At 40.8% G+C, this 144,179-nt stretch overlaps 2 protein-coding genes across 2 annotated transcripts; one reads left to right on the forward strand and one right to left on the reverse strand.

The window, feature by feature from the left end:
- Positions 1-28,265: 28,265 nt before the first annotated feature.
- Positions 28,266-44,679, reverse strand: LOC126259728 (zinc finger HIT domain-containing protein 3-like). Its single transcript, XM_049956709.1, has 3 exons — positions 44,519-44,679; positions 43,782-43,942; positions 28,266-29,319 (listed from the first exon to the last, which is right to left on the reverse strand). The coding sequence occupies exons 1-3, from the start codon at positions 44,587-44,589 to the stop codon at positions 29,147-29,149; spliced, it is 405 nt and encodes a 134-aa protein (XP_049812666.1). The 5' UTR covers positions 44,590-44,679; the 3' UTR covers positions 28,266-29,146.
- Positions 44,680-44,762: 83 nt separating this feature from the next.
- LOC126259729 (ubiquitin-related modifier 1) lies at positions 44,763-105,440 on the forward strand. Its single transcript, XM_049956710.1, has 5 exons — positions 44,763-44,950; positions 79,446-79,516; positions 93,932-94,013; positions 98,809-98,857; positions 105,229-105,440. The coding sequence occupies exons 1-5, from the start codon at positions 44,907-44,909 to the stop codon at positions 105,295-105,297; spliced, it is 315 nt and encodes a 104-aa protein (XP_049812667.1). The 5' UTR covers positions 44,763-44,906; the 3' UTR covers positions 105,298-105,440.
- Positions 105,441-144,179: the final 38,739 nt, after the last annotated feature.

Genomic DNA, 144,179 nt, shown 5'->3' on the forward strand with positions numbered 1-144,179 from the left:
CCCAGATCACAGCAAGACATTCTCTTTCTGTAGTTGAGCAGTTTCTCTCAGCTTGTGTAAGTGTCCTAGAAGCATAGGCTATAACCTTCTCTTTTCCATCTGAAATTTGCACCAGAACAGCACCAATCCCATATCCAGTGGCATCTGTATGTAGTTCTTAGATTAGATTAGATTAGTTTTTCGTTCCATAGATCCGTGCTGAGGAGATCCTCGTGGATGTGGAACATGTCACTCTTTTTTTTTTTTTTTTTTTTTTTAAAAAAAACTGAAATAACAATACTAATAGTATGAATATATACAATACATCATTTGTTTCTATTAAAAAATTTGTCAATGGAGTATAAGGAGTTGGCCACTAGTAAGTCTTTCAGGCTCCTTTTGAACTGATCTTTATTTGTAACTAAATTTTTTGTGTTTGCTGGCAAATTATTGAAGATGAGTGTTCCTGAGTAGTGGACCCCTTTATGAAATAAAGTAAGTGCTTTTAAGTCCTTGTGCAGATCATTTTTGTTCCTGGTATTGTATGTATGAACTGAGCTGTTTGTTGGAAAAAGAGATATATTACTTAGGACAAATTTCATTAAGGAGTAAATATACTGAGAGACAGTAGTTAGTATACCCAGTTCTTTGAAGAGGTTTCTACAGGACATCCGTGAATTTACTCCACAAATAATACACATTACACGCTTTTGGACTCTGAAAACTTTTGTTTGACTTGAAGAGTTACCCCAAAATATTAAACCATATGACATTATGGAATGAAAGTAGACAAAGTATGCAAGCTTTTTCATTTTTATGTCACCTATGTCTGCGAACTCTCGAATTGCAAACACAGATTTGTTAAGGCATTTCTGCAGTTCTGTGGTGTGGTCCTCCCAACTGAATTTATTATCAAGTTGTAATCCCAGGAATTTAAGACTGTCAACCTCTTCTATCTGCTCTTCTTCATACTTTATGCACATGCTGGGTGGAAACCTCTTACAGGTTCTGAATTGCATGTAGTGAGTCTTTTTGAAGTTTAATGTCAGTGAGTAGGCTTTAAACCATTTATCAATATCCATGAAAATATCATTAGCAGATCTTTCTAGAACTACACTTGACATACTATTTATTGCAATACTTGTGTCATCTGCAAACAAAACGAACTCTGCTTCTGGCAGTGTAACTGATGAGAGATCATTAACGTACAAAAGAAAAAGCAATGGCCCTAAGATGGATCCTTGTGGGACACCACATGTAATTTCTTCCCATTTTGATGATGACTGATGACTTAATTCACTAGTCCCTCAACCAAAAATTGAGTGTTTTGGAAAACTGCTCAAATATATGAACTGGAAAGATGTTTATAGTGCTCATGACATGAATGAAAAATATAACACATTCATGAACAATGTCAGTACCATGTTTGAAAACTGTTTTCCTCTAAAAGTTACTCAAATCAAACAGAAGTCTATAATAAAACGATGGATTACACAAGGAATAAAGATTTCCTGTAAGACAAAAAGGAAAATGTATCTGTCGACCAAGAATAGCTCCAATGCTGATGATTTAGCTAAATACAAGGAATACTGTAAAATATTAAGAAAAGTAATTCAAACATCTAGACAAATGCACTACAAGAAGAAGATAGAAATCTCAGGGAACAAAATAAAAACAATATGTGATATAGTGAAAGAGGGAGACTGGTAGAACCAGAAAGGAACAGGGGCAAATAGCACTAAGGGTAGATGACACATTAGTAGCCGATGGGCATAGTGTGGCAAATCTATTTAACAAGTACTTTATATCCATTACTGATAGAATGAGACTGTCAGGATCAGTAAATAATGCCCTTGAATATCTGAAACTAGCCTTTACAAATAGCTTCAGGTACAGGAATATGTCACTCACTTCACCAAAAGAAATAACTTCCATAATAAAATCTTTAAAAACAAAGCATTCTAGTGGTTACGATGAAATATCAACAAAGTTAATTAAGGCATGTTCTTGTGAGTTTAGTACAATTCTAAGTTACTTGTGTAACCAGTCAATTATAACTGGGACATTCCCTGACTGGCTAAAATATGCAGATGTTAAGCCTCTATTCAAGAAAGCGGATAAAAAGATACCATCAAACTACCGACCGATTTCACTTTTGCCAGAATTCTCAAAAATTTTAGAAAAAGTAATGTACAGGCAGCTGTAGGTGCTCCCTCATCATACAGACCAAGTACAGGGTCAGTCATCAGAGCTTTTCGCAGCACATCAAAAGAATCTTGTTAAGCACCACCCCAAATAAATTTAGTATCAGCTTTTAACAACTCTTGGAGTGGCCTGGCTTTGATACAAAAGCCTGTGATAAAATGACAGTAATAAGAACATAATCCAAGGAAGCTCCTCACATCTCTAATACTTTTAGGAATAGGAAATTCCGTTACAGATCTCACATTTTCTGAGTCTGACCGCACACCTTTGTTTGACACAAGGTGTCCAAGTATTTTGATTTCTTTTGCTCCAAAGAGACACTTTCTTGGATTAAGTTTCAGTCCATCTTGTTGGAGACACTTAAGAATGGCCCTCAGTCTTTTTATATGTTCATCAAAGGTCTCTGAGAACACTATAATGTCATTTAAATAACAAAGACACCTCGTCCACTTCAGGTGATATAGAAGATTGTCCATCATCTGCTCAAAAGTTGTTGGTGCATTACACAAACCAAACGGCTTCACCTTGAACTCATGCAGGCCCTCAGGGGTGATGAATGCAGTTTTCTCACGATCATCCTCATCTACTTTGATTTTCCAGTATGCCGAGTACATGTCCATGGTTGAGAAAAACTTAGCCCCCTTCAGACAGTCTAGTGTATCGTCAATTCATGGAAGAGGGTAAACGTTCTTTATAGTTATCTTATTAAAGTTCCTGTAATCAACAAAAAAAGGGCCAACTGCCATCCTTCTTCCTGACGAGGACCACTGGTGACGACCAAAGGCTCTGCGAAGGCTGAATGATGTTATTCTTCATCATTTTCTGTACCTCGTTGCGAATCATTCGAAGTTCCGATGCTGACACACGGTATGCTCTCTGGCTTATTGGTTCATGGTCTCCAGTGCTAATCCGGTACTTCAACATCGATTTGTCTAATCTGATCTTCACCTGTGGATTGAAGCATACAGAGAACTCTAGAAGAATAGCAAGTAGCTTCTTCTGTTGCTCCTTAGTGAGATCTGGTGATAGTTGAGCTAGAAGATCTTGTCTTGTAGTGGTGGTGCTAATTTCGCCGACAGACTTGGCATGGGAGGTTTCTATGACGTTCAGCTGTTCTTCAGTTAATGGCTCGGCATTTGATATGCACATGCATCTTGGAAGGCTCTGCGGTTTTCGGCGACAGTTAACTATCCACAATTCACCGAATCCATTCTTAAATGAGACGACAGAGGCTGGGATGACCAGTTATTCTTCAGTGGTATGCTTTTCTTACATTCCACTACATCCATGGGTTGATGCATGGCATGACACATGATAGTTACTTTTCTAGTGCTGACTGCAGGAATGATCACCTCATCCAGCACACAGTCTCCACACACTCGGATGCACATCTTCCTGTCCACAGTAATTCATTTCATCTAGCATAATCTTTGAGCTATCACAATCTATAATTGCCTAAGAAGTTTTCAAAAAGCCCCATCTGAGAACGATGTCATGACTACACTCTTGTAAGACAATGAATTTGAAGGGCTGTGTATGGCCACTTATACTCACACGAATGGTACATCTTCCTGTAGGTTTTACATATTTCCCATTAGCCACCTTCAGAAAATATGTTTTGCTGTCAATCAATATGGTTTTCTGCAACTGGTGATGGTACTTCTCCAAAATGACTGAATATGATGCTCCAGAGTCCACAAGAACTTGGGCTGGTCAGCCATCCCTGAGGATATCGAAGTAGTTTCCTATCATTTTTGTAGTGACTGACGGCGGACGATTTTTCTCTTCAGCAGCCTCACCTCCAAGGAAGGTCACACCCTTTAGTTTTCCAGGTTGTGGAGGCTAGGTGATCGGCTGGAGCTTCTAAACGGTGATGGAGATGGTCGTCCTGCAACCACATCTTCTAGTTCATCTTCGTCATCCCGGAGTTGGTGTCAGCTAAGATCAGTCTGCTTTCTGGCACAGGCATCATCAAATATCCTCCGTGTTTCTCGACAGTAGTGCACCACATGTTCCGGTCGTCCGCAGTGGAAACATACTGGTTGGTTATCCGGGTCCTCCAGATGTCAGTCTTCCTTGGTGCCCAAACAGGTTCCTCATGGGGCATTGTAGGAATGTAACTCCACCTGAGTCTTGACTTTTTCACCATTTTAAACGGAAATGACGGACGAGAGACTCGGTTCAATGTCTGTTCCAATTCCTCCCTAATGATCTCTTGAAGCGTCTCAGTTTTTTGCTTGCCTTGCAATCCAAGTGCCTTCTGAATTTCCTCTCTCACTATCAGATGAAGAACACTTGTGAAATCAGTTGCTTCCTCCATCACAGACATTGGTATGACATTTGGAAGCCATTCAAACATCTTGCGTGTAATTCTCTTTTGATGCATTGTCTTGATATACTGGCACCATTTTATGACGTTGTCTGCTGTCGAAACTTCCTTCAGGAGTAGGGCTTGATACATGTCCTCAGCAACACCCTTCATGAGATGTGCAACCTTGTCTTCCTCCTTCATTCTAGGATCCACTATTTTACACAGCTCCAAGATGTCTTGAATGTAGGATGCTCTAGTTTCTCCTGGACGCTGTGCCCTGCACTTTAATTTATCTTCAGCCTTGCACTTCTGTCATTGTATGTTGCCAAAACACTTGCGCAGTTCTACATCTACATCTACATTTATACTCCGCAAGCCACCCAACGGTGTGTGGCGGAGGGCACTTTACGTGCCACTGTCATTACCTCCCTTTCCTGTTCCAGTCGCATATGGTTCGCGGGAAGAACGACTGTCTGAAAGCCTCCGTGCGTGCTCTAATCTCTCTAATTTTACATTCGTGATCTCCTCGGGAGATATAAGTAGGGGGAAGCAATATATTCGATACCTCATCCAGAAACGCACCCTCTCGAAACCTGGCGAGCAAGCTACACCGCGATGCAGAGCGCCTCTCTTGCAGAGTCTGCCACTTGAGTGTATTAAACATCTCCGTAACGCTATCACGGTTACCAAATAACCCTGTGACGAAACACGCCGCTCTTCTTTGGATCTTCTCTATCTCCTCCGTCAACCCGATCTGGTACGGAGTTCTGCCTGGAATACTTCCCAGCTTGTGAATTTCTCCTCGTTGTTCTCATACCATTGCTTGGCAGCGCCCTCCAAGTAGAAAAATATGTTAGCCAAACACATGGTGTCATCCCATTTGTTAAATTTGGTTACATGCCCATATACCTTCAGCCTCTTGTTTGGATCTTGGCGATCATCACCAGAGAACCTGGAAGGAGGTCTCATGTGGTGGCACACCTTTGCTGTCATCATAACATCTTCTTCTTCTTCTCTCTCTGGTAGATTGCGATCTGTTGAATATGGCTCCAACTCGGGTTTCTCCCCACGTAAACAGTGGCTCTGTCATGGCCTGATGGGAGCCACTGTGTCATCAATAATGTGCGCTATCACAAGTTTCAATACCTGGTGTCTCCAGCAGAATAATGTCATGTAGAAGAAGGTGTAAGTAGATGAATGACAAATGCTAACTTCACTTAACGAAGGTCTATTCAGCACTTGCACATATAAGAGCATGGAGCGAACTGCCTCCGGCCCGAACACATACGCCGGCTGGGGTGGCCAAGCAGTTCTAGGCACTACAGTCTTGAACCGCGCAACTGCTACGGTCGCAGGTTTGAATCCTGCCTCGGGCATGGATGTGTGTGATGTCCTTAGGTTGGTTAGGTTTAATTAGTTCTAAGTTCTAGGGGACTGATGACCTTAGAAGTTAATTCCCATAGTGCTCAGAGCCATTTGAACCGAACACATACAGTATATATACAGATACAGAACATTACAGTACAATGATTCTTGACATTTGTGGATACTGCTAGAATGCACTCAAACTGCATATAGATATTAAAATTGTACAGTCCAGGTTAGTTTTGAACTCATGACCCTCCATGCAACAGTTTAGTATTATAACTGCTGCACCACAGTGCTATTCAGCTTCTTCTGTGACTATATTATACCATTCTCTGCAACAAAATCCAGATGGGAGGCATATTGCTGACATTTCACATGTCTTTCTTGTGATTCTTGTATTTCTTCTATTAAAACATTGTCTGCCTGCACCACCATGACTATTCGGCTTAAAATATCTGCATTCTGCTGCAAACGACCCAGTTCGCGAAGCCCATCATAGACATATTCTGATAATCTTAATGCCCAGTGAGTTAAATGACTACTGGGATCATTTAAAATTAACATCTACAAAAGGGCAGCATTGTCAGTGACCACAGTGAATTTTCTTCCATGTTGTTGTTGTTGTTGTTGTTATGGTCTTCAGTCCTGAGACTGGTTTGAAGCAGCTCTCCATGCTACTCTATCCTGTGCAAGCTTCTTCATCTCCCAGTACCTACTGCAACCTACATCCTCCTGAATCTGTTTAGTGTACTCATCCCTTGGTCTCCCTCTACGATTTTTACCATTCACGCTGCCCTCCAATACTAAATTGGTGATCCCTTGATGCCTCAGAACATGTCCTACCAACCGATCCCTTCTTCTAGTCAAGTTGTGCCACAAACTCCTCTTCTCCTCTCTTCCATATAAGAAATATTTAAAATAGCTTACCCCAAATACAAGGGCTAGTAATCCTTCTTCAGTTGTATTGTAGTTACCTTCTACCGATTGAGCTGGCATGAACCATCTGTGTCTGTGTCTGCATCTGCATCTACATCCACATCTACAAGGCTACTCTGCATATCACACTTACGTGCCTCGCACAGGGTTTGTCAAACCACCTTCACTAATTCCCCTCTTATTCCACTCTCAAACAGCATGTGGATAAAAGAACACCTATATCTTTCCATGTTACTCTGATTTTCCTTATTTTATTATGATGAACATTTCACTGTATGTAGGTCAACGTCAACAAATTATTTTTTGCATTTGGAGCAGAAATTGGTGACTGAAATTTCTTTAGAAGATACTGCCACAACAAAAAATGCCTTTGTTTTAATGATTTTCATATAAAATTCTGTATCACGCCAGTGACAATCTCTATTTCTTGATGATACCAAATTTGCTGCCCTTACTTTCTAGATGTAATCCATTAATCCTGTCTGGTAAGGATCCCACACCACACATCAGTACTCCAAAAGAGGATGGACAAGCAATGCGTTTAGCACAAATGTCTGATGATGATATAAACATGTATTTTTGCCAACATATTGAGGGTAAATTGAAGTCACCACTGATCATAAACGTATGAGCTGGGGTACATGTTTCAAATTACACTCAAGCTTTCTTTGGACCTTCCAGCAATTGCATTATCTGAGTTGCCAAGAAAGATATCTACCGATACTAACTCACAGGAACTATCTACTTCAATTTTGCTACTAGATAAACTACTTCTAACAGCAACAAACACGCCACTGCTGACTGTATTTAGCCTATTCTTTCACAACACTGTAAGGTCGTTTGCAAATATTTTGGCTGAACTTATCTCCAGCTTTAGACAGCTTTTGGTGTCTATAACTTGAGCACCAGTGCTTTCTATTAGTGCTTGGAGCTTTGGTATTTTCCCAATACAGCTGTGACAATTCACAACTGTTATACAAATGGTTCCTAGATCTATGTTCTTCCTGTGTTTGACCTGCACCCTTTGAGACTGAAGCCCTTTTTGTGTTTCCTTAAGACCCTCTAACCTAAAAAACAGCCCAGTCTGAGCCAAAGACAGGTATCTAGCTTCACTCCAGACAAACTTACAACAAGCCCCAGGTACTGGCTCTATGGCTTGCATAAGAACACTTCTCTATTCCAAACTTAAGTGCACACTTTGCAAACTAGACAATACAGTCCTCAATCTATCCACATGTTCCCGTAACTGGTTACTGAGAAGTGGTGTCATGACAAGCACTTTCTTCATGTGTAACTGTTTCTTTTTCGTACTTTTTAACTGCTTATGACACTATAATTCTCCCTCATCTACCTCTTGTCCACATGCAAGTATGGTTCCACAGGGTGTCTCTACCTCTCGCTACCCAAAATTGTCAATACGCACAGGAACATAAAACTTCTTTTTCACAGCTTCTACTTTACTCACACTTCTTTTCACAAGGACCTGTAGCCAGCCAAGAATGTTGTTCTGGCTGACTGGATCAGCCAGCAGGACAGATGCCAGCTGCTGTCAAATTTGATGCTGATCCAGAGAATTCTTTCCTTACCACCATTAATTGCAATGAGAATGGTAGTCCACAGTTCTAGAGAAGCCTGGGAAATGGTGCTTTTTCATGGGCTCCTTGTGGCTGTGGAGTATGGGCATCACTGCTGAAACAGTGAAGTTTCCCAATGAATTGAACAGTTTGCATCCTATAATCTCTCATGCCTCTATGCTGATGTAGAAAATCATTCTCCAAAATGACATCAAAATCTCTCCTTCTCTTCCTCACAACTTCCATATCCCAATGGTAATTACTGCTACTCTCAATTTTAACTTTAAAGAGCATGTATGTACTGGATTAGTCCACTGATGTGACAATGTGGCTGTTTTAGTGCTCACTTATCACTGTTAGACACAAATAAGAAACTGATATGCACACCGGTATCAATCAAAATTTTGACAGTTTCCCCTTGGAGTTTACCTTCCAATATTACATTAGCCCCCTCATTGATGTCCTTGTAATGGACTGCATTCATGGTTTTTGTTGGGAGCAGGACTGGGTGGCAGGAGCTGTCTGTCTTGTCATTTCCCCACTGTGGACCCTCTTATTGTCTATAATTATTCCTTTATCGATTGTACTGTCCTTGCCTCTGGGTACAGCTGTTGCTAATGTGTCCTACCTCTCAAAAATTCAGACAATAAGATGCCCTATACCAATCAGCGGAGTCTCTGGGTTTTCCTGCAACACCCACAATGTCTATCGTTAGCAAACACTTGGTGCAGCTCTGTACTGTGCGGCAGCATGGATACAATTCTTCCAGCCTCTTTGGCAGCAATGCAACCCAAATGCTTCATGTAATGATATGAGCGATTACCTCTCCATCTCACTACCAGTTTATGGGGGTATATCCCTGATTAATACAGCAACTGCTGTAGCTGACATTGAGCTTTACAATGGCAGCCCTGTAGCCAGTGTGACAGTGTAGCAAGGACACTGAGTGCAGTGACTGAGTACTGATGATTCCAGCAACAGTGCATGCTGGTGGGCATGGCAGGCAGACACATTGGCCCAGCCTCACAGTTCAGCAAAGGTAGAGCTGTAACACACTATCAAGGGGCACTTCAGTTGTGGCTCAGGGGTAAATTTCAGCAGTGGAGTGATAATTGAATCAATTCAGCTGTACTTTTATGGGGGCACTAGACCTTTTTGTGACTAACCTCATTTGTTGCCTAAGTGTGTGCAGTGTGAAAAGAAATGTGAGAACAATGTAAGAGCCTGGAAGACTTTGCAGTTTGTGAGCTGGGAAAATGAGAAAGAATGATTTATATTTGTAGTTTAGTATGTTTTCATAGAGATTCAAAGTGGTCCACATTTTAATTTTAAAACAGAGAGATAGCACTAAAATCAGAACAGAGGGTTAGAGTCAAATTTAGTAGGCTGGGATTTAACTAGGTGATCTGTCTCTTGTCAGCATCATATCTTTTTAGCACATTGCAACTTTTTAGTGTGTAGTATTTGTAAACATGCTCTACATCAACCCTTTAACCTCTTGGTACAAACAGTGTCTCAGAAAACATCACACACCACACCAATGATGTACAGAATAGCAAAACACATTACTTGCTATCAGACCATAAAATGTGCAATATGCCACCTTGTTAAAGCCCAGGCTTATGTGACACTCTTGAAGAAATAAAGCAAGACCAGAGCAGATGGAAGATAGGAACCAAAAATGTGTGGTAACAAAAGAAGAGAGATAGTTATGAGTTTTTCAGAGAATTGTTAGCAAGACAGTATGCATGTATACTTAGCCTCTGAACTGACTTTTTCCACATTATTTTGATAGAAATTGTTCAAATGATTTAGGGAACATGGACTTCACTAAGAATCTGAATCTTGTCAGACCAAAACCATCTGCACCTCTTTTACTAGGTGTGCCACTGGTACTGCAGTACAAATTTTCTAGTTTTGTCTGGAGAGTTTAGGGCACTGAGTTGTGCACTTGCTTGCAACAAGACTAAAATAATACAAGACAGATATGACTGAAAATTTCAGAATTTTCATATTAAAAATAAATAAAGCAAAACTACATCCTATTGTCACGTACACTTAGTCTGAAAAGTTGTCTTTCATGATAGTACAATATATATCCTACATCAGGAAAAATTATATTATGGGGGCTGATAGAAATACTAGTACAAACAAATGTGGTTAAAAGGGCACAAAAAGAGAAAGAGGAAGTCTTACAAAAAACACACACATTCTGTCCCAACCTCATTCAAGGCAATCTGCACTATCACATAGCTCATACCTTCAAAACAACGTAAAAATGTTCAAACAAATTTCAGGCTTGCAGCCGGTCGTCGTTCAATACTTCGCACGATATTTCAACTGGGCACCTGCCAGTCATCTTCAGGTGAGCCGTCGCAGACTGGCGAAAATGTCCTCCGTTCCGCAATATATAGCGTATTCTAACTATTCTGCGCATGCGTCGAAAACTTGATAGTTGAACCACACCGCCCGCCGGCAGCGCCCTCGCTGGTGGAATAGCGGAATTCAGTCGCCCTCTGCATTGCTGTTTGCCACGGCCATCGATGCACTCTGTCGTGTTTGATTTGTGCAAATCGTGGAGATGATGGGATTCCATACACTGTCCAGCTGGTAGCCGCTGTCACGGTTTAACAGATTTTCCACCAGTCATATTTCTACGGATTCTTTAATAATGGAGTCCCAGGAAGACGTTGCTGTGGACAAAATCGTTGTTTTCTCATACTCCATTGAATGTCAAGTAGAAATACAATGTTCAGCAATAGCGGACTTGCTTGGCTGCAAAAGGCGGGTGTAACGTTGATGTTCAGTGCAGCGTTCTTTCACGGTGCGTGTGGTTTGACCTATGTAAGCCATACCACATTGACACGGTATCTTGTAAATTCCGGCATTTCGTAGTAACAGATTGTCCTTAACTGATCCCACAAGGTCCGCAATCTTCGATGGTGGGCGGAAAACCACTTTTACCTGAAATTTTCAGAGGATTATTGCTATTTTAAACGAAGTGTTGCCAACGAAAGGAAGAAAAGCTAAAGATTGATCCGACATGTTCTCCTCTTTATTCACTTCCTGCTTCTTAGTTTTAACTGTTAGTGCCCTGTTAATGGAGTATGGAGTATGAGAAAACAATGATTTTGTCCACAGCAACGTCTTTCTGGGACTCCATTATTAAAGAATCCGTAGAAATACGACTGGCGGAAAATCTGTTAAACCGTGACAGCGGCTACCAGCTGGACAGTGCATGGAATCCCATCATTTTCACGATTTGCTCAAATCGAACACGACAGAGTGCGTTGACGGCTGTGGCAAACAGCAGCGCAGAGGGCGACTGAGTTCCGCTATTCCACCAGTGAGGGCGCTGCCGGCGGGCAGTGTGGTTCAACTATCAAGTTTTCGACGCATGCGCAGAATAGTTACAGTACGCTATATATTGCGGAACGGAGGACGTTTTCACCAGTCTGCGACGGCTCACCTGAAGGTGACTGGCAGGTGCCCAGTTGAAATATCGTGCGAAGTATTGAACGACGACCGGCTGCAAGCCTGAAATTTGTTTGAACAGTCAATTCGCCGGGAGAATTTTAAAATTCACAATGTAAAAATGGTCAAATCTTCTGAAACCAGCAATTAAAACACAAATAAATATGAGCACAGCTGAAATAATTACATGAAGAAATGTGCCTGACTGATCACTTACAAGAAATGTGGATGAATTAGCTATCCTGATTATAAACTTCTCCCTAAAAATTTAGAGAACAAGTTGGACATTCCACAAAACCTTAGAAGTCTTACCAGATTCATTTGACTGTCAATCGAAACAGAGGGCAAATCTGTCAGCAAATGAGCTGCTGCCCTCTTGTTTGAGTATTAAATATAGTCTACTAAAATGTGGAGCACCATTATCTGTACACCACAAGCACCACACATGGAATGGTTCTCTCATTGGAGCAAGAAGTCATGCATCTGAGGACTGTATGCTATGGGAAGGCTAGTGAGAAGAACCTCTTCACATTTCTGTGACTGGAAGGAAGTATGCCATGGCTGAGTGCATCATAAAGTTCTGTCCTTTGTGAAGGACCTCATTCCATCTGCATGGCTGGAAAGAGGTATGCCATGGCAGAAGTAGACTTCACCAGGTACAGCTTGTTGTCTGCCGATTCCATCCACTCTTCTTCCCATTGACGCATGACACTCTGCCTCAACAGTGAGGTTATAGAATGTGTGGGGATGGCAAATTGAAATATCTGAGTATTGTGACACACCTCTTTGACTATTACATGAGCCATGTCAGCTCCTTTTCCTTTCACAAATTGTCCACCTGATCCACATGCGTTCACAGCCACGGTATAGAGTGAACTGTTTATCTACAGGGTGTGGTGGTGGTGTCACGATTGAGAAAGCGAGGCATTGCCTTGCAGTGGTGAGCTGGGACCAGCGGTGTTTGGGCAGCGACATCCTCCTCTGTTGGTGTCAAGGGGGTTTACATGGCTGAATATGGGTGAGGTGCACTGACTTTGGGCATTGGAAAGCTTGTTTGTGTATAGTGACTTTCTTAGTATAAAGCTCACTCAAGTCTTCTGGAACTGATTAATCTGCCATGTGGTAATCTAGTTGCACATGGTAACTGATTTGTGGCCATGAATTAAGTTCCCTTGTTCACCTAATGGGAATTCTGGCTCTGAGAAACACTCTTATTGTTTGAAAGGGTACATCAAATTATACAAGTGAGCATGACTGTTCTGTCTGTGTAAGAGTCCCATTGTCCCACGTGTCTCGTTCCCGATGCCTTTGTAAATCAGAGCTGAGCTGCTAATTTCTGGGTGTTTAGGTTTCTTAGTCCATGCTCAGAAATACTTGTGGAATTATCTTTCTATTCTACCATCTTTTGCGATACCCACAGTGCTACAGTGCAATGTGTACTATAATGCTGACTCAACTTTAGCCTTCTCACTGAGGGCTGTAACTGTAGCTGTGTTGAGTGTGCAACGGTTGCCTGGACTTAGACACACCTTTAGTCTGTTCTAGCATCATGGACAGTGTGGTATGCTGCCTTATAGGACTCTTGGACCATAGTGCCTTTGCAGCTGTGCTTCTACATGCCTGTAATCTGTTAACTGTTCCAGGTAACTGCTGTTTTCCTCATTCTAAAGGCCTAAGCAGTCAGTGGACGTTGCCACTTGCTAACTTACATAATTGTAATCTAGTAATTCTTTTATGTAACTACTGTTTTTCTCATTATAAGGGCCTGTGCAGCCAGTTATTCTATGCCAGTTTGGTACCCCTCATTTTATCAGTGTAATATTTTAAAATTTGGCCAATTTTTTTTAATTACTATGGGAAGCCACTCCTGTTGTACATTGCTCATTCTTTTGATTTAGGAGTGTATTTAATGTGGTACCCCCCACCCCCTTCCGCCCTTCTTTTAATGTCAGGAGCTGTAACAGCACTGGCTTTGCAGACCTCACACTTGTTTTTAGTTATTCCTTATTTGATCAGGTCATTGCCCCGTTGGCTTCTGTTTGTGTTTGGTGTTAACTGTCAAATCTTGTGAGAAGAAAAGCATTGCATTGGTTAAACCTAGCATTTAAGGGATTTTTCTAAGGTTAGTCACAGCACCAGAACTTGTTTCTCACTGGAGATATAGAGGCAGCAGCCTAGCCCTGACATTTCACATTTGTTGTTGTTGTTGTTTTTTTAATTCTAGTATTTAGGCTGTTGTCCCTTAGTTTCATGGTTCTTTAATGTTGAGTCAGCCCCGTGGGGCAGTCTGTAGTGTTTTTGTCAAAAATAGTGAAAGTTATATTTAACTTATTTGTGCCAGTTACTGTTCTCCCAAGCTGTGCCCTTTGTTAAAATATATACAGTCTGTGATTTAGGTGATAACATTTGGTAATAGTTTGATATCAATATTATAAAGAGTTATAATTTGATAGAAGGCTCTATTTCATTTTAAAACTGTTGTTGGTGTCCGAGCTGTTGTTCCCTTTTCAACTGCTGTTTCATATGATTGTTGCTGATCTCAGAAATTGTTTCTCATAGTACATATAGTGTCCTTTTAATGGTAATAAAGTTTGTCAGATGGTGAATGATGTGTACTTAGAATCCTGGCTCAGTTCTTTCATGGGTCTGATTTTGCTTAAGCCACACTCTGAAAGATGACGTTTCACTACATCCGTCATTTTGTTTCACCATGTGCCCTGGCACCCATCAGAAAGACAACTCCTTCCTGACACTTTGTAGGTGGAAAAAGCCATCCTCGATGTCTAGGACTATTTCATCTGCTAGATACAAATGTTGTAGAGAGTGACAGCAGTCAAGGAGTCAGAACAGGTGAGGAAGTTAGTGGTCACAATTCATCTCATCTGCTCCAGTACCCTCAAGATTACATGTATTTCCATATTAAACACGGTGAATCCTTGAAGTAGCTGGATCTTGAGGACATGATCAGGTGAAACACAAGAGAAACCAATGGAGTCTCCCTGTTTAGGCCCCTTCGGCAACACAGCTATACAATTGTGATGCCCTTTTAAAATGTCATAAAATATTATAGGAAAAATGTATGCAAGAGGGCAGCCTCTCCTGTACTGCACTAAACCTAAAATTACTCTGGGCCCCTGCAGTAACCAGGATGGCAGTTAACGAAGTCCCTGGATTTGCTTTTATACATCACCCCAGCTGACTCCGGTACATGCGTCACTCATATCCCAAGAGACCTCACTGCATATGGATAATTGGAGAAAAGGTGTTCCATAGCTGAACAACCAACAGTTTTGTGTGCCGTAAGAAGGTCTTTCCAATCCATACGCCACACACCCATAGCTAGCTGCAATGTCACGCGAGTCTCTCTCTCTCGAGCTGCCCTAAAATACTGTGTCTGCAAGTAGCATTGTACGCCTTACTGATGTCAAAGAATATACCTAAACATACCGTTTACATAGGAAAGCCTGCTGGATAGCTGCCTCTAGCATGAGCCAGTTGTCGGCAATGCATTGACATCTCCTCAATTTACACTAAAAGTGGCTAAGGAGCTGCCTAGTCTCTAATATCCAAACTAGGTGATGATCGACCATTCATCTGGAGCCTCTCCTATGCAGCTCATGAAGACAACTCCCTGGTAACACATGGACATGTTTTGTCCTTGCCTAGTTTGAGGAGAGGCATCGAAGTTGCCTCCCTCAACAAGTTGGGAAATTATCCTGTCTGTCATATCATATTAAAACAATCTTGGAGGACTTTCTTTGTCACCGTTTACAAGTTTCACAGCATGCCGTAGTGGATTTGATCAAGATTGGGTGCAGTAGCATAAGTCCTAGACAGTCCAGCTCCCATACAGAGAAGGGGCAATGTTGTGATTCACAAATGTTGGATCCAAAGTCCAACTCACCCCTTTCCATGGTTGTATGGTAGTGGCAGAATACTGGATCCTGGCTAGCAATGGCAGTTGTCATTACAAAATGATCTGCCATTGTCTGTGCGATGTCTCTGGATGTTTGGGGACACCCCTGCTCCATCACTGCTGCTATAGGCAGATGACTGCTTTACCTGATAGTCTCTTGATGGCTCCCCCATACATTTGTAGAACAAGTGGAGTAACTGATAGACTCCTGGAATACTTGCCTTTACCTTTTTTTTGCTGCACTTGAAGATGTGTCAAGATCTGGCTCTTGATACTCGAAAGACTGTGAGTTTTTCTGCTGTTGGGTGGCATTGAAACTGTTGCAGAACTGCACACCTGACACAGATCACTGTGTGGCGTGCATCAGGTCACTGAGGTACAGTCTGCCTTCGAAGATGACCCAAGAACTTCGGGATGGATAAGTTGAGGGCATGGTGGATCACTAATGTGATGTGATCCACCCATTTCTGGGTGCTGCCTGTTTTCAAATACTGCCAGCTGGATAAACAGTGTCCAGTCAGCTTTGTCATCTAGTTAGCTCTCTTTCAATTATTGCTCCATTTGGTAGGCAGATCCATAGTGAGAAGTAATCACTGGAATAAAGATCAACAGCAACTTCCCACTCAGAACTATATGTGACAGTGGAGTTGTCCATGTCGACAATGCATAGCTCCTGAGGCATTATGAAGTTCTCTAAACTCAGTTACTGGGGCAAGTAGATGGGAGCCCCATAACATATTAAGGACACTGTAGTCTCTCAGTAGGAGAAAATAAATGGAAATTGATCATTAAAATTTGTGGAAGCCTCTTTCTCGTGGAGGCAAATAAAGTAAGCATAAAGTGAACCTGTGATCCACATGAACTTAAACTGCAGTTGCTTGCAGTTCAGTAACCAAGAATAGAGCAGAGGAGTGATGTGTGTGTGTGTGTGTGGGGGGGGGGGGGGGGGGGCTTTCTCTACTCATGTCATCCTAGTGGTGGATGGTATAGCCACTTAGTACCGTGATGCCAGTCAGTTTAAAATGTATCTCCTCTAAACAAAAGCACAGGAGTCATTTCCTTCACATGTGTCCTGAAACTATTGACATCCTACTGTAGTATGGGACGAATTTTATTAGTGAAGTTTTTCTTTCACCCTGTCTCTCTGCTTAAGTGGGGATCCAGCAACATTTGGTGTCTTAATCACGGGCTAACGGTTGCTTCAGGCAGACTTCATATTCAATCACCTCCGAAGCAGAACAATTAGAACTGTCAGAATAAGGTCTACATAGTCTGATGTTTAGCATCAGTCTTTTACTGATGTTGACACTTATGTGACAGTTCATTTCCGTCACATCACTAAGCCATTTAAACACCTGCCAAACATCATACATCCTGTGCGTGCCACCAGAAAAATATACAAGTTGACTGCAACTGGTGAGGTGCGCTGGGCTTTGCTCTGTGGGGCACAGCTTTCCAAGCTTGGTCTTCCCCTTGAACCATCATCAAGGGAATATCATCTGACATCATACTGGCAGTGCATGGGTTTGGTGCAACATGCCTCGATCTGGCGAGAAATTGGCATCATCAACAATATTCACTGCCAGCATATTACCTTGGGTTTGTATTAGCTCAGTTAGCTTGTACAAAATTACAATCAATTGTATCAAATGAACTGTTATATTATTGCCTCACTAGAAATCTTAACAATTATCTCAGCGGCAAATTCAAATTACGCAACTCTGCAGACATAAATTCCGAACATAATACAAATGTGTAAAAATAAATGTGCACTGGTGGTTCCGAACTCATTGTAATGAAAATAATTCAAATCAGATTGGTTCTTTAAAAACAGTGCTCATAGCACGATCGTTATAACAAACTTTTCTAGCTGATGTATGGAGCCAAAATTAATTACGCATGAGTTGCGAAGAATATTGCTTCAGGTAACATACGTCAGTGTTGTGCGCGGCTGATATTTGGTGGTTTTAATGATCATTTTGCTGAAGATAACTGTTTCCATCATAATCCATAGTTGTATAGAATCTGTTGTATGAACTGTGATTTAGTGACACTTACACAACTTACAGACAACACTTTAATACGATGTTAACTTGGAGTTCTTTAGCAACTTGACCAATTCTTTAGCCAGGAGAAAAATTATTTAGTAATTACTCAATGTAATAAAATAAGATTATCATTTTCATTTACAAATTAGTTAAATACCAAACCACAGAATAACACAGCGAACGCCACACTGCTTAGAGATCTCTCTCCCAATTTGCTCTCTTGACATACTTGCCATTTTGTACTTTTACAGTTGACGTTCCTGGCTTGTGTATGGTTTGGATTGGTTCAGTTCTTTGTATGTTATTAATATCAATGTTGACTGCTTCATATGGCCCAGAGACTGTGTGGTGTTTTCCACCTTGTTTGCAAGTTTATACTTTTAAATCTGTACCCCAGGAATAAGTTGTAAGAACAGGCATGATCAATGTTTTTCAGAAATTTATTTCCAACTTTGCTCAGCTTGTGCACCTCTTGATGACCACAGGGAAAAAAGGAGGAAATTTGAATGTGGCTTTTCCCAGCAAACAGCATGCAAAGCCTTGAAGGTAGCTTTGACTTGTGCCCCTGTGATGGCAATGCTCAATTTTAATAGGGAATTTACTGTCCAGACTGAAGCATCAATAGTAGGTGTTGTGGCTATCCTTCTACAGGAGGAAGCTAATGGGAGACTGCCTACTGCATATGCTTTGTATACCCTCTCCTCACTTGAACCAAAATATTCTGTGTATGAACTAGAGGCCCTGGCCTTTTTGTTTTGAGTTGAGAAGATGAAAAGCTATCTTGAACACTGTCCATTCTTGTTAGAAACAGATAACAGGGGCCTCAGTTAGGTGTTGGCAATGCCAAGATGTATTGCAAGATGGGCAGTGAGGATTTCTGCTTTCTAATTCTGGGTTAAGCACATCTGCAGTACCGAGGATATTATCGCTGATGGCCAAAGCAGGATGTTTGGGGAAGAATGAGATAAACTTCTGGATGAAAAGACATGTGAACCCTGTAAATTGGATGCCTCATATCATTGAATTTGCTCAGTATTAACTACATGTTCTCTTCTTTTTTAAAGATGTCAGGAAACACCAGGAATCTGTCCCACAGTAAGCAGATTGAAGGAGAGAATTAAGAAAGGGGAAATTGTTAGGCAGTATTTCATGAAGGGGAATATTCTGTGTTGTTCTGCTCGGGTAAGCCATGGTCATAAAATAGTGTCACCCATGGATTTCGTCTCTCGTTTCTAAATACTACAATGAAACTCCTGCAGGAGGTCATTTGGGGGTTTAAGATGAAAGCTATGGAGTATTTCATATGGAAGGCTATCAATAAGCAAATTTGGCGTTTTCTATCAGATTATAAGATGCATGGCATTAGCAATCTAGCATTAAATACCAAACAATGATTCCTATCATTGAAAGTCATTAATCAGCCCATGGAAAGGATGTATGTTGATTATGTGGTGGTGTTCCCATGCTCTTGAGACTGCAATCAGTATATGTTTTGTGTATGTGAATGTGTTTACACACTTTTACTAGTTGCTTCTTATTCAGGGCACTACATCCCAGATTATGATAAACTGCCTCCAATCAATATGTGGGACCTTTGGGGCGTGCCTGGTTTTAGTCACAGATAAGGCCAGTATCTTCGTCTGGGCATCCGTCCACTATTTCTGCTTTGGTATTGCTCATGCCACGACAACACCATATTGCCCTAATCAGCCATTTGTGGGGGTAGGTAAACCACAGATTGTGCACTGCCATACTGACTCCCCATCACACAGACCATATCTGCTGCGATAGTTCCCTACCCTGCTTTGGGTATGCCTTCAATATGGTCATATATGAGGCTTGTAACCAAACACATTTCTCTTATGTTTGCCTTTAGTCTGAACTCCCCCTTGTCCAACCTATGGTCATTGAATGATCTGCTTTTGGAGATTTTATGCTATGCAGATTTATGCTACCTGGAAAAGTATGAAAATGACATGAAGTTTGTCCACGTGAAATTGGAATACTGCTAGAATGCTGGAAGGTGGCCAATCATAATAAAGCTGGATGACAGGATTTGGGTATCAAACTTTGGGGCAGTAAGCTGGGAGAAGGGCAGACAAGGTAATGGGGAAACATTTGCCCAGGTTTATAGATCCAGTGCAGGTCCTCCACTTGCGACGTCTGTCACCTTGCTTGTCAGAAACCCTAGGACAAGGTGAATTTTAGGGGCTATGTTTCTCCAACCAAACCATTTCAAGATGGTGAGCATAAAGTTTATTAAATTATGCACTAAATGCTACCCTTTCATTTTTTGTGGCACTTTTCAATGATAATAAAGTTAATCAAATTATGCACTACATGGTACCCTTTCCTTTCTTGTGTGTGGTAGGTCTTCCACAGGTTGTCCACTAATGATGGTTTCACTTCAATAGCCATGCATCCCATTGGCATGCAGCATACGAGATTCAGTTTTTTTTTGGGGGGGGGGGGGGGGGGTTTGTACCATCCTCGTAGCCCAGGCCATTAAACCAAGAACCTCATTCCCTGTGACACACCAAGTTCCACTGCTGTGATGTATGGACTGACTACTGATACAAAAACTCGTTGTCATGACTATTTTTCATCTCAGCAAGTGGGTTAAAATAGACCCTTTACAGCAATTCAGTTTCTGCAAATGCTGGCCCCATATACAAGGTTGTTTTTACACGAAAACGGAAGAAAATATGTTAAGAAGTGTTTGACTATTACCTCAACAACAGTGTCACCATTTACGACTTTGTTTTCATGAAGAATCTCCCTTTTCATTAATTAAATTATGCTTGTCATCAGGTGTAAAAAATAAAATTATGTTTTGGGAAAGGCATGCACAGCTGCTCTGTGGTGTACTGAACCCCAGCACCACATATTAGTTAGTTACATGTTCCATTAATCAATCTCATAGCAACTGTTATGATGTGCAACGTGTCAAGTGCAAAGAAATGTACACATGAATCAAGGTTTCCTTTTTTTTTTCTAAAAAAGCTTACAATTTTTATTACCTACCCCATTTCCTTAAATGGTACAAAACACACATATTATACCTATAGATTTATTTATTCCTATTAAAGAACTCATCTATTGTATAGAGGAAGCTATCAAGGAGATATGATTTCAATTTATTCTCGAAACTATTACTGCTGTCTGTCAGTCATTTTATTTCATCTGGTAATTTATCGGAAGTTTTACAGCAGCATATTTTACCACTTTCTGTGCTAAAGATAGGTTAAGTAGAGGACAGTGTAAGTCTGTCTGTCTTCTGGTATTACAATCATGAATGTCACAGTTGTTTTTAAACTGGTCCATGTTGTTGAGAACAAATTTTATTATTGAGTAAACAAACTGTGAGGCTGTTGTAAGAATTCCTAACCTTTTAAACAGGTGCCTACAATATATACAACTATGGACCTCACACATTATTCTCACCACTTTCTTTTGAGCAGTGAATACATTTTGCGTAAGTGTTGAGTTACTCCAAAATATTATTTTGTATGACATCTGAGACTGAAAGTATGCAAAGTATGTTTGCTTGCTAACTCCTATATCCTCAAAATTAGCAATTATTCTGACTGCTGCACCTAGTCGCTTTAGGAGATCCAAAATTAGAAAATTGGATGTACTGTGTTTTTTCAAAGTTCAGAGCAAGCCCATTCATAGAAAACCAATCAGTAACTTTCCAGAGATATTATTTGTATCATTTTCTATTGGAGTCTCTTTTACTGGATTAATAATGATGTCTGTATCATCAGCAAACAGTGTCAGTTTAGCTTCTTGTTTCAGATAAGAAGGGGACCCACGATTGTACCCTGTAGAACACCTAATGTAATTTAACCCCAGTTAGGTGAAGTGGGGAAACTTCCTTAAATCACTTAAACCATATGAAGAAACCTTTTGCTTCCTGTTTTGTAGATATGACTTTAACCAATCATATGCTGTTCCATTAATACCATAGAATTGCAATTTCTGTAATATGTCACGGTTCAGACAATCAAATCCTTTGGATAGGTCACAGAAAATTCTTATTGGTGACATTTTACTTTTTAAGGACTGTTATGTAGGCAGTGGAATTGTATATTGCTGTTTCAGTAGAACAACATTTTTGAAATCCAAACTGTGATTTACTAAGTACTCCATTACTGTTGAGATTGCTAACCACTCGAGTACATTACTTTCTCGACAACTGTTGAAAATGCTGTAAGCAATGATACCGGTTGGTAGTTATTGACATCTGTGGTGTCCTCCCCTCCCCCTTCTTTGAGAGGCTTGACAATCATATTTTAACCTGTCTGGGAAAAATACCTTGAGTTGGTGATGCAATACAGATGTGACAGAGAACATCAGATGTAACTGCTCCACATTGTTTTATTATCTTGTTAGAGATGTTATCTACTCAAACAGAACATTCATTTTTCAAAGATTTAATGATCCTCCTTATTTCACAAGGGGTTGTTAGATGAAAATTAATCTGACAGGGATTTCTCAAAACTGACTCTTCCATGTACTGCTTTTTCTTTACTAATTCTTGCTGTCTCTCGCAATTTTATTTTTCTTTCTGAAGATACTTTAATACCTGTAGTAATCTACGGTTGCTTTGAAAACTAGTGGTACATTTACTAATTTTGTTGGGGGCAACAATGTTCAAAAGGGGATATAAATTTATCCAGAAATATGTTGCATTTGTCATTAGCATTTGGCTCATTATATACATCTCCCCAATTAACATTTCTTAAAGTTGCTCTGGAGTGCTCTATAGATACTGGGTTGACCAGCCTTGCACTTTTACTTAATGGTTTCTGAACTGTACACCCTGCTAGGTTCCGTAAGTCAATCAATTGTGCATCATGGTCTGCTAATTCGTTTGCCATAGGGAAAGCATGTGTTAGTTTTAAAGCCTCTTGCTGTACAAATACATTATTTGTTAGACTGCTACTGTCTTGAGCTATACGTGTAGGGAAGTTGATCACTGATTCTAAGTTGTATGTCATTAATAATACTTCTAGTTCACTTTTCCTATCACAATTGCTTAGAAAGTTTACATTGAAATCACTACAGATTAATAACTACTTCTTTTCTGACAGACAACATAATAGGGAGTTACACTTCTTTATGAATATGCTAATATCAACACTACATTATCTAGCTGTAGTTCACATGCACAAACTTCAAAATGCTAATTGGCACAAAATTTGCTTACATATACAGTTTTGTACTTATACCCTTGATTTGTGTAAATGAGAACTCCTCTTCTATCCATGCTAGATCTGTGAGTGTAAGATGCTAAATTATACCCATTTATACTGACACTTCCCATCCCCACAGTTATATAGTGTTCAGACAGACAAAGTATATCAATCTCACTATTATTTTTGATATCAATTAAACACACTAACAGCTCATCTACTTTACTCTTTATTCCCATAATATTTTGCTGAAGTAAATTGGTACTACCCTTAGCTTTATCCCTATTTAGTGTACATGAAGCTTCTTTTATTCTATTTTTCTTGAATGTTGTTTGTCTGGACTTTGGCTTTAACCTAAAAAACCTGTCTGCCTGGTCCCATTAACCACAGGGATCATCCTGTGTGTGACTGTGGTCCCCCTTACAGTATCAGCTAGTAGAGAAGCTAACATATTTCCCCTTCTTATTTAGGTGCAGGGCATGTGTAGTGTATCCCCACCTACCAATAGCATCAACTGGAACTCCACTTACGTGAGATTTTGCTGGTGTCTGGAGCATCCTGTTCAGCTCAGTGTAGACATGTCTTACAGCAGTACTTACCCAGGGTTGTCAGGGCACTGAAAGACCTTCACAAACCCCACATTTGTGTGCTCGGTTTCTGCTCTTATTTTGTCCAGGTTGCTCTTAATATTATATCTTGGATTCATAGCCAGGCTGTTTCCTGCTCCCCAACTATAATTACCTGATCTTCCTTCTCAAAGTCCCTGCATAGCTGACATAAGTATCCTGTCACCTGGCTAAGGCTAGCACTTGGTTTCACAAAACTTGTGACCTGGTACCATGCACCTATTTTCTTCTGAAGCTGCTAGCCTACACCCCTCCCATGACTGCTACCTAGAAGTAGAATTCTTCTTTTACTGTTCTGTTTTGATCCCCACCTTTCTTTTTTCTTTAATCAAATATTCTGCTTCAACTTACATTCAACTACATCTGGACGAGGCCCTTCCTCCACTACTTCAGATAGCAAGCAAAACTGATTTACTAACTGAATTTCCAAAGTTTTGTCAACAGTTTCCCTTTTTCGCCCTTTGCTTGCTACCTTTTCCCAGCACTGTCTCTTTTTCCTCCCGTTGCCTACATAATTCCAAATTTGTGTTTTCCAATTGAGCGTTAAGTGCACAAATTTTTGTCTCCTGTTAAGTGATTTTTCTGTCCTTTCTACATAACCTACATTGCCATGGAAGAGCCTCATTACCAATCTCCATTTACTCGCCACTACATTCGCCCCAATTAAACCATAACCTACAGTTTTCACAGAAAATTTCCCCCTTTAGATTTCTAAGGCAACCACCACATTTTTCACACATAGTTTGATAGAAAAATTTACATAAAAGCACAAGAGCACTGAAGTTTCGTAGCATGTACCAATATGTAACTAAACGCTAATGTAAACAAACTTTTAAACCTACTTTTGAAAGTTTTAATTAAATACCTAAACTGTATACGACATGAATTAATTTAACTCTGAACCGTTAAGTCTAATAATAATAAGAAGAAGAAAAAAAAGAGGATCTACACTCGCATGAGATTCATGACTAAAATGTAAACAAAACTAACGACTATCAGTCTTTATGAAATACTTTCTTTTTGATCCAAATACATTCAGAAAAGCAAACCCTTCAATAGATAGCCTAGATAAAAAGTAAATGCACTAGAGTGGCCGGCACAATAGTAGAGTCCTCAAGGTCACGGCCACTGCCTGCTGCCAGGAGGGGCTGCGGATTGCGATTCGCCCGCCTCTCAGCTTTGTCTCCATGTAGGTCCCATTAAAGTGCGGTAGGTCAGAGGAGCTGAAAGCTCAGTGTTACCATGCTATATCGAGTGTTCACATCTGATCTCGGACTTTAGAAAGGTGCTTTGATGTGTATTCGGTGGTGAATAAGAATGCAGGAGCAACGGCCTACTTGTAGTACTCCTCTGGTCGGTGTGCATAAAGGGCGGAAAGACAATCGAAAATTGCAGTATTGAATGTACTCAAGTTTTTTACTGATCTGGCCGACATTGAAGAAGTGAGGAATAACTTAAATTTTGCGCAAATTCGTAAACTTACTGCTAAAGCGTGTGGTGTCTCCAAGTCAACTGTAGGCCGTATTAGCAAATCTGTGTCAATGGCAGAATCTCCAAGTGAATGAGTGTTTCGATTCTCCAAGAAAGGGATACGAATGTGAATGGAAATCAACCGACTTTGACAATTTTACCAAAGAGCTCGTGCGTAGAACTGTACTTGGATATTATGACAGCGGAGAGTATCCAATGCCTGGGCTCAGGGACCTCTGTTCCTCATCTTCCCCACTCCCTTGGTTTCCGATTCAAGAAATGTAATGACGGACGGAAATTATTAATAGAACACAGAGACATTGCAGCAGCAAATGCAAAGTTTTTGTGTATGATGCACTTCTTGTGTGCTGCAGACACCAGGCCTGTAGTGTACTTGGATGAAACTTGGGTATCACAGAACCACACCAATAAGTATATATGGCATGACTCCAAAGGAAACGGTGGTTTGAAAGTGGCCATTTAATCATCACCCACGCTGGTTCATTAACCACAGGTTTCATGCCGGAGGCCAAACTTGTTTTTCGTGGCGGGAAAAGTTCTTGCCAATCTGATTACCATTCAGAAATGAATGGAGAAGTTTTTAAGAATTGGTTTATTCAACTGTTGTCTGCGCTGGAAGAAGGGTCAATTACCGTGATGGATAACGCCAGCTACTACTCCAGTCAGATAGAAAAGTTGCCACATTCAAATTGGCACAAGGAGTGGTTATAGAGAAACAATGTTTCACTTTGATTCAATGAAACGAAGGCTGAAATCCTGTCTAAGGAAGAAATCTTAGGTGCCAAAAAACTTCCAAATTAGATCAAATGGCAAACGAAATGGGACACCAACTGGTCGTCTACCACTGCATCACTGCCAGTATAATCCCATTGATTGATATATGCCCAAGTAAAGTGAGAAGTGGCGAAAAGAAATACTATTTTCAAACTTGCTGGTGTCCAGAAGCTAACACACGAAGCTCTTGACAATGTTACTCAGCAGGACTGGGAGAGGTGCTTAAAACACGCAGAAGCATTGCAAGAAACTTATTTCTTGAACCAAGGTTTAAGAGACACCATAGTGGAATCTGTGAAGATACACCTGGATGAAACAAGCAACAGTAAATCTGAAGACACGGAGCCAGAAAAGAGGACATACTGCGAATGTTTTTCCCTTACAGTATACGTCTGATAAATTTATGACAAGTGGTAGCGATTGGTTTACTTGACAGTAAGTGTCAATTAAAATAAGATAGTCAATTCTGCATTAATTAACAACAGTTTTCCCTAAAAACCTGTATCGAATGTCTTTACATTTGGATATAATCTTACTGCATTCAGTTTAATTGTACATTCGAAATTTAACTCCTTGTTTTCGTAGAAGGATTTACTGGCTGTTTCGTAGTAAGGTGGTAATGCAGTTACCACCTTTCACAAAACGTTGTGGTGCTTCTGTATTGACTCTATATATAAACAGTGCAGTAACACCAGAACAGTCTCGGCACCTATTCTGATTCTTCGAGAAGAGCATAGAAATCGATGATATTTGACAACTTGTACAAAAAGCTAGAACGTAGAATTGTATTACTTTAGTTTGACAAGAGGGTAGTATCCCACGTCTAGAGAAATACAGGGTCTGATAAAATTGATTATTCTGGCCAGTCACTTCAATGCGCTGTCTTCTCCACCAACTTTTTTTTAAAATTCAGAACTGTAATGATGGATGAAATTTGTAACACAAGACAGGGACATTGTAGTAGTAAGAAGGAGATTTTTGTGTACCAAGCAAGTATTGTGTGCGGAGAATAATAGGCTTACAGCAACTTTAGATACAACATGGGTTTCACAAAACCTTTAAAACAAATAATTTGCTAGACTTCAGTGAAAATACTGGCTTCAAATTAAATACAATTAACTTTTGCATAGCGTATGGTGGCATTTTGAGTGATGGATGCAATGACAAAGGATATGTATTAGCAGCTAGTAAAATATTTTTGGGAAGTAGAACATATTCTGTCATATTAAAGCGAGCCGTTCGAACAAAACTCTTGGCGACGGCCTACAATGACTCGTGTACTGCTGCGCACGGAATATCATGGAAGTAATTTGTCTCTCTATGTGATACAATACAATAATGATCTCTAAAATGTTACCAAAAATAATTTAGTAGTTTTCTTAACAACTTTCTTGTGGGAAGTTTCTTCGCAGTCCTACAGAATGAAAATACATCAGCGACTACATTTTTTGCTATGCAGTCAGCATGGATTCACACCTCTTATATTTTATTTTTTATCTCGGAATACTTTTATGTTTCTGAAATAAAAGATGGAGCATATGCATCTGTAAACTTGGAGGATGTTCATATTTTTTTTCAGTTAAAATACAATAGTGATTCTGTTGCTACCACAGGTTGAAGAAAAAAATTATTTTCCTCCAAAATTTCTTGTAATGATAGTTTCATTTTTTCCTCTAGCAGCTAGTGAGAATTTGCTTTTGGAAAGTACTTCATCATATTTTAGACTAAAAACAGAATTGCCCAATACGTGACTGTAGGCTTTCCCGGTGTAAACTGTTGAAGGTTTCTCGGGTTTCCAGCCAGGTGGTAGCGTTGATATCTCACGACGTTTCGGGTAGTATGAAACTTCTCAAAACAATGCGAGATATCAACGCTACCACCCGCCTGGAGACCCGAGAAACCTTCATGAAGAGTTGTCCACTATGTTTCTTAAATTTTTATGAACATTGGAAATTATTAGTGGGAAAAAAAGCTGGCAATGCTGTAAGAAGGAGAGATGACTTTGAAGCCCTTTTTTTTCCATGCCGGCCACTATAGTCCAAAATGTAATTTTAACTAAACTAGCTTCGATTTCAATATTAATCGCTTAACATAGCAAGAGCTTCGTGGGCGCGTGTCTGCCAGAGATCTGAGGCACATTAGGAATTAACTTCTAATTGCGACTTTGCCCTGAATGAGTTCCAAACCATTGTCATGCAGCTGTTCCATTTCCAGATGACCCAGACCACTCACTTGTTAACTGGTTCAATAGTGTCTATAAATTTGTACTGCTTGCTTTTCAGCATACTGATTGAACATAATTCTTTCTTACTTTGCAGATAGTTCACACATGAATTACATTACAATGGCATATTATTTTGGGAGAATGCACACATCTTTATTTCAACTTAAAGTGCACAAAAAATTCCATTAATTCTGAAAACATTCTTCATACATTTATCAAACAGGAACACTGAATATTACAAACCAATAGATTTTACTGTAGCGGTTCACTTATTTGCCTTACAATACAGAGTAAAGCAAAAAAGTATTTGGGGTTGAAAGGAGCTGTTATTTTACATGAACAGTTCCAGGTGATCAAAATAATCTGCTTTGAAAGAACAGTATTGGTACTTTTGACATATATGAATGTCTAATATTAATGGCACTGTCATTGCAGATATTTAATTGATAGTAATCATGTCTGACATAACAGATCTAAAGTATTGCAACTGAAAACAGTTAAGCACCATTTGAAACTAGCTTGCTATGCACAATGACAAACAATGAGAACTTTTTCTAATTTTACATTTTTTAGTTACAGAAATGAAACTATGCCTACCTACATTTATATATTTTTCCACATACATATATGGATAACAAAAATTATTTGGAGTGGGACAGTGGTCACATGTATGGTGCCCTATGACTAAAGACTGGCTTATTTGCACCAGAAACAAGTAAGTTCTTGTCTTATTTTGCATTCTTGATACTATTAGCTAGAAAATGTGTTTATTCATTAGAAATTTAAGCAACAGCAACATAAATATTATGCCACAGTCAATACATTTGTTCTGCTACTAAAACGAAGCATTTTTAATGTATAACAAATTTATAAAATGATGTTTGCGGCAAGATAATTATATCACAACAATCTTAAATAAATAATTTTTCACATACACAACAATATTTTCACATAAAGAACTTAATGCAGCACACACAAATGTTACATGGAAAAAAAGCATTCCGAGTATACAAATAGGCTTTTCATTCTGCTGGTGGCTCAACAATTTTCAGGCAAATGTCAGCAAATTCCACAAACATAGGTTCCATCATTGCTGCCTGTATTGCTTGTGAAGGAAATTTAGACTTATCAATTGCTATTAACATCTCTCTTAATTCATGGTTTTTCAGAACATCTTTGAGTTCATCCGATTCCGCTGAAAGATAATTACAATAAGAGTATTTAATTTAGTTATATGTAATCTGTTGTTCAAACAATCATCACAGCAGTATATAAATTTAGAGAAGTATTCAGTATCATAGCAACCACAATATAAAAACCATTTAAAATTAAACTTTTTTTCCAAATATATTTGTGACTGATATAACAAAGTGACTTTTTTTGTAGTTTTCTTTCATAGAAATACATTTTCAGGCAACTTCTTGACCCTTCATCAAAGAAAGGTGAGGGACATTCCAGCAGCCAACTGCACATTTTCTGTTTAACTGTTCCACTGTCACTGAATTTTTGTCCACTAGACACTTCCTATTCCTGTAAGAGCCCCAACATATGCAAGTCAGACAGGGATAAATTAGGTTCCTATGAAACACATTCAGTGGATACCCAGCGAGTTTCATAGTTAAGGCTGCTGATGCAACTGCACCTCTTCTGGAGAAGCAGAACATCAGTAATTGGTTCCCAGTATTATTTCCTCAGAGGCAGCATTTACATCCACCAATAATGTACAGTAGTATGCTATATTTATAGTCTTCATAATAAAGAAATTTAAATAGCTACACTTTCTGAATGAGGGGGAAAAAATGCATTTCTTAACAAAGTGTCCAGGTGCCAGGGTGAGGAAAAGAAGATTTAACAGCTAAAAATAAAAAAAATATATATATCTGATACAGGAGACACACGATGGGGTGGCGTATTTGTCACCAGTCATTCAAAGGGACAACACAAGTCAATGATTAAACACAGTCCGAGAAGTTATCAGGAAGACATAGTGGGAGAGTCATGCCATAACAGGCTGAGAATCAAGTTCAGAGAGAGATAGAATGTGCCTCCCAACAGTGCGTTGGTCAAGTCTCAACAGAGAAATGTAGTTCTCTTCCCATGAATGTTATTGGTTGGCAACAAATGCCACTTGGGGAAGCTCTGCCTATCAGCAATCTTAACTAGAAGTAACTGCTTCTAGGATTACATCCTGATTGGGTTGGATTTTTTTTGTTTTAGGGTGCAAAAACAATTGGGGTCATATGTGCCCAAGTCAAAACTATGGAACACGAAGACAGGAGTTAAAAAGTGATTGCACATCAATCCCAATCGACATGAGAATACAGCTAAAAACAGGGATGTGGAGAAAGGTCTGTTACAGGGTGCACAGAATTGGAGGTCCAGAACTAAAAATTAAATGGCCTGTGCCATATTGCTACGACAGATAAGAAGTAAAATGCAGTCTACAGCCCAAGCGCCACTCGCTAAAACGGCCAATAACTAAGATGGCAAACCCAAGCGGGAACGTAAGCAGTTAAAAAATGGGCATTCCATCGGGAAATGGCAAACAGTTACAACTTGGGCACAATGTGCACAAAGTGGTGGGGGGAGCGCTACTTTACAAATGGCGATGGCTAAAAAGGCAGTGCCCAATGCATAGTGTAATTAAAATGACCTCCTCGTGGCGGGAGGGCCGAGAAGAGGTCGTCCAAGCCACTGATAGAGCCTTAATGATCTGGAGCTTATTCCCATGAAGGGAGGATCAATGCCCATGCCAAAGTGACACCACCACATGTCAGACAGCACAACAGAGATCGTCAGAGGGAACATAGGAACTAATGGGCTGAGGTACGAGGACTGCAGCCTTGGCAGCAGTGTCAGCAGCCTTGTTTCCTGGCAGACAGACACGACCAGGAACCCACATAAACATCATAGTGGCTCCATCAAGAGCGAGCAAGTGACAGTTTTCCTGGACCCATTGAACTAAGGGATGGGCAGTTTACAGCGCACAGAGACTTTGAATGGCGCTGAGAGCGTCTGAGCAGAGGACACAATCGGAAAGCCTGTGTCGCCGGATGTGCTCTGTGGCCTGATTCGGGGTGCTTCCATCCTGATGTCGGCCAAACAAAAGAATGGCGAGTACTGGCTTTAAATCAAATGTGAGAAAATTTTTTAAATTGTCAATAAAGTATTTCCTGCAACTCCCTAAATGGATGCTGACTTGGACAAAAGGAATGTACGTTTTGGTGTTTCATCATTACAAATCGTGAAGAAATAAGTGCTACAGGGTAGAGCACACACTCCAACCTTCCGTGGTGCCAACTTAATAGCCTCAACTGCCCCACTGGTAGATTGTGATTGTTGTTGGTGTTATGACCACATTTCAAAAGCTTCTATCCTCCTTTTGTCTGTGCTTTTTATCACTCCTGTTTCACTTCTGTGTACGGTAAATACTGTCACAACAGATTTAATAACAATTACTTATATTAGATTGTAACAAGTTTCTCTTTTTCAGAGATGGTTTTCTTGGTGTAGCCTGCCCGCATTTGATACCTTTTCTACTTCAGTCATCAGTTATTTTGCTTCCCAAATATAGCAAAACCTATCTACTACTTTTAGTGTCTGACTTTCTAATCTTTATTTCCTCAGCATTGCCTGCTTTAATCTCATTACACTCCATTAACCCTTGTTTTTACTTTTGTTGATTCATTCTACAACCCATTTTCAGAAACTAGCCATTTCATTCAAAGTATCTTCCAAATACTTTCCCACTTCTGACACAATTACAATGACATCAGAAAACCTCAAAGTTATTATTTCTTCTCCCTTTTCGAAATTTCTTGTTTCCTGTACTGCTTGCTCTACTTACAGTTTAATTAACATAGGCGATGTAATACATCCCTGTCTCACTTCCTTCTCAATTACTGCCTCCCTTTCGTGTTGTCCTAATCTAACTGCAATCTGTAACATGTTGTAGAGTTTACGCCATCTAACACTGTCAAACAAAACCTTTTATCTAAGCCCACAAATGCTATAAATACCGGTTTGACTTCCTTCAGTCTATTTTCAAATAGGTGATTCTATATTTCTCTGGAAACCAAACTTAGATATCCCCTGAGGTAAATTTCTGCCATTCGTTCCATCCTTCTCTACATAATTCATGTTACTATTTTGCAGGTATGAATTGTTACACTGATAGTTTGTTGACACACACATCTCCAATTGCCTGCCTTCTTTGGTATTTGTGTTATTGCATTCTCCTGGGTGTCTGTGGGAACCCGTATATCTTACATACCACGTGGAACAGTTTTGTCATGGTGGACTCTCTCAAGGATCATAATAATTCTGAGAGAAAATTAAGTACTTGAGGTACTTTGGTTCAGGTTAGGTCTTTCAGTGTTCTGTAAACTCTTCTTGCAATATCACGGCCCCATCTTACTTTCATTCACATCCTTTTTTCATAATACTGTCTTCAAGTTTTTTTTCCCGCTTTTTGTAATATTTCTACACACCCCTTCCCAATTTCTCTTATGACCAACTTAAAATTTTGGCTTTTTATGCTCATACGGAAGCTTCTCCTACTTTCTAAGTCTTTAGTTAATTTTTGTATAGTCATGCATGCTTCTACAACACTGCACTTCTTCTCTAGCCAGCCCTGCTTTAAGTGTGCCACACTCATTTTTAGATATCGGTATTCTCTATTGTCTGCTTCATTTGCTGCACTTTGCTATTTTCTTCCTTCCTCAATTAAATTCAATATCTACCGCGTTATACAAAAATTTCTGCCTTATTCTTCTTTCCATGTACTCCTTTCATTTAACTTTTTCTTAATGTTCCCTTTGGAACACTCAACATCCTCTAGTCCTTTCAATTTATCCAGGTCTAATTTATTAACCTTTTAGTGGGTGCAATGGGGGATCGAGTACCCCATTGCAGAATTTCTTAGTGCTGTAGCGTAACACTTAGCCCTGTGACACGGCAGCTCTAGATATTTGTTCAGCTGCCACCCCCTCCCCCCTCCTCCTTCCCTCTACTACCCTCCCTCCACGACTCAAGAGCCCACAGTATTGTGTTGTTTCACAGGGAAAGTGGTAGTGGGCACTCCAGACCCTGCGCGCCTGCTTGTGTTAATACTTGATTTTTTTCCTGAGAATTTTGAAGGTTTGTACCATTTTCACTTTCACTTTATCTACTAACACAGAACAGGATGACGAAAGCGAGAGTGAGGAAGAAATAAGTTCAGAAATTGAGATGCTCTTAGGAGAACACAAACTTTCAAAATGGAATAAAAAACTGGCCTCTAAAACAAAACTAACTAAGCAAAATCATAACACAGAAGTTTCACCCAGTCTCACAAGATATCCAAACTTTATTTATAATGAAGTTTATACATTTTTCAAGCTTTTCCAAACTGATATGACTGATAATTTAGTATCCCATAATAACAAACAAATGGACAAACTTACAATACACAATAAACATACAAGAGATTGTTAAGTTACATAGAGATGTGAAATTATGGCACTATTTGCATCTTATTTTTGGTAGATTTAAAGAAAGGCCAACATGTAAATTTAAAACAATCATGGGAGTCAGTTAGTACTGGCATGGATATCCTGAGGGCCACAATGAGCTATAAGAGATTTTTAGATATAACTTATCATAGACACAGACAAGTAATATGGGCCACCGTCTCCTGTGCACAATCCTTTTATTCAAAACTAGCCTGTCGATTGTACTGCAACCAATTTGCCCTTTGTATCGTCCATCTTCGTGGTCTCCTGTCAGCCACCGCCCTAGTCGGCAGATGTATCCACACTGGAAAGTGGTCACTAGAATGTAAATCTGTAGCCACTTCCCACTGAATGGCGTCTGCAATAGCTGGGGAACAAAAACAAAGGTCTATGGCTGAAGAAGGCCCTATGGCTGTGGAAAAGTGTGTCATCTGACCCATGTTCAGAAGGCAGATATTCTCAGAATGGACGAGTCGCTCGATCATCCGAACCTTGTAATAAGGGGTAGCTGAGCCCAACAGCACACTGTGTGCATTGAAGTCTCCCACAAGGAAGAATGTTTGGTTGGTTGATTGGTTGGTTTAAAAGAGGACAAAAGGGACCAAACTATAAGGTTATCGGTCCCTTGTTCCTAACAAAACAATGCCACAAGTGTGAGAAGAAAATGGATGAAACACATAACACAAAACAGAAAGAAAGGAAAAGCCACAAGAATGAAGGGAAGGCAACCAACACTAAAAGGAACAAAAGAGGACAAGAAAACAACAAAGAGACGCTAGAAACAGAAGAGAGTAAAACATGAAAGCAGATTACAGTGGCTGGCCAATCACGAGAATAAAAAGGGAAATCCAGCCACTCTGCAACACATTAAAACCACCACCCTAAAAGCACTAGGGTGCAGGACACAGAGGGACAAAGGACATATGCTAAAACCTACATAGAAGTATAAAACCCACTCTCACGGATAAAACATAAAACTAAAGCTGCTGTGGAGGCATTGTCGCCCAACACCGAAGGTAGTGTGCTGGGACAGTTAAAAGCCTGCCGCAGAGTGGTAGAAAGTGGGCAGTCCAGCAAGAGGTGAACGACTGTCATTGAGGAGCTACAGCGACACTGAGGTGGGTCCTCGCGATGGAGTAGGTAACCATGCGTTAGCCATGTATGGCCAATGCAGAACCGGCAGAGGACAACTGATTCCCTGTGAGAGGCCTGCATCGAAGACTTCCACACATTCATAGTCTCCTTAATGACACACAGTTTGTTGTGCGTACTGTTATGCCATTCCGTCTCCCAGAGCCGGAAAACCCTGCAGTGTAAGACAGAATGCAGGTCAGCTTCAGAGATGCCTATCTCCAGAAGCGGTTTCCGCGTCACCTGTTTGGCCAGCCTGTCGGCAAGTTCATTGCCGGGGATTCAGACGTGTCCTGGGGTCCACACAAACACCATGGAATGGGACTACTCCTGAATGGACACTACCAGAGGGTGGCAAGGGTAGCACTGGTCGATAGCTTGTAGGCTGCTCAATGAGTCAGTACACAGGAGAAATGACTCACCAGGGCATGAGCGGATGTACTCAAGAGCATGATATATGGCTGCCAGCTCTGCAGTGAAAACACTGCAGACAACTGGCAAGGAGTGCTGCTCAATATGTCCTCCATGAACATATGCAAAGCCTACGTAACCATCAGCCATTGAGCCATCGGTGTAAACCACTTCAGAACCCCGGAACACATCAAGAATCGAGAGGAAGTGACAGCGGAGAGTGGCGGGGTTAACAGAGTACTTAGGGCCATGCAAAAGGTCCGGACGAAGCTGCGGGCTGAGGCGTATACCATGGAGGCGTACGTGAATGGACCGCAAGTAGAGGTGGTACAGGGAAGGACTCTAGTTCAGAGAGAAGAGACCGCACGCGAACCGCAATCGTTAGCCCCGATGTGGGCTGCTGATGCAGGAGATGGACTGCGGCGGGTGCGAAAAGGAGAAGATAATTCGGATACTCAGGGGAACTATGAATGTGTGCTGCGTAACTGGCCAGCAGTTGTGCACATCTGATCTGCAGTGGAGGGACGCCAGCCTCCACCAGTACACTGGTCACCGGACTTGTCCTAAAAGCTCCTGTCGCTAATTGAACCCCTCAGTGGTGCACAGGGTCAAGTGAATGCAATGCTGAAGGCACTTCCGAACGATAAACCACACTCCCATAGTCAGTTTGGGATTGGACAAGGGCTCTGTAGAGCTGCAGCAGCGTACAGCGATCTGCAACCCAATTGGTGTTGCTTAGGCAACGGAAGGCACTGAGGTGCTGCCAGCACTTCTGCTTAAGCTGACGAAGATGAGGGAACCAAGCCAATCAAGCACCAAAAACCAGTCCTAGGAATTGCTATGTCTCCACTACAGTGAGTGGATCATCATTAAGGTGAAGTGCAGGTTCCAGATGAATGGTACGAAGCCGACAGAAGTGCATGACATACGACTTTGCGGCTGAAAACTGGAAGCCGTGAGCTAGAGCCCATGACTGTGCCTTTTGGATGGCTCCCTGGAGGTGCCGCTCAGCAACAACAGTATTGGAGCAGCAGTACGAAATACAGAAGTCGTCTGCATACAGAGAAGGTGAGATGGAGGGCCCAGCAGCTGCCGCTAGACCGTTATTGGCCACTAAAAATATACACACTCAATACAGCGCCCTGCGGGACTCCATTCTCCTGGATATGGATGGAATTATGGGAGTCACCAACTTGGGCACGGAAAGTATGGAGCGACAGGAAGTTTTGGATAGAAATCGGGAGTTGTCCCCGGAGACCCCACTCATACAATGTGGCAAGGATATGATGTCACCAAGTCATGTAGTATGCTTCATGTAAGTAAAAAAAGACGGCAATCTAGTGTTGCCGTCTGGAAAAGGCTGTTTTTATGGCAGACTTGATGGACACAAGATTATCAGTGGTAGAGCGATCCTGGCGGAAGCCGCCCTGACATGGAGCCAGCAAGCCACGTGATTCCAGGACCCAACCCAACCGCCGACATACTATACGTTCCAGCAGCTTACAAAGAACGTTGGTCAGGCTGATGGGCCGATAGCTATCCACATCAAGCGGGTGTTTACCGGGTTTTAGCACCGGAATGATGGTGCTCTCTCACCATCGCACCAGAGCTGGTTGAAGATGACGAGAAGATGTCACTTGCAGTCAGATGAGAGGTGTTTAATCATCTGGCTGTGGATCCCATCTGGCTCAAGAGCTGTGTTGGGGCAATGTGCAAGGGCACTGAGGAGCTCCCACTCTGTAAATGGGGTGTTATAGGATTCACTGCAGCATGTAGTGAATGAGAGGACATTCATTTCCAGCCGTCGTTTGAGTGTGCGAAAGACTGGGGGGTAATTCTCCAATGCAGAGGCTCGAGCAAAGTGTTCAGCAATTGCATTTGCGTCGGTACATAGCTCACCATTTATGGTAACACTGGGGACAGCTGTTGGGGCCTGGTACCCAAAAAGACGTTTGATCTTTGCCCAGACTTGGGAAGGTGACGTGTGGCACCCAATGGTGGAGACGTATCTCTCCCAACACTCCTTCCGTTGTTTGATAAGGTAGCGAACAAGGGCATGGAGCTGTTTAAAGGCTATGAGGTGCTCCATGGAAGGGTGCCGCTTATGCCGCTGTAGAGCTCGCCGATGCTCCTTAACTGTTTCAGCGACTTCCAGTGACCACCAAGGGACTGCCTTAAGCCTCGGGCACCCTAAAGACCAAGGGATCACGTTTTCTGTCGCAGAAACAATTGTGCTAGTCACCTGCTCAACTTTCACATTGATGTTACCATGTGGGGGAGATTCAGCGGTGACAGCAGAGGTGAAAGTTCCCCAGTCTGCCTTGTTCAAAGCCCATCTGGGCAGGTGTCCGTGTGCCTGATGCTGGGGCAGTGACAGGAAGATGGGGAAGTGGTCACTACCACACAGGTCATCATGTGCTCTCCAGTGGATAGATGGGAGAAGTCCTGGGCTGAAAATTGATAAATCAATGGCCGAATAACTACCATGAGCCACACTGAAATGTGTGGTGGACCCAGTATTTAAGAGGCAGAGGTCGAATTGCGACAGTGAAGTTTCAACATCTCTGTCTTGGCCAGTAAGCATGGTACCACCCCAAAAGGGGTTATAGGCATTAAAATCTCCCAGAAGTAGGACAGGTTTAGGGAGTTGATCAATCAGTGCAGCCAATACATTCAAGGGTACTGCACCATCTGAAGGAAGATATACATTGCAGACAGTTATTTCCTGCGTCGTCGCCATTCTGAAAGCCACAGCTTCAAGAGGGGTTTGAAGGGGTACATGTTCACTACAGGCCGAGTTTAGGACATAAATGCAAACTCCACCTGACACTCAAGATTATAGTTGCTACGGTTCCTGTAATATCCCTTATAGCCGCAGAGGGCAGGGGTCCGCATTGCTGGGAACCAGGTTTTCTGGAGTGCAATGCAGATGGCAGGTGTAAAGCTTAACAGTTGCCGTAGCTCAGCCAGGCGATGGAAAAAAACCGCCTCAATTCCACTGGAGGATGACATCGTGAGACTGGGTAGGCATGGAACATTCAATGAGGCAGTTTACACCTCAGAGTCACCTGGTGCCACCGATTTATTGCCTGAGCAGTCTATATCCATTGTGTCTGAGGGTCTAGAGAAATCTAGGTCCTCAGCAGATACCAAAATCTCCACCCCATCCTCAGCTGCAGAGTTTGTAGGTATCAGTGGTGTGGGCACCACCGCAATTTCCTTGGTCTTAGGGGGGTTTTCTGTTTGATTTCTCTTGCTGCTCCTTGGGTTTCCCTGGCTGGGAGGACTTCACTGGCTCAGCCTCCGGGAGTGAGGATGAGCTTGAAGCCCTACAACCAGCTGCTTTTGGGCTCTTCAGCCGCTGGCAGGTGCCATCTTTCCCACTAGAAGAAACCTGGGAAGGGAGTGACCCAAGGGACCCCTTCCTAGCGAGAGAAGCTGGAGAAAACTTATGCTTCTCCGGCTTAGAAGTGGGGATGGATGTTGCTGATGGTTGGGGGCGGTGTTGCTTCCGAGGTAGGTGGTGCAAGAGCAACACGGAAGGAAATGCCCCCCACCATCAAGGGGGCTGGAGTAATCTTCAGGCTCTGAGAGATCACGTGGGTTGGTGGAGCTGATGATGGCAGAACTGTTGTAGCGGATGTCATATGCACAGGATGCAGGTGTTCAATTTTTCTCTTAGCCTCAGTGTAGGTTTGTCGGTCCAGGGTCTTTTACTCTACAATTTTCTTTCTTTCGAGAGAATCCTGCAGTCAGGCGAGCGAGGCAAATCAAATGGTGCTCTCCGCAGTCGACAGACGGGAGGCGGGGCACATGGAGTATTGGGATGTGATGGGCATCTGCAATCTTGGCGTGTGACGCTGGAAGTACAGTGGGAAGACACAGGGCCGAACTTCCAGCACTTAAAGCACCGCATCGGGGGAGGGAGATAGGGCTTTACATCACACCAGTAGACCATCACCTTGAGCTTCTCGGGCAATGTATCTCGCTTAAAGGCCAAGATGAAGGCACCGGTGGCAACCTGATTATCCTTCGGACCACGGTGGACATGCCAGACGAAATGTACACCTCGCCGCTCTAAAACTGGCATGCAGCTTATTGTCGGACTGCAAAAGAAGGTCTCTGTGAAATACGATACCCTGGACCATATTTAAGCTCTCATGGGGAGCGATGATTACAAAAACATCCCCCAGCTTATCACAAGCGAGTAACTCCCATGACTGGGCAGAGGATGCTGTTTTGATCAAGACTGATCCAGATCTCATTTTGGACAAGCCCTCCACCTCCCTGAACTTGTCCTCTAAATGCTCAACAAAAAACTGAGGCTTCATCGTCATGAAAGATTCCCCATCAGCTCTCGAATACACAAGGTACCGGGGCAAAAAAGATCCGCTGCCATCCTTAACCTGACGTTCCTCATATGGTGTGGCCAGGGAGGGGAACGATTTGGGGTTGTACTTCTGTGCGTTGAATTGAGCTCGTGATCGCTTAAGAGACTGCTAGTGTTTCACCACCAGCAAGAGATGATAGACTATGCTTCATTGGGTGTCATCCACTCTGATGCCATCCACTCCAACCAGGTGCCCTCCCCACAGGCGCCACCTAGCCGCACTAAACGCCACCTGGCAGGATGGCCATTGCCAGGAGTCCCAATGCCCCAGGGGGATGGGCATCTACCCCTTGGCATATGTGGGGAGTTAATGGTGCAGGCATCAGCAGAGAGATCCCTGTGTGTTCAGGGGGCTACGACCAACAGGGTACATGGCGGTCCCACCACAATGTGCTGGATATCAGGTGCAAAGAAGTCCATGGTCATCATCGACGCAGAAATCGACAGTGCATGGTGGAAAATGCACCCAGGAAGGTGTTCTCGACCAAGAGATGGAGAATGGGCAGGACTGCAATGCGACTATGAGAAAATGGGCTAAAGATCTCAATGCACGATGGACAACATGCACCTTGTAAGGCGCCCTTCCCCAATTGGCTCGCTCTTTAGGAAAATTTTGAAGAATGGAGGTGAAACCCTACAAAACCCTACAGGGGTCCATCACATAATGGCTGAAACGTGTGAAATTCCTTTTAGTCACCTCGTATGACAGGCAGGAATACCTCGGGCCTATTCTAACCCCTGGACAAGCAGGGGGGGGGGGGGGGGGGAGGGGAGGAGAGGGGAGGAGGAATGGGTGTGGCAGTGCCAGGAAGAGTTCTGTCAACGTGTCTGCATCCAAAGCATCATTAGATGGAAGATACAACGAACATACTGTTACATTAAAGGGTGCTAGGACTTTCATGGCAATTGCTTGTATGGTCGTGGTAAAAGGAGTGGCATCTGTCATCAACGAAATCAGCCACTGCACCTTTAGCCCTGTCTCCAGTAATATCATTCTTCCCGTAGGCGTGGTAACCCTACAATGCTGGTGTGTCGGTGACTTCAAGATGTGTTTCTTTTAAGCAGATGCAGAATGGTTTCTCCTGGACCAGGAGCTGTAATTCTTCCAAATGTGAGCGACATCCATTTAAATTCCACTACAATATGAGAAGTCCCTGCGGAAGAAATTGTTTAGCAATTGTAGTTCTTCTCTTTCTCACTCGGAGGTGACAATTTACCGGGTAGGTCAGGGGGAACGTTAGCCAGTTTCTGGCTCTCCGGTTCCTCCGATTAGAAGTCCATACTCTCAAGAGCATAGTCCCCATCAGATAGGGAGAGAGCTTGCCGATCCAAAAGTTAAACTACCACTTTCTTTGACTTGGAACTACTTTCCGAATAACGGTTTTCTTTCTTATGGGAGGAGGTGGTTGCTTGGGTCGAGGGGACAGTTTAGTAGGCTTCTGATGGTGGGCAGTGGTATGTGGCTTAGGTGGTGCCCATTGCTGACTGCTTCTGAGTAACTTTTGTTACCAAGTGTTCCCCCCCCCCCCCCCTCCCCCACAGGTACACTGGCAAGTGCAAGTGCTCATACTTGAATCTGTCATCTATGTATCCCTCCCTTTAAGTCCCATACTAGTATGGCCAAATCTTTGACATTCGAAGCATCGCATTGGGTTAGGAACAAACAGGTGAATCTTAAGACAGATGTAGCGTACCGTACACAAGAGCATCATCAGCAATCAATCACAGATCGCTGCCCGCACTGTCTGCCAAATCATTTATGTGTATAAAGAACAGCACTGATCCTATCACACTTCCCTGTGGGACTCTTGATGATACCCTTGTCTCTGATGAACACTCACTGTCCAGGAGGCAATATACTGTGTTCTATTGCTTAGAAGTCTTCGAGCCACTCACTCACCTGTGAATTTATTCCATATGTTCATACCTTTGTTAACAGCCTGCAGTGGGGCACTGTGTCAAACACCTTCCGGATATCTAGAACTATAACATCTGCCTGTTGCCCTTCATCCATAGTTTGCAGCATATTATGTGAGTTTTGCACGAGTTATGCTTTCTAAATGTATGCTGATTTGTGGACATAAAGCTTCTCAGTCTCAAGAAAGTTTATTATATTCAAACTGAGAGTATGTTCAAGGATTCTGGAGCCAACCAAAGTAGCGATATTGGTCTGTAATTTTCTGGGTCCATTCTTCTAACCACCTTATATACTGGAGTCACCTGCACTTGTTTCCAGTTACTTGGGACTTTGTGCTGTGCAAGAGATTCACAATAAATGCAAGCTAAGTAAGGGGCTAATGCCGCAGAGGACTCTTTGTAAAACCATATTGGGACTCCATCCAGACCTGGTGATTTATCTGTTTTCAACTCTTTCTGTTGTTTGTCTATGCCAGTGATGTTTATTACTATGCCCTTCATCTACATCTACATATATACTCCGTTAGCCACCAAGCGGTGTGTGGCGGAGGGCACAATTCGCACCAAAGTCATATTCCCCCCCCCCCCCCCCCACCTCTGTTCCACTCGCAGACCGCGAAAGGGAAATACGACTGTCTGAATGCATCAGTACGAGCTCTTATTTCCCTTATCTTTGAATGATGATCATTACGCGATCTGAAAGTTGGTGGTAATAATATATGCTCTACATCCTCGGTGCAGATTTGATTTCAGAATTTAGTGAGCAGCCCCTTCTGTTTAGTGCGTCGTCTATCTGCAAGTGTGTCCCACTTCAAACTTTCTGTGAGATTTGTAACGCTCTCACGATGGTTAAATGTACCTGTCACGAATCTTGCTGCTCTTCTTTGGACCTTCTCAATGCCTTCTCATATGAGAGACTGCATGACGGTCAAACAACGGTACCTTTGTACGATTCTCTTGCATGAACAATTTCTTAACTGCAAAATTTAAAACTTCATCTTTACTTTTCCTATCTCCTACTGCTACACTAAACTAGTAAATGGGTGAGTGGATAGAAGCCTTAGACCCACTTAGTAATTTTACGTGGGACCAGATTTTTGTTGAGTTCAGCAGATCTATTGCCAATGTACGATGGTGGAAGTTGTTTAAAGGTTCGCACATCAATCTTTTTAAAGACTGATGAATTTCTGTTAACTTTTGCCTGTCGTCAGTCGCGCTTTCTCTTTTGAACCGAGAGTGTAACAGCCTTCAATTCCCAGCATTATTTGAATTTTGTTGTTGAACTACAGTGGGTCTTTCTTGTCCTTACTCCACATACTAGGCACATACTTCTGCAGAATATGATTTACAATCCGTTTAAGATTTACCCTCTAAGTCCATCATACTGTAACTAAATGATGTCAATTCATTTCCAAGTTGGATGCTAATAACTGTCTATCTGCTCTTTCTAGCAGAAATACTCTCCTAGGCTACTTTATTGATTCCATTAACTTCAGTTACCAAAGACGCTATAATGACATCATGATCACTAATACCTGTCTCCATACTGATACCACCAATCAGGCCTGTTTGTAGCTATAAGGTCTAAAATATTTCCACTGTGTGTGGGCTGTAGAACTAGCTGCTCAAGACAGTTTTTGGGAAACTGTGTTCAAGAGAACTTCGGAAGACTGTGTGCCTGTACCCCCTGCAATGAATAGTTTATACTCTGTAGTTTAGAGTCTCCTCCAATTAATATTGCACAATGTGGGTACTTCCATACTACTGACCGTAGACTGACTGTCAATGACTGTAAAACTGTCACAGCAGAATCAAGTGGCCAGTAAAAACATCCAACAATTAACTACTTTTTCCACCTAGATCTGTTGTATGTGACCAGGTAACTTCACTGGACAGATCAAATTCAGTCTCAGTAGAGAGAATATTGTTTCCAATGTGAAATTTTTTTGGGTCCAAGTGAAAGCTACATTTTCATAATTCATTTAACAGACCTCTAATTCCTAACCTGTAATTAGATTTTTGTTGGATATAGCAGTACATACATGATATTACAATGTGGAATAATTGAAGTTTCGCTGCAATTTCCTTACATTTGCTAGACGCATGACATTAATGCTTGGATACAAAAGAAAAAGAAAGTAAAGCTAATGAAAGTGAACATTAATTTTAGTGGGAAGTAAACTGGTGCCCATTACATAAATAACACTGCTCTCGCTCTCTCTCTCGTTTTGCCATTTACACATTCTTACAAGTAGATGAACTATACGGGACTACTGTATCACTAAATACTACTATGTAAAAAACAGCAATGTATACCTAATGCTTGTAGCTTCTCCTTGGCAACAGCATCTTCTGACGTGGATTCAGCATTTTCTTCTGCTGCACTTACCAAATTAAGACGACGCTGTACCTGTCTGTATACTACAGGCTTACATGTTGTTGAAGATTTGTGAGTCTTCCAGCAGTCAAGAGAACAACTGAAATATGTATTACAATACAATGATACCATCTATGGTATTAATGGAAAATGTATTCTACTTTCAATACTCTTTCCCTTATGCACAAATTTTCTAAAAGTCCAAGCCTTCACCATGGTGTGATGGGTAAAATCACAATGGCGTAGCTGGCTTTACAGTGGACTTTAATCCAGGATTGGAGTTCTGTTGTTGCTACAGAAACTGGAAACAATATATCGGCCTATAATTCTATAATGCGACTGCTGTTGAGATGGTAAAAAATCCGGACTTTGAAAATGTATCTGCACAATCTCCTTCAATTTCAGCAAAATATAACTGAAAATAGTTTTTGTTATGGCTAGGGGTGATATTTATTTAAGATTCCGGTCTCGAGACGAATCAAGCACTATGCAGTTCGCCATTAGCTCTGAGCTCATAGGAGTATTTCAGAAGTGCATAAAAGAAAAACAAGTAGGGCGTCAATCCTACAGAATATATTCATGGTGCAAAATGTAAAAAATGGGCTGCTGTAACAGTTACCATCACGGTTTCCACATTACAATAATATCCTACGTATCAGACAGAGTAAATACTTACTAAGAAATCAGACATTCCGGACATTTATACTTCGACTTTCCAAGCTCGCATACATTGCAAACAATTGTCATCTTCCAGTCCTTGCACTTCACACACGGTACTGGCGACAGCTATAAAAAAACACTTACTTCAGTAACTAATGTTGGTGTGCTTGTTTATTCTAGTAGTAGTAGTAGTAGTAGTTTGTTTTTACAGTAGTGCCATGAGATTTTTTTTTTAATTTGAAGGATTATATTGAAGAAACTTCTTTGTAACTTGTGCATTTCTTGACATTTGATATGAAACATTAATGTGTCAGTAAAAATATTTTTTCAAACGAAGGTTTTGGAAAATCCTAGAGGAACAACGTACATCTGTGTTATCGTTGTGTTGTCATCATTGTGAAAATATGGCAGATACAAATTTGCCGCTTCGTCTAACTTTAGAGTTTGGGTATGTAATTTTTCTGACTTGATTTTATTGGCATGGGTAATTTTTTCGCATTTCTCCTGCGTTTGAAGTACCGTTGTGTTCACTTATTAACATTTCCCAAAAGTCACTTTACCAAAAAAGAAAAATGTAATACTAATGTGTTAGTCGTACTTACAATATATATATATTAATCTTGCTCTGCCCTGCCGCTGTGCACAGTCGTTATTTTATGCTTCTGTGTGTGATAAAATACCATTTTACTAGCGGTAGTGTATCTTTCTGTAGTTTCAACGTAATACAGACTTCCTGGACGAATGTCATCAACGAAACTTTTATGATTGTCTACAGAAATAGACTTGCTCTTCATGAACGGCGAAGCACTTCTAGAAAATTTGTGCATAGGAGGGCATTACGTATCATCAGTGTGTAGTGTGTGGTAGCGTAATCTGCGATGTCAATAGCATGTGTTGAATCTCTAGCGAATAGTAGCATGTGACTCTTACAACTCTCGACAGTCGAAGAAAATTCCGGCAAGATTATATTTTACGAGCATTATTTATTTATTATTTTCGTAATTCATTTTTCTCTTTGCACGTACCTGTGAGATAATAGCAAAACGACTGCCTGCTGCTAACGTTTTACTATACATTCACTCCTGTATCAGTGTTAACAGTGGGCTTCTTGAGATTTCAGTATTTCTATAGTAAAGAATGTGCTCTTTAATTTTTGCATGGAGGCGTATAACAGAGGGGGAAAAACTATTTTTCAGAGGAATGTGAAATGTTGCATTTGAATACTGTATGTGAATTAAAGGATGGTTATTACCCTAATAAAATTTTTGGGCTTCCCCATAATGGTTGCTGAATGCTTCAGATATAAATTTCGTTCAAAAAAACTTATTTCATATGGTTATATCTTAGTAGATAGGTTTGTATTCACCCAGATGTTAAATTTATCACTTACAGTAAGTACTCTGATCTGTTTAAATACGTGTTTTGGCTTTGTACATTAAATTTGCTTATTGGATCTAAACACTTCACTAGACCACATGGTCTACTATCAGCTATGCAATGTGCAAATCATTGTTCGTTCCATGGTAAAAGTTAATTGCTACTAAATAGTATTGCTTATGTCCTTGTATACCTACATGCTCAGTTGAATCATACCTTCACTACAGAAGCTACATTTGATAGTCTTTAGGGTGTTCCAAAATCACTGACAGAAAACATATTCCTGGAGTGTGGTATGAAACTACTAAGTGTGTCATTGTGATTCTTGAGGCCAACTCAGGTTGGTAAATACATTCCCCAAGTCCTACTTGAGATTAACAAACCATTTGATCATGGTAAAAAGTTGTCCTGTCTATTACACATCCATAATTTGTCTGTTAACCATTGTAGTTACGAGAAAAGTAGTGTTAGTAGTGTATTTAAAGTAATTATAGTAGATGAACTCCTCTCCATAAAGACTGACACTGTGCAAAATTTGTCCTGTTGTAGTTTATACAGATTAATGTAGCTAAATGACAGGTAACAACTATTTAAGGGACAAAACAAACTTATGCTTTATTCGCACAACACACGTTAATACATTTGACTACCAAATTATATTATGTTGCCCCATCAACAAACATGGGACATATATATTCCATAGATTCTAATGCACTCTGCACATCATATCTTGTGCACCACTATGCACACTGGAAAATGTTTCTTCACATATACCCAACACTCCCCCTTGAACAAATGTTTTTCAGATACTCAACACCATAATGTTTCACCAGCTTCTGAAATTTGTCCTTACTGAGAGGTTTGGTTAGGAGATAACATAACATTTCTTCCGTGCATAGATAACTGAGGATTATATTCCCCTGTTCCACATGATGTCTTATAAAGTGATGCCTTATGTCAATATGTTTGGATCTTACACTGGTGACATTATTTTTTGCAAGTTTAATAGCTCCCATATTGTCACAAAATATCACAGTTGGCTTTAATGTTGGAGGAGATTCTGTTTCACTCATCAGTGTATGGATCCAAAGAGCTTCTTGGATAGTGGAGGACAAGGCCATATATTTAGCTTCTACAGTACTCAAAGCAACAGTTCTTTGTCTCTTACAAGACCATGATATCAATCTTCCCATTAGTCTAAAACAACTTGCAGTGATGGAGTATCTTCTTTCCAACTCATTTCCCCAGCCTGCATCACTGTATCCTTCTAAATTTGCATTTCCAGTTTCAGAATATTTTAACTTATAATCAGCAGTTCCATTTAAATATCTGAATATTCTCTTGACTGCCATCCAGTGCTTTTCTTTCAGATCACTGCAAAACTTGCTTTCTGCATTTGTGGCAAATGCAATGTCTGGTCTGGAAGACTGTGATAAGTACAGTAGACTTCCTACAGCTTCCAAATAGGGTACACTTTCCTTACATTTCTTGTCATCATCGGTTATTAGCAGTTTTGCATTGTTTTTCATAGGAGTAGGAACAGGTTTACAATTTTTCATATTGAACTTTTCTAAGATCTTCCTTGTTTACAGAGATTGATCAATCGATAATTCTCCTCTGTTGGCACTTCTTAGAATCTTCATGCCTAAGTATTGATTAATTTCCCTTAAATCATGCATATTAAATTCTGACCGTAACTGTTCTTTAAAAACTCCATCTGGCTTTCACTATTGGTTAAAATAAAAGAATCATCTACCCATATGGCCATGATTGCAATTTCTTCATTACTTCTTTTATGATATATACTGGAATCTGCCTTTGACTGTAACATACCTAGTTTTATCAAACTTTTATGCAAACATTTATTCCAGCAATGCCCACTTTGCTTTAAACCATATATGCCTTTCTTCAAATGCCAAATTCTCCTTTTCCCTTTATAAGGTCGCTTAATTCCATCAGGTGGAATCACATATGTTTCCTCTTCCAGTCTTCCATTCAGGTAGGCTGTTTTCACATCCATTTGATGAATTAATAAGTCTTCCTTTACTGCCAGAGCTAAAAGGTATCTTAATGATGAATACTTCACCACTGGCAAGAAAGTTTCATTGTAATCTATTCCTTCTTTCTGGGAATATCCTTTAACTACCCATATTGTTCTCAGTGGCTTTTTATTTTCAAGCACGCCAACCCATTCATATGTATCATTATCCACAAAAGATTGCAGCTGCTTTTCAACAGCCTTTTTTCAATCTTGAGCATTTGAACTTGCTGAAACTTTATCAGCTGTGATTGGTTCATTGTTGATGGTTTGGGCAGCATATATTTCATAATCTGGATATTCTTTTGGTTTTACTATACGTGAAGACCGCCTTAAACTGACTTCCTCTGTTGAATCTTCTTCCTCAATTTGATTCTCGGGTAGCACATCAGCTTCCTCTTTATTCTCGTCTTCTTCTGTTTCAGTTTCCATCTCTGTTTCAGCACTATCACACATTATGCTTGATTGCATTACTGTGTCATTTTGACTACTATTCTTTATTTTAGGTCTATAATCCTCCAAAAATACATCTCTACTATGTATTGTCTTCTTATTCACAGGATTATAAAATCTGTAGCCTTTTGAATCCTCACAGTAGCCAACAAAAATATATTTTTGAGATTTTGCATCCAACTTTCCTCTTAATGGTTTTGGAATCTGAACCAGGGCTTCACATCCAAAGACTTTTAAGTGCTTTAGATCCAGTTTCTTCCCAGTCCATACTTCATAAGGTATCTTTTGTCTCACAGCTTTGGTAGGTGATCTGTTAATTAAATACACTGATGTTGACACAGCCTCTGCCCAAAAACACTTAGGTAGCTCAGCATCGCTTAACATACTACTTGCCTTTTCTACAATGGTTCTGTTGGCTCATTCTGCAACTCCATTCTGAGAAGGACTGTAGCGAATGGTAGTCTGATGCCTAATATCCATTCCATTCAACTGTTCCTTTAACCGTCTGTTTACATATTCTGATCCATTGTCTGATCTAATAATTTTAATTTTCTTCCCAGTCTGTCTTGTTTGGGCAGCATATATTTCATTATTTTGCAATAAACAACAAATACATCACTCACTTTATCCTTGTTACTTATAAAATAAACATGCACATATGTAGAAAAATCGTCTATGAATGTCAGGAAATAGAAGCTACCTCCGAAGGATTCATTCTCCATAGGTCCACAAAAATCTGAATGTATGAGTTGCAAGACTTCGGTAGATCTGCTCCGACTCGATTTAAGTGGCAATCTAGCCTGCTTCCCTTGAAAACTCACATTGAACATTATTCATTCCATAATTTCCCATCCCAGTTGCCATATTGTTCAGTAAAGTCATAATTTTCCTATTCAAACGTCCAAGTCTCCTTTGCCACAAGAAACCTTTTGCAGCATAAACAGAGTGATTTCCTGTTTCAGCATTATTTTGAACTGTGTTCACATTGTAAATACCTGTTACATTACTTGCAGTAGCTACAATATCACCACAAGAGTATCACTTTGGCTCCATCTATATCAAAGATAACTTTGTTACCCTTCTGTACTATTTCGCTTACTGACAACAAATTAGTTGCAATATTCTTTACATAATGTACATCATGAGCAGTAACAATTTCCTTTTCCCCTTCACATGCAAATTAAAATCCACTTTTCCTGCGAGTTCACACCTTTACTTAGATCTGTCAACTGTAGAAATTCCAAGGTCAGTCCTTGACTGAACATCATACAAACCTGATGGAGCTTTGGTAATGTGCACAGATGCCCCTGAATCTAGGAACCATTCTGCGTGACTCGCTTCATTAAAGAGTAAAAACAGAAAATGCCTTACCTTTATCGATAGTCTTTCTCTCAGTACTACTAGAATTAACATGCTTCTTTTCTTTTATACTTAACTTTTCATTACACTTTAAAGCAATATGTCCAATTTTCTGGCATCTGAAACATCTTATTGGCTTCTTCTTCTTGTACTTAGAGTGTAAAGCTGACACTGTTTCTTTTCTTGAAGCATTAGAATCTGGTTCATTCTTCACCTCCTGTAGAATCTTTGCTTTAACACTATCCACTGTAATGGATATTCCCGAACTTTCCAAACCCATAATCATTGGCGAAGATTTCTCTGGTAGTCCAGCTAGCAATAAAGTTCCAATCCATTCATCCGCAATTTCAAAACCAATATTCCTCAGATGATTGGAGAATGAAATTATTTTATTCACATATTCATCCACACTTTTACACTTACTCAATCTTGTAGTTATCAGCTCACGAAGTAATCCTACTTTTCTGGTTAAACCACCATCTTCAAATGCGTTTTTCAGTTTGTCCCATACCTCCTTTGCTGACATAGCCTTTTCTATGTGAACATAATTAACTTCCGATCCTTAGTAGCAAAACTTGATTCTGTAGGTGCCAATTTACCATTTATGACATCCCATAAGTCATCTATGTGCAAATACGTCTCAATGGCAAATTTCCAGGTCGCGTAATTTTCACGCCCTACAAGCCGCTCTATTTGCGGTTTCTGTGTTGTACTCAATGTACAGTTATTTTCTTCTTTGTATAGTGTACACAATCCAAGTTTATACGAACTTCCGCGCACCTTTTGCGCAAATACACGTCACCTTAAAGCTTATTATTTCACTTTAATCCAGTACCTGGACCCATAACATGTTGCAGTTTATGTAGATTAACACAGCTAAATGACAGGTAACAACTATGTAAGGGACAAAATAAACTTAAGTTTTATTTGTACAACACATATTATTACATTTGACTACCAAATTATATTACGTTGCCACATCAACAAACACAGAACATGTATATTCCATAGCGTCTAATGCATTCTGCACATCATATCTTGTGCGCCACTATGCACGCTGGAAAATGTTTATTCACGTATTCCCACCACCACCACCACCACCACCACCAATAACCTTCCACCCATCAGCAAATGTTGTGATGTTTATAATTATTCAAAAATCCATAGTGAAGAGAAGTGAGTTCAGACAGGTTAAGGAGGGAGAAGGGCAAAGAGAGGTGGGAAGTGGCAACAGGTAACAGAAGGAACAGGCCTAGAACTAAGTCTGACAGTTTTGTGGTGAATGTCAAAAATAAGTTTGACCTGTTGCTTCAGTTAGAAACTGATGAGCCTCAAGCAGAGGTAGGTGTAGACAGGACACAACAAACTTTCAATAGGAAATTGAAAAACAGTGTAGGAAAGTCATCGAAAAGGAAGAAAGTTTTGTTGTTAGGCAGTTCTCATGACAGAGGTGTAGGCCAACTTCTACAGGAGGAATTAGGATCAGAATACCAGGTCACAAATTTTTTCAAACCAAGTGCTAGTCTGGATCAGGTGACAGAGGATTTAGGTTCACTCTGTAAAGGATTTACCAGGGAAGACACCGTGGTTATTGTGGGAGGGCCAGGGAACAGCAACGACAGAGATCCTGGGTACAGTATAGAGTGTGACCTGGTGAAGATTGCATCGGCATCGAGACACACCAATGTTGAATTTGTATCTGTCCTGAGACGCCATGACCGGCCTCATTTGAACTCTTCTGTTGGGAGAGCTAATTTGGAGTTGGAACGGCTGCTTGGGTCGGGTGCGGGGGCTCATATTGGTGTGGTTCCTGTTGATTCTCTCAGTAGGTGGGACTATACCAGGCAGAGCCTACATCTCAACAGGAAAGGGAAGGGGAAACTGACTGGGGTAATAGCAGGAAATTTAAGGGGGGGGGGGGAGGCACTGCCATGAATGGTAAAATACCAGTGGTTACAGATGTTGGAGCAGCACCTTTTTTAGGATAGGTAAGACAGAAAGATGTCAAGTTCTACGAGAGGTCAGGATTGAAACAAATCTTCAGTTTAGGAAAGAAATTAAACAGCACAATTCTAGCACATTGGATCACCAATCACAGCTGTCAATTATAAATTTTCACCAATCACCAGAAATTTTATCTCCACCAAGTTGTATCTCAGTCCTAGGTAATTGCATTGAGGAATTTAAGTCACGCAACCCAGTTGACATAATCTGCCTCTCTGAACACCTTGTGACCACTGGTATAGGAACTAGGCCTAAGCACAATGAGAAACTCGGACAGGAGAGTACTGCAAATGTTAGAATAAGGAAAGGTTCTCATAAAAGTATAATTAAAAATAATGTAAGTATATTTCATCAAAATATTTGGAGTTTAAAGAATAAAATAGATGAGCTTCTGGTTTGTTTAGAAGATTTAGAAGCTGAGGATGAAATAGATATACTATGCCTGTCTGAGCATCACATTGTTACTGATATGGATAAGTTAAATGTAAGTGGATATAAGCTCTCTGCACATGTAATGAGAGAAAACGTGGAGAAAGGAGGAGTTGCCATATATGTCAAAAGTTATCATTGTGCAAAAAGTATAGAAACAAAAAAGTTTTGTGTAGAGAAAGATATAGAAGCATGTTCCTGTGAGCTTAAATTAAATAAAGGCACATTTATAATTGTAACTGTATATAGGTCCCCATCAGGAAATTTTCATCCATTTCTGAAAAATTTGGACTCCTTGTTGTGCTATCTGTCAGACGGGGGGAAGCAAATTATTATTTGTGGGGACTTCAATGTAGATTCTCTGAAAGAGGGTAATAGGAAAAATGACCTTGAAGTATTACTCGGTTCTTTCAATTTGACACCCGTTATTGATTTTCCTACTCGGGTGGTAAAGGATAGCAGCTCACTGATAGATAACTTTTTTGTAGACCAAGATAAGTTAACCAGATAAATTCTCAGCCTGTTGAGAATGGTCTTTCTGATGATGGTGCACAGCTAGTTACAATATATGACATAGCTCCATTCAGCAATACTAAACAGTCCTCCAAAGTAGTACGTTCAGCCAGCGATTTAACAATTGCAAATTTCAGGGAAAGCCTACAGCAGTTAGACTGGGATGAGGTGTACCGTGAACCTGATGCCAATTTAAAATATAATTTATTTCATGACATTTTTGTAAATGCATTTGAAAACTGCTTTCCCAATAAAATAGTTAAATACACTCGTAAGAAATCTTGTAACAAACCATGGCTTACTAAGGGTATAAAAATATCTTGTAACCGGAAAAGGGAAATGTATCTGACAGCAAGAAAGAGCAGTGACCCAGAAACTATCAAACATTATAAAAACTACCGTGTTATATTAAGAAAAGTTATTAAAAAATCCAGAAGTATGTGTATCATGTCTGAAATCAGCAACTCTGATAATAAAATTAAAACAATTTGGAATATTATTAAAAGAGAAACAGGTCAACCAAGAGCACAGGAAGACAGTATTACCATCAAATTGAACGAAAACTTTACGAACAAAAAGTCAGAAGTTGAAAATATTTTTAATAATCATTTTCTAAATGTTGTGGATATAGTAGGATCCAGGTGTTCATTAGAAGATGCTAGGCTGTTAATGGAAGAGGCCATACCTATGCAATTTGATACAATTGAAATCTCACCCACTTCTCCCTCTGGAATTAGGAAAATAATAAACTTGCTTAAAAGCAAAAACTCACATGGAATTGATGACATTTCCAGCAAAATACTAAAAGCTTGTTCTCAACAGATAAGTAAGATTCTCAGCCACCTGTGTAATAGCTCTTTGGAACAGGGCATTTTCCCTGATAGACTGAAATATGCTATTGTTATACCTTTGCATAAAAGGGGGATAGATCTGATGTCAACAATTACCATCCAATCTCCCTTCTAACAGCTTTATCCAAAATTTTTGAGAAAGTAATGTATTAAAGAGTAGCTTCACATATCTGTAAAAATGAAGTACTAACAAAATGTCAGTTTGGTTTCCAGAAAGGTTTTTCAACAGAAAATGCCATATATGCTTTCACCAATCAAATTTTGAATGATCTGAATAACCGAACACCACCCTTTGGTATTTTTTGTGATCTCTCAAAGGCTTTTGATTGTGTAAATCATGAAATTCTGCTAGACAAGCTCAAATATTGTGGCATGAGTGGGACAGTGCACAAATGGCTCAATTCGTACCTAACTGGACGAGTGCGGAAAGTTGAAATAAGCAATTCTCATAATATGCAAAGATCAGCACATTCCTCAAACTGGGGAACTATCAAGAATGGGGTTCCACAAGGGTCAGTCTTGGGTCCTTTGTTGTTCTTAATATATATTAATGACTTGCCATTCTATATTCATGAAGAGGCAAAGTTAGTTCTCTTTGCTGATGATACAAGTATAGTAATCACACCTGACAAACAGAAAATTACTAAGTGATTCCTTGTAAACGGACTCTCCCTGAATTTTGATAAGACACAGTACATACAGTTCCGTACAGTGAATGGTATGACGCCATTAATAAATATAGACCTTAATCAGAAGCATATAGCTAAGGTAGAATATTCCAAATTTTTAGGTGTGTCCATTGATGAGAGATTAAATTGGAAGGAACACATTGATGATCCGCTGAAACATTTGAGTTCAGCTACTTATGCAATAAGGGTCATTGCAAATTTTGGTGATAAACATCTTAGTAAATTAGCTTACTACGCCTATTTTCACTCATTGCTTTCATATGGTATCATATTTTGGGGTAATTCATGACTGAGGAATAAAGTATTTATTGCACAAAAGCGTGTAATCAGAATAATAGCTGGAGTCCACCCAAGATCATCCTGCAGACATTTATTTAAGGATCTAGGAATATTCACAGTAGCTTCTCAGTATATATACTCTCTTATGAAATTTGTTATTAACAACCAAACCCAATTCAAAAGTAATAGCAGTGTGCATAACTACAATACTAGGAGAAAGGATGATCTTCACTATTCAAGATTAAATCTAACTTTGGCACAGAAAGGGGTGAATTATACTGGCACTAAAGTCTTTGGTCACTTACCAAATAGTATCAAAAGTCTGGCAGATAACCAACAAGTATTTAAGAAGAAATTAAAAGAATTTCTGAATGACAGCTCCTTCTACTCCATAGAGGAATTTTTAGATATAAATTAAGAAAAAAAAGAAAAAAATTATTGAAAAAAAAATAAAAAAATAAAAAAAGCAAGAAATAAAAAAGTTGTTATATTAACTTAAGTATGTTGTTAAATTAACTTAATTATGTCATGTATTGGAAAATTTGACTCGTTCCACATCATTACGAAACATCGTATTCATGATCCATGGAACTAGTACTAATCTAATCGAATCGAATCTAGATACCTTTGTAAGGTTTCTGCCAATTTATCTAAATCCCTTCACAAGTTTCCTACCCTGGCTGGTCTAAAATAACATATTCTCTTTATGTAATGACCTCAATGTCAATATATTGAATTCTGAGCTTGCATTCTTTTCTTTCTAACCTCGAAATTACACTGGTGTCCAAAATTCAAGCAACAGACAGAAATTTTGTAAAGTTACATTTATTTTGCCACAAAACAATGTAAACACACAGTAGTAAAGTAGAAACAATGTAAAGAACACAGAATTTAAACAACTGCAACATGCTTATCAGTAGAGAAAAATGTTCTTAGTTTTTTTTTCCAACTTAACGGATTTGAGCACACATTCCGACAACTGGTTAATGTGCTCAGCATAGGGTGTTGCCATGTCTAGTTGCAGTACAGGCATGACAGCGATGGGACATGCTATGAGTGATGTCATCAGTCTCATGTTGAGGCAATAATGTCCATTCTTCCTGCAGAGCTGCTTTCAAGTCTTGGAGAGTGATCGGTGGATGCTGACATTATGCAACCTGTCTCCCTAGCGCATCCCAGACATTCTCTATGGGATTCAAATTGGGAGAGCGAACAGCCCATGCCATATGTGCAGTATCCAAGAAAACATCAACCATCTATGAGGTCAAGTATTGCATTAAGCCTTCGGGCCACATCAGTTTGCGACTGTCCTGCAACCATTCTTCTTATGGCCCTCTTGCACAGAGTGTGTGGTAGGTGTCTTCTTTGTGCCATATTGCACCATCTGTGACTGTGTACACAGCGATTGTGGATGTGGGACTATCCGGCAAACACTACCTCATTTGATGGGTGCCCTGACGTTATCGTTGACGTGGTTGTCCATTTACCAGAATGCCATCTTCTGTACAGAACACGATTGTATGGACATTGTTGACATTTTGTGTGATTATACCGTAAATTAGATATGACATCGGGAAAAAGCGGTTTGTCGCTTTAATTTTGGACACTAGCAAATTCTTTAAGGGGGGGACACTGCAACTCGTGGAAGTAGTTCTTTTTTTAGGTTAAGCTCATTATCTACACATTCAATATTGAAACAAGATGCAACTGAAAATGTTAAGCATAATATTTGTGAAGACAAAATATCAGAGGTTTAAAATTCAAAATTAATGAATTTCGTATCTGTTTAGATGAGCTACAGTCTACAAATCCTGTTGATATTATTTGTATTTCTGAATGTCATTTAGGTAGTGAAATTGAAATGCTTAATATGGAAGTGTATACGTTAGCTTCTAAGTATTGTAGAAAAGAGATGGAGAAAGGAGGAGTTGCCACTTACATTAGAAAGGGTTGCAATTATAAAAACATTGACATTCTTAAATACTGTAGTGATCAGCATTTTGAAGCATGTGCCACACAAGTAGAAACACACGAAAGAAAAATAATTATAGTAACAATATACAGCGCTCCAATTGGTAATTTCCAGCTAATCACTAAACAGATTGATGCAGTGTTAAATTTCGTATCTTCTAAAAATAATGAACTCATACTAAGTGGAGATTTTAATTTAAATTTTCTGGGGGATAGATACTCAAGATCCATACTGGAGCCTCTTACCACTTCTTATAATCTCATTCCCTTAGTACAGTTCCCAACCAGGGTTATGGGTACCAGCAGCACTGATATTGATAACATTTTCATAGATACTACCACACTAGCAAATCATAGTGTAAATCCAATATTTAATGACCTTTTAGATCAAGGTGGCCAGTTGCTTACATTTAATACGAGGGCTATCCACAAAGTACATTACGTTTTGGAATTGAAAATAAATAAAGTATTGGAAATTTTTTTTATTATATACAGATGAAAGCCACACTTAAATACTACTTTTCTACATAGTTGCCATTTAAATTAAGGCACTTATCGTAGCGATGGACGAGCTTGGAAATTCCTTCGTCGTAAAATTCGGCCACCTGCGCCTTCAACCACGTGGTTACCTCTTCTTGAAGCTGTGCGTCATCATCAAAAAGCTGCATAGCCAACCACTTCTTCATTGCTGGGAATAAGTGGAAGTCGCTCGGTGCCAGGTCGGGACTGTACGGCGGATGAGGAAACAACTCCCACTTAAAAGATTCGAGAACTTCACGAGTGGCATTTGCCGTGTGGGCCCGGGCGTTGTCGTGAATCAGCAAGATCTTTGGGCCCTACTTTCCCCTGCGCTTGTTTTGTATTGCTCTTCTGAGGTTGTGCAGAGTTTGGCAATACCTTTGAGAGTTTATTGTAGTGCCTCTTTTCAGGAAATCCACAAAAATCACACCTTTTCTGTCCCAAAAGAGGTAACCACGTGGTTGAAGGCGCATGCGGCCGAATTTTACGACGAAGGAATTTCCAAGCTCGTCCATCGCTACGATAAGTACCTTAATTTAAATGGCAACTATGTAGAAAAGTAGTATTTAAGTGTGGCTTTCATCTGTATATAATAAAAAAAAATTCCAATACTTTATTTATTTTTAATTCCAAAACGTAATGTACTTTGTGGATTGCCCTCATATAGTGAGGTCTGATTCAACTAATAAAATGAAGTGGGAAACTATACATATGATAAATGAAACAGGAATTGAAGGTATAAAAAACTGTTTGAGGAATACATACAGGAAAGATGTATACAACTCACTCGGGATAAATGAAAAAGATAACCATTTCTCTAAAACGGTCATAGGTCACATTGAAAACTGCTGCCCTAAGAAAGTAATCAAAGCAAATAGATTAAATGTTGCCCTAAGAAAGTAATCAAAGCAAATAGATTAAATGTTTCAAAACCTTGGATTGCAAATGAAATAAAAGTATCTTGCAAGACAAAAAGAAGACTGTACTTAATATCAAGAGAAAACAATGACTACAGAGCTAAATCACATTATAAATTATATTGTAAAATTCTGAACAAAGTAATCAGAACATCAAAATGTATTTATTTTCAACAAAAAATAAATGACTCTAATAACAAGATAAAAACTATATGGAACATAGTAAAAAATGAAACAGGAAAAACTAATCAGGCAAATGAGGAAATTATGTTAAATGTAAATAATGAGTTTACTAGAGATACCTCCAAAATTCCAGACACTTTCAACAATTTTTTCCTTTCAGTAGCAGGCAACTTAGTTTTGCATAGTTCCTCAGAAGACAGCTTAAAATATTTAAAAAATGCATTTCCGCAGAAGTTTGACAAAACTCAACTATATCCTACCTCACCGAAAGAGATTTCTAATATTATTAGCTCTCTTAAAAACAAATTTTCCAGTGGTTATTATGAAATAAGCACTACCATAATTAAACGTTGCTCCTTTGAACTTTGTGACATACTGAGTTACTTATGTAATGAATCCCTCCACAGTGGTACTTTTCCAGATAGGCTTAAATACGCTATTGTCAAACCATTACACAAAAAAAGGAGACAAATCATCAGTGGAAAGTTCCGTCCCATTTCATTATTGGCAATATTTTCAAAAGTGTTTGAAAGGGTTATGTACAATAGACTTTGTAAACACTTAGTACAGAAAAATATTCTCATTCGCAATCAGTTTGGCTTTTGGAAAGGATTGTCAACTGATCAATCTATATTCACTTTACAGATGATATATTAGAGTCAATAAATCAAAAGTTATTACCACTTGGAATATTCTGTGACCTGGCTAAAGCTTTTGATTGTGTTAAGCGTGATGTCCTTATACAAAAGTTAAAATATTATGGGATAACAGGAGTAGCAGGCCCATGGTTCTCATCCTATCTTTTTAATAGAAAATAGTATGTGTCTGTATCAGGCTTACCGCATAACAATAGTCATTCGAAATATGAAACCATCAGACAAGGGGTGCCCCGGGGCTCTATTTTAGGTCCCATGTTGTTCTTATTATATATTAATGACCTTCCATATGCAATACCACAAAATGAAAATTTTGTCCTATTTGCAGATGATACAAGTATTGGTATAAAAACATGGTACCTGTGATCTCACTGAGCAATTGGCTAATGAAATATTTGTAAGTATCAATGGGTGGTTCACAGCAAATGGGTTGTCACTGAATTTTGACAAGACCCAGTACATACAGTTTAGTACCTAACAAAGAATACCTGACCCTATAAGTATATTGTATTCAAACAATGAAATTAAAGCTGTAGACAGTGTCAAATTTTTAGTGCTACAAATTGACCACAACCTAAATTGGAAAACTCACTCTCTAGACTTAATGAAACACCTTAGTTCAGCTACATTTGCAGTATGCATGATAGTAGAAATAGGTGATTTAAAAATGAAGAAGTTAGTTTATTCGGCCTACTTCCATTCACTAATGAGTCATGGAATCATCTTTTGGAGAAACTCACAAAGAGAACATTTTCAAAATTCAGAAACAAGTCATTAGAATTATATCTGATGTCAGTCCTAGATCAACATGCAGAGACCTCTTTAAGAAACTTGGTATTCTAACTACTACTTCTCAGTACATATACTCGTTGATGTCCTTTGTCATTTCCAACATGTCTCTTTTTACACAAAATAGTGCAAAACATAATTATAATACCAGAAATAAAAACAATCTGTATAAGGACTATAAAAGCTTAACATTAGTACAAAAAGGAGTCAAATACATGGGTACTCATACATTCAATAACTTACTAGAGCATATCAAAGGTCTTGTAAGTGATAAAGATCGGTTTCAGAGTGAATAAAAGAACTTCCTGATGGCCAACTCCTCCATCGAAGAATATCTTCACAAGGATTATAGCTCATAACTCTGTCTGCATTAGAATTGTACATTATCCATGTATCTGAGGGGGGAAAAAATCCACATCCCAGAGACTCCTCTCCAATAGATCAATGGAAAACGATAAATGTAATGTTAATGCTATGAAATCCTAAGCACGTCATGTTATTGGCTCTTGCCCTTGTTTTGTTATTAAGAAGTAATAAAAAAAAGTTTTAGATTTAGCACAGACCGCCATTATCTTTAGGCCTCTATCTTTTGAGAACAAATGATTAAGAAATGAGCTACCAAGTCCTAAAATATCCTCCACTATTCTCAACTACATTTCATAAATAACTTAGAACTAAAGGAAAGAAGTCACTGAATAGAAGCATTGAGACATTGACAGGCAAATAAAGAAGAGTGAAAACTTCCAAGAGAGTATTCTTCCAAAAGCTAGTGAGGTTTTCATTCCTTTGTGTGTGCCTGTCAAAGACTCAACACTTCTACTGTTCAGTAAGTCACTCCTACATTTTTTATATTCTGCCAGAACTTTCCATACCGTCTGTACATTACTTCAATTAAAATAACTTTGTGATTGACATTTCAGTGATTGAGTGGTAGGGGCAGGACATCAGCCAGTTGTGGCTGTTTCCAGGGGTCCTCATACTCACTGTGCTGCCCATTCTGCAGGCATAAGCAGAAGTGCTTTGCTAGATGATGCAGGATATACAGGATGGGAGAAAACACACCTAATTCACACAAATACTGGTACTAACACCATGTTTGAAGTTTTGGGACACTAAAACAATATCTAAAAATTGAAAGGCCATGTTGATGAAAGCTTTCATGTTTCAAGCTGGGTGGCAATGCTAAATACCAATATGTTTCGAAGTGTGTCATATTCATCATGTTCTGTTCTGGCAAAATGTCAAGATATTGCAGATGTAGCTCCCCCCCTCAACTTACAGCACTGGGTACTGCGTACTGTGTGGGTGGTGAGGCGGAGGGGGAGGTTGCGGTGCTGAGGGTAGCCAGTGTGCTATCATGTCTGACTGAGTATTCCTGCCATATCTTATGAGGGGGGAGGGGGATGGTGCTGGGTGATCTCTTGTCGTATTGCTGCTAGTGCAAGGTTCTGTGCCACACTCAGGTAGTATCCTTCATCCCTTTTGACCAGTTTCTCATGAATCTGTATTTCAGTGTATTCCTTCATAATGCTGCCCCAATAGCCAGTTGCTTGGTGTAGCACCTTGGTGTTCTCAAAGCCAAAAATGTAGTCTTCTTTGTTTCCATACTCTGCTATTGCTGATTTCTCTACATGCCCCAATCACAAATATCTGATGTGCTTCTCACAGCATTTTGTAATACAGCACTGTGTTTAACCAGTGTGGTGTTGGCTACATTCACAGATGATGCTGTAGATTCCAGGTAGGTTCAGTTTAATGGGTCTTTCGCAGAGCCACACTCTCATCTTCAGCAGTAGTCAGAAGACGGCTTTTACATTGTTTTTTCAAGTAGCCTCACAGTTCTTGCTGAAAGTGGTCCGAAACATGGGAGAAAGTGAGTCTCTTGTCTTCTTCCTCTTTCCAGTTTGCTACTACTTTTCTCTTCTTGAAAGCCCTGCTGTCTGTGCTTCACTACCAATTTTTACAAAACACTTTCCTGTATTGTTGTAGTTCGGCTGGGAGGCTTTCTTTATTGCAAATGTCTCATGTCCTTTGTACCAGGATGGTAAGCACTGTCTGCCGTTGCCCTGTGTGGTGGCAGCTTGTTGCATATAGGTATAGGTCTGTGCAGGTCTTGTTCCTATGTACTGAATGGTCTAGTGTACCAACTGCCTCCTTCTTCATTAGTATGTCTAAGAAAGGGAGGTAAAACAGTCTCCTTTATTTCCATACAGAAAGAAACGTTTTGATGGTTCCTTTTGAAGTTATCCAGAAACTGATCCACTACCTGTCTTCTATGCTCCCATACTACAAAAGCTTCATCAGCATAGCGGAAGAAGTGCTTGAGTTTCTGGCTAGCACTTTGAAGAGCTACATCCTCAATGTGTTCCAGGTTGAGATCTGTTATCCCTGGACCCAATGGGGATCCCATGGCTACACATAAAATTCCCCATTGCACTTGGAGTTGGTGTTCATCATTGCATGTTTAAAACTAACTATGTCTCAAAATGTTGAGACTGATTGCCAAGGAATCTTACAGAGGTAATTTTATGAATGGTGATATAATGTTGAAACTCACTAGCATGTCATCTCTTTGTAGGTATGTGTCCTTAACTAATTTCACCACATTGGCTGAGTTCTTAATATGTCCCATAAGGGATTTTAGAAGTGTTGCAAGATATTTAGCTAGTCCATAATTGTGTGAATTAATGGTGTTGAGTATTGGCTTTGTGGGCACCCCTTCCTTGTGAACTAGCCAAATATCTTGCAACACTTCTAAAATCCCATATGGGACACGTTAAGAACTCGGCTGATGTGGTGAAAGTAGTTAAGGACACATGGCTACAAAGAGATAACCTTGTGGATTTTGGTCAGTCCATACAGGTGTGGCATCACTGGTACCCTGGAAAATGACCACTTCTTCACGTCCTCTGGTAGACCTGAGCTCTTCAGTAGAGTCACTGGTCGCCATAGTGGTTGCATCCTTCTTGAGCTTTCTATAGGTCAGACCCTGTAGCAGTGAGCCAATTTTATGATAATAGTTGTCGCTGTACATCACCAGCATTGCACTCCCTCCATCTGATGGAAAGGCCATAGTGTCAACATAAAAAAATGGCTCTGAGCACTATGGGACTTAACTTCTGAGGTCATCAGTCCCCTAGAACTTAGAACTACTTAAACCTAACTAACCTAAGGACATCACACACACCCATGCCCGAGGCAGGATTCGAACCTGCAACTGTAGCGGTCGCGCGGTTCCAGACTGTAGTGCCTAGAACCGCTCGGCCACCCCAGCCGGCGTGTCAACATCATCTCTCAGTGATTGGATAATCTCTCGTTCCATTGCAATCATGTACGCTTTCAGAAACACAGACTTGTTGATGACCCTGCGTGTTTCCCACCTGATCTCCATTTCTTCCTTTGCTTCCTCAATGCCATTAATAATTTTCCATTTCAGTATAGTCCTTGCGATGGGTATGATGCTCATACTTTCATGAGGTCTGAAGTTGTAGCTGAATCCAGTACTTTCTTTATCATATTTGCAATAGCTCTGGTGTTACTTGCCTCTTTGTTGGCCTTTGGAGCTCCTGACAGTGGCAAATTTGCTGAGCTGTTTTGTGGTATCATATCGTTTCTGTACCTCATTATCAGTGTAAGAGTTGCACTCCACCCATTTCCATGTGTATGCTGGTAGTGCCTGTGCCATATGCAGGTGGCATGGGAGCAAAGTTTGCGCATTCTTGTCCAGCTCTTTCTGCGTAAAGTGAATGCACTCCCTCATTATGGCCATGCCTGCCCAACTGGATTTTACATATAAGTAAGCACATCTCATACACACGAATGCCATCTTTGGCAGCTTGGTCTTATTCTCACTGCCAGAGACAGCAATAATATGGGTGTGAGGTGTACTTGCTTGTGTAATGAACGTGTGCATGTGCGTGCACACACATTTCCTTTTCTGAAGAAGGCTTTGGCCAAAAGTTAATTGTGTAACAGTTTTTTTGCCATGCCTCTCTACAATTCAGCATGTCGTACATGTCATCTTTACAGTGACTAGCAGTCTATCTTTTCCCTTATATTGTTGATTTTTAACCTGGAGTTTCCATTGTTTAACTTTTGAATTTTATTTTCATGTTAATACTTCATTTTCACTTGTACAAATGTTGTACAAATATATATGTTGCTTAATATTTGATCTACATTTGGACAGTTATTTCAATAAGTCCATATGTAACAATTGTATTGATTTGGAAATGTGTGTCATGTTTGGCCATATTTGGCATGGAAATTATTTACACACTTTTAATACTACCTCTACAACACTTTGATTAAAATAACATTGTGGTTGACATTTTAGGGAGTTGGGTAGTAGGGGCTGGGCATCAGTCAGTCACATCTGTAGCTGAGGCTCTACGTGCTTACTTCATAGCCTATTCTGCAAGCAGAAGCAGAAGTGCATTGTTACACAATATGGGATATACGGGATGGGATTCAGCATGCGACTGGTACTAACATTATGTTTGTACTTTCAAAACACTAAAGCAATATTTAAAACTTTAAAAACCATGTTCAGATAAGAAACACCATTAAATTGTAGTGTTGTATCAAGATGTACCAAAAACAACCACCCAGATGAAATTATGTAGTCTGTTCAAAATAGGAATACTAAATTGTATTTGTATAGAATGTGATCATTATACAGATGCTGACACCAAGTAAGTATTTCAAGTAAGTATTTAAGCAGAACAAACAGCCAAGGTCATGAGTCTGCTATTCACCCCCCTCCCCCCTTTCACCCTCCCACCCAGGACAGAAGCAGTGTACCCAATCTCTCTGCATGTAGAGTACATCCTGTATGCTAGTGTGAGAAAGTGTATGCGTAGCATGTACCTGAGGCGAAACTTGGGAACCAGCCCAGTATATTCACCTTGTGGGATGTGGGAAACTGCCTAAAAACCACGTCCAAGGCTGGCCAGCACACCAGCCCCTTGTTAATCTGCTGGACGGTTTTGATGTGGGGCCAGCATACCTCCCTGCCCCGGAAGTGGTTGCATTAACATGTGGCTACCTGGCCAGGTAGTACACAGAAGTGGAGATATTATATTAAAATTGATTTAGGAAAGATGCATCACATTTGGCACAGAAATACTAAGGGGAGAGTTGCTGGTAAGGTGTGCTATCAGAAAGATGTGCATGTAATTCCCATTTATGTCAAAGTGTTGTGCAGCGTTAGCATCAGTCTTTAAACCTTAATGAGTATGATTCATAAATGGAACCAGAAATCTGAAAAAAATTTGGTGAAAAATTTAACATTTGGAGAAGCGTTAAAGGAGGAGATCTGATCTCAACCAAGTTATTTACAGTTTGAAGAAACTTTAGAACATGCCTGTAGAAGACAAGATTAGGAGAACCCAGGAATCACAACTACAGGAAAGAAATCGTACCATCTGACATTTGCAGATGAAGTAGTGCTCTTCGCAGATAGTCCAAATGATCTATAGGGATAAGTCCTATAATTCAGCAACAGCCAGCAATTGGAAATTGATACTCAGGCTACTAACAAAAAGAGAAAGTATTGGAGCTTTATATATTTCAAGCAGGCTAACTTAGTAGTATGTCTAAAAAAGAAGGTTTTCAATTTGTGTATCGATCCTACCATCACATATGGCTCTCATACCTGGTATTTGTCATACAGGCTTTAAATAAGAAAACAAAATTAGAATGCATTGAAATCCAGCACATAAATATATGGAGAAGATTGTTGTTGTTATTGTTGTTGTTGTGGTCTTCAGTATGAATACTGGTTCAATGCAGCTCCCCATGCTACTTTATCCTGTGTAAGCTTCCTCATCTCCGAATAACTATTGCAACTTGCATCTTTCTGAACTGCTTACTGTATTCATCTTTTGGTCTCCATCCTACATTTTTTAGCCCCTACACTCTGATACTAAGTTTGTGATCCCTTGATGTTTCAAGATGTGTCCTATCAACCGATCCCTCCTGCTTGTCAGGTTGTGCCACAAATTTCTTTTCTCCCCAATTCTGTTCAGTACCTCCTCATTAACTATGTGATCTATACACTTAACCTTCGGTAATCTTCTATAGTACCACATTTCAAAAGCTTCAAGTTCAATGTTAACAAATTTCTCTTCTTCAGAAATGCTTTTCTTGCCATTGCCAGTCAGCATTTTATATCCTCTCTGCTTAGACCATCATCTGCTATTTTGCTGCCCAAATAGCAAAACTCATCTACCACTTTAAGTGTCTCAGCATCACCTGATGTAATTCAGTTACATTCCATTACATGTGTTTTGCTTTTGTAGCTGTTCATCATATATCCTTTTTTCAAGACACTGTCCACTCCTTTCGACTGCTCTTCCAGGTCCTTTGCTGTCTCTGACAGAATCACATCACTCCATCCTTATCCCAGTACAAAGTGAGGGAGTGAATCATCTTACTAAAAGTATCCTTTAATTCATCAGTGATATTGACTTTGATGCATAGTTGGCAAGGTTCTTCTAGTTGTCAGTGTGTTCACAGCCTCAAAGTTATGAAAGAGTTTTATTGAGTCGGTTATACTCTGCAGCAAAAAAAGCTGTGTTATTCTATTATACATTACAAATTAAATACCTGTTTCATCTGTGGATACTCTCCAGGGGCTCGTGATTCTTTCTTGAATTTGTGCGTGTACACTTGGAGCCCCAAGCTATTGCAGCCCCGCTACCTGGTTTGCAGTAGGATGGACGGGGACACATTCATCGCCACAAAGCCGTTGTTTTTGTGGAGGACAAGTTTGACGAAATGGAGTCTCTCTGTAAGCTGAGGTTGGGCTCCTGGTTGATCATATCTTTTTCTACATGCTTTTTATCATCTAGTCCCAGTGTCTATTAACCCTCACCAGTCTCTGAATATGGTCCAGCGAGCGATTTTTCATAGGGACCTCATCCTTTGAACTGATGAGGAATTCCGGGCTAATCTGCAGCTATGAGGCATTCATTTTATTCGATGTGTGCAGCAATGTTGTAAAGACAACCACACTAATACCGGCACTTTTATTCTGGCTTTCGAGGGAGATACCATTCCACAGAAGCTCCAGGTTCTGTGTTACCAATGTGGCATGAAGCCATACGTACCGCCACCCATGAGGTGCTTTTCTTTTGGGAACATATCTCCCTGCTGTACAGCGGACGCTCTGTGTGGTGACTGGACATCCACTCCATGAGGGAAGCCCCATTGTTTCACTATGTGTGTATAAATAGTCATGACTGACACTCCCCACGCTTGCCTGATTGTCCATCTTACAACAAAGAAAATGAGATCCAAGAGTATAAGTCCATAGATTGGCTTATACTGAGGCTCGTCAAAACTATAACTGACTTCACCCAGTGTTGATGTCTTCTACTTTTGGCTCTGTTACATCCTTTCCTCCTCCTTCCTCTTCCTTACTCTGGTCCCATGCCCCCTCCTCTCTCCCACCCCTGCTGTTCCCCCTGCCCTCCAGCAGCTCTTGTCCCTCTCCTCAAGGAACCGCTCCTCCTCCTTCTCCTTCTCCTTCTCCTTCTCGGCCAGAGAAGAAATTGCCTTCCCTGGCTCCAGATAGGGATGGAGCCCCCATCTCCAAATACCTCTGCCCGGTGTTCTCAATATAGGAAGCATGCAACCTCGGGTCAGATGAGGGCCCCAAAGCTGCTCACACACTGTCCAATCTGGACATCACTGCCACATATTCCCTTACTGATAACACCTCTTCCCTCCCTCCAAGGGGAAGAAGAAGCAGGAGTACAAGTCCAAGGTCGAGACTTTGCTGACATGTTGGGTGGCTTTGCTCCTTCCTTCTCACTCTGAATCAGACCTAGTTTTTATGGATGTCACCCCATCCTCATTGGTGATGACCACTGACCCGATAACATAACCTCCCCTCGACTTCTTTATTAACCTGGACTCTTGCGACACTATAATCGAGTGGAATTGCAATAGATGTTGTCATCATCTACCACAAATACAGCTTGTTTCTCTTATTCTGTGTTCTGCCTTTTTCTTTAAGAAACACACTTCCATTATGACCACTCTCCAGTATTTCATGGTTATTGAGCATTCTGTCAGAACTGTGCTCGCCCCGAGATAGCATCTGAAGGGGTCTGCATTTTGGTTCGCAGTGATGTCATTAGTGACTGGATCTCCCTTTGTACCAACCTGAAAGCAATAGTGATACGAGTGCATACGACCCCAGAAATCACCACTTGCAATTCCTACCTGCCTTCAGATAGGCCACTTCCTTATATTGAACTACCTACCTTAATACAGCAACTCCGACCCTCGTATCTCCTCCTCAGGGACTTCAGTGCATAACACCCCTTGTGGCGGTCACTCAACAATTTATACGCCTTTCACAGGCTAACCTTGTCACTTTTAAGTGTCACTGTGCTATGGCTCGCTACGTTATTAAGCAGAGTAAAACGGAATGCTGGGAGCACTGGGGATGTATGGCTCTTCATCCCAGGTTTGGTCCAAGCTCCGCAGCCTTCTGGACCACCAATGACAATCAACTGTCCAAGGTCTTATCCTGCAGTGTTCTCTGTATACTGATCCATCAGTCCTTGCAGAATACCTCACGGCACACTTCACGACAGCATAGGCGTCCTCTTCCTATTCTGCTACCTTTCTCTGGCAGAAATGATGAGTTGAAGAATCCCCTCTCTGTTTCAACACCCACCAAGCTTATGGCTACAACAAACCATTCCCTGAATGGTAATTCTTGCACCCTCTTACCTCTTCACTTGACTCAGCCCCAGGCCCAGATTCCATCCACAACCCAATGGTGTAACACTTGGATGTTACCCATAGGCAACATCTACTCAGAATCTTCATCTGCATTTGGCTCACGGGTGTCACCATTGCAAGGCGAGACGGCTTAGTTAGCCCCGTATTTAAGCCCAGCAAGAACCCAGTGTCTCTCGACACCTGTCGACTGATTAGCCTGACCAACTTACTTTGTAAACTGCTCAAGAGGATGGTTAGCTTGCGATTATGTTGGGCACTCGAATCTCGGGGCCTTTTGTCTATGTGTCAGTGTGGTGATCAGGTGATAATAGGTGTAAATGTGTATAAGCTATCTTTAAACAATCAAAAGATAATTCTCTCTGAACTGGAGTAGGAAAAAAATGTGGTACACTATTTGCTGCGAATAATTTTCATATTTCTCAGGTGAAGACCCAGAAGAAAATTTATTAAGTTTCCATTCCAATTGTTCCCAATTAAAAATATGATGGCCTATAGGATTCTTTTCTCATTTGAAGAAGCATCATCAGTTATGAGTAATGACTACATTTCTCATGTTGACAGATTCAGTTTTTTTTCTTTTGCCAAAACACTGTATAATTAGCACAAACTCACCTTGCAGTAGCTATTGCAGTAGGATCTTGAAACAGCATCTTATTAAACAAGCAGTAGGTAGCCAGAGAGGTCAATAGATTACATAAAACATTGTGCTTGTTTGCAGTAACACAAAAGTAGAAATTTCATGTTTATTTTCATACTAGCACATTCTCTTTTCACTACCTATCAATGATTTTATAAAAATTACTGTATTGGATTGTAAAAATTAAATAAAAGCTACAGCTATGGCTATATTGATGTAGAAGTTCCGTGTGTCAAGCACACGGCAAAATACTCTCCACTTTTCCTGCTATGATTTGCCAAAACCTTGCTTCAGTATTTCAAATGGGTTAGGAGGTATGGGGCATGTTACGAATATTTCATTCTCATGCACATTTGATCAGAAGTGAATGTTCATTTTCTCGAGTTTGGAGACCTCCTCCCAAATGTAAAGAAAAATTCAGTATCATAGCTAAATTTCATAGAAAGAAACATACATCTGCATCCACATCTTCATTTACATTTAACTCTACAGTGTGTGGTGTGTGTAGTACGTGTGTACCACTACTAGTCATTTCCTTTCCTCTTCCATTTGCAAATAGAGTGAGGGAAAAGCGACTGTCCATATGTCTCTGTATAAGCAATAATTTCTTGTATCTTACCTTTGTGGTCCTTACGCGCATTGTATGTTGGCGGTCATAGAATCATTCAACAGTCAGCTTCAAATGCTGGTTCTCCAAATTTTCTCAATAGCATTTCTTGAAAAGAACATTGTCATCCCTCCAGGGATTCCCATTTGAGTTTCTGAAACATAACTCTTACATATTGTTCGAACCTACCAGTAACAAATTTAGCAGCCCACCTCAGAATTGCTTATGTTTTCCTTCAATCTGACCTGGTACGGATCCCAAACACTTGAGCTGCACTCAAGACTGGATCGCACCAGCATCCTATATGCGTTCTCCTTTACAGGTGTACCAGTTTTTTCTGAAGTTCTCCCAACAAACCAAAGTTGACCATTTGCCTTCTCTACCATAGTCCTCACATGCTTGTTCCATTTCATATCACTTTGCAACATTACACCCAGATACTTAAATGACTTGATTGTGTCAAGCAGGACACTAGTTGTACTGTATCCGAATGTTACAGGTTTTTCTTCCTACTCATCCTCATTAACTTAGATTTTTTCACATTTAGAGCTAGCTACCATTCATCACACCAACTAGAAATTTTGTCTAAGTCATCATGTCTCTTCCTACAGTCATTCAACTTTGACACCTTACTGTTGTAACATAATGTTTTTGAGTTGTGAAGTTCGGGATGTGTGTCGTTGCTTAAAAATCATGTTATGGATATCCTCCACCAAATAAATAATAAGTATGTTGTGTAATCCGGGATGCTGCTTCTTAATGCTGCCATAGGTTTATCTTGATGTTGCTGCATCGCCACCCAGGTATCATGCAATGGTTAAAAAAGCTTCCAGTATTTCTTGTTCGCAAAGAGTTTTATTTTGCACGCTAGATGTTTGGCGGTGAACTACATACGTAAAATTGAGTTAACACTGTCTCATGACTGACATAAGACTGACCTCAGACTGAAATTCTGGCTGCGTACAAATCACCTCTATTTGTGGTAGTTTTAAACAATTACTGTCATTTCTTTTTTTTTCTTTCTTTGGGCCTTGTCCCATGTCAGCGTGGGGTCAGCCTTGTTATTATGGATTTGGCAGTGTTAGTTGCAGAGGGTGGCCAGATACCCTTCCTACCCCCACCTCGAACCTTCTGGGACGTAAGTAGCGTACCTCAACTGTCTGCGTCAAGTGTAAGCCATGAAAGAGTGCGAACATGTACAGATGTCTGTGAGTCGTGTAACTGAGGCGGAACACGGGGACCAGCCCAGTATTCACCTAGCGGGATGTGGAAAATCGCATAAAAACCACATCCAGGCTGGCCGGCATACCGGCCCTCGTCATTAATCCGCCGAGGAGATTCAATCTGGGGTCGGCGCGTCTACCCGAGTCCAGGAAGCAGCGCATTAGCGCTCTTGCCTTCCCTGGCTGGTAAACAATTACTGTCATTGTTACATATTTAATTTTTAGATTTATACAATTAAAATTTTTACATACATCTTCCCAAATTACACAGAAATGTACATCAAATAAAAGTGAATAATTTTGTACAAAGACAGGAAAGAGTCTGTTTCTATTAAGACTATAAATTATATGTTTTATCATTGCAACAATACATTTTATTAATTTGCATGTATCATTTTACTTGCTGAAAGGATAATCACTCTATCATTTTCAGGATAACAGAGGGGTTAGTTTTATTGAATGAAAGGCCTAGATTCAATTAATTAAATTTTGTACGAGTAAAATTTTATATTTCTATATAGTCGTAATTACAGTTTTATTAACTAACACCAATTAGAACATGAGCACATTTAGTTCTGATTGAAAAAATCATCATGTCATATTTCTATTAGGGATACAAACAATTTTGTAACTTGAAAATATAAAATTAGCTGTCTTTTGATGACTACAAGTATCGGAACTTTAACCGTTAATTACTCCATAATTACAGTAGCAAAACTATTCCTACCATGTGACTGAAGTTTGTATAATGTACAAATTGTGATGGCACATCAGCTTTTAATCCAGCATGTTTCCTTCATTCTGCATACTGGTGAGGCCCAAGGTAAACAATGTCAAAAGAATAGCTTAAAAAAAAATCTTTCATGTTTTCGAATCCAGATAACCAGAAAAGACAAAATCAAAGCAGCAGTTTAAATTGGTGTAAATAACTGATATGACTGTGTTCTGGACGGTAGGGATGAGACTGGAAGAGGATACAGGATCCCAGAGAGGGTTGTGGTATTACACTGTACATGATAGCATTGTCAGCAAACAATCATAGATTGCTGTCCACCAGTTTATTTATGTATATAGAGAAGAACAGTGGTCCTATCACACTTCCCTGGGGCACTTCTGACGATACCCTTGTCTCTGATGAACACTTGCTGTCAAGGACAATATAATGGATTCTATTACTTAAGAAGTCTTCGAGCCACTTACATATCTGTGAATTTATTTCGTATACCTGTACCTTTATTAATAGCTTGCAGTGGGGGACTGTGTCAAATGCCTTCTGGAAGTCTAGAAGTATGAGATCTGCCTGTTGCCCTTCACCCATAGTTTGCAGTATATCATATGAGAAAAGGGCAAGCTGAGTTTTGCATGAGCTATGCTTTCTAAATGTATGCTGATTCGTCGACGTAAAGCTTCTCAGTCACAAGAAATGTTATTATATTCAAACTGAGAAATTTTTCAGGATTCTACAGCCAACCAATGTTAGGGATATTAGTCTGTAATTTTGTGGATCTGTTCTTCTAACCTTTTTATTTACTGGAGTTACCTGCACTTCTTTCCAGTCACTTGGGACTTTGTTTTGGGCGAGAGATTCATGGTAAATGCAGGCTAGGTAAGGAGCTAATGCCATAGACTACTCTTTGTAAAACTGATTTGGGATTTCAAATCTGTCAGTTGCATCTCTACGCTAGGGATGCTTATTGCTACGTTGTCCATTTGGGAGTCTGCCTGAAGCGCCAAATCAGCTGCTGCACCAGACTGTTAAATCAGGAACAAATGGAAGCCTTAGACCTGCTTAGTGATTTTACATAGGACCAGAATTTTCTTGGGTTCTCTGTCAGATCTTTTGCTAAGGTGTGTGATGGTGGTGGTTGGTGCATGCTTTATGCCAAGATCTTTTCACAGATGCACGAGTCTCTAGTAACCTTTGCTTGCCGTCATTTGTGCATTTTCTTTTGAACTGAGACTGCAACAGCCTCTGCTTCCTCAGCTTTTTCCGATTTCATTATTAAACCATGGCGGATCTTTCCCATTCTTTGTCCACTTACTAGGCACATAACTCTCCAGCCCAATATTTACAGTCCGCTTAAACTTTGCCCATAATTCCACTATATCCATCTTACTGGGACTAAGTGATGTCAATTCAGTGTCTAAGTGAGATGCTAACAACTACTTATCTGCTCTCCTAGTAGAAATGCTCTCCTAGACTCCTTGACTGATTTATTACCTTTTATAGCCATAATTGCTATAATGACATCATGATCGCTAATTCCTGTTTGCATATTAACCTTTCTGATAAGATCTGGCCTATTTGTAGCTAAAAGGTCTTTGGGCTGCCGAGCTTGTTGCTCAAGACATTTTTCAGAAAACATATTCAAAAGTATTTTGCATGACTATTTGTCTGTACTTCGCACAGTGAATCCTTAGACATCCCAGTCTATACTTGGTAGGTTAAGGTCACCTGCAACTAGTATTACGTGATCTGGGTATTTATGCATTACTGACAGTAGACTTTCTTTGAATGATTATGGAACTGTGACAGCAGAAGCGGATGACTGGTAAAAATATCCAACAATTTTCTTGTTTTACCGACACCTATTATACTTCACTGTCACACTCAACTTTGACCTCAGTAGAGACAATATTTTTGTGAACTGCAACGAACACTCCCTGTCCTGTGGCCTCTAATCTGCCTTTCCAATATATGTTCCATGACTTGCTAAATATCTCAGAGCTTTCTGCTTTGGGTTTCAGCCAACTCTTGATCCTACATATAACGTGAGTACGAGAACTTTCCTGGAGGACAGTAACTTCGTGAACTTTATTACAAATACTTTAACAGTTTACTGATAAAATTTGGGGACTTGAAGTGTCTGTACTCTGAACGCAATCTGACTTCCCTTGCTGCATATTGCTTGACGAGTGTTCATCAGAGCATCTCAAAATACTGCCTAGCCGAAAAAACCTTCATTGGCACTTCACAAGTACTCTGCTACTTGTATAGTTACTTCCTTTGTGTATTACATCCCTGACCTATTCAGGGGGGTTCTACAAATCCCCACATTACACAGGTTAGAAATCTGCAGCCAAGACTGTCACAGAATCAACAAAGCCTTTGATGGAGACCTTCCACTCGGCCTCAAACCAAAGAGCCCCAATCAACTCTGGGAACAGTGCTGCAAATCGTGAGCTCTGCTTGCACCCAACTCATGAGGCCAGCAGTCTTCATCACCTCCACCAGCCGTTTGTGCAAACCCATGTGACAGGAGTCATTGCTGCCAGTGTGAGCCACAAAATGCAGACTGCACCCTGCACACTCAATAGCCACAGGCGAGGCCACTTCACATCTTGGATAAGCCCCCCACCCCCCCTCCCTCCCTCCGGCAGACATGCTGAGTGCACATTGCTTCCTTTTCAGCCCTCAACATTCTCTGCATAAGGAGCTCCATAATGCGCATAATGTTAGAGCTCTCGATAACTAGTAAACCCCTTCCCGTGTGCCTGCTTGGACTTTGCTGAGGGAGTGGCCACCTGTCCATTCACATTGGCCACATTGGCCATCCATATTGAGAGATGCAAACACGTTAGCACACTCCACTCACCCTGCGGTGAGGGCAGATAAACCACGATGGGCGACACTGTGAGGTGCCTCGGAAGCAGAGCCCTTGCGCAAAACAAGCGGCACCTGAGGTGTCCCACATGACGCGCCAGATTCTCCACCACTGCTACACCCTGAGGCAGTAGCCTGAAGGTGACGGACTGTAGCCAAAAGCGCATTCAGCTGTCTGCGAACTGCGACCAGCTCCTCCTGCATCCACGCACAGCATGCACACGTCCTAACCATCCTCGCAAGACTAACTGAAGAAGTAAACTATAAAAGGAGACAACTTCCTATGCTCCAGATGTGTCACCAATGGATGCTGACATGTTAATAAGCTATGAAGCTGGCTCCTCAGTGAACAGCTATTGAGCTACAGGCTAAATGAATTCACCCTTGCAAAAAGCGAGGTTGAACTCTTATACAGAGAAGTACTATGACAAAAACACAGAAAAAGATAAACACTTAACTTGCTGCTCTGTAGATGTATATCAGCTGAGAGCTGGAGCCTGACTGACTAGCTTACCAAATGTATTGTCTATTACCTTTCGTAATAGTCAATTTTTCATTTTTGTAATAAATGGTTTCTGTAAAATTGCGTGAGGAAGACTGCAGAGCTCAAAACAAATGAACAACTCCTGCACTACAGACTGAATGAATTTACACTTACAAAACTGTGAGATTAATCCTAATCCTCTTTAAAAAAATACACACATAATTTACTAAATAGGTTGCGAGGAAAACAGAGAAAAGGATAAACATTTAACTTGCTGATTTGTAGATATATATCAGCCAAGAGCTGTGGCCTGATGTCTGGTGTAATAATGCACCAAGACCATTAGAGGGATGATGGGCACATCACCATGAAGCTGACATACGAAGCTAAACCTTCCGTTATAGTAAATTTTTTTGTAATAAGTGGTTTTTGTAAAATCGCTTGAAGTGCGCATGATGTTTTACTCATAATGGGGCTGCTGCACATTGACTAGCAAGCTAACCAGCATTCTCTGTGTGCACCTGTAGGAGCATATAGTTCACTGGACAGTGTGATGAGTCAGCACACAGACTACCAGCTTTCTTTCCAGACCCTGGCTTAGAGACAGGATGAAAGAAAAACCTCACTGATAAAATGGCTCCCATACTGCAGCAGAACATCAGTGGGTTCAGGACACATGTGAAGGAACTGCAACTACTAGTGCAGGAGTTTCCCCTGTTCTCATGTTTACAAGAAACCCATTTTAAGCTTACTGCCATCCATTGGGCACAATGCTGTACCCTCCACCACAAGGGTGACATGACAGGGGCAAGCTGAGGGAGGATAGCTGTGTTTCTTCACGATACATACCACTCTTCTGCACTATCCTTGGTCATTGAGCTGCAAACATTTGCAGTTGAAGGTCATATTGGTCAGAGGATCGCCATGTGGTCACTGTATTTGCCTCCACAAGAAGCAATAGATTCTTACGCTCTCACAGATCTTACTAACTCCCAGTACTTTTTGTCCTTTTGTGAGACTTAAATGCCCATAATGTGTTATGAGGCTTCCAGTCTTCTTGCCCCAGGGGTCAAGCATTAGAGAGCCTTATGATATCTTGAAACGGGCAATCCAACTCATTTTGACTGTGCTACTGGGCTATCCCCAGCCTTAGATCTCTCTTTCTGCTCCTCAGCAGTTGCAGATTCTGCTCAGTGGAGGTTACTGTTGATCTTCATTCCAGTGATGACTTCTTACTCTGGATCCACCTACCAGATGGAGCAGTACTGAAAAGTAAACCACATAGATGGATGATCAGCAGACATAACTAGACTCTGTTTAGCCAACTGACTGTGTTTGAACACTGAGGCAGCTGAATGAACTACATCACCTGAGTGATCCACCATGCTGCCGACTTACCCATCCCAAAGTCCTTATGTAATCTTAGAAGGCAGCCTGTACCTTAGTGAATTGAGGAATGGCACTCTGCAGTTGGGGTCAGGTGTTAAGCTCTGTGACGGTTTAAGTTCCGCACAACTGTAGAAAACCTTAGAGCTTTACAAATAGCTAGAACCGGGGCCTGACACACAATCAATAAGAGCAAGAGAAGCTCATGGCAAGAGTTCCTGTGCTCTATCAGTCACACCACTTGTTTTGCGGAAGTATGGAGGCCATCAGAAGGATTTCTGGTAAATGAATTTGTGTATGTATTGCAGCGGTGCTGAACCAGGGATGTCTCCAAATAACACCATAAGACATCGTCCAGACAGTGGCACTGCGTTTTGCAATGAATACTGACACTGCCGGGCACGATCCAGCATTTTGCTGCTACTGTGCAACGTGGAACTTCAAATTCACCAATTCTTTGTCCTATAATTGCTCTTTCTCCATGTGGGAGTTGTATTGAGCACTGTCTGTGGCTTGTGATACTGTGCGCAGTTACAACCAAATCCGATGCAGCAGGCTGCAAAACTAGCAATCAGCCACACTGGAAATACTCATAGTGTGTTTTAATTTGACGGTGGACAAGTTCTCAGTTGGTGAGGTGAGGCACTTTTGATACCTCTCCTCAAACCAGGAAAGCAGAAAATGCGTCCCAGTAGTTTCCTGGGTGTCACTTTAACACACTGTGTAGGAAAGTCCTTGGAGCGAATTCAGCATCGGTTCAGGAGACAGCAGTCAACTGTTGACTACCTGACCCTGATGGAGGTGGCTATCCAGCAGTATTATATTGGCGTATTTTAAGTGTCACCCTCTTTGCCATTGCCATTAACAGTATGACATCTATGGTGAGGAGTCTTGTGGCCAATTCTGCAGTTCTGTCCCTCCTCCAAAACTACAACAGTGACTCCATTACTTACAACTTACAGTGAAGAGGCTGGAGGAGTGAGTTGCAAAGACCAGTATTACAGTTTCTGCAGATAAATAAATGTGTGTGTGTGTGTGTTTTATTTTTATCGTTCTCATTGTATTTTTAATGTACTTGACTTGCATACAAGGCATACCATTCTACACTTTAAAGACATGGCGAAGTTTCTGGGCCACATTTTTGATTCCAAACTGTTGTGGTTACCATAACTAAATGACAAAGGGGAAGAACACAGAAGGTACTGGGTATCTTAAAGTGCCTTAGCCTCAGGACAGGATGAGTATGCTGCAGTATTTTTAGGGCTTTTATGAGACTGCAGCTAGACCATGGATGCACAGTGTATGAATCAACAAGCTGTTCATGCCTGAAGATTATTGACACTAATCACCTTGAGGAGATCAGGCTGGCCACGGATGATAACAGGACCAGTCCCATACACAGTCACTTTGATGAGCCTGGGGAACCACCACTCACCATCTGGCCGCAGCTCCTCATTGTGTCAAGCATGTAAGGTCCTCACTGCTCTTATTTCACGAGCATACCATACTGTTGCTCATGAGACTTTGTAACACCTTTTCTCCAATTGTCCACGAGCAACTAGGCTGTTTGGGATCTGCGTGAAACATATACTGGAGTAATTTGGTATGGGGCAAGTACAAACTCAAATCCAGGTTTTTAACTGACTGTCCCCCTGGTTACAGTAGAGGCTCAAATTAATTTTAGATTTAAAATGGTGCTGGAGAGGTTGCACTCCTCCATCTCATACGATATTTTATGATTTTTTTAATGAGCACCACAAGTTCATAGCTGTATTATCAGATGGATGTAAACAGATGACTCCGTTGGTTTTCCTGATTGTGTCCTCAAGATCCAGTTGCTCAAGACTTCACTGTTTTCAATGTGGAATTATACACGACTTAGCAGGTAGGGAGCAGATGATATGTGATGCAACAGTAAATTTCTTGAATATTCTGACACCCTGTGTTCATTACCTCTCTACAACACTTGTACCCAGCAGATAAAGTAGTCCTGAATATCCAGTAGGCCCGCGCTCCACCTTTCTGCTGGATGCCTGGGCACATTTGTAGGCAGACGTAGTAACCAAGGATGCATTTTGTGATCCTCGGGTAGTTCAGTGTGCCGTCCCTATCCACACTATCGCCTTGCTGTTAAGGTACAGTGTCATCAGTCAGTGGGAAGAAGAGTGCCTGGAAGTGACAGACAATAAGCTGCATCTGATAAAGTCAACAATGCAGCTGTGGCATACCTCTTTCCAACAACATTGACAGGATGGAATCTTTCTCTCTCATCTTTCTGTAATGACACAGCCGTATGATGGAGTGGTGCTTGTGGCGTGCAGGTCACAAGAGCACAGTGGCTCATTTGCCAACAGATTTTCACAATATTTTTACTGACAATGAGTCAAACATAGTATGTGTTTTACGATTTTTTGAACTGTCCGAATTGTTCCCTCAAATTTTAATGAGAAGTTTCTAAAATGTTATCAGTGTGGCTGGCTCATTCATGTTTTTTGTAAGTGATCACCCAGCCACATATTCTGTGTCCTTATTTTCATTTGCCTCTTGTTTTAGATGTATTTTAGTTGATAATTTATTTTAGTGTGATTGTGCAATTCACCATGGGTGAGATTTGGAGAGGGTGAGTGGAATTTTACATCAGATTGCTTCAAACTAATTTTATCACATTTTTGGTGTTTCACCCACATTCGTTACTTCTAATTGTCTTAATGGTTCAGGTATCCTTGCCATTGGGTACCTCCCAACCACCCCCCCCCCCCCCCCCCCCCACACACACACACGGGAACTATCTAATTCGTTTTACCAAACTTTTTGCATTATTTGCTGTGATTTGTTACCATGCAGTAACCTCGTTACCCAAAATCATATTATCAATATACTTATTCTTAAACACCAACTCTGTTGTATTCAATTTTTGAGATTCAAAAGACTTTCTACTGATGTGTTTATTCCAGCAACTGTCAACCTCTGTGCCCAACTGCAGTGCATTTACAAGCCTTAAATCTCCATCTGACCATCCTGATTTAGGTTTTATTAGGTTTTATTAAATTGTTTAATGTGCATTAATCAAAATAATTAAATGTTACTGTGTTAGCTATACCAGTTTACATTGCTTATGTTAATCTGTACATTCTTAAGTAATATGGGCAGTGCTTGCATCAGAATTATGCTTGTCACCGTTCCTTATCTAATTTCATTGTTACTTCTTTTTGTAGTGGAGGAGCAGAGCTGCTGTTTGGCAAAGTGAAGAAACATACACTGGAGTTGCCCCATACTGACAAGACATGTAAGTGAAATTTCATGAAAGAGTTCACAAATTGAGTTTTCACTTTTGCCATTTGATATGTATGAGTAAGGCTGTTTACTGAGTGGTTGATTTTACACAGCAGATATCATGGTGGTACAGTGATAGCATAAATATGTGAAAATTACAAGTGTAAAATAATTGCAATGTCTTAATTTGTGAGAACTGTAGCACCTTGAGGGTAGGATGCAATCGTCGTTGGTGCCAAAGTCAGGTCAATGCCAGGAGTTCAATGGAGCGCCATTCAGGAGTATGGGTATGCCATTTCAGAGGTAGATGCCTGTCTGATCCCTGAAGGTGGTATTAAAATAGGTTCGCAACATTAAAACACTTATTGTCAATAAAATATGACAGTTGAGATATATAATAATAATATGAAAAGGAAAGAGGCTACTCACCATGTAGCAGGACGCTGAGTCACAGATAGGCACAACAAAAAGACTGTCACAAATAAGCTTTCGGCCTCATCAAAAATAGACGACAGACACACACACCCACAAATGCAACACACACATATAACTGCACTCTCTGGCAGCTGAAGCCACACTGCGAACAGCAGCTCCAGCAGCCAGCAGTGGCAGTGCGTGATGGGAATGGCAACTGGGTGGGGGTAAGGAGGAGGCTGGGGCAGGGAGGGGAAGGGATAGTAGGGTAGGGCTGAGGGACAGTGAAGTGCTGCTGGTGACCGTGCAGGGATGCAGTGGAGAGAGGGTTGGGCAGCTAGGTGCTAGCCCTCACTAACATAGTCCTGCAAAACCATATCAGTCAGGCCCAAACCTCCATGCAGTACCTTCTCTCCATCTGCAAAATTCTCCTGCTATGCAATCTCAAATTCCTGGAACCCATAACACACATTGAAACTCTTGCCCTCCAGGAACTAGAGCAACATGCTCAACGCAACCTCAAAAAACTCTCCACCCTGCTCACTTCGTACTCCCACTTTGTAGTACCACTGTCCAGTACCTCTACAATAACCTCAAAACCTCCTCCACATCCCCTCATAGCTGACAAACCCTGTCTTGCAGGGCTAATACATTTACCCCACCCTCCAAAACTCCCTCCCATCACCACACAAAATGCAGAAGCTAAACAGAGCTCAAACACAGTCATGAACCTTTCCTATAAAGCCATAGCCCCCCCAGAAATATCAGTCCTTTAAAAGGCTTCACCTTTTGCCCCACTCGGAAAATTCAGTCGTGCAGGACTTGTTAATGACCTCTCCTTCTCCTGGTCCCTACAGTGGAAACACTTTTTTGCCACCAACCCTACCAATCAGACTCAACCAAAGACCAATGTTGAACACTGCCTGACTCAGTACACTCCTCCATCCATCTGTGATCCAGCCCCACTGCCCCCATATCACCTCATTAACTTTTCAGAATTTCTTAACCTCGAACCTTGCCTCACCATCATTCCCTAAATCCCTCAACATGCAAACTAACCTTACATCCTCAGAAAGAACCACAGCCATCTAAAAACTGATTCTGACCGTCTAATACTACCTGTGGACAAAGGCTCCACCACTGTTGTTTTGAACTGCAAAGATTACCTGGCAGAAGGACTCTGCCAATTGTCAGATACGTCCACCTACAAACCTTGCCACTGTGACCCCATATCAGAAACCCAGCAGGATCTCCAGCCACTCCTCAAGTCCTTAGGCCCATCCCAGAACCTCTCCCTGGAGTCCATCTCTCTGCTCACCTCTCTACCAGCCCCCCCCCCCTCCCCCCCGCCCCCTTCTACTTGCTCCAATGAACCTAATCTCTGCTCTCGTAGACCAACCCCTTCAACCTATTACCCTCCTATAGAAAAGATACCAGCCATTTCCTCCATCGACTCTACGCAGTTCGTGTCCCTTTACTACACTGCACCCTGCTCGTCACTGTTGGTGCCACCTCTGTTTACACTAACACCTCTAATGCCCATGGCCTTACCTCTATTGAACACTACCTTTCCCAATGTCCGACGGATTCCAAACCAGTAACCTCCTTCCTAGTTGCCATATCCAACTATAGCCGCACCCACAATTACTTCTATGAAGGCATTACCTACAAACAATCCCAGGGTATGGCTGTGGGCACCTGCATGTCACTATCCTATGCCAACCTATTCATCAGTCATCTAGAGGAGTCCTTCCTACACACCCAGAATTCTAAACCCCTCACCTGGTTCAGATTCATTGATGTCATCTTAATGATCTGGATTGAGGGTGTGGACATCCTCACCACATTCCTCCAGAACCTGTGGAGGTGTGCTCCCTGCCGCCGTTGGATAAGCAGCTGCCAGCAGAAAGTCATATACTCGTAGCTCACTTATTTGTTACATAGTTTAATTCTTAATTTCTTTGCGTGTTTTTGGTACTTGCATTGTCTAATTCATAAATTGCGGGCGTATTATAGTATTTGAGAGTTGTAGCATCGCGTTTTAGTACCTGAATAGCGTAAAATTGCGTAGTCTCCTTCCGCTGCCGAGCAGTGTGTCAGCAGTGCGCAAGTAGCAGCATTACTGCATTTACTAGGCAATCTTGTATTTTAATAACCGTTTAAATTTTGTGTCGATTTGTTTGTGCTCTCTGTAGATTAGTTCAGACGTTCTTTGCACAACAGTTTTTAGCATGGATAGAGACTGCAACTGCTGTGTTCGGATGCAGGCTGAGTTGGCATCCCTTCGCTCCCAGTTTCAGGCAGTGTTGGCTTCGGTCACACAGCTACACAGCTTGAGGCTGTTGCCAATGGGCATCACTGTGGGAGTCTGGATGGGGGTTTGTCGGGGACGGCCAGCTTGTCCCACACATCCCCCGATCAGACTAAGACTGTGGCTGCCCGGGATACTGCCCACATTGAGGCTGATCCCTCACCTGTGGTAGAGTGGGAGGTCGTCTCGAGGTGTGGCAGGGGGCGAAAGACATTCCGGAGGGCTGAACGGAAGGCCTCTCCAGTTTGTCTGACGAACCGGTTTCAGGCTCTGTCTCAGGCTGATACTGATCTTCGGCCTGACATGGCTGCTTGTCCTGTTCCAGAGGTTGCCCGTCAGTCTGCAAGATCTGGGCGGTCGCAGAGGGTGGGCTTACTGAGTTGGGAGCTCCAACGACAGGCGCGTAATGGGGCCCCTTAGGGATATGGCAGCAAGAGAGGGGAAGAAAACCAATGTGCACTCCATGTGCATACCGGGGGGAGTCATTCCAGATGTGGAAAGGGTCCTTCCGGATGCCATGAAGGGTACAGGGTGCACCCATCTGCAGGTGGTCGCTCATGTCGGCACCAATGATGTGTGTCGCTATGGATCGGAGGAAATCCTCTCTGGCTTCCGGCGGCTATCTGATTTGGTGAAGACTGCCAGTCTCACTAGCGGGATGAAAGCAGAGCTCACCATCTGCAGCATCGTCGACAGGACTGACTGCGGACCTTTGGTACAGAGCCGAGTGGAGGGTCTGAATCAGAGGCTGAGACGGTTCTGCGACCGTGTGGGCTGCAGATTCCTCGACTTGCGCCATAGGGTGGTGGGGTGTCAGGTTCCGCTGGATAGGTCAGGAGTCCACTACGCACAGCAAGCGGCTACACGGGTAGCAGGGGTTGTGTGGCGTGGATTGGGCGGTTTTTTAGGTTAGATGGCCTCGGGCAAGTACAGAAAGGGCAACAGCCTCAAAGGGTGCGGGGCAAAGTCAGGACATGCGGGGACCAAGCAGCAATCGGTATTGTAATTGTAAACTGTCAAAGCTGCAATGGTAAAGTACCGGAACTTCAAGCGCTGATAGAAAGCACTGAAGCTGAAATCATTATAGGTAAAGAAAGCTGGCTGAAGCCAGAGATAAATTCTACCGAAATTTTTCAAAGGCACAGACAGTGTTTAGAAAGGATAGATTGCATGCAACCGGTGGTGACGTGTTTGTTGCTGTTAGTAGTAGTTTATCCTGTAGTGAAGTAGAAGTGGATAGTTCCTGTGAATTATTATGGGTGGAGGTTACACTCAACAACCAAGCTAGGTTAATAATTGGCTCCTTTTACTGACCTCCCGACTCAGCAGCATTAGTGGCAGAACAACTGAGAGAAAATTTGGAATACATTTCACATAAATTTTCTCAGCATGTTATAGTCTTAGGTGGAGATTTCAATTTACCAGATGTAGACTGGGACATTCAGATGTTTAGGACAGGTGGTAGGGACAGAGCATCGAGTGACATTATACTGAGTGCACTATCCGAAAATTACCTTGAGCAATTCAACAGATAACCGACTCGTGGAGATAACATCTTGGACCTACTGATAACAAACAGACCCGAGCTTTTCGACTCTGTAAGTGCAGAACAGGGAATCCGTGATCATAAGGCCGTTGCAGCATCCCTGAATATGGAAGTTAATAGGAATATAAAAAAAGGGAGGAAGGTTTATCTGTTTAGCAAGAGTAATAGAAGGCAGATTTCAGACTACCTAACAGATCAAAACGAAAATTTCTGTTCCAACACTGACAATGTTGAGTGTTTATGGAAAAAGTTCAAGGCAATCGTAAAATGCGTTTTAGACAGGTACGTGCCGAGTAAAACTGTGAGGGACAGGAAAAAACCCACCGTGGTTCAACAACAAAGTTAGGAAACTACTGCGAAAGCAAAGAGAGCTTCACTCCAAGTTTAAACTCAGCCAAAACCTCTCAGACAAACAGAAGCTAAATGATGTCAAAGTTAGCGTAAGGAGGGCTATGCGTGAAGCGTTCAGTGAATTCGAAAGTAAAATTCTATGTAGCGACTTGGCAGAAAATCCTAGGAAGTTCTTGTCTTACGTTAAATCAGTAAGTGGCTCGAAACAGCATATCCAAACACTCTGGGATGATGATGGCATTGAAACAGAGGATGACACGCGTAAAGCTGAAATACTAAACACCTTTTTCCAAAGCTGTTTCACAGAGGAAGACCACACTGCAGTTCCTTCTCTAAATCATCGCACAAATGAAAAAATGGCTGTCATTGAAATAAGTGTCCAAGGAATAGAAAAGCAAGTGGAATCACTCAACAGAGGAAGGTCCACTGGACCTGACGGGATACCAATTCGATTCTACACAGAGTACGCGAAAGCACTTGCCCCCCTTCTAACAGCCGTGTACCGCAAGTCTCTAGAGGAACGGAAGGTTCCAAATGATTGGAAAAGAGCACAGGTAGTACCATTCTTCAAGAAGGGTCGTTGAGCAGATGCGCAAAACTATAGACCTATATCTCTGACGTCGATGTGTTGTAGAATTTTAGAACATGTTTTTTGCTCGAGTATCATGTCGTTTTTGGAAACACAGTATCTACTCTGTAGGAATCAACATGGATTCCGGAAACAGCGATTGTGTGAGACCCAACTCGCGTTATTTGTTCATGAGACCCAGAAAATATTAGATACAGGCTCCCAGGTAGATGCTACTTTCCTTGACTTCCGGAAGGCATTTGATACAGTTCCGCTCTGTCGCCTGATAAACAAAGTAAGAGCCTACGGAATATCAGACCAGCTGTGTGGCTGGATTGAAGAGTTTTTAGCAAACGGAACACAGCATCTTGTTATCAATGGAGAGACGTCTACAGATGTTAAAGTAACCTCTGGCGGGCCACAGGGGAGTGTTATGGACCATTGCTTTTCACAATATATATTAATGACCTAGTAGATAGTGTTGGAAGTTCCATGCGGCTTTTCGCGGATGATGCTGTAGTATACAGAGAAGTTGCAGCATTAGAAAATTGTAGTGAAATGCAGGAAGATCTGCAGCGGATAGGCATTTGGTGCAGGGAGTGGCAACTGACCCTTAGCATAGACAAATGTAATATATTGCGAATACATAGAAAGAAGGATCCTTTATTGTATGATTATATGATAGCGGAACAAACACTGGTAGCAGTTACTTCTGTAAAATATCCGGGAGTATCCGTGCGGAACGATTTGAAGTGGAATGATCATATAAAATTAATTGTTGGTAAGGCGGGTACCAGATTGAGATTCATTGGGAGAGTCCTTAGAAAATGTAGTCCATCAACAAAGGAGGTGGCTTACAAAACACTCGTTCGACCTATACTTGAGTATGGCTCATCAGTGTGGGATCCGTACCAGATCGGCTTGACGGAGGAGGTAGAGAAGATCCAAAGAAGAGCGGCGCGTTTCGTCACAGGGTTATTTGGTAACCGTGATAGCGTTACGGAGATGTTTAGCAAACTCAAGTGGCAGACTCTGCAAGAGAGGCGCTCTGCATCGCGGTGTAGCTTGCTCGCCATGTTTCGAGATGGTGCGTTTCTGGATGAGGTATCGAATATATTGCTTGCCCCTACTTATACCTCCCGAGGAGATCACGAATGTAAAATTAGAGAGATTCGAGCGCGCACGGAGGCTTTCAGACAGTCGTTCTTCCCGCGAACAATACGCGACTGGAACAGAAAAGGGAGGTAATGACAGTGGCTTGTAAAGTGCCCTCCGCCACACACTGTTGGGTGGCTTGCGGAGTATAAATGTAGATGTAGATGTAGAACCTCAACAATCCGCCATTTGCTACACCTGGTCCTAGTCAACACAAGAAGCTGCCTTCCTAGATGTTGACCTCCACCTCAAATATGGCTACATACCAAACCTACTAACTCCACTTTGACAGCCGTCACCCGTTCCATATCAAGAAGTCCCTTTCATACAGCCTAGCCACCTCTGTTCATTGCATCTGCAGTGAAAAACGGTCCTTCTAAAAAAATACCGAGGGTCTGACTGAAGCCTTCACAGACCGTAATTATCCTCTCAAAAGCAAATGTCCCATGCCTTATCTTTCCAGTCTCTCGCCACCTTCCAAAGTTTCACCGACTGGCCACAGAGCAGCATTCCTCTCGTAACTCAGTACGACCCAGGGCAGGAGCAACTGAATTACATTTTCCTCCAGGGTGTCGACTACCTCTCGTCATTCCCTGGAATGAGTAATATCCTGTCCACTATCCTTGCCACCCCTTCCACAGGGTTTCTGTTGTCCACCAAACTTACACAATATACTTGTCTATCTGTACACACCACCTGCTCTCAACTCCTTACCTCATGGCTTATATCCCTGTAATAGATGTAAACCTGTCCCATACATCCCTCTCTCCAGTCTGGTCACAAACATCACCTATCCCATCAAAGGTAGGGCTATAGGGCTACCTGAGACACCAGTCATGTGATCTACAAACTAAGCTGCATTGTATGTGGGCATGACAACCAACAAGCCGTCTGTCCGCATGAATGGCCACCGTCAAACTGTGGCCATAAAAGTGGACCATCTTGTTGCTGAGCATGCTGCCCAACATGACATCTTTCATTTCAGTGCTGCTTTACAGTCTGTGCCATATGGATCCATCCCACCAACAGCAGCTTTTCTGAATTGCACAAGTGGGAACTCTCCCTGCAATATATCCTATGTTCCTGTAACCTTCCTGGCCTCAACCTTTGTTAACATTGTCCTTACCCATCCAGCCCCTTCCCTGTTCCCATTCCAGCACTAGGCAGCCCTCATTCCACCATCGCACCCAGTCTTTTTACTTCTCTCCTTTTCCGCAACCCCCTCTCTCCTTCCTCTCCACTGCCCACCACCTAACCTCCCGAGTGCACCTAGCTTCCCTACCCTCTCTTCAACTTGTCCCTGCATGCTCCCCAGCAGCACTTCACTGTCCCCCACCCGTACCCTACTATCCCTCCCCCAGTTCCTTACTCCCACTAGTTGCTACTTTGCCGGCCGGGTGGCCGAGCGGTTCTAGGCGTTACAGTCTGGAACCGCACGACTGTTATGGTCGCAGGTTCGAATCCTGCCTCAGGCATGGATGTGTGTGATGTCCTTAGGTTAGTTAGGTTTAAGTAGTTCTAAGTTCTAGGGGACTGATGACCTCAGAAGTTAAGTCCCATAGTGCTCAGAGTCATTTTTTAGTTGCTACTTCCATCATGCACTGCTGCTGCTGCTCGCAGTGTAGCTCCAGCTGCCAGAGAGTGCAGTTATATGTGTATGAGAGTTGCATTTGTGTGTGTGTGTGTGTGACAGTATTTTTGTTGTGACTATCTGCGACTCAGCATCTCCGGTGTATGGTGAGTAGCAACTTTCCTTTTCATATTATTGTTACAGTCATCCTGGATTTTCCATTGTTTGACAGTTGAGATATGGACATTCAGCAAGTGCAGAAGTGCAGGCTGCAAGCGACCACCCTGTATGTACTGACCAGGGTGTGGTTCACAGCCACAGTGGCGGTGGCTGAGTTGATGGTGTGCACCAGTGTTGTCACAAGGACATTGCCCCATGAAATTAGTACATGGTGGCATCTGTGTTGTTCAGGGCAACTAACAGCTTCCTAGAGAAGGAAGGGCACCCATGACTCCATTGTTCTCTGCACACATGCAAGAGATCTGCCAGTTCTGCTCGGAGTATGTTAATTTGTGCAGAGACACATGTAACATCCAGTGGCATCGAAGCCTGCCACAGGAATAGAGATGGGTGGCAGCTGTGACATGTCTGCATGACGACGGATGACGATCTGCACCCAGGCCCTGCATCCAGAAGGCCTGCTGGATGGTGATGGTCACCGCTCCACATCAGTCTTGATTCACTTGGCGTTGTGGCTCACAGCATCCAAGTCATTCCAGACAGGACCAAGTGGATCTCATGTGTTCTGGTACAGTGAGGTGGCAATGACTTCATTTGTTCTGTTTTTCTCATCTGGCCAGCCCTGTGGGTTGCTTCAGAATTTCACACTTTTACCTGTCAGACACGCTTTCTGCCATGTCAGTATACTGAGTAGCTACTCTTGTGTCTGACGTAAGCTTTCTTGTGACACTTTGCGCAGTCAGTATTGTGATGATAGCTCTCCGTTGCCTCGATGTCATTCTGCTATGTTGATGGCTTGGATGCCCAGCTCATTCAGGGTGTAGTAATAGCTTATGTGTTCACTGCTGCACCATCAGTGGTCCTTTCTTTCTGGAATTATGCCAGGCTATGTGCCCCTTCTGTTCTTTGTCTTTCGTTGCTAGGGAAGGTCTCTGAAATGTTTCTGGCTGCACCAAGTGTACCATTGTGTTATGCAACAGAATGTACATGTCATTTCCAATTAGGGACATCTGTGCATTCCTGCCCTTTATTAGGTGATGTATTTATAAAAAGCTTCTTTAAGTTGTGAAGTCTCAGCAAATCTCTTTCGGTAGAACATCGAGCTGTCTATAACTGTAGCACACATTTGTTGGTTAATGTTAATTGTCATCGCATTCATAATTATTTGTGTGGCTATTTTTAACATTCATGTACCATTTTGTTCCATATAAGGAAGTATCACCTTTTTTTTCCTCTTAACACCTTACTTTCTATTTATGAATAATGTTAATAATCTTTTTGTTGGTGTAGGGAATTCAGTGTGTACCAGACGAGGACTGCTGACAAGTAGATCGGAAGCCTACCAAAAAAGAAAAGTGAGCAGTTATTTGAAACTTCCTGGCAGATTAGAACTATATGCTGGACTGGGACTCAAACCCAGAACTTTTTAGAGTAGTCGATAAAGGAAAATTAGGGGAAAAATTCATGTAGTTGCAATGTTTTGTACATTGGCGGGAGGGAGTGCCAGGAACAACATACTAAAAATCTCACTGGCGAGGTGTGAGGGAGAGGGTGGGGGATGTTTAAAGGTCCCTTTTTTTATGTTTTTCGTGAATTACTTGAAATTCCCAGTATAAAATTAAACTACATTACATTTCCTACAAAAAGTACTGTATTCATTTTTTTTCTCTATGACTAATAGTTTCTGCATTGCGAGGTATGAAAAAAATTGCAGCTTATTAAAAAAGATGATGTAATAGTGTATAATAATGTTTATTGTTATATGAAATGAGTCAAGAACAAATATTAAATATATGTACCATCAGTAATTGCAGTAAAACTGTATTAAGGAAGATACTGTGGGTGGAGGGGGGGGGGGGGGGGGGGGGAATGCAAGGAAGATACATTAGGAAAGGAAGGTTCCTGAATTGTGGTCAGGCATTTTTCTCCTTCATAGGTCTGCAAACTGAAGAGCGAGCAGGTGTTTCCCCTCTCTCTATATCGCAAAAAGTTATGAGGAACAACTACAAGGTATTTCACAAAATTATACCGCCCCTTTGCCTTTTAAATCTCTGGTGACATGTAAGCTGGGAGCCTACCAAAAAAGAAAAGTGTGTAATGATTTGAAACTTCCTGGAAGATTAGAACTATTTGCTGGACTGGGACTCTAACCCAGCATCTGGGTGTCATTTTGCACAAAATGTGTTAACACTACATGGAATACAGATATGAGTTACTAGTAATACTAACACAAGAAACAGCATATGTACAGAATTTACGTAAATCTATGCACACTGTTCTACACTCCTATAGGGGAGAGCAATTCTAGGTCATCTTGTACAGTGCTTATAGCATTCTTCCAAGAAAGGTAACATCTCCCACTATGAGTGCTGCTTGCTGGAAAGTTTACAGCCAGCATTTCCTGTTCAATGTTCTTATGTGACTAGACGAAATAACTTCACTGAGCTCAAACAATCGAAAATCCAGGATGGAATGTAACAATATTATGAAAAGGAAAGTTGCTACTCACTATATAGCGGAGATGCTAAGTCGCAGATAGGCACAACAAAAAGACAGTCACAAATAAAGCTTTTGGCCATTAAGGCCTTTCTCAACAATAGTTCACTCACTTAAAAAAAAAAAAAAAAACACACACACACACACACACACACACACACACACACACACACACACACTCACACTCACGCACACAACTCACTGACCTCATGTTTATATAGTTGAGTTATTTTCAGTTTATTAAGTGAATACTTATTTGCAGTTGTTAAGTGAACAGTTATGTAGAAATCTCAACAGCAGGAGCTGTTGTGTACGCCACTGAAGAGCCTATCCCAGGTTTCATTGTCTCCGTTAGCAGTGGCTGGAATACTTTTCATAATGTGAGGGGTATCAAATGCATCTGCCAAACCTCAGCTCTTTGAAATTCTGATGAGACGCAGAGGCTCCCCCTGCAACAGCAATAGGTCATTAAGTTGTTAGGGAACGTAAGACATTTCAACAAAAGTCAGGCAATGCTTTACAGCACATACACTTATACATTATTAGTCCCATTCCATCAGGCACATTCCCACCTATTTTGCATTATGTACTGGTGATGTGCCAGCAATTCCTTTATGCAAGAGATTTATATAGTCTATCACTAACACAATGGCGAGAGAAGTGCAGTAACTTTGTGGTACACATAAATTCACCACCAACTGCCTACAAGATGGCTACACAGCCTTACAACACACTGTCAATATAGACAGCAAGAAGTTGCGACATTTATGATTCCAATCCCTTTTCCACCAACACTACATAGGTCACAACAGTATAAACTTCCAAACTAAACACTTCTCAGGCATTGGTTATGGGAACATATTTTACACAAAAGCTCAATTAACAATTGCAGATAAGTACTCACTTAATAATTCCACTATATAAATAGAGATCGATTAAGTTATCTTGTCCACTCATGTAAGAGAACTGGATGGGAATTGCTGAGGAGCTATAGTCTGTCTGTAAACTGAAAAGTTAGCAGTGCTGACAGTGTTGGAAGCCACCTTTCCTGGGAGAAGGCCATATAGAATGACTGAGAATCAGTTTTCACTCTAGCAGTGTTTAACAGTTTGCAGAGATTTAAGTAGAATCTGCCCATGTGTTGGTATTATTAGTAACTCATGTTTGTATTCCATATAGTGTTAATGCACTTCACAAAAAATAAACACCCCCAGGATGTGTCTGCACACTGTGTTGCCATTCATTAATAAGCTGAACTGAGGTAAAATTCAGTACAGCTTTGTGAAACACCCTGTAATTGTTTGTTGTGACATAATGGGTTAGGGAGAGGGGACTCACCTGCTTGCTCTTCAGATTGCGGTCCTACAATGTAGGGAAGTGCTTGACCACAAACTGGCAACCTGCCTTCCCTCACATGGTAACACGCCCCCCCCCCCCTCCTGCCCCCCCCCCCCCACATCTTTTCAGCCTGTCCCATCACCAGAACACATTTACTCCCTTAATGTGGTTCTACTGCACTTAGATGTGGTGCACACATTTAATATTTGTTCTTGGTCCACTTCATTTAACAATAATCATATTCAAATACTATTTTTAGCAATCAGTGATATTTTCATCAACTGCAATATGGAAACTATTATCCATAGAAAAAAGTGATAAGGATCCTCTTTATAGTGAAAAAAAATGATTGGGATTCTCTTTATAGGAATTTAATGTTGTTTAATTTTGTACCAGGAATCATTTTTGCTAGAATCTGCGGTTTCCGAGTTATTTAAGAAAAGCATAAAAACATGTCCTTTAATCCCTGCCTTCCCACCCACCCAATGCTCACACCCCACCAAAAAGGACTTCCAGTAAGTTGTTCATGGCCCTCCCTCATACCACTGTACAAAAAGTTTTGAGTACACAAATTTTTTACCCAAATTGACCTTCTTTGGACTTCGTTGATTGGAATCTTTCCAGGGGAGAGGTACTGTGGATGTGGAGATGTGAAGGTGGGCTAAGTGCTGTGCCTGAAGAGCTGAGTTGGAAGAACATTTTCCCACAAAGATAAAGGTTCCAAATTTGACTCCTTGTTCAGAAGAAAGTTTTAATCTGCCAAGAAGTTTCAGATGAAAAATTTTGTAACTGTTTTTTTGAGATGATAATTAAAACCATATGAGTCCCTTCCAATGAGCCAGAAAATAACTGAATAAATAACTGAAGCTTTAGAATTTTATAGCCCCATGATACAGCCACATCAATGGAATTAAAACTGAAATTTCATAATTTGAGAACCTATTGTTCCTTCTTCATGGTGCTATAGAAATAAAAACAGAAAAATTACGGTAATATGTTTATACAGAAGAGAGAGACCCAGAAAACACCAGTTATTAGTTATTAGATTTACTTCATTCCAATTGATCCGTAGTGAGGAGGTCCTCCAGGATATGGAACATGTCAGACATGATTATATCCTAGATTAAAAATATGTCAGTCTTCCTGTCATTGAAATCTGAGTCAATCATAAGCCTGGCTCTCCCATCAGAATGTCAAAGTTAGAATGTTCATCAAACTTCATGGACAGTCCATGGTAGATTAGTAAAATAAGATAACAGTATGTTACACTTACAGGTTAGCTCTTGGATGTCACTCCATCCAGAGCAGCTACATTTGTGTTGCAGGAGCCCAAAGATGTTAATGGAATGTTTAGAAATCCATCTTTATTCTCGCATTTAGCTCATTTGTTTCTAATATGTTTTACACACACACACACACACACACACACACACACAGAGAGAGAGAGAGAGAGAGAGAGAGAGAGAGAGAGAGAGTCTAAAATCTATCTTTTATCTTTTCATGTTTAGTAGTGGAGCTGCAGTAACTGTAGTAGTTCTCTAGTATGAGGGCTGCTTTTGAAGTTTTACAAAACACTGTTTCTGAAACTATTGACGTTTAAAATTTGTACTCTTTTACAGGCATTTGAACCAATTCTCAAAAAATTTCTTCCACTATTATGTAGGTACTTCAAAAACATGATTTAGAAGTATTCAGCAATTCAGCAGCTTCTTGGGATGATAAAAATAAATGTCCGTGCATTCTTGAATGGCATAAGGGAACAAAAAGAAGTTGGGGCAATAAATCAGATAAATAAGGGCAATGAGACAGGATTCCAATGTTTTTGTCTCTCAAGTAACCAATTGTTTGATGTCCTTTATGACAGCTTACATTGGCATGGTGAAGACCGTCACATTTTTGTTATTTTTCCTTGTTCCATTAATGACATGGGGCAAATAACTTTTGTATAAAATGCAGCATTCTATGTTCTTAGATCTTCTAAAGGAATGATCATTACAAATCCAATGCCATCAAAGGAACAAAGATCATTTTCTCTGTCATGAATCACAAATGAAACACTTTTGTAGGTTTTGCTTCATCTCTCAATATCCAAACAGTCAATTGCTATATAATTTCAGTATGTACAAAAGTTATCCACATTTTGTCTTCTGCTTTATGGATTGGAAGTACTCTTGTTGTATTTTATGAGCATTTCCTTACACAAATTTACATGAACCTGTTTTTTGAGCTTTGGTTGAATTGTGTGTTGTCCATGTGGAACGAATCTTGTTCACATCTATCAATGCAAAATGGAATGGCTGTAATGCAATCTTAGGTATTTCTGAGGATGTCTCTACCTCATGGTAAGTCATGTGCCAGTCCTCTTCAACCTTGTTACAGCATCTACTGGCTGTTTGTAGAACTTACAAGTGTTCCACATTTTAGTAGAGGTTATGGTGATGCTAAAGGTATCTTACCATCACAGTTGATACACAGCTTATAATTTTTCTCTTTTAACAGGGACAGTTCGGAAGCTTCTTTTGTGGATTAAGGATAACTTACTGAAAGAAAGACCAGAGCTTTTTCTACAAGGAGAAACTGTGTAAGTCACTTACTAGAAATTATGCAATGTATCTGTTTTATTTAATTTTACTTAACATTACTTTTCCAAATTAGGAAAGTAATATGTGGCTTTTCAATAAATTTTTGTTTTAAAGGTAGGTAGTTAATATCTTGCTTCACTAGCAAACAATAGCAACTTGTTTCAAGAGCAAAGAATAGCGTTCTGCAGAATACCTTTGCGATGGAGTAGAGTTGTGGGTATAGCAGATAGAAAATTTGCTGCAGATATGTGAAGCATAAAAATCCAGTTTAATGTTTTGAGATGTAAGATGAAGAAAGCATACAAAACTTGTGTTAACGTGCTAAAGATTTGTGGTCCTAATAAGCTTTTATTTTGTTTAAGAAGTGAAATTTCTTACAGTGTCAGAGAAAATTACTGCAGAAAGTTACACAAGTCGTGTGAAGCTAAAACTGTTGTGTAAGAAGAGTGAGGCTTGTCAGAAGAGAGTAAATCTTCCGAATTTCCTGCAGACACGGTTCTACTTGGTATGGATATTAGGTGCTTCGCAGTGTGGGAGTGAAATGGCACAGCAGGTGGAAACATATTGCAAAGTTGAAGTGTGCAGGACAGTAGGATTCTTGTGGGCAAACATCTGAGTTACACACAGGTTCACCATGAAGTTCTGGAAGTGTACAGTCCAAATACAGTGTTGTGTCCAATAGGAATGAAATGGTGCCAACACTTTGACCAAGGCTGCATAAATGTGGGTGATGCTGATGGGGAAGGAAGGCTATCGATGTCGACTAAAGACGAGAATGTCTGAACAATTGAGGAATTGATTAACAGCAACCAGTTTTTCCAATGATGAGGACATATATATATAGTGGTTCTCGAATGGCTCCATGGTGTGATTTTCTGTTGTCAATGAATGGAATGGTTAGTAGAATAGTCCAACTGTTGTTTGCGGAAACACTGGTGACTAGTATTGAAAAGTAGTGCCATGTATCTGTGCTGCTTTGAAGTGTAGTGCTGCATTCCAGAAAAGTTACTTTATGTGCGTAGTAATATGTAACTTACTTTTTAGTTTTTGAAGTTCCTTCGTTCTTCTGATTACTGAAACAAATGCTAAAAGTACAATCCTTTGCAATTTTCATGTATGTATTTGATTTTGTTCTAAAGACTGATCGAAGTTAAAAGCCTACATATGGATGGTTTGTAGTCAGTGGCCAGTTGGGGGCAAACAGTTTACACATGGGCAGTCAACACTGTGCTCTAGGAGGAGATGATGACTAACAAGGAAATTTCAGACCATGTGAACCACCAAATATTATGAGCTTCAGGATAGTATCGGGAGGTTACTGAAAAGAGTCACTGCTATTGCACCTTAAAAAAAAAAAAAAAATTAGGTCAAAGCTGATGATGCAGGATATGTTTTGGACCAGGTTGTAAGGTTGAAACATTTCAAAACAGTTGAATTTTGTTTATACATGTGAGGTGCACAACCTAAAAGTTTCTGAAACGTTAAAGAGTTAGTAAGCTTGATTCCATTGCAGATGTAAATGTGCAAGAGTGACTACAGTGATGGCTAACTGGCTGTAGGACTGTTCTCTTATCATACACCCAGCCCGATGAGTTCAAATCAAATGTTTTTTGCTCTTTGACAAGGTAATGCTGTCGTGGAATTTGTATAGTGTTACTTTGGATAAAAGAAATTTTAAGATGAGCACGGAAAAGGCATTGGCATACATACCTATGAAGTTTGACTTTTCTTGGTGCAGACTGTTCATTTTTGTGATTTTTTTTTTTCCTGTTCTCCATAAATATATAAATGTATTATTTTTTCGGAGAATATGAAGATGAGAAAGAGATCAAACATGTTTTTCAATTTTTGCTTAAATCTCTCTCTTCCCCCCCCCCCCCCCCCCCCCGGCCCCCCTCATCAGATAATAGATAAGCTGAAGGTAATAGAAATCAAACAAAAGTGTTATCTACAAGAGCTGTATCGCAATAAATTTTGGTAATTTTTAAATTCAAGCAGGGATCAGAAATGGCCTGTTCAGTTGTTTGTTGATGAAACTGATGCTGAAGCAAGTGCAGCAAAATCAATATAGTTTGGCGCTCCAAACCCAATTTTGTCATTCTTTCACAGATGAAACTTTAATACATTTCTGTGCTTGGCCATTCCACAGATGCAAAGATGAAAAATGCACAAACATACATCAGCCAAATTAAAATCCAACTAAAACATCTTCATAAAGTAGAGGCATTCAGACCTAATCAAAATTTCGTATTAAGTTTTGTTTTTAGTAAACGCCTCTAATTGTTTACTGCAGGTCGTTACACTTGAGTGAGATAGAAGTAATCCAGTTTTCAAGGACGTTCTAAGATGACTTACATAATTAATACTATTAATGAAGTAGGTTTGCAGTCAGTTATTTGTAATGCTGTATATAATAGGGAACAATGTCACTTGATTTCTTAAAGTCTTTCCATACTACTGTTTGGTCAGTAAACAGTGTGCTAATGGAATATCTAGCCAGATGGATGATTTGATCAAGCATGTATTCTTATATGGTTCCCACTATGTTATTCAATACAAAAAAATTTCAGGAGACCAACGCAAGATCTAGCATGCTTCAGGATGTAAACTTTTAATATAATTTTATTAATTCTCACAGAATTGTAAATAGACTATACTGAAGCAAGGTAGTCTGTTGTGACAATCGTTAAGACATTCAGGAAGATTCATAGTACATGAGCGCTTGATGTTGCCACCGCGGAATTTAAAAGGGTGCATCACAAGAGGTGTGTAAATGAACAATGAAATGAGTAAAGATAACGTCCCACTATATAGTAAAGAGACTGGGAGCTAGTGAATGGTTATTTTGGTACATTCTGTTGTTTGTTTTCCACAGAGGATATTCCATTATGGCTAGTTTTAAAATTTTGGGGGCATTTTGCAAAGGATTATAGATAGACATTATTCTGTCTTAAATACACATATACACATAAACCACACTAACAAAATTAGAGAAATGTGGGTACTTGCAGAAATATACACTTAACATAAAATTATGTCACTTCCTTGTGAAGTAAAAATGTAAATGTGGACAAAAATATTAGGAAAGTATAGACTCGTACTCTCCGTAAGGGTGACATGTTGATTTGCAGGCGGACACAGAAAAAAGACTATTACACATTAAGCTTTTGGCCAAAGCCTTCTTCAGAAAAGAAAGCGTGCACACACACACACACACACACACACACACACACACACACACACACACACACACACACACACAAAAGCAAGCACATCTCACACACACGACTGCCATTTTTGGTAGTAAATCAGTCTTTAAATTGTCATGTTGAATGAAAGCAGCAATCTGGAGTGTGGCTGGGAAGGGACAGGGATAGAAGATTGTGGGGGGATTGGGGGTGGGGGGTGACAGTTGCATTCTCGTCTGAGCTTCCAGATATGGTGGTCATGTGTGCATAGGGTATGCTTGCTTTTGTGAATGTTTTCTTTTCTGAAGAAGTCTTTGGCCAGAAGCTAATTGTGTAACAGTCTTGTCATTGTGCCTGTCTACAATTCAATATGTCATATTTACTGTGAGTTGCAGTCTATACTTTTCCTAGTATTGTTGGTATTCCAACTTGGAGTTTCCATTGTAAATGTTGACAGCAGGTTTTTGTCCATTGGTTCTGATTGAAAACTTGATACTTGTCGTACACAAAACACATGCATGTTGTGCCAGTGGTAGAGCTCTAGATTATGGTATTTGATGGATGTATAAAGATAGTTTTGCTTGATATGTAGTCAAGAGGAATGGGCTGGCAAATAATGTGATACAGTCTGTACTTCTACCACTGGTGCAGCATGCCAGCAATTGTGTGAAATATGTAAGTATGCATGTGGCGTGTGATTAAAACTAATAGTTCTGTCCAACATTTTCTACTGTGTGACTAGCAGCCAAGGCAGCTTTATCAAGGTAAATGGCCAAGTATAGACTGTCTACATTGGCCAAACTCAATATCTATGTTACCATTCATGATCTGGAACAGCAAGAGCAGGAAGAATTTTTTCATAATTTCTGTGATTTTGGTACCTTCCTTTTTCCCACTGAACTCTCATGATGGAAACTGCCTTGTCAGTACAAATTCACAGTCTTTTTTATTTTAAATCACACTAATTACTGCTCCTTTTCACTTTCTTTAACCCAATCTCATCCTCATTATTTCTGCCACACTTACTCGCCCTTATTGGCAACGGCCTTGCCGCAGTGGCTACACCGGTTCCCGTGAGATCACCGAAGTTAAGCGCTGTCGGGCGTGGCCGGCGCTTGGATGGGTCACCATCCCGCCGCCATGTGCTGTTGCCATTTTTCGGGGTGCACTCAGCCTCGTGATGCCAATTGAGGAGCTACTCGACCGATTAGTAGCGGCTTCGGTCAAAGAATACCGTCCTAACGGTCGGGAGTGCGGTGTGCTGACCACACGCCCCTCCTTATCCGCATCCTCCTTGGAAGATGACACGGCGGCCGGATGGTCCCGGAAGGGCCACTTGTGGCCTAAAGACGGAGCTCTTACTCGCCCTTATTGTTTTTTCTTTGTGAGTTACTTCTCTTGTGCACATCATGTTCTGTTATAATTCATATGTACAGAAACAGTAGGAACTGAAATGAGTATAGTGTATTATATTTGAGTGTGCATTAATTTCCATTTGTTGTCAGAGTGAATGCAAACCTAGCATTTACATTACATTTGGTTTCTTACTTGATTTGGAAAGTTTTCATGTCTAGCTATTTATTTTATTCTGTATTTATTGTTTCAGGAGGCCTGGTATACTTGTTCTTGTTAATGATGCTGACTGGGAACTCTTGGTAATATATTCTTTTGAATTTTTAGTGTTGCTAGTAACTGCAACAGTTGTTGCCTCTTACGTGTTTCTGTTGTTGCTGCACTGAGCAAATATCCTACAGCATGTATGTGCAGTATAGATAGAATGTGGTGAAAATGTGACAGTTATTTACTTTAGATTACCTTTCAGCAATCGCATCTTACTGCTTCAGGAATATCAACAGCTTGAATGAAAGAATCTTGAAAGTGTTTGCTACATCATTTTCTTTTCAGTTCACACACTATAGCTTCCATACTCAGCTTATCTGAAGTAATGTTTAAAACTTATTTGTGTGCTATGGTAAGATATGCATTGTTTATTAAGCAAAAGAGTGTCACAAAGTGTTAATTGATACTAAAATTACCAAAACATTTGAAAAACAATTTAAATTACCAAGTGCTGGACAGCTGCTAACTTCAAAATATAGTAGAGTGTTTGTGGATGGTCTGTCATGACAATCATTTTGTTTTATCAAGTATAGCAAAACATACAGAATTTCTTTGACCCTGACAAATTTTTCAGGGACTGTTCTTGTTTGAATAGAAGAAGAAATAAACAGTGGGGAGGAGGGTATGAGTGTAAAATGAGTGAAGTGAGGTTCATGAGGATGGCTGGGAGAATGTAGTTGTGAGACAGGGGTGAGCAGAGGTAGAAGCCAAGAGAATCACAGGATCAGGGGATGTGTTATAAGCCCATAGAAGCTGTTATTGAAGGGGATGTTTGTGATGGTGTGGGTTGTGAAGCAGCCATTGGAGTGTAACATGTTGTGCTCAGCGTTGTGTTTCACAGCTTAGTGGTCAACTCTGCTCATGCTCACAGTTTGATTGTGGCCATTCATTTGAGTGAGCATACCCACATAATAGGCTGTGCAGAAGTTACTGCAGATTTGATACATATGAAATGACTGTTTTTGCAGGTTCCCCTTCCATTGGCAGCATAGAGTATGCCTGTGATGAGACTGGAGCCAGGGTATGCTAGGTGGATGCATAAAAAAGGTCTAGCACATAGGTCATCCACTAAGATGTCATTCATGTGGCAAGAGGTTCGTAGACTGGGTGGGTGATAGATTACCAGTTTGGGAGGGTGCGAAGAATTATGGCTAGGATGTTTCTCATTTTTGGGAGCAATGATAAGTAATCAAAGCCTTGGCAAATGATGAGTTAAGTTGTGTCAGCTTTGGGGTAATAATGGATATTAGAGAGGATACTCCTTTGTGTCCGTTTCATGATGGTCATTGGAGAAGTAGTGGCATGTGTAGATAAAGCATGAGAAATATGTTTGTGTGCTAGGTTTGAAGGATAGTGCTTCTCTGTTAAAAGTTTACAGCCATGATAAAAAAGTCATTTAGTTTTGTTATTTTGTGTTGTGGAAGGGTGCTGCATAGACTTTGACAAATTACTGTCCAGCTGTTGTGAGCATTTGTGGTACTGTGCCACGCTGTCTAACTCCAAGTGCCTACAAAAGTTTAGTAATATTTAAGTAAGGTGCTGGAATGTGGTAAATAAAAATCACAATCAGTGGTTTGTTTAATAAAATATTAACCTTGGTGAGTGTTTGGCTTTCACAAGCTGTAAGCTTCTCCACGTTGAGGTGTTATGGCATTCACTAGTTGAAAGCTTCTCTGCATTGGTGTGTCCTAGCATTCACTAGTTGAGCTGTGCTCCAAGTTAATGCAAGCTATAAAAGCTCTAGAATATGAAATTGACAATTAACTGTGTTAAAGTACAAGTTAACGGTATTCAAAGCAGTAGCATGAGACAGCACTCAACCTGTGCAACAGCTGATTACTAGTCACAGTCAGCCACTAAGTTCTGATGCTTGGAAAATATAGAATTACCTTAGCAGTGCAGCACATCACCAAAGAGAATTAGTTTGTGGAACAAAGTGACACAGTTATGTTGCCTATAACTGAATGCGAGTGACTGATTCTGGTTGCTTTCACTGCCAGCTTGTACAGAGAATCTTCTTAATATTGCCCATTGTTCAAATTGTATTAGAAATATGGTTACGTATTATCAATTGAGAGGATTTGAGAATACAGTGATAGTAACACATCTGATTGAAATGCATATAAACATCAGTTTTAGTAATGTTGATCTAATTTAAACAATAAAAACCTGTCTTTAAATTATCAACAATATTATCAAAAGGATACATTGCTACTCATTGTAAAGATGACACAAATTGCATAGAGGCACAAAGTATAATTGTCCTTAAAAATTGTGGGTTCTTGAGCAATTTCACACTAATTGACTTTTCTATGGAAAAGTCAAAGTTCTTGATGTAACATACAATCAGCCAGGCAACACATGGATTGTTTGGTGCAAAGCAGTGAAATTAGTAATTATGCATTTCAGAAATATTCAGCAGCTGCAATTTAAGCTGTGCCCTATGCTCTGAGGATCCTGCCTAATTGCACCCCAGAGAAACAACAAAAATATTTGACAACCAATATATTGATGGTAGGCAATGAAAACCTCGTAATTCCATTTGTTAAATTTTGCGGGTGAAGCGAAAACAGTTCCATAAAAAAACAATATAAACTGGTACAGAAAGTTGCCACATGTGTAACTGTATAGTGGAAGCTTCGTTATTGACAGATAAGGGGAATACGTACACTTTCAAATCTCTCTCTGATTATGGAGTCACTGGTTACTGGAATTACGAATTTTCACAGACAGATGGAGTTATGAGGTTTTCATTGCCTACAGTCAATATGTGAAAGCTTTGCCTTTCTTGTAGCTATGCTTTGTGTATATTAATGTGAGCCATTAACTTTTCCTATTTGTGTGTTCACTCTACTTGTCAGTGATATTGTTGTTTGCTGTCTACGTAATGCGTCCTGTTCTCTGAATATTCGCTGTCATTGGCTGGCGAGATCATGTGACATGAGCTATGATTGGCAGACACACATTCATCGCCCAGCGCAATCTTGATTTCATGGCTTTGAAATCTGCTGTGCTGTATTTGGTGGAATTTGTATTTATAGTTTTTGGATATGAAAATACACAGTGTACATGTTGCCACACATCTAAGATTTTTCCAAAAAATGTTGTTTTTTACTGTGTTTCATTTCCTAAAGTTCTACCATGTTTTACACTGCTGTGTGTAAAACCATTACCATTCAAAGGATTGCAGCTCCAAGGGAACATACATTGTCACTTTACACAGAAAAAATGTACTTTCACCTAGGATATAGTGTATTTTCATCCATGAAAAAGTACACTTTTAACTGGGAAATCTGGGAATTTTTTTTCTTGTCCACAGATACTTCCTGTGCCAGGCATTAATTAATAAGCAGCACATTAATGTGGGACCTAACATTAATCAAACCACATCACAACACAACATAAATTAATTTTTGTGTATGAATAGCTACAGGATCCTTTTTGTCCACAGTGCTACAGATCTTGTTAGTTTTGTGAGAGATCGTGTGTAGTTTATCACTACATGTTCATGTGTTTTAAATGGTGGAAACTCCAGGTTGGAATATCAACAATGCTGGGAAAAAGATACAGTGCTACTTACTGTAAAGATGATGCATTGAGTTGCAGACAGGCACAGTGAAAAGGCTGTGATACATTTAACTTTCGGCCAGTGCCTTCTTCAGAAACGGAAAGATTACACAGTTACACAAGCAAGGATACCTCATGCACGACTGCCATATCCAGCAGCAACTCGGACTGGAATGCTGATGTCACATTGAGCGACAATCTGGAGTGGGGCAGGGAAGGAAGAGGGATACCAGGGTACAGGGCACGGGGGGAGGGAGAAGGGCGCTGTCTGGCGGAGCGTGCAGAGACGAGGTGGAGGCATGACATGACTGCCAGGTGCAGCGTCAGGGACTGTGGGGCTGGGAGGTGACAGAGCAGTGAAGGGGGGGGGGGGGTATGAGGGGGAGGGGAACAGGGAGCATAAAAGGAGAGGAGCAGGGAAGGGGAAATATGAACATGTGCATTAGCAAAGGGTGTCACACCAGGAAGGTTAGGGAATCTGAATAAGGAGGAGATAATACAGTAGAGGGGGCAGAAACTGTTGAGTGGAGGGTGTGGGACAGTAAATTACCATAGGTTGAGGCTAGGATAGTTTTGAGAGTGGAGAATGTATTGTAATGTGGTAACCTACTGTTCCCACAACCTCCACCCAACAGTTTCTGCTCCATCTGTTCTATAACCTCCTCCGTATTCACACTTCTTCATCCTCATTGTGTGCCACCCTCTGCTAATGCAGCTGCCCACATTTCCCCTGCTCTGATCCCCTAGTTTTCCATTCCTCCCCCCCCTCCCCCCACCTCTGGCATCCCCCCCCCCACTTCCACCTCCCTGCCTCCACAGCCTCCTGATGCTGCACCTGGCAATCTTGCTGTGCCTCCATCTAGTCCCCTCCACAGACAGCACTTTACTCTCTCCCCACACGTACCCTGCTATCCTTGCACCTTCCCTGCCCTACTCCAGACTGTCGCTCAACGTGACAGTTGCAATCCAGTTAGAGTTGCCAGAGATGGCTGTCATGTGTGGGTGAAGTGTGCATTCAAGTGTAAATGTGTGTGCCCATGTTTCCTTTTCTGAAGAAGGCTTTGGCCAAAAGCTAAATGTGTAACAGCTCTTTCAGTTGCAATGTTATGAAATGGATAGTTCCTACTCACCATGTAGCAACTATCCTTTTGATAATATTGTTACATTCCAGCCTTTTCAGTTGCCTGTTTGCAACTCAATGTGTTATCTTCACAGTGAGTAGCAATCTACACTCCTGGAAATTGAAATAAGAACACCGTGAATTCATTGTCCCAGGAAGGGGAAACTTTATTGACACATTCCTGGGGTCAGATACATCACATGATCACACTGACAGAACCACAGGCACATAGACACAGGCAACAGAGCATGCACAATGTCGGCACTAGTACAGTGTATATCCACCTTTCGCAGCAATGCAGGCTGCTATTCTCCCATGGAGATGATCGTAGAGATGCTGGATGTAGTCCTGTGGAACGGCTTGCCATGCCATTTCCACCTGGCGCCTCAGTTGGACCAGCGTTCGTGCTGGACGTGCAGACCGCGTGAGACGACGCTTCATCCAGTCCCAAACATGCTCAATGGGGTACAGATCCGGAGATCTTGCTGGCCAGGGTAGTTGACTGACACCTTCTAGAGCACGTTGGGTGGCACGGGATACATGCGGACGTGCATTGTCCTGTTGGAACAGCAAGTTCCCTTGCCGGTCTAGGAATGGTAGAACGATGGGTTCGATGACGGTTTGGATGTACCGTGCACTATTCAGTGTCCCCTCGACGATCACCAGTGGTGTACGGCCAGTGTAGGAGATCGCTCCCCACACCATGATGCTGGGTGTTGGCCCTGTGTGCCTCAGTCGTATGCAGTCCTGATTGTGGCGCTCACCTGCACGGCGCCAAACACGCATACGACCATCATTGGCACCAAGGCAGAAGCAACTCTCATCGCTGAAGACGACACGTCTCTATTCGTCCCTCCATTCACGCCTGTCGCGACACCATTGGAGGCGGGCTGCACGATGTTGGGGCGTGAGCGGAAGATGGCCTAACGGTGTGCGGGACCGTAGCCCAGCTTCATGGAGACAGTTGCGAATGGTCCTCACCGATACCCCAGGAGCAACAGTGTCCCTAATTTGCTGGGAAGTGGCAGTGCGGTCCCCTACGGCACTGCGTAGGATCCTACGGTCTTGGCGTGCATCCGTGCGTCGCTGCGGTCCGGTCCCAGGTCGACGGGCACGTGCACCTTCCGCCGACCACTGGCGACAACATCGATGTACTGTGGAGACCTCACGCCCCACGTGTTGAGCAATTCGGCGGTACGTCCACCCGGCCTCCCGCATGCCCACTATACGCCCTCGCTCAAAGTCCGTCAACTGCACATACGGTTCACGTCCACGCTGTCGCGGCATGCTACCAGTGTTAAAGACTGCGATGGAGCTCCGTATGCCACGGCAAACTGGCTGACACTGACGGCGGCGGTGCACAAATGCTGCGCAGCTAGCGCCATTCAACGGCCAACACCGCGGTTCCTGGTGTGTCCGCTGTGCCGTGCGTGTGATCATTGCTTGTACAGCCCTCCCGCAGTGTCCGGAGCAAGTATGGTGGGTCTGACACACCGGTGTCAATGTGTTCTTTTTTCCATTTCCAGGAGTGTATATTTTTCTCACTATTATTGATACAGGTGTTTTAAGTTGTTATAATCAGCTGAGATGTACTGCCCACATTAGCTTGACATACACAAGAACAGTGAAGTGTACTATTTTGCTGTGACAGTTTCCTAGTAATAAAAAAGTGTCTGGAACTATTTATTAATTTTTTAATTTTATTTATTTACTTTCTAGGGGGAGCTTGACTACGAGCTGCAGCAAGGCGATAATGTGATGTTCATATCGACTCTTCATGGAGGCTGAAGAGTCCTGAGCACTGTGCAACAGTGGAATTTTGGCTTTAACCCTGCTGTTGATGCAGCATTAATATACTAATTTATGTACAATACTTTTCTAAAAATATATGTATATAGATGTATAAACATTTGCTTTCCTGCCATTTAAAACTTTCTAGTTGTTACAGTATGCAGAGTTAGTTGTCACAAAAAGTTCAGTCATTTCTGAATCAGGACAACAACTTTGAATCATCACACAATTCAGGTATTAGGCAAAGCAATGACTGATAGTGTCTCAGTTAGTTTTCTCTTCTGTCAAAAAGTTCACAACATAATGTCACAAAAACACGTTTGCATTGAAAATGTAGGACATTGATGAGCTACAAAGTGTCACTTCAAATCTTTAGCCCTGAAACAGTGACACATAAAATGTTTGCCATTGGAAAGTACTAGTTAGACCTAGAGTGACGACTTCACAACGAGATTGATGTCTGGAACATCGTGGCCAATTAAAGCTAAGGTTTTGAAATGGGATTCGAACCGTGGAAACTTCACTTTTTGCTGGCAAGTGTTCTGTTGGCTTAGCTATCGAAGCACTACTTAGCAGAAGAGATACTGGTGGAATTTAAGCTGTGAGGTTGGTTTGGGAGTCATGCTTACATAGCTCAGTTGGTAGAGCATTTCACTCGTGGAAGGCAAAGGTCTGAGTTTGAGTCCTGGTCTGACACTGTTTTAATCTGCCTGGAAATTTCAAATCAGCTCACACCCTGTGCTGTAGAGGGAAAGTTAATTCAGGGTTGATATCTGACTATAACTACTTGACAAAATCTGTTTGTAAGGCAAAGATAATACATAATATGATGAGACCAGACCAGTTTGTTGATGATGGGGCTCTGATAAAGAGGTGTAAAGGAGATTGTGCAATTTTCGGAGCTTTACATTTTGATTGGTGAACTAGAGACCTCATGTGTTGACAAATGATGGTGCAATCTCTCTGTCTTATTTCTCTGCATTGTACAAACTGTATTAAGTGTATGTTCCTTCAGAAGTCTGGAGGCAAGGCTGCAACTTGTGAACCAGTTATTTGCATAACATTGCTACCGGAACGCAAAATAGATTGTCTAATTTGTTCCACTAAGTCTCTTGCTTTATTGCTACAGCCATCTGGCTGTAGACCTATATAGACTCCTAAATTCACAGCCTGGCATCAACTAAGGCAGAGATTTTCAAATCATACTTTCTGCTTGTGTCTGTGTATGTGCGGATGGATATGTGTGTGTGTGTGTGTGTGTGTGTGTGTGCGCGAGTGTATACCCGTCCTTTTTTCCCCCTAAGGTAAGTCTTTCTGCTCCCGGGATTGGAATGACTCCTTACCCTCTCCCTTAAAACCCACATCCTTTCGTCTTTCCCTCTCCTTCCCTCTTTTCTGACAAAGCAACCGTTGGTTGCGAAAGCTAGAATTTTGAGTGTATGTTTGTGTTTGTTTGTGTGTCTATCGACCTGCCAGCGCTTTTGTTTGGTAAGTCTCATCATCTTTGTTTTTAGATATATTTTTCCCACGTGGAATGTTTCCCTCTATTATATTCATGTTAATATACAAAAAGATACATGTGGAGGAGCTACTGGAACCGCTTGTGTTCCTTTTTAGTGATACGGTTCATCCAGACTTTGTCTTTGCAGACAGTGTCCATCCACACAGAACTGCTCATTCCGATTAACTTTTTTTAAAATTTGAAGATCCTTGTAGGATAAACTGGTTTGTGGATCTTACTCTTATGTTAGGTGAATCTTAATGTCAGCAATAGAATATCAGAACTTAGTCAGGGATATTACGGTATATTAATAATTTTTACTTATGGACCGTCTGACAGCAACTGAATAAAACACAATTTTAGTGCCATACGCGTTTCGCCTTTATTTTCTGCAAGGCATCATCAGTGGCCTGGAATATGTACATATGTTAGCTATTTTATTTACATTTTTGTCATTGTGCCTATAGGTTATAAACAGTTCTGGTGGTTAGTATTTCCTATTAAGTAGTAATGTTTTGAACTGTACTTACAGGTTGCGTGGACAATTTCCTACATATTACGCTCCTGTTGCATTTCCACTGTTGTTGTTCTTCTTATGAACGCCAATTTGCATTCCCCCCCCCCCCCCCCCCCCCCCCCCATTCCACAACACTATGCACTGAACGCTTGTTTTAAAGCAATGTTTTGGTTTCTGTTGCCGACTGTCAAATGTTTTTGCCAAAGATCGAATGTTATTGCCAAACTTATGAGTGTAACTATTGAAGTATCTGTGGTAACTATTGAAGTATCTGGTCTGTTCGTGTATGCGTTTGTGTGTGTGTGTGTGTGTGTGTGTGTGTGTGTGTGTGTGTGTGTGTGTGTGTGTGTGTGTTTTGGTGTGATATATACTTTTTTTGTGCTGTGTGTGTGTGTGTGTGTGTGTGTGTGTGTGTGTGTGTGTGTGTCTCCAGATAATGTGGGGAAGAGTTTTCTTTTTCTTTTTTTTTCTTTTTTTTATTATTTTTTGTTTTATGTTATCATTTCCTTTACTAAGTGTAGTAGGGAGCCTGTGCTGATGTGTGTTTGTTCATTTATCACATGTTTGTTTTCTGCTATGGCTTTCTGGATGTGAAGTTTTCTTGCATTTGTATAAGATGTTTGTCATGGTTGCTTATTCTCATTATTTTCATTTCTTGTTCCATGTTTGTAGGATGATGGTTTTAGTGTTTTAAATGCTCTGCAAATGTGGAATGGTTTGTTTCATACTTCCAACATCTGATATGTTCTTTGTATCTTGTTTGAAAATTCCTGCATGTCATGCCTATGTATACTGCATCACAACTTTGACATTCAAGTTTATATATTCCTGATTGTTAGAATTTGTCTCTCTTGGTAGCTGGCTGGCTTAGGTGTGATTGAAGGGTTTGCCCAGGCTTATATGCTATTTTGAAGCCCTGTCTCTTTAGGATGTTTGCAACTCTGTGTGTTAGTTTATGTGTGTAGGTCATGGTGTACCATCTGGTTCTTTTCTGTGTGGTGTTGTCATTGTGTGTGTTTGTTGAGTGTGTTTGTTAAGTTTTCAGCTTGTGAGTTCTTTTGTATTGTGGAACTGTTGTGTTTGTTTTTTATTTGTGTTTTTATTTTTTGATTGAGCTTGTGTACCACATGTGTGTCATACCCGTTGTTCCTAGCTATTTGTATGATTGTACTCATTTCTTGTTCATAGTTTCTCTTGCTGAGTGGGATTCTGTTTAATCTATGTAACATGTGTCTTAGTGCTGCAAGTTTCTGGCTGTGGGGGTGGTTGGGTGTGGAATGTATTATTGTGTCTGTGGCTGTTGGTTTTCTAAAGATGTTAAATGTATGTTTACCATTTTCTTTTTTAATTGTAATGTCAAGAAAATTTATTTGATTTTCTGTTTCTTTTTCAAGTGTGAATTTTATGTTCTGATGAGCTTTGTTTATTTCTGAGTGGAGTTCATCTATTTTTTCACTTGGCTCATCTACCAGACAAATAATGTCATCCACATATCTGTACCAGTATATGATTTTGAAACTTTCATTTGTGGTTATCTTATCAAATATCTGATTTTCTAGGTGACTGATGAAAATGTTTGCTAGTGTTCCTGATATTGGGGATCCCATGGGCAGTCCATCAGTTTGTAGATAATATTCTTTCTCAAACTGAAAGTAGTTTTGTTCAGTTGTCAGTCTGAGCATATCTGTTATTTCTTTTATTGCATCTGTGGTGAGGTTGCTGTGGGATGAGAGATTTTGTTCTATGATTTCTATTGTTTCTGTGATAGGGATGGAGGTATACATATTTTCTATATCGAATGAAATCAGTGATGCTGTGTGTGGTACCTGTATGTTCTGTATGTTTTCTATTAGGTTTCTTGTGTTTATCACTGTTTTGTTGTTTTCTACTTTATAGTGTTTTGTAACTAACTTTTGGAGGTGTTTGGCTATGTGGTATGTTGGGGCTTTCTTGAAGTTGATAACAGCTCTCATTGGCATTCTGTCTTTATGTACTTTCGGTTGACTGCGGAGTGTCGGTGCTTGTGGGTTTTTCTGTGTTAAGTAGTATTTCTGTTTGTCTGTGAGTGTGTGTTCAACGGTGCAGTTTTCATGGCACTAGTAGAAAAAACTGAACACAACACATACACAGCAATGAAACATTTACAAACCAAACATAAACAGAAGATAATGAAACTAACAGTAAAAAAGACGCAAAAATACATTTACATTTTAAATGTGAAACCACATGAACACCAACATACATTCCATCCACGCTTAGTTAACCTAACAGAGACAGAACTACACGAAAACGAAAAAATGCTCTTGGAAAAAGGTTTGAAACACTGCACCAATAGCAAAGTGAACAATCAATACATAGAAAATGTCATAGTAGAAACCGAACACATCCTTACACGTGAAGAACAACAAAATAATTGTGAAATAAACATAGGACTGACAAGAGAACTAATAAAAGAAGAAATAAAAGGCATAATAAAACAAACACAGCAGACACACAATAAGAACAACCAAACAGAAGCAGCTACTATGAAAAGGTTAAAACAAAAGTTAACAGACAATAACGTATTAATAACAAGAGCAGACAAGGGAAATGTAACGGTACTCATGGATAAAGAGCAATACATAACAAAAACCAAGGAATACATAAACACCAACGCCATACAAAAACTGAAGTCAGATCCAACTACACGATTCCAGGCAAATGTGAAACGAACACTGAAAAACATTGAACACAGACAAACAGAAATACTACTTAACACAGAAAAACCCACAAGCACCGACACTCCGCAGTCAACCGAAAGTACATAAAGACAGAATGCCAATGAGAGCTGTTATCAACTTCAAGAAAGCCCCAACATACCACATAGCCAAACACCTCCAAAAGTTAGTTACAAAACACTATAAAGTAGAAAACAACAAAACAGTGATAAACACAAGAAACCTAATAGAAAACATACAGAACATACAGGTACCACACACAGCATCACTGATTTCATTCGATATAGAAAATATGTATACCTCCATCCCTATCACAGAAACAATAGAAATCATGGAACAAAATCTCTCATCCCACAGCAACCTCACCACAGATGCAATAAAAGAAATAACAGATATGCTCAGACTGACAACTGAACAAAACTACTTTCAGTTTGAGAAAGAATATTATCTACAAACTGATGGACTGCCCATGGGATCCCCAATATCAGGAACACTAGCAAACATTTTCATCAGTCACCTAGAAAATCAGATATTTGATAAGATAACCACAAATGAAAGTTTCAAAATCATATATTGGTACAGATATGTGGATGACATTATTTGTCTGGTAGATGAGCCAAGTGAAAAAATAGATGAACTCCATTCAGAAATAAACAAAGCTCATCAGAACATAAAATTCACACTTGAAAAAGAAAAAGAAAATCAAATAAATTTTCTTGACTTACAATTAAAAAAGAAAATGGTAAACATACATTTAACATCTTTAGAAAACCAACAGCCACAGACACAATAATACATTCCACATCCAACCACCCCCACAGCCAGAAACTTGCAGCACTAAGACACATGTTACATAGATTAAACAGAATGCCACTCAGCAAGAGAAACTATGAACAAGAAATGAGTACAATCATACAAATAGCTAGGAACAACGGGTTGACACACATGTGGTACACAAGCTCAATCAAAAAATAAAAACACAAATAAAAAACAAACACAACAATTCCACAATACAAAAGAACTCACAAGCTGAAAACTTAACAAACACACTCAACAAACACACACAATGACAACACCACACAGAAAAGAACCAGATGGTACACCATGACCTACACACATAAACTAACACACAGAGTTGCAAACATCCTAAAGAGACAGGGCTTCAAAATAGCATATAAGCCTGGGCAAACCCTTCAATCACACCTAAGCCAGCCAGCTACCAAGAGAGACAAATTCTAACAATCAGGAATATATAAACTTGAATGTCAAAGTTGTGATGCAGTATACATAGGCATGACATGCAGGAATTTTCAAACAAGATACAAAGAACATATCAGATGTTGGAAGTATGAAACAAACCATTCCACATTTGCAGAGCATTTAAAACACTACAACCATCATCCTACAAACATGGAACAAGAAATGAAAATAATGAGAATAAGCAACCATGACAAACATCTTATACAAATGCAAGAAAACTTCCACATCCAGAAAGCCATAGCAGAAAACAAACATGTGATAAATGAACAAACACACATCAGCACAGGCTCCCTACTACACTTAGTAAAGGAAATGATAACATAAAACAAAAAATAATAAAAAAAAGAAAAAAAAAGAAAAAGAAAACTCTTCCCCACATCATCTGGAGACACACACACACACTCACACACACACACAAACGCACACACAAATGCATACACGAACAGACCACAGATACTTCAATAGTTACACTCATAAGTTTGGCAATAACATTCGATCTTTGGCAAAAACATTTCACAGTCGGCAACAGAAACCAAAACATTGCTTTAAAACAAGCGTTCAGTGCATAGTGTTGTGGAATGGGGGGGGGGGGGGGGGAGGGGGGGAAACGCAAATTGGCGTTCATAAGAAAAAGAACAACACCAGAAATGCAACAGGAGCGTAATATGTAGGAAATTGTCCACGCAACCTGTAAGCACAGTTCAAAACATTACTACTTAATAGGAAATACCAGCCACCAGAAATGTTTATAACCTATAGGCACAATGACAAAAATGTAAATAAAATAGCTAACATATGTACATATTCCAGGCCACTGATGATGCATTGCAGAAAATAAAGGCGAAACGCGTATGGCACTAAAATTGTGTTTTATTCAGTTGCTGTCAGACGGTCCATAAGTAAAAATTACTAATATACCGTAATATTACATGCAACTGAGGAAGACAGGACTATAAAAGTTGAAGTTAGTCAGGGATATTTTATTAGTGTTTTCGTACCTGGAACCTATGGTCTGTGGTTGCTCGTTAGAGACTAATTATGATTTAGGAGCATCTCTCCCATAGGACTCAGTGAATCCATACTCAGGTGCATTTGTCCAGATCTTTATCAGTAGAATTTTTCTTACTGTGGTATGATACTATTAACGTATAACAGAAGCTGCAGGTAAAACAAACCATGGACAGAATCGAGCAGTATTGAATGCAAACTTAAGGGTGAAGAGTAAATTTGTCATCAGTGTTGGCAGGGGGTGAGTGAAGGAAACACAGTTGTTTCCAAACAAAACATGCAGCGCATGCCACCAAGATGTGGACTGTCATACAGATGTTTTCAGTGCAATACGTATACGAAGGTGAACGGGGGTAAGAAATAAAATAAAATGCAAGTACTCTGTACTGAACCACTGGAGATCGCTGGTCCTTATTTCAAAACACTTGGAAAATATCCCTGAACAACTTCCGGAATGTTGGTGGAGTTTGGGTATATGTCTGGACATGTAGGAAACAAATAAGAGCCTGTTGCTGCCAGCAAAGGGTGTCTTCCAAATCTCTGCTTATGTCTTTCAAGAATGGAACTAATTGCTGATAAAGCTGTTGCACTGCCATACAGACCATTGCAGTTAGTGTAACGAAATCTTGTCTTAATTGTTTTGTTTTGAAAAAGTGTGTGTGTGTGTGTGGGGGGGGGGGGGGATGGGTGGGGTGGGATGGGTGGGGTGAGCACGGGCAAGTTTTATTTATGTATTGTGGACATTTTGTTTTTATGATTTACTTTTGCATACTTCTGTAAGCCTGTCAGCATCCTATCCAGGAAACATTCGCTCATTAACTGAACATGCTTAACCCAGCACTGGTGTGACCTGAAATTCTTACATCAGTGGTCTGTGTGGTGTAGTAGACCCCACGTACTCCTTTGTGTATTTTAAATATTTTAGCATTTGAATTAGTGGCTTAATAAACTGCAAGTTATTGGTATAGGTTAGTAGTATTGTGTATTATTAATATAGATGACAGTGATTGAATGGATTTTTATTTACTAGTTATTAGTCACTTACTGGTTACAAATATTGAGTCATACAATATTGAAACTAATGTTTTGTGTCCAGAGCTATTGTACTGAAATACTGAACACATTAAATTAACAAAGCTCAATATAATGTAGCAAAAAACTCTAAACTAGGTCATATACATTTACTTGCTCTGCATTACAAAGTCGTGTACCATAACAAACATATTGCCAAAAAACCTTTCCATTATTCATAATCTAATTTCTCCTCACTGAGAAAGTCGTAACATTACTATGAAATGGTCCATACACAAACATCTGTCACATCTCTTGCAAGTATATTTTGTTTTGTGGTCTTTTGTCCTTGGACATTTTACATGAACACCTTTTTTTTCTAGCTTTTTTTGGAGATTCTTGGGATAATAATTATGTTGCATGTCATCAGCCACATGCAGCCAGTTCTCTAAGGAGATTCACATTTTGTTTCTGATTTACTCGGCTCCTAATAAGTTCTAGAGACAAATTCTTGAAGAACTTCTGATGTATATACTTTGTTCTGGTATTAGAATCATAAGTTATTTGGGAATTAATACCTGCCACATTCTTTAGAGCAAGGGTTCCCAACAAAATTTTCTCGAGGACACCCTCATCGAGCGTGATTGGTATCTTGTCATATCACAGTATCAAGTACCTAAAGAACCCAAATTAAGAGTCTTTTTATATGTTTTCTATTTTTGGTACTTAGAAAAAACATTGACATATTCATTATTGGAAAAATATTCAGCTTAAAACTTTTTCAATTTAGCCATCATTGTTGTTGTTAAATTTTTGATTATTGCTCAAAATCTTTGTCTTCAAATCTGGGTGTTTAGTATAACAAACTCCTTAAAAAAATAAAAATTGAGTATGAACTGAAAATGACACGAAAATATTAAAACTGAGTATATTGGTCTTTAAGTGTACTACACTTGAGATTGCATTGAGTAGACGTGTGAAAAATAAGAAAACACTAATTTAATACAAGGTATTATTTATTTGAAAAAATTCAGTTACAACAGAGTACTCCATCAGTATACAGTTAGTTTTAATTTTCAGTTCTTAATAAGATGAGTTCAATCTGACCTTTGAGTCCATTATTTCTGAAATATTAGGTTCCAAACTGGAAACTTTCACTCTGAAATCCGACTGCATGTCGAGCCGATTCCTATATTTGTTTTTCATGAAACACAAGGAAGAAAATGCTTGCTCACACCGATATGTAGTTGCAAATGGGAGGATCTTTTTCATTGCCTTATCTCCAAGTTTCTTGTAGTCCTTGTATGCTGATGCCCAGAAGTCTGTAATTTTATCACAAATGAAAATGTTTATCATCGTACGACAGCTGGACAGATCCACAAGTTGATCTTGCTCTTCTTCAGTGAGGCCTTGGATTTTGTCCATTTCTTCACAGCTGAAGGGATTTCGAATCCATCTGTCGTCAGGGCCAGGTTCAGGGAAATACTCTCTAAAAGTGATGGCTAGGCTGCATAGATACTCGGCTACATTGATCTTGCTCTGGTCAGACAAACTCTCCTCTGATGACTCCAAGAATTGTTTTAAAGTAGAAAAGTTAGTTAGTGACTCGTTTTCTATCCTTGACGCCCAGATCTGACACTTTTTGGCCATAGCACTAATCTTATCCTCAACTTTGAACATGTGTCCTTTTTTTCCTAGTAAACTCAAGTTTAACACATTCAAGTGTTCAAACACATCAGCCAAGTATGCAGCTGAGCAAAGCCAAGAGAAGTTAGTGAGAAAATCCGCATACTTTGTGTCAAGAGGGAAGACACGAACCTCGTCTCTAAGTTCAAAAAATCTTGACTAGATCCTACCTCGAGAAAGCCATCTTACTTCCGTATGAATAAGAAGTTGCTCATGCTCTTTGCCAATCTCTTTACACAACAAAGAAAATAATCTGGATTGCAGATGTCGAGTTTTAATGTAGTTGATGATTTGAACTACTTTGTTAAGTATCTTTTGCAAAGGTTCAGCCAATCTTTTGACTACTAAGGCTTCACGATGGGTACAACAGTACAGTGAGTCCATTTCACCTCAGGGGCTACTGCTTTTATGTGAGCTAGAAGTCCTGTTTTTTTTGCCAGCCATTGACTTTGCTCCACCCATTGACAAGCCTACACATTTTGTCCAGGTGACATTGTGTTCATTGAGATAATAATTTAATGCAGTAAGAATATCGTCTGCTGTTGTATGCAGTAGTTCGCATGAAAAAAGAAAATCTTTGAACACTTGGTCCTCCCATAAGGATCATGCGAAAACCAACATTATAGCTTTTTTTGATATGTCTGTGCTTTCATCCAATTGTGGGGTGTACATGTCACTCACGCAAAGTCTAGCCAGCAATGTTTCTTTGATGTTAACTCCATATCAGTAATTCATCTTCAAACAGTATTATTTGAGAGTGGGACAGTTCTTATTACCTTAGCAGTTGCATCACCTAACATTCTCTTGCGAAGTATTATTGCTAATTGATGGCAGTATAAGGTCCTCAGCAATTGTGTCGTTTTTCCCACATTTAGCAACAAGCTGAGCCACCTCGTAAGACGCAAGGGTTGCATTTTCATTTACATTTGCATCACAGTGTTTGGTAATTGTTTTACGAGATGTTTTCAATTCTCCTAATTTATTTTTGAAAAAATCTAATGACTTACTTTTGTACACTGGGTGCTTTATTTCAAGATGGCGGCGGAGTTTTGCTGGTTTCATACATTCATTCGAAAGGCTTTCATAGCAAATCACACATTGAGGTTTATGCTGTTGCTCAGGTCCAGTGAACGTAAAACCGATTTCCAAGTAATCAGAGTTATATTTTCTAATTTTTCCATTAAGCTTAACACTGATCTTGCAAGGGTTAGGTTCAAGGGACGCCGACAGTTTAGGTTCAATGGACACTGACAACTTCAGTTCGAGAGTCACTGACTTATTTGCTTGAACATCAAATGCATTTTCTTCCTCTTCATCTGTAGGCCTTTCTCGTTTTAACGAACCACTTTTTCACCAACGGTCCATTTTTAACTACGCGAACTGTAGCTTCTGCGAAAACACTACTGTTTTAATACAGAATATTGAATATGTAAACAACACGGTCTTTGAAAGCACTGGCAGTAAATTAACAGTGGCTGATTGTCGTATGAAATGTGAGTTTCTCTGTAAAGTGACTGTCAGTTGTCAGCTGCAAAGAGGCAGCGCGCGCAGTCTAACGGCATACAGCAGAACTATTTGCTTCTATATAATTCTAGTTTTGCGCCAGAGTGTGCTAGTCTCAGTTGGCTCTAGGAAGACGCTAGACGCAGAAGTTAGTGTTCGCTAAAGCTCTGCTCATGCAGGAAGCGGCCAAAACAAAAAATCTGTTATCATACGAAATATATTTAATATATTTTTTATTCTAATAGTGTCTTGCAGACCCCTCTGGCATAGCTCGCGGACTCCTGGGGTCTGCGGACCACCTGTTGGGAACCACTGCTTTAAAGTAAAGAACAAGATCAGTGGCCACAGCCTACCTTTTTTTGACACATAATGTGAAGCAAGAAGTTCATCTACAACATCAAGTCCACATTTTGCAATACTATAGAAGATGTTAAAACTCTGGTTTAGCTGTATCACCTGTGGAATTATTGATGGTAGCATCATGGTGCGTTTTTGACTTGAGTAATAACACTGTACTCTTTTGGGGAACATACAAAACCAAAGTTTTCTCTTCATGAAATCCAAAAATGCTGGAGTGAACTCTTCGACCTTATGTGTTGACAAATAGTAGAATCTCTCTTGTCTCTCTGCATTGAACAAACCATTGTACGTTTATGTTCCTTCATAAGTTTGGAGGTAAGGCCGCAGCTTGTGAACCAGTTATCTGTCATAACATCCCTACTGGAACCCAAAATGGGTTGCATAATTTGTTCTACTAAGTCTTCTGCTTTATTTTTTAACTTTGAAAGGTCCATCTGGCTGATGACCTATATAGACTTCAAAATTCCTGATTTAATACAGCAAGGCATCAACTAAGGTAAAGATTTTCAAATCATAGTTTGCAGTTCCCACAAGATGCTTCTAATGTCTTGTCTAATGTAATGTATTCACTGACAGAGAAATGCTCTATGCAGTTACTTAAAAACTGGTCAAGAACATCTCTAATGGGAACCAATTTGTGTACTTATATCCTTACTGCTAAATTATCTTGGCCATCAAAATGAAGACACTGCAAGAGATTGGAATTTTTGGAAGGACATAGTAGCCCAAGAAAAAAAATGTCTTTTCCAGTTCCATCAGATGCCTAAATCAATCTACTTGTTTTGTTTGGCCCTGCTGAATACAGTAGCACTAGTACTGTCATCATTTGATACTTCTCTGTGGGTTTTAGAATGTGTTCACGTGAATGCTTCTGTCTCTTACTACCTGTCTCCTTATGTGTAAACAAAACAATTTTTTCAGTAATGTAAGGAAAGAGATACACTAGCAGTGTAGAATATTGTTTAGCATCACCAACAACACCTGTAAGGTGGGTAATAATGTTATGTGTCTTTGTTCGTACATGATTGATCAACAATTCGTACAGTAAACAATTGTTTAAATATGGGTATTAAAGCTATTAAAATGTAAAACTGAAGAAAAGTCCAATAGTCCACTGTAGCTGTATTTATTCAAGTCGATTACAGACCTACACAACTGGTTTCACAACTCTTAAGTTGGACCTTCTGGTGTATATCTGTACAGAATTTTTTATAATTAATGCTTTGATAATGGGGTATTGAAGTTATCTGAGATATCTTAATGTACTGATTCAATAGACTTAAAATTGAAAGAAAATATTACACATCTACTTAACAAAGCAGGCATTCTAACAGTAGGTTGTGAAAATTATTTTCTCCATTTTGTCGTTCCATCTTTTCCCAGATAATAACTATCACTGACCACGTCTTCATTGTTTCACTTCTTCGTGCTCTGATGATGTGTTGTGATCACTGACAATAACAGCATCTACTTCACCTTCATCATCAGATGCAATTGCTCCCTGATCAAGTAAGTCATCAATCAATGCTCGTAATTGGTCCCTTAGGATCCTGTAAGGATCCATCCACAGCAGTATTTGCTACTATTAGTTACACAGTAAAATATTGTATCATATCCAAAATGGCAATGGCAAGGAAAGCGTTTCTGAAGAAGAGAAATTTGTTAACATCGAGTATATATTTAAGAGTCAGGAAGTCATTTTTGAAAGTATTCGTATGGAGTGTAGCCATGTATGGAAGTGAAACATGGACGATAAATAGTTTGGACAGGAAGAGAATAGAAGCTTTTGAAATGTGGTGCTATAGAAGAATGCTGAAGATTAGATGGGTAGATCACATAACTAATGAGGAGGTATTGAATAGAATTGGGGAGAAGAGGAGCTTGTGGCACAACTTGACTAGAAGAAGGGATTGGTTGGTAGGACATGTTCTGATACATCGAGGGATCACCAATTTAGTATTGGAGGGCAGCGTGGAGGGTAAAAATCGTAGAGGGAGACCAAGAGATGAATACACTAAGCAGATTCAGAGGGACGTAGGTTGCAGTAGGTACTGAGAGATGAAGAAACTTGCACAGGGTAGGGTAGCATGGAGAGCTGCATCAAACCAGTCTCAGGACTGAAGACCACAACAACAACAACAACAACAACAACATCCAAAATGCAATGAAATACATACCTTGACTTTTCTTCTTCTGGGATGATAGTGGTAAGTTGGGGTTTCACAAACCCCAGCAAGCTCAAACTTGTTTCAACACCACCTCACAAAGTCCTGTTCACAACTAAAGTTACAGAAACACACGTGGAAAATCCAGGATGGAATGTAACAATATTATGAAAAGGATGGTTGCTACTCACCGTATAGTGGAGATGCTGAGTCACAAATAGGCACAACAAAAAGACTGTCATAAAATAAGCCTTTGGCCAACAAGACCTTTGTTCAAACACACACACACACACACACACACACACACACACACACACACACAACCACAGAACCTCTGGAAGCTGAAGCCAGACTACGAACAGCGCAGCAGCAGCAGCAGCAGTGCATGATGGGAGAGGCAACTGGGAGGGGTTAAGGAGGAGGCTGGGGTTGGGAGAAGGGGAGATAGCAGGGTTGGGGTGTGGTGGGATGGTGAAGTGCTGTAGGGGGGAGTGCAGGGATAAGATGGAGAGAGGGTAGGGCATCTAGGTGCAGACAGGAGGGTAGAGGGAGGGCACCCTGCAACCCACAGTAAAATATATAAATAAAAAAATGTTTTCTTTGATCTCTTTGTGACTTCACAGCAATTTTAGTGGCTTTTTGCCTTTCACTATCATCGTACTCCCTCAGATTTAATCTTGTTCTCATATATATATATATATATATATATATATATATATATATATATATATATATATATATATATATATATAACATTCCACGTGGGAAAAATATATCTAAAAACACAGATGATGTGACTTACCGAACGAAAGTGCTGGCAGGTCAATAGACACACAAACATACACATGAAATTCAAGCTTTCACAACAAACTGTTGCCTCATCAGGTAAGAGGGAAGGAGAGGGAAAGACGAAAGGATGTGGGTTTTAAGGGAGAGGGTAAGGAGTCATTCCAATCCCGGGAGCGGAAAGACTTACCTTAGGGGGGAAGAAGCAGACATGTGTATGTTTGTGTTTGTTTGTGCGTGTATCGACCTGCCAGCACTTTCGTTCGAGATGATGTGACTTACCGAACGAAAGCGCTGGCAGGTTGATAGACACACAAACAAACACAAACACTCACACAAAATTCAAGCTTTCGCAACAAACTGTTGCCTCATCAGGAAAGAGGGGAAGGAGAGGGAAAGACGAAAGGATGTGGGTTTTAAGGGAGAGGGTAAGGAGTCATTCCAATCCCGGGAGCGGAAAGACTTACCTTAGGGGGAAAAAAGGACAGGTATACACTCGCACACACGCACATATCCATCCACACATATACAGACACAAGCAGACATATAATTTTCACATTTTTGCCATCACCATGGATTCTTGTTCCTTCCATCTGCATCAATATAGAAAAGTTTCCTTATCCTTAGCCAGAACCCAATCCCACCTACTGTTTCTGCGTTGTTGCTTGGCTTATGGAATCCCCCCAAATGGGGGATGACCTCCATCTGTTCTGATTCCGCCAATCCTTAGCCCTCACCAACATAGTTCTGCAAAACCATATGAAACAAGCCCAAACATTCTTGCAATACCTTCTCTCCATGTGTAGAATTCTCCTCCTATGCAATCCCAAATTCCTGGAACCCATATCCATTGAAACTCTTGCCCTCCAGGAACTAGAGCAATATGCCACCTAACAAACTCTCCACCCTGCTTGCTTCCTACTCCTGCCTTGGAGTACCACTGTCTACCACCTCTACAACAACCACCAAACCTCCCCCATATCCCCTCATAGCTGACAAACCCTGTCTTGCAAACCTATTACATTTACTCTATCCTCCAAAACTCCCTCCCACCACCACACAGAATCCAGAACGTAAACAGACCCAAAACAGTCATGAATGTTTCCTCCAAAAGCCTTAGCCCCCAGAAATATCAGTCATGCAGGACTTGTTAAAGACCTTCTCTCTGTTCCTACAGTGGAAACACTTTTTGCCGCCAACCCTGCCAATGAGATTCAACCAAGGACCAATGCTGAACCTTGCCTGACTCAGTTCACTCCTCCATTCATCCGTGATCCATCCCCACTGCCCCCAAATCACCCCCTGTTAACTTTCCAGAATTTCTTAACTTTGCCTCACCATCGTTCCCTAAATCCCTCCACCACACACCGTTGGGTGGCTTGCGGAGTATAAATGTAGATGTAGAACATGCAAACTAACTTTACATCCGCAGAAATGACTGCAGTCCACAACCTAACAACTGATCCCAATCTTATAATCATACCTGTGGACAAAGGCTCCACCACTGTAGTTTGGAACCAGAAGGATTGCCTGACAGAAGGACTCTGCCAGCTGTCAGATAATTCCACCTACAAACTTTGCACAGTGACCTCGTTTCAGAAATCCAGCAGGATCTCCAGTCTGTCTTCAAATCCTTAGGCCCAGCCCAGAACCTCTTCCCAGAGTCCATCTCTCTCTCCTCTCTCCTATCACTCCCCTCACTCCTTCCTCCTACATGCTTCCTAAAGTCCATAAACACCACCACCCAGTATGCCGGTACGCCCCATTGTGGCCAGTTACTGTGCCCCCCCCCCAAAAAAAATTGAGAGAATCTCTGCTCATGTAGATCAACACCTTCAGTGTATTACCCTGAACCTACCCTCCTATATAAAAAATACCAACCATTTCCTCCACCAAATCTCCACAGTCCCTGCTTCTTTACCACATGGTGCCCTGCTCGTCACTATTGATGCTGCCTCTCTTCACACTAACATCCCCAATGCGCATGGCCTTACTGCTATTGAACACTACCTTTCCCAATGTCTGATATATTCCAAACCATTATTTCTCCTTTGAAGACATTACCTACAAACAAGTCCAGGGTACAGCTGTGGATACCTGCATGAAACCATCCTATGCCGACCTGTTCATGGGCCATCTAGAGGAATCCTTCCTAAACTCCTCATCTGGTTCAGATTCATTGATGATGTCTTTGTGATCTGGATTGAGGGTGAGGACACCCTATCCACATTCCACCAGGACCTCAACAGCTTCTCCTCCATTTGTTTCACCTGGTCGTACTCAGCTCAACAAGCCGTTCTCCTAGGTGTTGACCTCTGCCTCAAAGAAGGCTAAATCAGTACCTCTGTTCATATCAAACCTACTAACCACCAGCAATATCTCTACTTCAATAGCTGCCAAACGTTCCATACCAGGATGTCCCCTCCATACAGCCTAGCCACCTATGGCCGTTGCATCTGCAGTGAAAAGTGGTCCCCCTCAAGATATTCCAAGGGTCTCTCTGAAACGTTCACAGATCATAATTATCCTCTCAACTTTGTACAGAAATAGATCTGCTGTGCCTATCTTTCCAGTCATGCACCACCTCCCAAAGTCTCACTGTTCAGCCAGAGAGGAACATTGCCCTCGTAACTCAGTAACACCTACAACTGGAGCAACTGAATTACACTCTCCTCCAGGGTTTCGACTACCTCTCGTTGTGCCCTGAAATGAGAAATGTCTTGCCCACCATCCTTCCCATCTCTCCCACAGTGGTATCCTGCTGTCCACTGAACCTACACAATATACTTGTCCATCCCTACACAACCCTCCTCCCATCCCTTTACCTCATGGCTCATATCCCTGTAATAGACCTAGGTGCAAGATCTGTCCCATACATCCTCCCACCACAACCTACTCCAGTCCAGTCACAAACATCACCCATCCCATCAAAGGTAGGGCTACCTGTGCCAGTCACGTGATCTACTAACTAAGCAGCAACCACTGTGCTGCATTCCATATGGGGATGACAACCAACAAGCTGTCTGTCCACATGAAACAACTGGACCACCTTGTTGCTGAGCACGCCAGCCAACATGAAATTCTTCCTTTCAATGACTACTTCAAAGCCTGTGCCATGTGGCTCCTTCTCACCACCACCAGCTTTTCTGAATTGTGCAGGTGGGAACTCTCCCTGCAATATATCCTACATTCCTGTTAACCCTCCAGGCCTCAACCTCCGTTAATCATTGTCCGCACCCATCTTGCCCCCTTTTCCTGTTCCCATTCTGGCACCATTCTACCAACAAACCCAGTCTTCCCCCCCCCCCCCCCCCCTTTCCCCTGCTCTCCATCTAACCTACCAAATGCACCTAGCTGCCCTACCCTCTCTCCGCCTCGCCCCTGCATGCTCCCCAGCAGCACTTCACCGTCCCCCACCCCTACCCTGCTATCTCTCTCCTTCCCCACTCCAGTCTCCTCCTAACCCCCACCCAGTTGCCTCCTATCATGCATTGCTGCTGCTTGTAGTCTGGCTTCAGCTGCCAGAGGGACTGTGGTCATTTGTGTGTGTGTGTGTGTGTGTGTATGTGTGTGTGTGTGTGTGTGTGTGTGTGTGCTATTTTTGACAGGGGCCTTGTTGGCTGAAAGCTTATTTTATGTTAGTCTTTTTATTGTACCTATCTGTGACTCAGCATCTCCACTATATGGTGAGTAGCAACTATCCTTTTCATAATATAGAAACCCACTTGGGCCACTCTACTGCCATCGTGTGGCAGCTACCTGGAAGAGCAAAGCAATGTGATGTGTTATCTAGTGATTATATGTAGGAATTCATTTTATAGGGTATATCACAACCCTACACACCACAGCTGGATTAACTTTCGCACTGAACTGTTACTGGAATTAGCATTGCATCAACACTGTAATACCTGACAAAAGTAGAAGATATGGTAAAGAATGATTGAAAACAAGTTTTAGAAATGGTAATTAAAAGAGTTTTTGTGGATTTCTCAAATAATTCCAGACTAATGTCAGTATCCTTTTTTCAGTAAAGTCATGTCTGATTTCTTCCACCAAGATTCACACCAGGTGTTTCCACTGTTTGGAGATAATGAAAAGCATTTCTTTTGTAGTGCCACAACCCAGTCCTTCATAGGAAAATTAGTAGTCTTTAACAAAAGTAAAAAAAAAAGTAGCATGGAAGCGTCATAGAGCATTGTGTTAACAGGAGTGGAAGCTGCTGGAAGAGGTTAGCTATCTGGGCCATGTCATTAGTAACGACTGTGTGAGGACTGAGCCAAGGTTAATACAGGCAGTAGAGTTTCTGGTACCACAAACGACCAAGGAATTACAGTCTTTTTCTCAGTCTCACAGATTATTATGGAAAATTCATGAAGGGGTTATCGAACATTGCCAGCCCACTTACACAGTTGCCGAAGAAGCGGATTAAGTTTGCATGGTTGGAAGAATGTGAGGAAACATTTGTTGAGTTGAAGAGAGTATTGATGTGTAGTCTGGTGTTGGTATTTCCAGACTTTCAGGAGTTCATATTATCATGTGACGTGTCAATTCATGCTCTGGGGTGTATTTTGAGCTATGAGATTAACGGACAGGAATGTCCTATTGCGTACATATTAAGACAGTTGATCACAGTAGACAAGAATTATTCTACAATAGAAAGGGAAATGCTTAGCTGGATATACAGAGTGATGTACTTATGTTATCTGTACGATGAATTATTCTGCAACAGAAAAGGAAATGTTTAACTTGATATATGGGGTAACATACTCCTGGTGTTACCTGAAGGAATTTCAAGGTAGTGATGGACCATGATGCTTTGAAGTGTTACTTAGTTTGAAGGACTCATTCAGTAGATTGACAAGGTGAGCATTGAAACTCCAGTGAATTTGTGTATGAAGGAATCCACAACCAGGAAGGAAACATGGCAATGCAGATGGGCTTAGAAAACAATTGTTGTACAGGCACTAGATCACGACCTTGGGGAATGGCAAGCAGCGCAGAAGATGAAGAATGTAAGTAGTTTGGCAAGCAACAACAGTTTAGCATGCACAATGGATTGTTACGTAGAGAGACAAAATTGGGGCCACAGGTAGTCGTGCCAGCCAAGCTGAAACTAGAAGTGTTACATGAGATGGATGATCACATTTTATCAAGCCATGGGGGATCTCGGGCAACAAATCAGTGTTTGGAAGAAAAGTATTAGTGGAAGGAAAAGAAGGATGATAATGATTAATAAGCCAAGAATTCTGTGAATTGAGCACATTGAGTGAATTTGAGTCGGAAGCAGGTACTGTAACAAAGGCTACTAGAAGCAATGCAAACATTCAATTTATTGGGGTGGACGTGTTAGACCCTTTCAACTAATCATTGGTAGGTAATCATTATGTGCTTTATTATAATTTTGTGTGTGAATCACTATGTTTGTTTGCAATCAGGTTATTAATTTTCATTGGTTCAAAAATGGTTCAAATGGCTCTGAGCACTATGGGACTTAACATCTGAGGTCATCAGTCCCCTAGAACTTAGAACTACTTAAACCTAACTAACCTAAGGACATCACACACATCCATGCCCGAGGCAGGATTCGAACCTGCGACCGTAGCGGTCGTGCGGTTCCAGACTGAAGCGCCTAGAACCGCTCGGGCACACCGAATTTTCATTGGTAATGACCATTTTCAGACCTAGGTAACCTAATTTACAAAACACTCGTAATGATATGAATTTAAAGGAGAAAACAATAAAAGAAGTGTACCAGATATCCATACCTGAATATGAAAGTGTTGTATTTTACATATTACGCTATTACATGCGATGCTGCATTCAAAATCATTAGCCGTTTTGGCTACTTAAGCAAATAACATTATGGCATGTATGCAGCGGCAAGAAACATGCCTCCATCAAAGGCCCACTAGATGTCGCCACTGCGTTATTTCAAAGAAGTACATTCCTTATACTCAAGTGTATAAAAAGTTAATTCACATCTTATACAAGTAAAATGCAGCAGATAAAACAGAAACAATTGTGCTTGCATGTCATAAAAAATTTAATAGGAAAAGAGGTGTTATTAAAACAAATGTATTTTAGCAGAGTATATAATTCTCTGCATAATTGAAACAATTTAATTACAGAAAGAATTACAGCCACTAGTGAAAACATTATCAAATGTGACCAGTGCCCTGATGAAACACACCCACCAGTCGGGGGCTCACAATAAACACAACAGTAAAAATTCACATACAACAGTTGTTGTTGTGGTCTTCAGTCCAGAGACTGGTTTGGTGCAGCTCTCCATGCTACTCTATCCTGTGCAAGCTGCTTCATCTCCCAGTACCTACTGCAACCTACATCCTTCTGAATCTGCATAGTATATTCATCACTTGGTCTCCCTCTACGATTTTTACCCTCCAATACTAAATTGGTGATCCCTTGATGCCTCAGATCATGTCCTGCCAACCGATCCCTTCTTCTAGTCAAGTTGTGCCACAAATTTCTCTTCTCTCCAATTCTATTCAATACCTCCTCATTAGTTATGTGGTCTACCCATCTAATTTTCAGCATTCTTCTGTAACACCACATTTCGAAAGCTTCTATTCTCTTCTTGTCTAAACTATTTATCTTCCATGTTTCACTTCCTTACATGACTACACTTCACACAATTTCAGAAACGACTTCCTAACATTTAAATCTATACTTGATGTTAACAAATTTCTCTTCTTCAGAAATGCTTTCCTTTCCATTGCCAGTCTACATTTTATATCCTCTCTACTTTGACCATTGTCAGTTATTTTGCTCCCCAAATAGCAAAATTCATTTACTACTTTAAGTGTCTCATTTCCTAATCTAATTCCCTCAGCATCACCTGATTTAATTTGATCCCATTCCATTATCCTCGTTTTACTTTTGTTGATGTTCATGTTATATCCTCCTTTCAAGACACTGTCCATTCCATTCAACTGCTCTTCCAGGTCCTTTGCTGTCTCTGACAGAATTACAATGTCATCAGCAAACCTCAAAGTTTTTATTTCTTCTCCATGGATTTTAATTCCTACTCCTTTTTTCTTTTGTTACCTTTACTGCTTGCTCAATATACAGATTGAATAACATCAGGGATAGGTGACAACCCTGCCTCACTCCCTTCCCAACCACTGCTTCCCTTTCATGCCCCTCTACACTTACAATTGCCATCTAGTTTCTGTACAAATTGTAAATAGCCTTTCACTCCCTGTATTTTATCCCTGCCACCCCAGAATTTGAAAGAGAGTATTCCAGTTAACATTGTCAACAGCTTTCTCTAAGTCTACAAATGCTGGAATGGTAGGTTTGCCTTTCCTTATTGTAGTCATAGGGACAGTATTGCCTCACGTGTTCCAACATTTCTACGGAATCCAAACTGATCTTCCCCGAGGTCAGCTTCTACCAGTTTTTCCATTTATCTGTAAAGAATTCGTGTTAGTATTTTGCAGCCATGACTTATTAAACTGATAGTTCGGTAATTTTCACATCTGTCAATACCTGCTTTATTTGGGATTGGAATTATTATATTCTTCTTAAAGTCTGAGGGTATTTCATCTGTCGTATATATTTTGCTCACCAGGTGGTAGAGTTTTGTAAGGGCTGGCTCTCTCAAGGCTATCAGTAGTTTTAATGGAATGTTGTCTGCTCCCGGGGCCTTGTTTCAACTTAGATCTTTCAGTGCTCTGTCAAACTCTTCATGCAGTATCATATCTCCCATTTCATCTTCATCTACATCCTCTTCCATTTCCATAATATTGTCCTCAAGTACATCGTCCTTGTATAGACCCTGTATATACTCCTTCCACCTTTCTGCTTTCCCTTCTTTGCTTAGAACTGGGTTGTCATCTGAGCTCTTGATATTCGTACAAGTGGTTCTCTTTTCTCCAAAGGTCTCTCTAATTTTTCAGTATCTAGCTTACCCCTAGTTATATGTGCCTCTACGTCTTTACATTTGTCCTCTAGCCATCCCTGCTTAGCCATTTTGCACTTCCTGTCGACCTCATTTGGAGAATTTTGTATTCCTTTTTGCCTGCTTCATTTACTGCATTTTTATATTTTCTCCTTTCATCAATTAAATTCAATATTTCTTCAGTTACCCAAGGATTTATACTTGCCCTCATATTTTTACGTACATGATCCTCTGCTGCCTTCACTATTTCATCTCTCAAAGCTACCCATTCTTCATATACTGTATTTCTTCTCCCATTCTTGTCAATCATTCCCTAATGCTCTCCCTGAAACTCTCCACAACCCCTGGTTCTGTCAGTTTACCCAGATCCCATCTCCTTAAATTCCCACATTTCCAGGTTTAATCTACAGTTCATAACCAATAGATTGTGGTCAGAGTGCACATCTGCCCCTGGAAAGGTCTTACAATTTAAAACCTGGTTCCTAAATCTCTGTGTTACCATTATATAATCTATCTGAAACCTGTTAGTATCTCCAGGATTCTTCCATGTGTGCAACCTTCTTTCATGATTCTTGAACCAAGTGTTAGCTATGATTAAGTTATGCTCTGTGCAAAATTCTACCAGGCGGCTTCCTCTTTCATTCCTTACCCCCATTCCATATTTACTTACTACGTTCCCTTCTCTTCCTTTCCTTACTATTGAATTCCAGTCACCAATGACTATTAAATTTTCGTCTCCTTTCACTATCTGAATAATTTCTTTTATCTCATCATACATTTCATCAGTCTCTTCGTTATCTGCAGAGCTAGTTGGCGTATAAGCTTGTACTACTATGGTAGGTGTGGTCTCCATGTCTATCTTGGCCACAATAATGCATTCACTATGCTGTTTGTAGTAGCTTACTCACACTCCTATTTTTTTTATTTATTATTAAACCTACTCTTGCATTACCCCTATTTGATTTTGTTAAAACTTCAGAATCTGATATTATCCACAACACACTAGTCGCACAGCTTACATCCCTGTAAAATGGCTTTCAGTTCTAGTTTTTACTCAAATAAACACCTAAGACTTTATAATATGGTGGACCAAATATTGATCCCTGTGGCAAACATTAGATAGATTCCTTTGTGTAGTCACTTTACAAGTTGTGTTCCTGGTTAGTGTGTTACCAGAAATGCTTTGCAATTTTCTTACAGTAACCTGATATGAACAATGTATATGTAGGTGAATAACAAGTCATAATTATATAATAGCAAGGAATATATGTGGACTACACCATGGTGTATTTCTGTTTCTTTTTCAGGGGCACTGTAAGTCAGGATAAATGAGGGTAATCTTCACAATTACATCACAACAATTACACAAAGCAAGCATATGGCCGATACTCGTATTACATGTATTTGATTTTGTGAGCATACAGTTAGCTCTCCTTTCATTTGCAGTCATGTACAAAGTGTAGCATGCTGAGGCATGAATGATTGGTGGTGATACACTATGGGGTCTAGGGCAAACAATGTTGTCAAGCAGTCGACTGGCAGCTGGGACTGTGGTACCGAGTCGTGCTAGGAAATCAGAATCAACAGGTGCAGACAGCAGATCAGCTGGGCTGAGACACCAAGTCCCACGAGTGACTTGGTGGAGATGGCAGGTGCAGCCTAGTGTAGAACCCATGGCTGCAGCTGGTGGAGCCTGGTCATCTTACTGTACAGCGTTGCTCAAATGTCGTGGTGGTACTTCTGGATTTAGGCAATAATGAGTGATTCCTGCCTTAAAATCCAGGCTTATTCATATACCTCTAGAGCCCACATGTATCACTAGCCATGTTGCCAAAATAAGAGACTTGCGCTGGCATGATGACACCACACCACTTGAGACATGGTTACGGCTGCAGTGTACTGTTTACCATTGAGCTTGGTTGTCCTCACTGCGCAATCCACTGGCATGTCTGTTATTGTAACCCACATGTTGCCATACCTGTTAACTAAATGCTCTATGGTGCTTCCATTCTGCTTTTCCTTACTTTTGTTAAAGACTAATAATTTTCTGTTTAAAGACTGGGCCGTGGCACTTCACTGCTGTCCCCTACAGATAAAACCTGGACCCTCAGGTCTTACCCCCACCCAGACTCTCTTGTAATTACTTCTACCCTTTATCAATAAAACTATTACCTAAGACTAAATTGGCTATTCTTAACAACTCAGCTGCTGTATTTCGGATTAATGAATGGTCCAGGCTAGGCTTAAGGAATGTAAGATTTTGTTGGAACAACATCACTAATGGTTCAATGGCCAGTATGGCTGTGGCTGTGTCACATTTAGTGGAATAACTCCCATCACAGTAACTGGCAAATGAAACATGGATCCGAAAATATAACACATGATCCCATTCGTCAACAATCTGCTGCCTCTTAATTCCAATTGTCTTACCCCCATTAGTTTCCCCTGCTTATAGCAACTAGAAACTATCACTACATTGTTGTGCACTTGAGAATATCCAGTGCAGATTTGTCCTACAGAAATATGGTTCCAGTTCGATCACCTTCATTTGGAAAGGGCATTCCTCTGTTTCACCCATGAGGAGTTGCTTGCTGCATGTGCTCCTACTTGTCACAATTTCACGAGTCAGGCACGTGGTAACAAACCTGCTGTGGCATTGCTGGAGCTCATCCTTGGTCATCACCCCTGTTGATCCCCATCTTTCACTATAGCAACGCCCCTACCTCTCTTACTTGCACAAATTTTCCAACTTCCTCAAATTGTGTAACATCTGAAGACTGCGTGCTTGCTCGCTACTGGTACCTTCATCGATATGAACAATCAGGCTCTATCTGTTGTATCACCCACTGTTGCACCGTGGTAGTATATTGGCAAATTCTGGTTGCTATGCTCTATGAGCTATAATTCTGGTTGTAATTCTCCTTGCACTTTCCTCAGTCCTCTCAAGTTCTGCTCAGGTAACAGCAAGACAGGACTTAACTGGCTCATGTAGCACTTGATGGATGCCTCCTGCAGATTTCATAATTCCGATCTGGCTACTCTGGTACTATCTCCCAGGGACTGTAGTAGCCTCATTAATGTCAGTGTTACATCCAGCACCTGTATTAGAGCTGGTACTGTTTCCAAATCCCAGTTCAGAGTGCCAGCTGAGGACCTGGCATAATCCACAACTTCCTTATTCCTTAGTCAGTTTCTGGGGCATGCATGTGTTGTTTAGCACTCTGTTCTCCAAGTTCATGATCAACATAGAATGCCACTCCACAGTTACTTTATTTGCCTCTGCTGACCTCCTTGCGGTCTCTGCCATTTTGTTTAACCTGCATTGGAGCATTTCCAGTATGCTGTTCTGAGGATGGTCTGTAATATTCTGCCCACAGCATATATTGACCCTACCCCCTTTTACTCCCCTGGATTCATGCAGAACCACTCCAATCTCCTCCTGCATCTGCTCCTTCAATCATACATGTGTCTCAAGCAAATTCCCATGTTTCTTCGAGACACCGCCTCCCTCCCACTAGTACCTGCTAATTGTTGTATGCAGTAAAAACTTCTTCCAAGCTCCTAATTTCATTCTACAACTCCCACACATTAAACAGTGAACCGAATGACCACCTGTGTCTGGGTAACACCATGTCTGGTTGTGCGAAAAACACAGCTACTCCATCCAGGTGATGATCCTACCTCTGACAAAGGGGTGCAGCATCATCAAAACTGGCATCCTTCTTCTTCGGTCTTTCTCTTGTACAGAAATCTCAGTCAGGGACAAATATCACCTGCCTCCACACCTCCCCCGAACCGCGCTGTCTCCAAACAGCATGTCTCAGTACACTTTTAATTTTATCCAAAATGATGTTAATGCCCTGTACTATATACACAATGTACATTCAACTGTGATGTAGTTTTAGTCACTTGGTAGGGATCCTGGTCCGTGTTACAGACTTCACCTTTCCCTTTGGGCTTGACATTATAACCCACTGAACCACTTCATTCTGAGGTAATTCCCCCATTTGATTGACTGGCTCTTCCTGCTTCTCCAGTGACTTAGTTCTCACTCATTATACCTTCCTCCATACTTCCCTTACTGTTCTAGCCAACTCTCTTATTCCCTCCCCTTTCCTGCCACTATTCTGATGGTTTATATCACATGCTGATGGAGTCTTCTTCCTGTAAACCATCTCTAATGTTGGCAACCCTGTACTAGTGTGTACTTCATAGTTGTATGCACTCACCATGCAGGATAGACATGTGTCCAAATCTGAATGGTGTGAGTTCACCTAACAACTAAGCATCTTCCCAATTGCTCAGTTACTCATTCCGTTCTTCCGTTACTTTGTGGGTGAAGTAGACTGATTCCCAGTTTGTTTTGCCTGGAGCAAGTTACCACAATTCTTTCATCAGGTTGTTGGTAGCCCTGCGCCTGCTATACGGACGTCTGAGTCACAACTCTCATACAAGATAAGTAATTTAAGTAGTAATAAACTGTTTTTAACACTTTAAACTAATTTATTACGTTAATTATAGTGCTCTTCAAGCGCACCATTAAAGGTTTTTGTCTTACTCGCGTATTTTCACAGCAATCACGTAAATTTCGTTTTGTTTACATATTGCGGCCAGGCCGAACTTTTGAGCTTTCAGATTAAACTTTATACCGCAATTTTAAGTGCATTTACTGATAGTTTAGTGTGCTATTACGTTTGCTGCCCCTTTATATCTGTAGAGTATCGTCATCTCTTAAGTAATTTCCAGTAAAAAACTTCTGAACCACTGTTTACATAGTCGTGAGTAGGCCTAATTTTTTGTACACATATTTTCATTGTTTTCCGGTAACTTAATTGTCTTTCTGTCACTAAAATCGATTTTTACCATGAGTGTAAAGTGCCTGATGTGCCATAGAATCGTTAGCTCCGGGGTCTGGGGTGATGGATGTAGTAACTTTTTTCATTGGGGCGATTGTAGTGGCGTGGGAATTGGGAAAATGAGCGAGACTCGTGGTTCTGTAGGCTATGCAGTAGAGATAGAAAGGTTGTGGAACAGGAGGGGAAAATTGCTGCCCTTCGGGCTGAGTTAGATGAGGCTAGGCGAGAACTGGGCAGGTTAAGGGGGGGAGAAGGGTAAACAGGGGTGGGAAGTGGCAACAGGCATAAGGAACAGGCCAAGAAATTCTTCTGACAGCTTTGTTATTAATGTACAAAATAGGTTTGACCTGTTGCCTCAGTCAGAAACTGATGAGCCTCTTACAGAAGTAGATGTAGACAGGGCTCAACAAGCTTTCAGCAGCAAATTGAATAAGAATGTAGGGAAGTCTGCAAAGAGAAAGAAAGTCTTGTTGCTAGGTAGTTCGCATGCTAGGGGTGTGGGCCAACTTCTGCAGGATGAATTAGGGTCAGAATACCAGGTCACAAGTTCTTGTGACAGATAACTTTTTTATAGACCAAGATAAGTTTAAGGACATAAATGCTCATCCTGTTGAGAATGGTCTTTCAGATCATGGTGCACAGCTAGTTACAGTACATGACATAGCTCCATGCAGTATATCAAATCAGACTTTCAAAGCAGTGCGTTCAATTAACAATATAAATATTGCGAACTTTAGGGAAAGCCTACAGCAGCTAGACTGGGATGAAGTGTATAAGGAACCCGATGCAAACTTGAAATATAACTTATTTCACGATACATTTTTAAGGGTATTTGAAAATTGTTTTCCCAAGAAAATAATTAAACATAATTCCAAGAAAACATATAAAAAACCTTGGATAACTAAAGGAATAAGAATACCTTGCAACCGTAAAAGAGAACTGTATCTAACAGCAAGAGGGAGTACTGATCCCGAAATTGTTCAGTATTATAAAAACTATTGTGCAGTACTAAGAAAAGTTATTAAAAAGTCCAGAAGCATGTGTATCATGTCTGAGATCAGTAACTCTGATAATAAAATTAAAGCAATTTGGAATATCATTGAAAGGGAAACAGGGAAACCAAGAGCACAGGAAGACTTTAGTGCCATAAAACTGAATGACAAGTGTACTAACAAACAATCAGAAATTGAAAATATTTTCAATAATCATTTTTTAAATGTTGTGGAGAAAATAGGATCTAGATCTTCACTAGAAGAGGCAAGGCTACTAATAGAAGAGGCCATACCTGTGCAGTTTGAAACAACTGTAATTCCACCAACCTCTCCCTCTGAAATCAGTAAAATAATAAACTCACTGAAAAGTAAAAGCTCTTACGGAATTGATGGCATTTCCAGCAAGGTACTTAAAGCTTGTTCCCCACAGATAAGTAGGATTCTCAGCCACGTATGTAATAGCTCTTTGGAGCAGGGTGTTTTCCCCGATAGACTGAAATATGCCATTGTAAAACCATTGCATAAAAAGGGGGATACGTCGGATGTCAACAACTACTGCCCAATCTCTCTTCTGACAGCTCTATCAAAAATTTTTGAGAAAGTAATGTATTCAAGAGTAGCCTCCCACATTTGTAAAAATAAAGTACTAACAAAATGTCAGTTTGGTTTTCAGAAAGGCTTTTCAACAGAAAATGCTATATACACTTTCACTGATCAAATATTAAATGCTCTGAATAACCGAACATCACCCATTGGTATTTTTTTGTGATCTCTCAAAGGCCTCTGATTGTGTAAATCATGGAATTCTTTTAGATAAGCTAAATCATTATGGTTTGAATGGGGCAGTGTACAAATGGTTTAATTCATACTTAACTGGAAGAATGCAGAAAGTTGAAATAAGTGGTTCATGTAATGTTAAAACAACAGCTGATTCCTCAAACTGGGGGGCTATCAAGTATGGGGTCCCACAGGGTTCGGTCTTAGGTTCTTTACTGTTCTTGATATACATTAATGACTTACCATTCCACATTGATGAAGATGCAAAGTTAGTTCTTTTTGCTGATGATACAAGTATAGTAATAACATCCAAAAACCAAGAACTAAGTGATGTAATTGTAAATGATGTTTTTCACAAAATTATTAAGTGGTTCTCAGCAAACGGACTCTCTTTAAATTTTGATAAAACACAATATATACAGTTCCGTAAAGTAAATGGCACAACTCCAGTAATAAATATAGACTTTGAACAGAAGTCTGTAGCTATGGTAGAATTTTCAAAATTTTTAGGTCTGTCCATTGATGAGAGGTTAAACTGGAAGCAACACATTGATGGTCTGCTGAAACGTCTGAGTTCAGCTACGTATGCTGTTAGGGTTATTGCAAATTTTGGTGATAAGAATCTCAGTAAATTAGCTTACTATGCCTACTTTCATTCACTGCTTTCGTATGGCATCATATTCTGGGGTAATTCATTGTTGAGTAGAAAAGTATTCATTGCTCGAAAACGTGTAATCAGAATAATTGCTGGATCCCACCCATGGTCATCCTGCAGACATCTATTTAAGGATCTAGGGATCCTCACAGTAAATATATTCACTTATGAAATTTGTTGTTAATAATCCAACCCAGTTCAAAAGTAATAGCAGTGTGCATAGCTATAACAGCAGGAGAAAGGATGATCTTCACTATGCAGGGTTAAATCTGACTTTGGCACAGAAAGGGGTAAATTATGCTGCCAGAAAAGTCTTTGGTCACCTACCAAACAGCATCAAAAGCCTGACAGATAGCCAACTAACATTTAAAAATAAATTAAAAGAATTTCTAGATGACAACTCCTTCTACTCATTGGCTGAATTTTTAGATGTAAATTAAGGGGAAAAAAAACCTTAAACATTAGTGTCATGCAATATTTGGTGTAATGTAATATCTTGTACAGACATCTTTTATTCACCTGACACGTTCCACATCATTACGAAGTGTCGTATTCATGATCTATGGAACAAGTATTAATCTAATCTAGGTCTGATACGAAATTCATCCACTGGTTCATTGTTATTGTCACTGCTACCCAGAAACTCAGTATCTACCTATTCACTAACACTTGTGCAACTGCGACTGCCTGTTGGTCTGGCATATGCACCATCTTGGTGTAACAAGAAAAGTGGTCTATTACAGTCAGCAGAAAACGATTATACAAGTTGTGGCATAGTCATGAAAAAAAATTCAGCGATCCAGGAAAATACTTGCCTTAATATAATTCCAGTCTTGGATCATAATGTTTATTTGTAATCACATTATTAATTTTGGTCAGTAATGATCATCTTCAGATCTAGAAAATATAAGCAGATAGAGGTAGCCTACTTTGCAATATGCATGTAAAGCAGAAAACAGCTATAAAAGAATTGTACCGCATACCCATACCTGAGTAAAAGTATGTTGCATTACATGTCATTCCATTAAATGTGATGGGGCAGTCAAAATCATCAGCGCTTAAGGCTTCGTCAAAAAGCCAGATGCATATGTACTGCACATGAAAAGAGATTCAGTTATACTGTTGTACAGCGGCAAGAAACTTGCCTCTGTCCAAGTCTGCTAGAACGGCTATTGATTGGCAGAGAGCAGCCTATCAACTGACATACATTTGTGTAACCAAATCCTTCTGGATATCGTAAGTGCCACATATACTACAAAATCTTTGACAAACATATTTTTTATTAAAAACTTTTTTCTAATTACACTTTGTTGGAAATGGAGCACAGCATGTACGTTTGATACATTTTCTTGGTTTTATTTATGATGCTGGAGAGCTTTTCTCTTTTTCTCTCCTTGCATGATGCATGCACCTACTTGTCACAATTTCACAAGCTGGGCGTACAGTGGCTAACCCGCTGTGGCATTACAGGAGGTCGCCCTTGGTCATCGCTAATAGCAGCCTCTTTGCTCTCTTACTTGCTTGCATTTTCAAACTTCCACTAACCTCACTGGATAAGTGTGTACTGTGCAAAAACTGAACACCACGTGCTTCCCCTCTGCTGGTACCTTCACCAATATGAACAATCATGAGCTGTCTGTTATTACACCCCCCTTTGCACCGTGGTAATAGAATGCAAAGTTCTCCCTGCTTGGCTCCACCACCAGCTGTAATTCCGAAGGCAATTCTTCTTATACTTTTCTCAATCCTTTCAAATACTACTCAGGTGCCAGCAAAACAGAACTTAACTCCCCATGTAGCACTTGATGGTTTTTTTCCTGTGTCTAATATCAGAAGGACAAATGATTTACATATCCATATCTCAGCTTTAGTATGGCACAGGAAGGACTGAGGTATTCAGCCATAAAAATCTGTGGCCATCTATACAATTGTGTAAAGGATTTAATCAATAATAAAATTAACTTCACATGAAAAATGAAAACATATCTGTTTGACACTTACTCCTGCTGCACACAAGAATTTCTGAATGTGTTGCAGATGATGTGTGTGTATATATATATGTGTGTGTTTTTAATAAGAGAGAGATACATTTTCCATAGTTAAACTGTGTGCATGTTAAAGAAAAATAAAAAAAAGGAAACCTTAAGGAGGTATATAAATGGTCAGCATGTTTCCATATTTCCTGCTAATAAGATTTACCATGATTGAAAAACTGACTTGTTCCATATTGTAGCGAGAAGTCTCATATATGTATTTAATTCACAGAACATGCAAATTAACTAAGTAACTAGCTCTCCAGGCTAGACATGCACTGGCCCACTCGAAGTTGTGTTGTGAACGACAATAGATGTGACCATGAAATTTTTGTATCAAAGACACCATGAAAGTTAGTTGCCAAAACACGAGGGTTGTTCAATAAGTACTGCAATACATCTTTATCTCGGCCATTTTTGGCTGAAAAAAATATAGCATTTCTTGTGGGGCCTCAGCCCCTATAGTTTCATAAAGTTCTGATGGGTGACGGCGTTATACATAGCTTTCAAACTGGCATGTGTAACGGAGGTGCATTCCAAGCAGAGAGCTGTCATTGAGTATTTTTCTGGCGGAAAACTAGAGCTTCACAGGTATTTATAGACACTTGCAGAATGTTGATGGAGGTCTGTCAGTGAACAAAAACATTGTGTATCATTGGGCAAGGCGTCTGACATCGTCGCCACAGTGTCGCACAAACCTGTCCGAACTCCTGTGTGCCAGACGGCCGCACACTGATGTGGCTTCAGCAAAGTTGAACACATTACTGCTCAACTGGACGTCTTTGTTGGTAGTGCTGGCACACTCATCCACTATTTGGGGTACTGAAAGGTGTGTACCCATTGGCTTCCTCGCCGCCTAACAGAAGACCATAAACAGCAGCGATAGACCATTGTGTGGAACTGCTTGTGTGTTAGGAGGCTGATAGTGACAATTTTTGTCGAAAATTGTCACAGGCGATGAAACAAGCGTTTATTGCTTTGAACTGGAAACAAAGCACCAGTCTATGGAGTGGTGTCACATCACCTCTTCTCTGAGGAACAAGTTGAAAGCTCCACCCTCAGCCAGTAAATTCATGGCAACAGTCTTCTGGGACTTTGTAGTTGTTGTGTTTGACGTCCTCCCTCATGGTGCAACAATAAACTCTGAAGTATGTTGTGCTACCCTCAGAAAACTGAAGAAACAGTTTCAGCCTCTTTGTCACTGCAAAAATACAAGTGAACTACTTATCCTCCATGGTGATGCTAGGTCTCATCCAAGTCTGCACTCCACATAGTTCACAAAACTTCATTGGACTGTTCTTCCTCATCCACCCTACAGCCCAGATCTCGACTTCAGACTTCCATGTGGCGCATTGAAGGCTGTACTCCACTGGAAGCAGAATGTGGGTGATGGAGGGTTATTGACGCAGCAAGATGTTGCTTCGGATGTCGACCGGTAGAGTGGTACCATGTGGGCATGCAGGCCCTCCCAGTAAGGTGACATAATGCCGTCACATGGATGAAGATTATGTTGAAAAATAGTGTTTCGTAGTGGGGAATAATATAGAGTGTTGGAATCCAGAATAAAATCAACCTGCATTCAGGAAAAAATATGTTGTAAATCCTGAAATAAAATCAACCGGTTTTCAGAAAAAAATTTGTTCTGTTACTTATGCTCTTTGAATAATACACATGACCTTCCCCCCCAGTCTTCTCTTTTTTGAGGCGATGATTCTGGCTCTGTGCCACCAAGCTGAAAATAATGATGACATTTTGTACATCTTTACTCAGGCTTTGTTGGGAATCCGGATCACTGTTGGGTATTGAAGGTACCACTAACAATTTCTACAACTATGCTAAGTAACTGTCAGTTTGAAAAGTACCCAGAATGGAGCAGATTGTATCATCTATGATAACCAACCATAGACCTATATTTTTCACTTACATGGCTTTAGATAATGTTCATTTCTTTAGCATTAACTATAGTCAAAACTTTCGGGCAGATTAAAACTGTGTGCCAAGTTGGGAGTCCATTCTCATACCTATGCCTTTCGCAGCAAGTGCTCTTCCGACTAAGCTGTCCAAGCACGACTCATGGCCCGCCTTCACAGCTTTACTTCTGCCAGTAAGATTTCACCTTCTTCTCAAACCTCTTCAGTATACCTTGTGGGATTAGCACTCCTGAAAGAAAGGACTTTGCACCAATGTGGTTCAACCACAGCATGGCCGATTGTTTCCAGAATGAATTTTTATTTCTGCTGCGAAATGTGCACTAATTTGAAACTTGGTGGCAGATCAGAACTGCCAGGAAGTTTCAAGTTAGTGCACACACTGCTGCAGAGTGACAGTTCATTCTGAATATTACGCCATTTTGTTTCTGGTAGATCGTGGCTAATGGGGGCATTATATAGTTTCTTATTTTGATCTTTCGACGCGGACCATCACCATTTCCTCTCCTGTGACAGTCTCTTTATCCGAATAATGACCGATATCGACATTAGCTTTCCTTGTATTGAGAAACAAAACTACTTAAAGCAAACAAGGCACCATGCCCTGATGAAATCTTAGATTTTACATTGAGTGCATCACAGAACTGCATTTCCTAGCTCGATAATCGCCTCCGCAGCAAATAATCCAACGTGACTGGAGAAGGGCACAGGAAAAGGACTGTATGCGCAGAATTACTGACCAGCGTTGCTACAACCAGAACATATTATTAGCTTAATAATTAGGGCGTCCCTGGAGGAAAACAAACTTCTCTAAAAGAATCAGCACAAATTGCTTCATTCACAGTACGTGACTTCTTGCAAACAACAAAGAAGTACTAACATAACTGATTGTTTCAACAGTAAATTACATGACTTAAGCAAAAGTATGAATTATAGTATCAGTGTTATACGACCCGGGACAACAGGGAGATTCGGGAAAAACCCGGCAATTTTTTTAGAATTCCGGGAATTTTTTTATTGTTTTAGTTTTTAGTTAGATTTTTGTAATTTTGACTGGTAAGAACCAATATTCTAACAAAGAATATTACTGTATCCCGATACTGCAGAATAATACTGCAGCAATAAAACATGAACAAGAGAATAAAAACCACAACAGAACTTAACTTGCGAACGAAATGCGTCATGTAAAACAACAAAACACAATGCTCATACAAGCGTCTGCCCGCAGCAAAGGCTCTAGGAAGACTATGGAATGCTTCAGGACAACTAATTCCCTCCGATGAGCGTGACGTCACAACTGTTTACATTAAGCCTAGTTTACACGACGACATTGGGCTCGGACACTCGTTGCGTGGAATGAGTTGCAAGCAAGTGGTTTCATATGACTGTAGACACGGCGACACCAGTATACACTTCAGTTTCGTCGTTTTGTGGGTCTGAAATGAAAGTTTTGGCAGCTGCATGTCGCACGAGTTGTGATGTAGTTATTGCTTGTTGCGTGGAATCGCTGCATAAGAAAAAAAAATAAGAAACATATTTTGATTCGTGATTGTATGAAGAAAAGACAGTTTGGTTGCTCAGCATTCTTGCTGAAATAATTTATAACGGAAGATCCAATAAGGTATTTTAATTATCTTAGAATGTCACCAGAACTGTTCAAGTTTCTTCTAAATAGAGTTAATTATGCGATAATGAATAAAGGCACTACAATGCATGAAGCACTATCGCCAGAACTGAAATTACATATCATATTGCATGCATTACAATCAAGAACACTAGGCATGTTAGAAGATACGGTTTTAGTTGGTGATGACGCTATTTCATTAACACCAATTGTTAACATTAACAGTAATAATTATTAACATGAGCAACAATAATTATTCGAAGCAGGCCGCATTAAGAAGAGATACACTCCTGGAAATTGAAATAAGAACACCGTGAATTCATTGTCCCAGGAAGGGGAAACTTTATTGACACATTCCTGGGGTCAGATACATCACATGATCACACTGACAGAACCACAGGCACATAGACACAGGCAACAGAGCATGCACAATGTCGGCACTAGTACAGTGTATATCCACCTTTCGCAGCAATGCAGGCTGCTATTCTCCCATGGAGACGATCGTAGAGATGCTGGATGTAGTCCTGTGGAACGGCTTGCCATGCCATTTCCACCTGGTGCCTCAGTTGGACCAGCGTTCGTGCTGGACGTGCAGACCGCGTGAGACGACGCTTCATCCAGTCCCAAACATGCTCAATGGGGGACAGGTCCGGAGATCTTGCTGGCCAGGGTAGTTGACTTACACCTTCTAGAGCACGTTGGGTGGCACGGGATACATGCGGACGTGCATGTCCTGTTGGAACAGCAAGTTCCCTTGCCGGACTAGGAATGGTAGAACGATGGGTTCGATGACGGTTTGGATGTACCGTGCACTATTCAGTGTCCCCTCGACGATCACCAGTGGTGTACGGCCAGTGTAGGAGATCGCTCCCCACACCATGATGCCGGGTGTTGGCCCTGTGTGCCTCGGTCGTATGCAGTCCTGATTGTGGCGCTCACCTGCACGGCGCCAAACACGCATACGACCATCATTGGCACCAAGGCAGAAGCGACTCTCATCGCTGAAGACGACACGTCTCCATTCGTCCCTCCATTCACGCCTGTCGCGACACCACTGGAGGCGGGCTGCACGATGTTGGGGCGTGAGCGGAAGACGGCCTAACGGTGTGCGGGACCGTAGCCCAGCTTCATGGAGACGGTTGCGAATGGTCCTCACCGATACCCCAGGAGCAACAGTGTCCCTAATTTGCTGGGAAGTGGCGGTGCGGTCCCCTACGGCACTGCGCAGGATCCTACGGTCTTGGCGTGCATCCGTGCGTCGCTGCGGTCCGGTCCCAGGTCGACGGGCACGTGCACCTTCCGCCGACCACTGGCGACAACATCGATGTACTGTGGAGACCTCACGCCCCACGTGTTGAGCAATTCGGCGGTACGTCCACCCGGCCTCCCGTTGCCCACTATACGCCCTCGCTCAAAGTCCGTCAACTGCACATACGGTTCACGTCCACGCTGTCGCGGCATGCTACCAGTGTTAAAGACTGCGATGGAGCTCCGTATGCCACGGCAAACTGGCTGACACTGACGGCGGCGGTGCACAAATGCTGCGCAGCTAGCGCCATTCGACGGCCAACACCGCGGTTCCTGGTGTGTCCGCTGTGCCGTGCGTGTGATCATTGCTTGTACAGCCCTCTCGCAGTGTCCGGAGCAAGTATGGTGGGTCTGACACACCGGTGTCAATGTGTTCTTTTTTCCATTTCCAGGAGTGTAGATCTGTACAGTGGCAATATTTCAAAATTACGTTGTATTTGAAGTGGAAACAGGAATTTCGCGTCCAGTATGTAATTAGAAACAAGAAGACGTGCATTATTCATAAAAAATAAGTTTCATAAGCACGAGATACGATATAGTTCGTTGCGTTTGGTCTGGACGGACGTCACAAGACATCCGTTCAAGTTGATCGTTGATTCCATGAATCAGTTTTTTAATTACAGAGAGCACGCAGCCCTCTGACCGATCACGCTGAGCTACCGTGCCGGCTTTCAATTGGCAGTCCATTACACTACCGACTGCGCTACATGCTCAATCTAACTTACTGTATCAATTTCAATATACACAACGCTGGGAAAACTTCAAAGCTGATTGTCTCCGGAAACTTATTAAAAAAAACCATTAAGAAACAGCCTATTTCTTGGCACTTTTTAACCGTATTCCATGCGCATGTTTCATTATGGAACAGAAAGCAGGCTCAGCCATTTTTATGGCACATTAACAGCGCGACAGAGTACAACGCTGCAGAGGCTGTGACTGTACACGATTTTTGAAATCAAAGCTACGTAACTGAAGCTTGAGTAAGAAAACTGTTGATGGCTGTTAATACATTTGAATATCTTAAAGTTTCATTTAACGTAACTTAGTAATAAGATACCTAATACATTAGTAGGACTTACTTGCAATGGTCTAACAGCACCAGTATACGTGTGCTACGGCTTCTGACCAATCATCGCGTTTGTGTTTATTTACATCAGATTTATTCTTATGATGAACGGATAATAGTAAGGGCCAGTTGTACAGTTCCCAGCTAGCAGGCGCTTAAGGTCTATTCTGGGAGTAGCCCGGAAAATGCGTTCTACGAACGCGAAATAATGCCTAACCGGAGCGCGGGATAACTAAACCAGTGATTGTGACAGGGTTAGTAAGTTAACTGGAGAATAAGTTTTGACACTGGCAGGAATAGTTACAGAATTAGTGATAACAAGATTGTTTTTTAGAAAGAGGAAGGAGAGCAAACGGAGACATCACACAAATTATGGAAGAGTATGACGATTCCAAATTTATTTAAAAATTTCGTTCTACTACTTTTCGATCTCATGCTTGAGAAGATGGAGCGTATGAATGGAATGTGAAACTATTTCCTAACATAAAGCTTTTTCCTTCTGGTAGGCCTAATAGGCATTTGATACTTGTACTTCGTGAAATATATTCTGTCGTGACATAAAAATGACCATTTGTTCCAAAACAGTCTCGTTAATTTGGTGTGTATTACAACCGCTGCAACATTAGAAAACCCTATTTCGTTTTATCTAGCATACAGTGACAAAATACACGTAATGAGTTCGAGAAACCACACCAGTCTTGGGTACTATTTGTATTAACATCTTTTTCAGTATTAGCAACGACATTTCATTATTTCATGTAGCAAAACGCTTGACGAACTTTTTCTTTCTCAAAAAGGAAAACACGCCATGTAAAGCCATAGCAAAATTAGAGAGAAAAATGTGTACAGCCTTGCTTGTCTCTTGTCTTTACTGGTTTTATGTATCCTATATTTAATTTTATGTCACACAAAACAAGTTATTAGTTAATAGACAATAAGGAGTGCAAATTTTCTGAAGAGTTCTTATTCCTCAGTTACAAATAATTCCATCCAGTAATAATTGCGATTTTTTTTAAAGAAAAGAAAAAAAAGGGGGACAGGATGTCAAACTGGCCGACTGGGAGCAGGAGAGGCACCTCAGGACATTTTAATTTCCATTGTCCTGAATGTAGTTTGATGGCATCTATTACAAAATATTCACGTTTGAATTCGACAGAGCGAAATACAGTGACGTGCGATAGCAGAATGCTGTGTGAAGAGGC

This window comes from Schistocerca nitens, chromosome 5 (assembly GCF_023898315.1).
Source record: "Schistocerca nitens isolate TAMUIC-IGC-003100 chromosome 5, iqSchNite1.1, whole genome shotgun sequence".
In the NCBI taxonomy this organism is placed as follows: Eukaryota; Metazoa; Arthropoda; class Insecta; order Orthoptera; family Acrididae; genus Schistocerca; species Schistocerca nitens.

Coding starts and splice junctions, on each gene's coding strand:
- LOC126259728 (XM_049956709.1), bottom strand. CDS start 44,589: ATGACAATTGTTTGCAATGTATGCGAGCTTGGAAAGTCGAAGTATAAA. Junction 43,943..44,518: donor CCGGAATGTCTGATTTCTTA/GTAAGTATTTAC, acceptor TACATATTTCAG/TTGTTCTCTTGACTGCTGGA. Junction 29,320..43,781: donor GGAGAAGCTACAAGCATTAG/GTATACATTGCT, acceptor ATTATCTTTCAG/CGGAATCGGATGAACTCAAA.
- LOC126259729 (XM_049956710.1), top strand. CDS start 44,907: ATGGCAGATACAAATTTGCCGCTTCGTCTAACTTTAGAGTTTGG. Junction 79,517..93,931: donor GCCCCATACTGACAAGACAT/GTAAGTGAAATT, acceptor CTCTTTTAACAG/GGACAGTTCGGAAGCTTCTT. Junction 98,858..105,228: donor ATGCTGACTGGGAACTCTTG/GTAATATATTCT, acceptor TTTACTTTCTAG/GGGGAGCTTGACTACGAGCT.